Source organism: Mchenga conophoros, linkage group LG2 (assembly GCF_057382185.1).
Source record: "Mchenga conophoros isolate Kocher_MC1m ecotype Shallow Benthic linkage group LG2, M_conophoros_male_GT1.1, whole genome shotgun sequence".
NCBI lineage: Eukaryota > Metazoa > Chordata > Actinopteri > Cichliformes > Cichlidae > Mchenga > Mchenga conophoros.
The window spans coordinates 34780494-34914040 of record NC_140527.1 but is presented as its reverse complement, the minus strand read 5'-3'; the positions used below and the strand labels follow the sequence as shown (position 1 = coordinate 34914040).

The following is a 133547-nucleotide window of genomic DNA, read 5'->3' as shown; positions in this document are numbered from 1 at the left end:
TAGTTAACGAGAGACACCCGGAATGGCTAACTGAAGGCCGGACGGTCCTGATCCCCAAGGACCCCAAGAAGGGACCGGTCCCCTCCAACTACCGACCAATAACCTGCCTCAGTACTACATGGAAGCTCCTGTCAGGCATCATATCGGCTAAGATGAACAGGCACATGGGTCAATACATGAGCGGGACACAGAAAGGAATTGGCAAGAATACCAGAGGTGCAAAACACCAGCTACTGGTAGACAGAACAATCAGCCGAGACTGCAAGACCAGACTGACCAACCTGTGCACTGCCTGGATTGATTACAAGAAGGCCTATGACTCAATGCCCCACAGCTGGATACTGGAATGCCTAGAATTGTACAAGATCAATGGGACCCTAAGAGCCTTCATCAGGAACTCAATGGGGATGTGGCGTACAACACTAGAGGCCAACTCCAAGCCCATAGCACAAGTTACCATCAAGTGCGGGATCTACCAAGGAGATGCTCTGTCCCCACTGCTGTTCTGCATAGGCCTGAACCCCCTCAGTGAGATCATTAACAAGACTGGCTACGGATACCGACTACGGAACGGAGCAGTTGTCAGCCACCTCCTGTACATGGATGACATCAAGCTGTATGCCAAGAGTGAACGAGACATCGATTCACTGATCCACACTACCAGGCTATACAGCAATGACATTGGAATGTCGTTCGGACTGGAGAAGTGTAGTCGGATGGTAACAAAGAGAGGGAAGGTAGTCAGAACTGAGGGGATTGAACTACCAGAAGGCAACATTGCAGACATAGAGGACAGTTACAAGTACTTGGGGATCCCGCAGGCGAATGGGAACCATGAAGAGGCCGCTAGAAAAGCTGCAACCACCAAGTACCTGCAGAGGGTCAGGCAAGTCCTGAGGAGTCAGCTGAATGGTAAGAACAAGATCCGGGCCATCAACACGTACGCCCTGCCCGTGATCAGGTACCCTGCTGGGGTAATAGGCTGGCCAAAGGAGGAGATAGAAGCCACTGACATAAAGACAAGAAAGCTCCTTACCATGCATGGAGGGTTTCACCCCAAATCCAGCACCCTGAGGCTGTACGCTAAGCGGAAGGAAGGGGGCCGAGGACTGGTGAGTGTCAGCACCACAGTCCAGGATGAGACAACGAACATCCCAGAATACATTGGGAAGATGGCCCCAACTGACCGAGTGCTCAGTGAATACCTCAGGCAGCAGAAACCCAAGAAAGAGGAGGGAGACGAGGAACCATCATGGAAGGACAGGCCCCTGCACGGTATGTACCACCGGCAGATAGAGGAGGTGGCTGATATCCAGAAATCCTACCAGTGGCTGGACAAAGCTGGACTGAAAGACAGCACAGAGGCACTAATCATGGCAGCACAAGAACAAGCTCTGAGCACAAGATCCATAGAGGCTGGGGTCTATCACACCAGGCAAGACCCCAGGTGCAGGCTGTGTAAAGATGCCCCAGAGACAATCCAGCACATAACAGCAGGGTGCAAGATGCTAGCAGGCAAGGCATACATGGAACGCCATAACCAAGTGGCCGGCATAGTGTACAGGAACATCTGTGCGGAGTATAACCTGGAAGTCCCGAGGTCAAAATGGGAGATGCCCCCAAGGGTGGTGGAGAATGACCGAGCTAAGATCCTGTGGGACTTCCAGATACAGACGGACAAAATGGTGGTGGCTAACCAACCGGACATAGTGGTGGTAGACAAACAGAAGAAGACGGCCGTAGTGATCGATGTAGCGGTTCCGAATGACAGCAATATCAGGAAGAAGGAACACGAGAAGCTGGAGAAATACCAAGGGCTCAGAGAAGAGCTCGAGAGGATGTGGAGGGTGAAGGTAACGGTGGTCCCCGTGGTAATCGGAGCACTAGGTGCGGTGACTCCCAAGCTAGGCGAGTGGCTCCAGCAGATCCCGGGAACAACATCGGAGATCTCTGTCCAGAAGAGCGCAGTCCTGGGAACAGCTAAGATACTGCGCAGGACCCTCAAGCTCCCAGGCCTCTGGTAGAGGACCCGAGCTTGAAGGATAAACCGCCCGCATGGGCGTGCTGGGTGTTTTTATATATAAAAAAAAACACCCAGCATGTTTCTAGTTTAGTTTTGCCTCAGTGCTTTCTGTTGTTTGCCACGTTAATCAGCCCAAATAAAGGCTTGCTTTTCGTTTCAAGTTCAGTACTGTCTCCTCGTCTGTGTCTGCACCTGGAACCTCACACTCCCACACACGGTCCGCCCACCGCAGACCGTGACAATGATGAATTCATTTATTTAAGGGTAGCTATCCAAACCACTCTGGCCCTCTACACTAAGGAAATTTTGTTTGACCTTTTGAGCCCTCCTCTTACACCTGGCGTAAAACTAACCCAGCATTTCATGGCGCTGTGTTTGACATGTTTGACCTTTTTCATGCAAACAATCAAACATGGTGGTGGTAGTGAGGTGTTGGACGACTTGCCGGAATTATTTATGGCAGACTATGTAAATCTAGATCTTGGACATGCATGACACCGGCGATGAAAATGTTTATATTTTGGCTATTTGTTTGTCATCAGCAGCTTCTTGATGGTTGTTGTTGCGGTTCGGAGCTATTTGTCACACAGCTAAACATCACCGGAAATTCATTTTTTGAACTTGATTGATTACATTAGCTTTTATCCAATTCAATTCTTGCCTCGTTCAGTAAATGAAATAAAAAGTCGTAATAGGTGTAATTTCCACTGTGTGAACCAGGATCTACAAGCTGCTTAATGAGAGCTACAAAAACAGAGTTACAAAGAGCCCGATAAATACAAAAAAGATGATAAACACACTTTGGTGTTTGAAGAAAAGAGGAGACAAGAAGAATAAGAAAAAAAATCAAAGTAAAGAAGCCTCAGTGAAATTGAGTAGAGAGCTAATTCAAGCAGGTCACAAAGTCAAGCTCAGTCCTGGTACATGATCTGATAACTGTTGCTCTCAGTGCCAGCCCTCATATGTTTTTATGCATCCAACTCACAAATCTCATATAGGATACTCTATTAAGCTGTTTTAATCCACTGAAAACCACTCTGCAAGAAGCTTAGCAACCCTCTGTTCCAGCTTGTCCTTTTCATTCTGTGTCTGACTTTATCTCACATCTGCTCTCACTGATGTCTGCTCTTTTCTGCATTGGGTAGTATTGTTGCTGTGCTCAGGCCTATGCACATGGAAGGCTAGGGAAGTCTGAGAACAGAGTCCAGCAGCAACCGCCAACTATAAATTACAGCTGATGGGTGTAACCGTCTGGTTACATGATTCTTAAAATTCTTACTCCCAGTACCCAAGAGACCTCTAAAGGGTCAAAAACTTTGTAATACACTGTGGATCAAAACTCATCTTTTAGACAGGAAGTCTGCTCTGATGTGATACACACATGCCAAAGAGCTTTTGATCTTGCTGTAGGGAGAAAGATTAAATAAAGTATTCAAAACAGTCTTTTCTTATAAATATTCACCAACTTCTTGCCTTCGTCAGAATTATTGTGCAGTGCAATAAACAAGGAAGACAAAATGATTTATGTTTGATTTGAGGTTTTTGTGAGTTGTGTTTTAGCTGTGGTTGCAGAAGCATCTATCAGTTGGCGCACAACTGTTGTCCAGATCTACATATTACAGTTTATATTAAATTGGCTCATATCGTAGCCACTAGTTGATTCATATTAATAATAATGGATTGCATTTATATAGCGCTTTTCTAGGCACCCAAAGCGCTTCACTCTCACATTCACACACTGGTGGAGGCAGCTACAGTTGTAGCCACAGCTGCCCTGGGGCAGCCTGACAGAAGCGAGGCTGCCACATCGGCCCCTCTGGCCAACACCAGTAGGCGCCAGGTGAAGTGTCTTGCCCAAGGACACAACGACCGAGACTGTCTGAGCCGGGGCTCGAACCAGCAACCTTCCGGTTACAAGACGAACTGAGGTTGGTGAGCCTGTCACTATTCCTCTTGCATATCCATGAGGTTTACATTTTACTCAGCTGTTTGGATGGACTGCCAGGAAATTTAGCACAGACCTTAATGAACTCCTGGTTACGATCACTTTGCTCGAGTACTGTGATTGGTTCAAAATAAGGAAATGGCTGCAAAACGGCAAGCACGCTCCTGCAAAATTGTACTTTATGTTTACTGATTATTTAATCTACCCGTCTAACATTATACCTTAGAGAGTTGTTAAAAACCTGTTTCTTTAGGATTGGTGTCATGTGTTTATAGGATGGCCAGATCCCAACAAACTAAATGTGGGACTAATACATCAGCAGTAAATACTGACTGCCTCCACCATGTTTGACAAATGATCCAGATTAATTCATCTGATTAGCAAAGGAACATGAAGCTGCTTTTCAGTCAGTTATTTTATATTATTTTAAATCCTCTGATCTGTGTATAAAAATGGCTGTAATTCCTAAACAGAAATGGCAACATTTTTAGTTAAACCCCTTCAATTAACCGTAAAAGTCTGTCATTGACCAAAAATGTATTAACCCAACTGTATCTGATTGGCTAACAGTGTTGACTGTTACTCACTGACTTATTTTCCCTGAACAGAGCGCGCCCCTCACTCTGCTGTTGCACACGTGAATCTTGTTTTCTTGGTATCTGTGACCAAGCACACATCACTTTCTTCAAGATGTAGTGTTTTCAGAGATGCCTTAAAAACAAAAACAGGGCAAAAATAGCATACATCTTTATTCAGGAGCTCCCAGAACAAAAACACTCAAAGCTGTTTGTTTTTCTCCAGCCAGGAGTCTCGCAGGTACTTAAGCTGTCCCGGTGTCCCACACACTGTTTTGTCTCAAGCGCTGCTATTGTTGTGGTTGTCATGAGACTCTCTGGCATTATGAGACGAGGCTGTGTTGGTATCGCTGGTGGGTGGCTGTGGAGAGGTGGATGGATGAAGAGCAACGGGTCGAAGGGATGAATGCCTCGTCTCCCCGACAGCAAATGGACTCAAGTGAATCCAATTAGTGTGGTGTCTTTGTGCTAGAAACTTCTGTTTGTCTCGATATTCATGTGGAGGCTCATTTAGACTTAAAACCCTCTTTAGTGCAGCCACTCATCCAGCCCGCATCAACTCACATGCTCACTCGCTCATTCATTCACTCATTTCCCCTCTCTCTCACATCTTCACTCGAATGCTCATGAATTTGTTCATTAAATCACTTTTTTTACTCAGTCCTCTAATCGTGGGGGAGAAAAAAAGAGGCAATTTATCATGAAAGATATCAGTTCATCTAATCTCTGTTCATATGTGGCAAATAGATAAAACTTTGAGGAAAGGCAGAGACAAAGAGTAATTAATGTGCTGCTTTAGCATGATCAGCTAATGATCCATAATAAATGTGAACAACAGAAAATATATCTACATATTTATCACTTGTTAAGTTGATCACATGGTTTCTGGACATTTGCAGGTCTGTAAATAAACAAAAAAAAGAACAAAGTTTGATCTTTTTTTTAATCACTTTATTTGATATTTTTATAGTTACAATGTATCACATGATCTCCAAGAGTCTCCAGCTCCTTTTGACTTCACATTATTTAGCTTTACTGGGTGTTTTCATGCACTGCAAGCAGCTGTTTTCAACCAAAAAGCCATTCACTCATGTCCTGTGTCCAGAATATGGAACTGCTGTCCATGCCAGCCAGTAACCAGGTTGAAATCTTCAGCCTTGCTAACTGTTCCCACATCCACTTACAGATTAAAGGAGATTGAGCATTTGCTGCCAGGGCTCTTCCTCGAGTACTACACTCAGCAATGTAGGCCTTTGCCTTTAGGTTGTAGCTGTGTACTGTCAGCAGGAGGCAGTGTCAAAAATCTGAGGAACAACTAGTCTGTGAGCTGCTCTTAGCTGCTCTTTTGTTTGTTTGTGTGCTGTTGTTTGTTGTTTTGTCACAAGAAGGCTGAATTTGTCATATACAAAGAATTCATCTGCAGTGAAAATGAGGGCTAAAAACAATGAAAATTGTCCTCTCCGGCCACTTTTTGTCTTCTAATGCATGCTTTTTCACATCTTTGGTTTTCTTCTTCTTCCACTTCTTGGTGCTGTCTTTTCCGTTCAAGCAAACTCTTTAACCAATCAGGAGTCTAAGCATAACTTCATTCACAAACATCTGTATTGGTTGTACAAACAATCCTTCTTTAGAGAGAGAAAATAGTCAGACTGCTTCTAGATTTATAGTAAAGTAACAGTAGCTTAAATGACCATTTGTTTCAACCAAAGTATGCAGAAGAGCATCTCTAAATGTACAACACGTTACAGCAGAAGAAGCCCACATCAAGTGCCACTCCTATCAGCTAAGAACACGAAACTGAGGCTAGAGTTTGCACGAGTTCACCTGAATTTGACAACATAAGATTGTCAAATTTAAAAAAAAAAACATTGCCAGTCGGATGAGTCAAAGTTTCTCCTGCAGCATTGGGATGGTAGAATCATAATTTGACATAAAATGAAAGCATGGATCCAACCTACCTTAAATTGACAGTTTAGTTGTTGTTGTTGTTGTTGTTGGTAGATATTTATGTGGCACATTTTGGACCCTTATCACCAAATTAGCATAATTGAAACACCAGAGATGTGAAAGATTCTCATCGTGGACATCCAGGTGACCAATCTGCAGCAACTGTGTGATGTTATCATGTCAGATTTGCGGAATATTTCCAGCACTATCTTGAGCCTGTTCTACGAAGAATTAAAGCAGCTCTGTAAGACAAAAGGGCGTCCCAACCGGTGCAAGCAAGGTGAGCCTTATAAACTGGCCGATAAATGTAAATCTAGAATTCCATCTTGCAATCAGAATCATGTTTGGAATTTTTAATCTGAGGACCTTCTTTAAAAAAAGAAAGAAAAATCTGACTTTTAAATCTTATTTAAGGTTATTGTTAATTTCTGTTTATGTTGCACTTGAGTTTTGCATGGTGCTGCCTTAAAGTGATGCACCTTGTGTATGTAATGTGTTTACATTATGTCTTTTTAACCTTTTAACATGTTAAAAATGGTCTTGAATAATGTTTATTTCCTTTCCTGTTTATATTATTCGTATTTTTACTTCATTAATTACTTGCTTTTGTGGTTTGCTTTGTAGCTGTGATTTAGATTAGTGCTATTTACAAACATCACTATTTTCATAGCACTTAACAGCTAATGGGCCAGATATTCATCAGGTGTCAAGAAACATGCCTCCAAACAAGTGGCACTGTTGTCGTGTGCAACAGTGAATGTGCAGCACTGGGAAGAAATGTCACCAGCAGTGATTAAAAAAAGTATTTTATTTTGGCGGTAGTGATGAGCATATTGTTAAAGTGACTTTGATAGTTCTGTGTGATTAATTAAGTTCAGTGCTGCTTGGTGTAAAATTGGGGTGTGAATCCCTTTCAGTGCCCTAGCAGTGTTTAACAAAATGTGCTTCAGCGTTTGCTAAAACCCCCCCCCCAAAAAAACTCTGTTCACTCACTTGTTGTCACTCATATTCATGCTGTCACTCACCCACTCATACGCTCTCAAATGTGCACACACGCACTCATTGATCAGCGTGTACTCTCTGTCACTGTCCTCTCCACACATACACACTGAGCAGATGTTCAAAGGCCAGGAGTACTCTGGCTCTCTCTGTGCACACACTTTTTCAACAACAGGTGTGACTTTCACAGCTTTGGCTGTTGGCAGGGAGTAAAACTGTGGATGAGGGCTGAGCAGCCTGTTCCTCCACAACCTTAGTCATCACATCATTGGGAACAGAGCGGACAGATCATCAGCACAACAGCTCCATCATAGCCTAGTGTGAAAGTTTATTACAGACAGTGAGAGATGCCTTGCTTTTATCTCAGATGTAAATGCAGCTATAAATAAGTGGGTTATTTTTGGACCACTTCAGGATGTAGATGAGGAGCTTCCGGGGAGGGGGGGGGGTTGTATGGAAAATATTTTCACGGTAAACAAAGAGTGTGGCTCTCATGCCAGAGGTGAATGATACTTGTCCTTTTCTCTCTAAGTCCGTCTTTTCTTTTTCTGTTTATTTTTACACCCAGAGAGTCAAGGTCTGCACTCTTTTTCTTGAAAAGAAGGAGCGAATCTGTCGCCTAGCAACACCTCCCACTCCTGCATCGGCGCGGGAGAGGATGAGGAGTAAATAGTAAGAGTTGAGAGGGAGAAAAAAAACATTTAGGGAAATTTAGGGGTACAGAGAGACAACTGGGAACACTGGGAGCTGAAGCTGTAATCGCCTCCTGAAGTCTAAAAAAGTGGAGGTAAATTTTCCTCTGCTCTCATGTGAATGGAGTCACGTACAATACACAAGTCATAGAGGCACGAGTCAGTGGAGCACATTTGCACAGTCAGCTTCATCTGCTCTCTTGATTTTATCACAAATCTGTTGAAACAGTTTGTTTCTTTGGTGTTTTTTTTTTTTTTTTTTTTACAGGAAACTGACAAATTAGTTTTAACCAAAGTCCTCCTGTAATACGGTTTCTGTGCTCTTTGTGTTGAAATGACTGACTTAGGGCACTTGCAAAGATTACGAGTTCTGAAAATTACTGTTAATATGTAGAAGCCAATTAACAGGAAGTTTGTGCTTTCTTTAGTTTGCATAGTGGTTCTTTATTTCCCCCTTTTTGATTAGGAATCATCCAAATATAGATACCTACAAAGCTGTGGAAAGATGTGGAAAGTCCAAAGTGGTACCTGTGGTATTGAGATCATTGTGAGCTGTAACCCCTCCAGTAATCATTCCCCTTCCAGGTACAACACCTGAGGTCTCTCACATTCAAATCCTTCTCCTCACTTTCAAGGTCTTGAATGATCAGGCTAATCTTAACTTACTAAATCACCCCAATTGAGCACTTCACTCTCAGACTGTGGGCTTACTTGTTGTTCCTAGAGTATTTAAAAGTAGAATGGGAGGCAGAGCCTTCAGCTTTCAGGCCCCTCTTCTGTGAAACCAGCTCGCAGTTTGGATTCATGAGACAGACATGACCCCCAAGCCCCTCCTGATTGCTTTGCAATAAGCCTAGGCTGTTGGAGAGTGTTTCTTCTTCACTCACCGTGTGTTTATACGCCACTCTGCATTTAATCATTACTTATTATTAATCTCTGGTTCTCTTCCACAGCCTGTCTATTCACAGCTGATGACATCCCCTCCCTGAGCCTGGTCCTGTTGGAGGTTTTTTCCTGTCAAAAAGGGGTTTTTCTTTCCCACTCGCGCCAAGTGCTTATTCTTAGCGAAGCTGTCTGGTTGTTGGGGTGTTCTCTCTAATATTGTAGGCTCTTTACCTCACATTATAAATAAAGCTCTGTGTGATAACTGTTTAATAGAAGATTGCAGTCCTAGGAGCAGCTAAGATACTGCACAATGCTATCAAACTCTGATGCCCAAACCCCATTGGTGGTGATTTGGATCTCATTATGATGCCTTTAGAGATGGTAGGGATCAGTTTTCTTATTATGGTCCTCAAAGTAAATCAACAGCGACCCTGTGGAAGCAGACAAACTTAGTCCACTTTAGAGTGGAAGAGCTCTGGTAATTTTGAACTTGTCTGCCACCAATTCAACACCTTCGGACTGCATCAGATTTGAAACCGACAGACAGATTCAACCTGTGAAAATGAAGTATACAAACACCCACATACACCTCCCTCCCCCCACACACGCTCCTGCTCCTCGCCTCCATCAATGCCTGCCTCCATCTCTCAGTTTGGCTTTGTGAGCCAGTAGCCTTGTGCCTTTTCTCTTCCCTTTTCAATATCTGGTTTATTTTTAGCAGCCAGGGCACTGAGCAGGGGGCAGAAGTTTTTCACTAGTGGTTCTTTGTTTGTACTCGAGTTTTGTTTCTTCAAGGTCCCTGGATTATACTTAGACTCACTGGAGAACATGGGGACAATAATTCAGTGAATAGCGCTGATGTTTCTATTGAGGATGGAGTTTGCCACGAGAGGCTTTATTATACTGAATGAGGCTGAATGTGTGCCTTTGCTCAATGATAGGATCTGAATATTTTAAATGCTCTATGCAGTTTTCAAGGAGAAACCTTTGAATTCAAGCAAAGCCTGCGGACAGTTTTAATCCATTTGAAAATAGTCACTAGTGAGTATTCATTTAGTTGCTATGTTTATTATTGGCATTTATATAATAAATGGAAAGGTACTCTTATCAAATAGAAATTTGTACCCATGGTTCTTTATGTTTTCTGGACAGATACAGACTTTTTCTCCCAGGGTACTGTACTGTAACATACCAGCACAGACACTGGCTCTTCCTCCCCACAGCCAGTTGGTGCTGATGCGGGGTTGCCATGGCGACATGATGTAGATGTGTTACATCACGAGAGACCTCCGAGCAGCAGAGCTTTCATTGAGACGCCCTCTCTGCCTTCCCCTCGCTCCTCTGTGTCCTGCTCCTCTCCATTACCTCTCAGCCGCTTTTTTTTTCTTCTTTTTTTCAGGCAAAAGGTCAAGCGCAGATAAAGCCGGACAAAAAAGACAAAGACGGCGGACATCACACACGGACGCTTTTTACATCTGGTGTCAGCCAAAGAGTTAATTTTAATGTCTCTCACCTGGACGTATGTTGGAGATGTGCCTATAGATCGAGTTGTTGCATAACAAAAGCAGAGAGTGGTTGAAGGCAGTGAGGAAGGAGCAGATTGAATGCATGCTTTTCTTAGTCTCAGTCCACCCTTCCTCCTTTCAATCCCTGTCCTTGTGCAGAGCAGCTCAAAATATATCTGCATTGTCCCAGTGTTTTGATACCAATCAAATAACTATTCTCACATAACTTCTTTTTTTTAATCCCTCCCTGTTATCCAATACAGACCCTTTCATTCTGTAGTGATTCGTGAATGGATGGGGTCAATTACTATCAGCTATCTATAGCGCTCCAAAAATATATTAACTCACAAACAAGACCTCTGTGGGGGTCAACAAGCTAGGAAACAGTTAGCAGGTTACAGGCAAGCCTTTTACAGGATGTTATTATTATATTTGTATTATTGTAACACTAAATCAGAAATGCCTATTAAAAAAATAATTGCAATATTGTGGTCTCTTAATGGCCTGATTCTTGTGGATATTAGTGGTTTGTTGTGCTTTTACCGGCCAGAGGGATTTTTATCTATTTTAGGTTTACTGTTTGTGAGCACATGTAATGGATCCCGTGGGCAGTTTTGGGACGTACCTAAATATATTTACTGTAGTGCACTTGTGTTTTAATAAAGTATTAACATATTTTACAGCACAATAATTCAGCTGGAAATATCCATGTGTTTACACTACGAGTGGCTTTTATAGATTGTGTTCTACCAATCAGCAACCTTTGGGACTGAAGAGAGCAAAAAATGGAAGTCCCTCTTGTGAACACTTGAGTTTGCTCCATGAACAAGTCAGTCTCCCCTAGGCTCCACTTTTAGAACAGATTTGGTTCAAGCTTAAAGTTAGAGGCGTAGCCACTTTCACTGATAGGTGGGAAAGGACACATACAGCTGTAGCTGATGCTGTCTGCTAAGTCCAGTCATTGAAGAGAGTCTTTCAATATTCTCAATATTCTTTGTGCCTTTTGGAGCATTTTAATTTAACTGTCTCACTAATACACTATGTTACCAAAAGTATTTGCCTGTGTGCTTTCACACACATATGAGCTTGAGTGAAATCCCATTCTTAATTCATAGGGTTTGCTATGATGTCAGCCCATCATATTAGGAATGCGCATCTATGAATGCACAGCACTTCGAATCTTAAAGCGCACTTCACCCCCCTTAGCACCAGGTGAGCATTGTTTACACACCACAGTCTGCCTGAATATGGTTACGGACGTGCCCATGTCGCAAAGCTCAAATCATTTCTAACTGGTTTCATGAACATGACCACAAGCTCACTGTACTCAGATGGCCTCCACATACCCCAAATTTCCATTCAATGGAGCACCTTTGGGATGTGGTGGAGCAGAAGATGTCACTTGATTCATGATTCAGGCCGTGAATGTGCAACTGACAAATCTACACCAACTGTGTGACGCTTTAAAGCTTTTGACATAGTTCTACCATTTAGATTGCCCTCGAATTGGGTTGAAATGGTGAGGTGGTTGAGGAAATGAATGGATAAGTGGTGTCTGTAACAATGTGCCAGTGTAGACGGGGGGCTGTGGATCAAATAACCTTTACTTTTGATGCCCTAGTTTGTTTATACAGGTGCTAAAACCAAGATTAGTTTGACTTCAATTTATTAGAAATCCAATCATCTACAGCCATCCAGCAGCTTCTTCCTGGGATCTTTACACTGTGACGGTAACACTTGATTAAAATCCAACGGTGGACAAAGTACTCTGGTCTGTTACTCCATTAGAACAAGCAAAGGTCAAATTAGCTTGAGTAGAGGTATTAGCACAGACGATACTTCCCTGTGCATCACCGCTAACCCTGCAGTGGGTGGTACATAATTTGTCTGGCAGCACTTGAGATCTTGAGAACATGTGGGCCTCATCCTCTATTTATTATTTCCTTATCAACAGGATAATTTGTCTGTTAATGAAACCTTTTTTTTTGTCAACCCTGGTGTTTGCGATGGATAAGTTTGTGTTACTGTTTGCAAAATCAAGGCTAATTTCTACAACTTCACACACAGCCAGAGTGTAAAATCTAGTTTACAAAATCGATCTATAGATCATAGTTTATTCACACACCGTATGTTTTTGAAAAGTAACTATTCAAGTACTCTGGAGAGTTCATACTGAGTTGTTTTTTTTAGCGCCTCAGCAGCTGCCCAAGTATCTCTTTCACAGTCAGTTTGTGTTTTGTGATTCACAGAAACTCTCTCCAGCCTTCTGTTTCCTGCAGTTCACATACCTTTCATTTTTTTCTTTTCTGTTATTTTTCTCAGGGCTGAATGTCTTTTCAGCATCGGTCCCTTTTGCCGCTCTACACCCACACACCCATAGCAACACGTCTCTTGGTAACCACATTTACGCAATGAGTAAAGAAACTGGAAGTAAAGTAGACACGGGTCTCGCTCGGAGCCTTGTATAAATCTATCTCCGCTGCTTTTATGTAATCGAACAGCTCAAGAAGCTGCAAGAAGTTGTCTGCGTGCTTCTGAACGGGGCTCTGTGTTCTTGTTTGCACCTGTATCGCAGCATGGTTTTCCCTCACAGCGCATGGTGTGTGTGCAGACTCCTGAACAGTCATATTTTTAATTAACACTGTTGTTAATCACTGACACGTGACCCAATATCCTGCTCGCTGCTATACCCCGCTCTGAATTCCCAGGGTGTTCGCGGGAGATTGCATTGACCCCAGGCAGTGAACAAACCCAGCAATTGAACCTGTAATTGGACCAGACTGATAAGATAATTATTTCCAGAGCTAATAAGAAGTGACTCTTGTTGTATTACAGAATGACAGTTTAGAGCGTTTCACATGTAAGCTCCTGTCTTATAACATTGAGTCACGTCTGCTCTAATGATCAGTTTTACAGAGAAGAATATCCCACTGAATAACAGAAAAGCCACAAACTCGCTAGATTAGAAAATGGAGTCGCTGTTGACAAATACAGTCAGTGGACACTTCAATGGGTACACCTTACAGGTCTTAATCGTATGTATTTAGATCTGCTGAATGTGGAGGCCGTTTGAGTACAGTCACGTGTCATGTTCAGGGAGCCAGTTTGAGATGATTTGAGCTTTTTGACATAATGAGTTATCCTGCTGCAAGCAGCCATTAGAAGATGGGTATACTGTGGGCATAAAGGGATAGACATGCTCAGCAACAATACTCAGACAGGCTGTGGTTTTTAAACAATGTTCAACTGGTGCTGTGGAGCCCAGAGAGTGCAAATATCATCTACAACAATACTGCATGCCTGAACCATTGATACAAGGGAGGATGGAGTTTATGCCAAATATCGCAGCAGAAATGAAAACTGTTCTGAGCAGGCTTGGAATTGTAGACTCAGTTTACAGTTCTTAGCAGACAGGAGCGGCACCCAGTGTGCTGCTGTAGCACATCAATCCATTCTATTCTGCATGTCTTTGGGCTGTTGGTTCAAACCAGAATCCACACAAACACAGGGCAAACCTCTGGCCCCAGCCAGACGGTGGAGTCAAACTCAGGGTCTTGTTGCTGTGATGCAACAGTCCTTATCACTGTGCCACCATGTTGCCAGTGTAGTTCAACCTGTTGTGTTCACAAATGCTCTTCTGCATACCTTGGCTGTTTCGAGTGCTTGAGTTACTGTTGCATTTCTATCTGCTTGACGCAGTCTGGCCATTCTCCTCTGACCTCTGGGATTACCACGACTTTTTCAACCAGAGCATTTCTGCTCACTGGATATTTTCTCTTTTTTGGACCATTCGCTGTAAACCCTAGCAATGGTTGTGTTGTAAAGCACGTGAGTCACTTAAATCACCTTTCTTTTCCATTCTGATACTCAGTTGGAAGATCAGCAGGTCGTCTTAAATACATCTGCATACCTACATTTATTGAATTACCATAGGATTAGCTGATATTTTTGGTAGCAAGCAGTTGAATAGGTGCACCTAACAAAGAGGTCATTGAACGCATATAACCAGGCTAGCAACAGTTATCTATACATCCACTTTTCCTGTTCAGATTGATAGAGCGATTATCCCAGATTTCTTTTTTAATTTTGCAATTTTGAATAAAATCTTCATTTTGTTCAACAATTTTACCTGCAGAAATAAATAAATTCTACACTACCATGGTAAACCAGCATGATTAACATAGAAAGCCTTATGAGTGCAAAAAAAATGTTATCATTAATTCAGTCATTATGAGAATGGTAGAATCCTTACAGTCACATTGACAGAAAACTGTTGATACACATATTTCTTTTTTCCTGCATTAGGGGTTTTTCCCTCTTATTTCACTGTCTTCTACAAAGGCATTTATAATAGTTTTAATAGCATTTAGGCTTTTATAAATATTTTATCTAACTTATTCGAGCTCCCTAATGAGTATCTTTAGTAATTAGCCTAATTCATGGGACTCTGTGTGGAGAACGCATAGATAGTAACTTAATGCTGCCATTCTAAGTAAAAGTCTGCACAAAATATTTACTTTTATCTACCAACTCAACTGTAAAATTTTGAATTTTGAGCCTTAGACACTTTGTTTTCTTTATCTTTCGTAAGTTTTGTATTTTATCCGCACCCGTTATTTATGGAAATATTGGTGTTGTTGTACAGAAAAAGATACACACAGAGAAAAAAAAATACTGGGTGATATATAAATATAAAATAGTGGTTTTCCTTTGTATCTTCCATGTTATTATTAGTAGGAATGCATGTGTTTTATATGTTAAATTACCTTTTAAATCTATGATTGTTAGCATGTTACCATGCTAGCTCTAGCATTTAGCTCAAGATTTTATAGCACAGTGAAGTTTAACCTTAAAGATATTAATGCAGTAACCTTATCTCAGTTTATCTGTCTTTAAATATATCCTTGTGAAGGTGTATTTTGTTTATTTATTTGATTAGCTTCGGGGCAATTACCTACTCTTAGCTAACGGGCTAATTTTCAAATGTCATTCTCTAGCCAGATCGTCTTTAAAAGCATTTTAAAACATATTTGCAGGACATTCAGGAGAAATTAAGCACAAAATCTTTGAGAGTATGAAAAAAGTAGTTTGTTAAATAAAGTTTTTATATATAGTGAAAAAAAACTAGTAGACAAAAAAACTAGAAGACTTTTAAGAATCAAATTAAATGTAAGAGTTACTATCATATATTAAAAGGAAGAATTCTTCAGAGTCTCCAACCTCTTAATGTGAAGGGTTCAGGTTCTTACTTTAGAGAGGTATTACAATATCTGGGCATTGCTAATAAGTGTTTTTACCCCTGACCCCACTATGTCATCATAATACAATCTACTGAAATAGTATTATTCACACCGTAATGCACAACCTAATAATTTAATTCTCAGTTTTTAGGAAAAATAAATAAACTACTGATAAACCTCACACCAGTTTGGCATGCAATATACGTGTTTACTCATTTTCTGTCACATATATACAGTTACAAAAATAAATGTTCAAGTTGTTTTTCCACTTATCTAATTCAAGGTCACAGTTGCGCTGGAGCATATCATAGCTGTTATATAGCGTAAGAGGCGGGGTACATCCTACACAGGTCACCAGTCTGTTGCAGGGCTAACCAATTAATCACTAATTAGCTTAACCTATCTGCATTATGGGAGGAAGGATACTGGGAGAGAACCCATGCAGACACAGGAAGAACATACAAACTCTGGTCCTAGAGCTTTAACTGCTCTAAATGATCAATTCCAGACTGTCCGACTATCTACTCTTGGCTTTGCATGATGTCACTGTACCAAACTCAATGTACCAAACCATCTAAAAGTAACCCTGGGAGTTTGGGCTCCACCCACCTCCAATTCAAGCCTTCTGTTTTTGACAGCCAACCATTTAGAAGTAAGTTACCTTAAAGGGAAGGTGGTTTTAAAAGGGAGAGGAGCTAACATAGTGGATCAACTGGAGGGATGTACCAAGGCCCACCATAAGATAAGTAAATATTTTATTTATTTATTTTTACTTTTAATCTTGCAAAGCCACACTAATAGAGCCCAAAAATAAAGGGATGGGACTTAAAATTACTTGTTTTTTTTTTTCCTTTTAATGGAGTGGTTTTATTTCTTGCAAAGCTGGTCTACTCTGCAATCTTTCCTGCTGTACACAGCCCGAGATATTATTAGTGATGCAAGGACTGCACTTAGTTTAAACCATCTTTAGGGTTTATGTTTTTATTTCCAATCAGAGATGTTTGATTGCATCCAAAAATGCAATACATTAGTACATTAATGCACTCTGTTTATGAACCTGTGTTGTTTCTGTGGAACAAAACAATGTCTGATTTATAACCTGTCTGTAAATGGCAGTATCCAGAGTCAGAACCATGTCTTGTTTTTTTAGTTTTTTTAAATTAGTCCTTGATGCTATTGTTTATGTTGTATTTCATAATTGCCCTCCCCCGCTGATCACCCCTCTCCATATATCTATATATACTCCATGCAAATATCCAGAGGAGAGAGCCATTTCCTGCCTCATGCCCTCACTAATTTCCACTCTCTAATCACTCAGCCCTCCTTGTACTGTGCATCCTGTTTTTCATGTCCTGCAGATTTCGCTCCCCGCTCTTTTCATTAATGAACTCATTCAGTGTTCGGGGTTGTGGGTGGAGGGAAATGACACTCCACCTCGCTCTTTCATTCATAAATATAATACCTGCATTGTAGTGTAGTGGAGGGGGAGGCTTTGAGAGCTTTTTGTAATGCAACAGGAGGAGATCAAAGGGGAAAAGATTGCTCCTCCATCATGGCAACGTGTCTCAAATTGAGGAACAGAGCATGATTGTACGACATGGAAAGAAAGCATTTCTGTCGGCCATGTTTGTTCCATTGCGTTTAAGTGGTTGGTACCACCACATGAAGCTTCAATTTTGAGCTTCCACACCCACACCATTCCCCCACTGCGGCCTACGGGGCACGGCTTGCCCAGAAATGAGATCATACTCCATCCATGGAGCCAAAAAAACTGAGGCCCAAATGCTCCAACACTCCCCTCTGCCACCCCAAACACTCCTCCCCCTCATCTGTGTGGGCACTGACACTCTCAAACACATGCTCTCCTATGTAAACACCCACACCTTGCACTCACACATATATATAATCACATAAACATAAATACATGCTGGATGCACGCACAAATCTACTCACGCACTCTCCTGTGGATCCTTTGAACCATTACACCCCGCAAATATGGATTATGAGACATACACAAGGCCTCGCTACACCATCTACACCATCCCAGACGTTTGTGCTTCATTCTAATCATCGTCTTCATCTTTTGGGGCTCTTTTAGCTGCTCTATGTCTTTGTCTGCGTGTTTGCTGGCATCTGTCATCTACTTTAACCCAGTTTTCACCTTATGTTAGTTGAGATCATTTCTTGTCATATTGGATCATTTCTTGGTTATTTTGTATTACTTTATTGTCTCTTGGGTGTCTCTGTGGGAATTTTGCATCCCCTTCTGACTTTTTTGCACCTATTTGTAGTCATTTATGAACCTTCTCTTTATTGCAGATTTGTGACACGCTCAGTAAAATTTTGCGGGTGAAGCCCAGAGGCCGGCTTACCCACTGAACCCCAGTCCTGCTGAGAAATTCACCCATTATGTTGTCTGCCCCTGTCGGGGTCTATTTCTGTGTGAATGCCAACAGGAAATGCCAGGGCTACTCTTCCCTTAACTGAACACACACACACACACACACACACACACCTCCTACTCTGCTGCACTCTTTAACACCATCACCCGACACATGTTTGTTCTCCATCATATGATGCCAGGTTATACAAAGGGAGCGGGGCGGCGGGGGGGGGATGAGCTTCTAAATTGCTGTACAGTACATTATTTGTGAAAAGTAGACAAAGTTCCCATCAGTTGTTCCTCCTACAGGTGCATGACTCGCTGAAAATGGGAGAAAATGTAGGCCCGATAGTAAATTAGGTTATAAAACCAAGCACCGTCTCCTCTGGTTGTTGCTATTCTTGGCCTGCTGCAGATGAGATCTGCAGGATCTGCTGCCCCCTGGTGGCTTAAGCCTGTCTGCTCCGATTACATAAAACAGGGCAGTGGGTGAGTCATCATCACCCCCACCCCCCATCTTCCTCCTCCTTCTCCGCCCCCCCACTGAGGACAGATGGGAGGTGTGCGTGGTGTTTCGGTGTGTGAGTGTGTTTGTGTGTAGGACTGGGCGGAGAAAACAACAGTGGACTGTGAAATAAGGGCTTCCCCCTCTCTCGCTCCCTTTTCTCCCTCTCTCTGTCTGTTTTTCCTCGGTTTTTTTTCTTTTTTGTGGGTCAGGAGAATCAGTTACTGCTCCAGTGAAGTTGCTGTGACAGTAAAAATGGAGCAGATGCAGCAGAGCTCCAATGGTGTTTGACTAAAACAAGGCTGGAGGTCCTGAGGATGTTAGGAGGCGCGTATGAGATGCATCTGCCTCTTCTTTGTGTAGATATAGAGAATATCCGTATCATTAATGAATGTAACAAAAAGGGAGAGCAGTTTCTCTGTCTTTCATTACTGAGTTTGTTTTGGAGAGCTGGCTGAAAGCTGCCATGATGTTGAAAACAGGAGCACATTCTGTACACGTCTTTCTTGGGAGGCTCGTGCTGAGTGTGTGGGTGCAGGTAAAGAGGAGGTGGTTCCGGGACGTTTGAGCACACTGTGTGAGTTGTTCTCGCTGTCGTGGTCCAACTCAGCAAAACAGCAGTTTTTGAGATGACCCTGTAGACCTGCCTGCACTCATATAGTTCCTGACATACAAAGTGAGATGAAACCATCATTTTTCCTTTGCCGTGAAGGGTCACGGGGCAGACAGAGGGATACAGTGGGACAGGTTTGGAGTGCTGGTCTTTGCTTCAGGTAGGAGTAGGGATTAGGTCAGAGAGCAATGTCTAAAACTTTCTGACTCAACTAGCAAGAATCTGTAAGGCTAAAAGAGGGAGGATGAACTCTAGAGGTCATATAGATGAAGCAGTACGTCAGCTGCTCAGCCATGATCAGACCTGGCAGATGCAGCGCAGCTATAAAACTCTGCTCCGGACTCCTTGTTTGTGGGAAAGTGCAATTAAATGTCAGCTTGAAGACACTCCCCACTGTGCGGGAGACGGTCCTGTGTAGACACTGCACTGCTACTTACAGGAGGAGGGTCAGTTAAGCAGGCATACCAATCAGTCAGTCCAGTGAAGCATCTCATTTGTTTGATGGCAAGCAGAAACTCCCAAGCGTTTAAGTACAAACAACTGCAGTTCCTCTAGTGGCCACTTGAGGGTGGCAGCAAGGAGTCCATTCTCACCATGTTGGCAGAAAAAACGGGTTCACAGCATAGCAGAGAAAACTGTTGTGGTCTTTGTGACTAGGTCCTTTCTTCTGTGCAACGGGTAATTTTCTTTTTATTCACTTCTCTTAATTGTTATTGATGCATTCTTTAGGTATTTGGCTGCTTTGAATATATGTCTATCAGCTAGGCTAACTAGCTTTTTGTTAGGCTACTACAGCCAAAATGGCTAACTGTATATCTCTCTGTAAGCCCGGCTAGCTCAGTCGGTAGAGCATGAGACTCTTAATCTCAGGGTCGTGGGTTCGAGCCCCACGTTGGGCGTTCACATTTTGAACCACACAAATCACAACTGACATGGTGAGAGTAGTTAACAGCCTGGAAAAGCGAATGTGTCCTCAACACAACAGGAATGTGGCGACAGTAAAACAGGTCTCATTGTGAAAATGAAACGAGCAGCGAAGGTGGCTGAGCTTAAAAAGCAATAGATATAGTACACCAAAGAAGTAGAGGCGAAAACGAAAGGAACTTTCTAAGTTGAGCGTTTAATGTTTCTCATTTTGAGCAGACAGGATGGGCAGGATTTCGGAAGAGTGCATTAGAGAGCAGGCTGTTGATAAAGAAAGAGAGGCAGGGGTGAGATCATTTGGTCATTTGTAGAGAAGATATAGTACATATTTTGGTCATAAAAGTTGTTGGATGTATTTTATTAATCCGATTCTTATCACTGAATAGAAAGTATATGTCTTTGTGTTGAACCCAGACAAGAAATAATAAAAACATCACTTGGGTTTCCGGCTGATAAAAAAAAAAAGTATGAATTATGTGATGTAGACAGGCAGTCTGTCGAGTAACGGGCTCATTACAGCTTCTTGAAACTGAGGGATGGAAAACCCTCACTGGTAATAGTGGTTTTTCCACCAGTGGCAACCCAGCAAGTGACACAATGGTCAGGTTTATACCTTAAATAGACTTTTTGTTTTCTTCTTTTCTTCCTAAAGGAAAAAAAATTAATTGATCAGGATTAACGGGATAGTGTGGGTTCAATAAAGAAGTACAAAAAAATTTCCCAGTGCTTCACTATGCTTGTCAGAAAATATTAGGTTTTCTAATACTTATGATCTGCTGACCAGTCCTTAATTTTATGGCGCTCCATTTTGCAGTTGAAACCCAAACATAATCCATTATATAATATATAAAAGGTTAAAAGAATCCTCACCAATTAATTTATCAGTAAACCGAGTACTTGTTTCAGCTCGCTAAGCGTGCTAGAAATTCCACAGGGACCTGAAATAAAGAAACTGTATTTAGTTCTTGACACATGGTTGAAAGGGTTTATTGTTTTATTTGGGTTCAAATCTTAAAAACAAAAATTAAAAAAAAAACAAAAAAAACAAAGTACAACACTCAGGAACAACAGTGGCGGAGATTTCATCGGGAAATGAACAGCGGCGGGCGAAGGAGGAGCGTGGGTGCTGAGGTCTGATGTGAGTGGTTACTGAATCACGTCTGTCAACAGGAAACAGGGCTGACAAGAATAAAGTGACAAACAGAAGAAGATAAGGGTGTAAACTGTGAAACGGATAAGTCTGGTGACGCCCGGCGTGAATCATTCCACCTGAAGGCAGACAGAAAATATGTCACACAGATTCGTTATCGCCATGAATGCAGAAAAACCTCTTTTCTACACGAATGACTGAATAACCGTAAACATGATAACAGGAAAATGGGGAATGACTTTGACAGGACTAATTATTTTAAGGCTGCTGGTTATCTGTGAGACATTGCTGCTACAATGTGTTTGCATACGGTACTGCATGTATATTTTTACACATAGTGAGGGCAGACAGAAAACTGTCACTCTCCGTGGACAACACAGTATAAAAAGCTATTAGTTTAACATCACAGTGACTGGTTGAACTGCATCCACCACTTGTGTTTTACAGCTTCTTTCTCCTTGTTTGTGTCTGTGTCTCGCTCTCCGTGTCACCTCCAGCTCTTCTTCTTTAAAAGGTGTACGGCCCGACGTAGATGGAGAGTCTGAGGGCGGAGCTTGTCTGATAGTTGTTCTGGTAGTTGACCAGGGGGTTAATGGACACCATCTCCAGGTCCAACGTGTACTCTCTGGGCCCTGACACGGCACGGGCCAGCACCAGCATGGCACTGATGTTATTGATTTGCTGGGGAAGACAGAAAATAATGGAGTGTTAAAGCAGAGTGGCATTTACACTGGTGCTCTTCTCACTGTCACATGTCAAAGTGTCTTCTTTTAAAACGTCTCATCACCTCTATATGAGGTGAGCTTCTTCTTTCTTTTTTCAAGAATCTGCACATCCACACAGTTGTTTTTCATTTATTCCAGCTGATTAAAATTCTCCTCAGGTTGACACTGGGCTGCGCTTACCAAAGTACATGTACCAATAAAAATGGTAATAGAGTCCGTTTTGCCCTAAACAGGAGCTAGAAAACTAGACGAGTGAGGTGAAAGTAGAACACAGGCGGCACATTAAGAAGTCCAAGCGAAAAAATAAAGAAGAAATACGTGTAATGAACCACGTGTGCTTATGAAAGTCGAAACAATGTGAGATTAGGTTACTTATCGTACCTTTGTTTTGTGTGTCTGTGGAGGAGGTTTCAGTGATTTTAGTGGGTGTGTGGGCATTGCACCCAAAACACCCAACATTACATGTCTTATCAAGTTTTACTGGGGGTCAACTATGAAAAGGACAGTTTAAAAGATGGTTTGGAGATGGTGGCACTGATGAAAATACATGAGGAAGAGCTGAAGATGTTGAGGTTTTCAATGGACAGGATTAGAAATGAGCTCATCAGAGGGAAAGCTCAGGTTGAGCAGTTTGGAGACAAAGTTAGAGAGGCGAGGCTCAGATGATGGACATGTGCAGGGGAAAACAAATACTCAATGCCAAACACATAGTAGATTTAAAATAAGTGAGTCTTGCCTTTTAAAATTGTACTAATAGCATATAAAATCTACATGTCCAGGCTCCTGGGTATATAACTCAGTTATTGAGGTCAGCCTCTCCTATCATGTGATCAGGGTCTTAACTGTTTCACGCTCTTAGGTCAGCTGATTCAGTGGTTTGTTTTAAACACTTATTTTTATAGGATAGGTTTTCTTTAACCATTATTTTTGGTCCTGGATGAAAGTGTGTATATGGGAATAAATATAAGACCATATGTTTCCTCTGTGTCTGTATGCTGGAACATGTATACTTATTTTTCAAGTGTGGTTTTATTCAAACTGTGAAGTGCGATGCAACTGTTATTGTTATTATTATTATTGTTATTACCAGTCTAAAGTTAGTATTTAGACCTAAAGACATCTGGTGTTGTGATTACAGGATCCCACTCTCCTCACCCTGATGTAAAAGTCTCCGTTTTCATCACCGGAGCGGATGCGGAAGGTGTTGTAAGCCCTCGCAGAGACGCTGGTAGCCTGGATCTGGAAGATGTCCGAGGGGACGGAGCGCTCGGAGGTGATGCTCATGTAGCGGTGCACGATGGAGAAAGGCAGCTCTCGACAGGCGGGGTTGTTGACGGGGCACACGCAGCGGCTGGATGTACAAATGCACACAGAGAGGAGCAAACAGTTACAGTTAAGAGAACAGTTGTGCGTTAGTAGTAGGAAAACATCATGAGCAGTTAGAAAATGAGCCAACAGAGGGAGTAGTATGACTGAGAGCAAAGGGCTAAAACCTAAACAAATATTGAACAGTGGCCATTTTTTTCCTTCATGTTTTTCTAAAAATCATCTTATACTACTAAATCTTCAGGGATATGTTAATAGTGACCCACACCTGTTCCTGAGCCAGCACTTGTTCACAGATGTAATGGTTTTCTTATTGCATTGGAACACATTCAAACGAAAAGGTTGAAAAGCTGGACTCGTACGTGGAAAAAGTAATTGGGGTAATCTTAGAGTTTGAGCCAAACTCAGCACAGGGGCTGATTATACTCGGAGCCGATGGCCAGCACATATTTGAGTAATTGAGAAAAGGTGTGTGGAGTTGCGTGTTCGCGTACGCACACAGAAGCTTTCACGAAGTGTCACTCACTTGTCAGACACTTGGATGTAAGGTTCCTGGCAGCTGTTCTTGTCCACACACTGGTATCGTCCGTGGATGTTCACGCAGTTCTGCGTCTCCGTGCACTCGTGTTCTCCCGTTTCACATTCGTTTATATCTAAAGCGAGCAAACAGCTTGTGATGTTTCGCTGAACAGCAGACAGGGGCTCGAGAACAAGGATGAATAGGCATTGACTCAGTGCACCATTTGTGACTCTGAGAGCACAGAGGGGAAGGTGTTAGTTTCAGGAGGAAATGGAGGCGGGCGCACTCACCCTGACACATTCTTGTGCCCAGCAGTCGGTATCCCTCTGGGCACACGCACGAGAACTTCCCTGGTTCGTTGACACACTGGTACTGGCACAGGTAACTGGAGTAGCTGCACTCATCGATGTCTAACAATTCACAAGGTTGGGTTTTATTAATTGTCGATCACTAAGTAGCAAAAAAACTGAGAGGGATAAGCGTGCACTATCACTGTCGCTCCTTTTGTCCTTCATTACCTTTACATTCAAAGCCATCGGGCCCGAGCTCATAGCCCTGATCACAGCGACAGAGGAAAGTGCCGTATGTGTTGTAGCATCTCTGCGAGCAGGGGGCACCCATCTCACATTCATTCACATCTGAAAAGAGGAAAAGCAGAGAATCTGAGGTCAGTTGTAGGCTGTGGATCAAAGGATTTTAATAAAGTTAAAAACCCCAAACTCTGTGTTCATGTCAGTGTGTTGAACATCCAGTTTTCCAGTTTTATTTTTAACGTAAGACTGGATCTGGTGGAAAAAGGTGATGTCATGAACTTCTGGAAATCAAAGCACCGATTAAACTTGAACAACGTGATTTATTATGTAGTGACAGTTGTGGAGTTATAAGATAATGATGTAATCCAAATCCCATCAAATTTAACTCACATGGATTTGATGAAGAAGAAGGAGATCAGCTGAGTTTTTCCGAGGTCAAAGCCTCAATAAACAATTATACTTTTGAAAGTAGCTGTGACAACTGTACTCACATACAGTTTGGGGGCAATTCAGTATTGCCATTTGCTTCTATTTTGCATTTGGAAAGTTTTTTTTAGCCTTTGTTTTACAGAATAGGCAACTTATTGGACTATTAGGCAAAAACTATGCAACTAATGTAATTAACTGTTTTATTGAAGCGCTAATTATTTTAAAAAAAAAAAATAGCCTAAACTACCAAACAAATATAAAGAAGTTTAAATTAACTACAGCATTAACAAGAAGTAATGGGGAGTGATACTGAGAGAGGGAGGCAGCAGTATACATTTGCAAGAAAAACATCCAAAAAAACTGGCATCATTACACATCAACTATTACAATTCTCGATGTTAACCTAACATACTTTTACTTTAAATTGTTATTATTTCAGAGTTTTTTTAGTCAATATTAGAAATGCAGGACTGTTACTCACACTGCTGTACTCTTAAAACTCACCAATGCAAGATCGATTGTTTCCTGCCACATGGAAACCTGGTTCACACTGACAAGAGAAGGAGCCGGGCACGTTGACACAGCGATGCTGGCAGTACCTGTACCTGCACTCATCGATATCTGCGATATCAAACGAGAGTTATTAAGAACAAGATTTAAATTTCTAAAGATTTTTGGGCATATTGCCACAGAGGGGGGGGGGGCTATGATGCTCTTTTCTAGCTTCATATTCTTACTCTGTAGCTTTGAATGATTCACAGTTCAAACAAATTGTTATTTATTTCTGTCTGTTTCAAAGGGCCATGGGCTGTTAACAGAGTGCTTGTAAGCCTCGCCTTATTTCCATATAAGGAGGTCTTTGCTGAGCTGCCATTTGCTCCCACAAGAAGAGAAAAAACAGTTGGAAACTGGGCATTTAGAGCAGTCTGAAGTCTGACTTCTTGGCTCACACTTTTATGTATGCAGACTTCATTATTTGAGACTCAAATCCACCATTGTATATAGGAGAGAAAATAAAGAAACGCATAATAGCCCAGTTAAGCTTAATTACACCAATTAAAGGTGAAATTCAAAATATCTCACCAACGCACTCTGTGCCGACTTTCCGGTATCCATCCGGACACTGGCAGGTGAAGGCGCCCACCGAGTTGATGCACTCCTGGCTGGGTTGGCAGTCGTGCTCGTGTCTCTCGCACTCATCGATGTCTGTGTTTGTGGGTGTGGTGATACAAACGTTTAAAACGCTGTTATTGTGAGCGAACACACCATCATGCAGCATGACTGACATATACAGTGTGAGTGTTACATGCCACTGGCCACTACGTTCCCCTCACTTGCACCCAGCAGCTGAGAACATCATGTTGAGTCATGTTTGCTGTGTCATGCAGGCCACTTTCTCGCTACAAGTCTTAAAACACAGCAGCTGTCCTCGTGTGAAATCTTCCAAATTCCTGCACTGTCTGCCCGCCTCCCGTGGACTCATGCTCACTCACACCCTCACAGATTGCACCCACATGCTGCCTCCAGTCCTAACACCTGTTGCAGCCACCTGTCCCTCACAATCTGTGGCCGCCAACAATGAGTTTACACAACCACACACACACACACACAAACATGCTTAACAATCGCTGATCCTGCGGCCACCTGTCCACCTCCAACCCCCAGACCAACAAACCAGACACCCACCCACACAGCTGTTTCCCTGAGGCTCGTAGCCTAGAGGGCATGGGTTTAAGGGCTCAGCGGGTGTAATAGGAGGCTCTGGAGCAGGGATGAGTGACGCAGAGCGGGGAAGGCACAGGTAGCCTCCATAGTGATTGAAGCACTTCATTTCCCCCTTGCAGGCATCAGGAATGGTCTCACACTCGTTTATGTCTGATGGGAGATTGAAATGTAAAACACAAGGCAAGATTATAGAAGCAAGAGGAGAATCAAGGTGTTACTTGATTCAACATAGCCTTACCTTTGCAGTGCTCAGTCTGAGGGTCCCAATGATACCCATCTGTGCATTCCTGTAAAACGCAGCAGACACAGTGTGTGTGTGAGAAAATGATGGAAAGAAAGATGTGAACAGCCCCCCTGTGCCAAGTAGTTGCATAATGTATTCATAATACATAATAAATTTCCCAGTAGTGAGACGTGTAAAAAAATTAAAACGAAAAGAAAAAGGGGAGGATAGAGAAACTTGTTTCCTCTGCTAAGCCAAAAAGACAAGAAGCCTGCTTCTGTTAGAGGATTTGTGACATGTAAACTACTTTCCTAAAGCAAAATGTCACCCTAAAAAACAAAAAAAAGTATTTAAGGCCACTGTTTGGAAAAAGGGTCATTATCATTCAAGGGAAAAATGCTGCTGTAACCTGCATGGAAAGAGAAACCAGAGGCCTGAAGAAACATGGTATTAAAACCAAATTTAACCCCAGCAATGAACACTGTAAAGTCCTGAGAAGGGAACATTTATGTGGAACTTTGAACAAGAAGATGATGAGGCAATGAGAAAGAGCACAAAGAAAGAACAGAGAGAGGATTGGAGGCCAGCATTTCAACACAAAACCTGTAATGTGAAGTGACAGGTGTGGAAAAGAGATGCTAATAAAAAAGAACGGAGTAGGAGAGGGAGAGAGATTCATCCATCCTTACCGTGTAGGTGTCACTTTCTGAACGTGGCTGTGAAATCGCACTGCGGAGGAGCACAGTCACACATATGCACACACACAAGATTGGCACACAAATACCCTGCATACTAATGCACTATTTGATGGGAGATTGGGAGATCGGACTGGAGCATGCACACAAGCGCACACACACAACAATCAGGCAGGTAGCGGTGCCCTGAAGACGAGCCTTTGTGATGTGCAGAGCAGTGGTATCTGTGTTCACGGAGAGAGACAGAGGGAAAGAAGGAGTGGGGGGGAAAGAAAAAAAAACATCAAAAGACAAGATTCGAAACTCAAAAATCACAAAAACGGTTTGATTCTGTCTCAAAACTCTCCTGTGCTGTTAGCTGTTCCCACAGCTGAGATGGATAAATCAACTGGAAGCAAAGGCACCAGAGCCAAGTTTTAAGAAGTCAGTCAGAATGCAAACAGTTCGTTTCTTGGACTCGGTTCACCGTTTGACAACCAAACAGTTCCCCCTTGATCGCAGCGAGAATAAATGGAGTGAATCACTGTGCCAGGTAAGAACATAAACACTGTGACGTCCTCCAACTTTTTGCTGAAAATAACAAAGTCAACATCCCAGAAATACTTTCATATTAGCTGCTCACAGAAAGCTCTCTATGTCTGCATGCTGGCAGCCGGCAGGGTGACAGTCCTGGTGAGCGCTGCCTCCAGAGGTTCGGTTTACAGTGTATCAGCGCTGCATCGGTGGGCCCGCATCAATCCAGGCCAAAACATCAAATTTTTTTTTTACAGAAGCCTCTCCTGCTCAGCTGTTTCACTCTCACAGATTACATTAGTTTGCACCTACCAAACTTATTTTATGTAGAATCAGAGTCATGCTTGTTTAACGGACGGGGGAATCTGTCTTTGCCAAAATAACCAAACACATTAAATGCTCCACTTAAGTAGAATTTCTGGTTCTTTACTTGCGTAACTTCCAATTTTATGCCACTTTCAGCTAAACTGCATTTCACAGGGAACATTTGTACTCAGTAAATGAATCTTTATTTAACAAAAACATTGCTTATAAAACGTTATGGATTTTTATGGATTATAGGACATGTCATGTCGTCATATGTCTAAGTGAGCTTGTTTCGGTTTATATGCAAAGCTGTGCAGAGAAAGCAACTGAACATCTTTTAAAAAGTATGTGCAATCACACTTTTATTATTTAAGAAATATTTAAAGCTCTGTGAAAGCTTTCATGGAACTTTATAAAACACCTTTACTGCTTCTATCAGAATTAAAAGTTTAAGTAGCAGCCAGGAGCTGATAATGAAATGGACTGAATTAGGTGATCATGAGCAGCTGTGACCACCTCTATAAAAGCAGATGTTTTGGCAGTTTGCTGGTCTGAAGCGTTTTGGTGTATTAACCCGGTTTGACAAGCAAATTCAATCTGTGCAATGGTCACAGAAACTTAAAATTTTCAGGCTTCAGTTAAATGTTAAAGTTCATGGCAGTCCAGTAAGAAAAAGACTGAACAAGTATGGCTTGTTTGGAAGGGAAAGAAAAAAAAGTTTGTAGCTTATGTTTGTAGCTTTGTAGCTTAAGTTTGTTGCTTTTGAACAAACCACAAGATTTCTGGAATAATGTCCTTTGGACAGGTCAGCCCAAAGTGGAGATGTTTGGCCAAAGACAGAATATCAGCACAAATGCCTCATATAGTAACTGTCTCTCACTGTGGTGGAGGGGTAATTATTTGGACTTGGGCACCCTGCAGTCACTGAGTGGACCATGAATTCCCCTGTATACCAAGTTATTCCACAGTCAGATGTAAGGCAGTCTGCCCGCTAGAGCTGGGCTGAAACTGGATCATGGGAGAGGACAATGAAATCAAGCAAAGCAGCACATCTTCAACACAATGGCTGAAAAAGAAAATAATCGCTGGGCCATTCATACATGACTGAAATCCTGTGGTGGGCCTTTAATAGTCTTTATGCATTACTGTGAAAAACTGTTTGACAATCAAACAGAGAGCCGTGCATGAATGAAAGAAGAGTTGGACAGATTACCTCCAGAATGATGCGAGAGACTGATAGATGATGACTACTTCAGAGTCGTGCAATTAAACAGGGTTACAGGGTTCAATCAAACCAATGGACCAGTGCAGGGTAAAAAGATCTGCACAACATTTACTACATTTATTTTAAAGCTTCAGTTACTATGGCTATTTTCTGATATAGATTTAAAATCTAAAATATATTTGTCCTGCAGCAACTTCAGTACCTGTCTATGGTGTACCCTGCCTGGATGTATGTAAAACATAAATCTTGGTTACTTTTAGATTAAGTAATTCAACTGGCTTTTTTGTTGTTCAGTAAAAATAGACAATATACAAACCATAAATCAGTCCATTATAAACACTTTTATTTTATCTGCCTGGATTATTGTAGAACAAATTAACCAAAACACTATTAATCAACATGAGAATGTAAAGAACTAAAAGCCATGACCATTTAACTGCCATATTAGCCTCTTTAAATCAACTTCCAGTATGCTTTAGACTAAATGTTTATAATATATTATCAAAATATAAGGGTCTCTGTGGCCACTATTTAAGAGCCCTATCTTTGATGTCTTAGTACTGTATGCACAGGGGTCTTTTACCCACACCTCTTGCAAGATTTTTTCCTATAGTAGAATATTTTTTGATATTACTATTTTTACTTTAATACATTGTTCTGTACCATGTAGTGTATTTCTAAGGTAAATATATATTGCATGGTTCATTGGTGATGGATTGGGCCTCTCTGGCAGCAATGACACAACCATCCTTCAGTTAATGTTCCTGAAAGAAGCTATAAGTGTTTAAGCTGAGCCTAAACATAAACAAGTTGCCCGTTCCATCTCCGCCAGACCAAAAAGACACGGGGAAAAAAACAGACAAATTGAAGTAATAAAAAAATCCTAAGCAAGTCTTGTTTGCAAAGTGAGTGAGCGCCAGTTAAAATACAGGGAGGAAGGTCATAATCACTGCCTGTCTACGTGCATACACTCACGCTCTGATATAAACTCCCGAGGCCACATTTGCAGGCATTGCTTATTGTTTTATTTCAGGCTGAGACAAACAGAAGGCCGCAGGGTGACTTGGACACCCCGAAATACTCGAGGAATGACATCACCGTGACCTTTGAGTGGTGAAAAGCAGAAAAATATGCTCTCACACTGTAAGCTCAGACGGTAAGGCATACCATCGCGCAATCAGACAGCCGCAGTGCGTGATCTCTCTGAATTGGCCCAACAGTGACTTACAACCAGCAAGAATTTGACCCGAAACCACCCAAAAACAAACTGACCATCAGACTGGGGTCCAGTCACTCACTGGCTACTGAGTGTGGGCAGCAAGGATGCATGGGTGTTTCCCTCCTGCTGCTGGAGATCAAGTGGCGGCAGATCTCTGGAATGCCCGTGGCAAGGATGTGGGCACCAGTTCTCAGCTGGGATGCCCTGCCACTACAGTGGTTCCCAGAGTATCGGGTTCTGGGAAACCCCCCACAGTTCACATAAGAGGACAGCTGGTGCCAGACCTCCAGCCACTCTTCCCTAACCTCCCATCCCTTTGGAGGATGTGTAGGAGGATGTCAGAGAATGCGGCTCTGATACAGAACTTCATTGTCTGCATTCGACCACCACTGACAGGGAAAATACATGATTTGAATAACTGATGAGTCAATCCATAGAAAATGAATCAGGAAGAATTTTCATGACTCGTTTTCCAGCAAAACAGTGAAAGCAACTACACAAATATGCAGTTTCCCCTGCTTTTTCTGTCAATACGAAAGTAACCCAAATATGCAGCAGGGTTTGATTATTAGTGGGGCAAAATGAGACATCTGAAAACGACATCTTGGACTCTGGGAACTTGTGGTGGGCTTCTTTTTTATACAAGTCTACCATTTACTAGCCCACAAAAATAAAAAAATACAAATCATCGATACTTAATGAAGTATTTGGAACTTGGCTCAGCTTCAGGACTGCCAGGTGACCCATTTTTAAATTCACACATTCAGAACAGCTTAACAAGTAAAATGTCAGGCGGCTTATATCAGTGACCACATGGAAACCAAAAAAAGACCAACAGCTGGAACACACACACACAGAGTTTAGACTCCAGGATGGTCACTTGTTGTAGTGTATACACAAAGTTTGCGTTGATGTGCTTGGCTGTGCGTGGAGCAGCCTGAGAACACGGTGACCCAGCGCGCTCCACCAGCTGTGCTCAGTTACATTTGTGGCAGTGAACCTGCATATCCACAATCAGGGAGTCTCCATCTCACACTCGGCCTGACTTCTGTTCCGGGAAGCTCCACAGGTAAAGACAGAAATAACGCCCTGTCGGAGAAACTCACTCACAAGGTAAAACATGTTCCTCCTGAACTCTAACATGTGATGCTTTTGTGTTAGAGTTCAGAAAACTTTGACATGCTTGCTTTTTCTAATCCCCACCTTAAAGTGGAAACATCTGCTTTTACCTGCAGGAAATTGATTACACAAAAAGTGAAACAGCAGTTGTGCACTGTGAGGTCATCCAGGTTTAGAGAACTCGTCTACATGTTGACTGTTTGTGTTTCAGATTTTGAACTTCCCCCACCTAGAGACTAAACTGATCTTGTGACACTGACGTTGAAAGTTGTACAAGAGGGATGAGGCGGAAGGATTTTGCAATATTACAGTACGATAACATGTGCCCTGTGACTCACTGCCTCTCTTCCTGTCTAACCCCATATTACAGTCAGAGCCAAGAAGTAAACTACTCAGACACAGTTAGCCACGTTATCTTGGCTCTCATAAGGAGCCAAGTGCAGCTGGGAGAGCAGAGCAGAGAGCAGGGCAGTGGTGCAAGTGTGACGTGTATGGCCTGTACAAGAAAAAGTGGGTAAGAGGTACATCTCACCTCCCTTACTTCTCCCTAAAATGCTCGCAAAACGTAGTAAGTCATCCAGCAAGTCTCTCTTTAACAAACAGCCATTCTTTGATATGTGTAAGAGGCTAAAGAAGCACAGGAAAACTCACAGAGGAATCTTCTGTCTCTCAGTCTCCGTCTGACCAGTGTGTCCCTCCTGCCGGCTGCGGTCGTCCCAGCCGAGTTGGCGTACAGAAGTGGTCCCTTAAACTCCTGCCTGTATGACCCTGAGAGAGAGAGTGAGTGGGGAGACCGACAGCTGGAGCAGCTGAGCACATGGAAAGGGAGGGAGAGAGAAAGAGAGAGGGAGAGAGAGGGAGCGAGCAAGACAGGCAGAGGCGAGAGAGAGCGAGAAAGGGAGGAGAGGAACAGCCCCCTTACCCCCCCTCTGGCCCCCTGCACTGCCATCCTCCACTCCCCAAACCCCCTCTCCCTGACCCCCCAGGATGCAAATTCCTGGTCTGCGGCCCAAATACCGAAATTCCAAACCCGTCCAAATCGCAGGCACAACTCGCAGATTCACACACGCACATGCCCCCACATCTTTTCACCCTCTCACTGGTCCCACAACACACCTGGTTTCATTTAAACCAAACCCCCGCAAAATCCCGAAGCTCTCCCACCCATTCTACCCTCTCTATTCCCATTTACCCCCCATCTATCTATACTTACCTCCCCCATCTCTCACTCCCCTTTTTTCTTTTCCATAAAGCCACTAAAGCCCTCGCTCTCGTCCAATCTGACATGCAGGGATATTTATAGCCAGAGAGAGAGGGAAGTTAATGGAATGTGGACAAAAATTAGAGAGTGGAAGAGAGCGACAGTCTGTGTGTGTGTGTGTGTGTGTGTGTGTGTGTGTACGTGTTTGGAAATTTTTTATTTTACAGAATAAACCAGCGGTGCTTTCTGGGACAAAAGACAAAAAAATAAAGAAGTATCATGAGTCTTGACCCACGCACCAACTTTTGTGCGTGACTAATGCGTTACTGCGCTTGGAATCATTTCCAGCAGCATGTTGTCTTGCAAAATTTGTAGTCTGTCATGATGCAAACGGGTTAAGATGTTGCTTAACTCACATTAATCCTCATTAGTTTCAGTCTCATTCAACTCTAATGGACACAAATTCAGACTATCCTCAAATTGGGATCAACAGCAGCGGCAGCGCTAGTCTTAATTTTCCTTAAAAATATCTCATCACTTGCAAAATAGCTCCCTGCATTTTATTTTTAGATGGGAGGCGGTTTCTCCAGCTACCCTCCAGTGTTTGGTTTAAAAACCTTCACTCGGCCTCAGCTTATTTGTCTGACTTTTGTTTTTGTCGGGTGGCAGAGATGGCAGCTGTCACTACAGGGGATGTTGTTAAAAATCACAGTCCCAGCTGGACTAACTGTGCCCCCACCCCTCATCCAGTTGGTCCCTATTCCCATAAATACACAGAGACACCCCACACACTGACTGGAGTCACAGCCTGTCGTGCATGTGATCCGCTGGTCCTCTTAAAGTGAATTAGTGAATAAAACGCTAATTCAGTTGGAGTCAATATCAAATTCGCTGTTTTCACTTCTTAAGTATGGTTCACCCAACCCCCAACCCCCGGTGAAAGATCCTGGGGGGGGGTTAATCACAACATCTCTTCCTTCCAGAATAAACATGAAACATTACATAGGAAATAAAACAGAAGGGCATTTTTAATGTAAAATCTTAATTTTATTTACAAACCAAATTTACAGACAACGTTGGGGGACGCTAGGAGCAAAGCAGGCAGACAAACATACAGCGATGACGGAAGAAGCAGAGAAAGCACATCCGAAGGAGCGAAGTAACGCCATAGCAAACTGAAAGGAGACGTGAACTGCTAGGAGAACTCTTCAGTCGTGATACATTTTGAAGATGCAGCTTTTGACGACGCCCATGTATCTGTCCCACACAACTTGATGTCTGAGGGCAGAAAAGAGAAAGAAAACGGTGAGTAAAAGGAGTGAAAAGAGGTGCTCCAAATTTCATGTCAGACTGTAATTGTGAAATCAGAGTGAAGAGAGTAAATGAGGCAATCTGTGTCCCCCCTGTGTATACTGGTGGGGGAGTGGGGGGTCTATGTTTCTTTTTATGAATATGTCTTTGTTAAGCTTGTAGTGGTTCAGGGCTGTGTAAACCCTTAACTACATTCCTGAGTGTTTGCACGAGAAACAAGGTAACTACAGTTTAAGAAGTCATGAGCAAGATAGGGAGACACCCACTGGCAGAACAAGAGCGTCAATTTTTGGGAGGGTTTTAACATACAGCTTCACGCTTCAGCAGCGTCTAACACCACCATGCATATCCTTATTCGGTTATTTGAAGTTTTCCCCAAAAGCTCTCTATGAAAATCACAGCTCTATTTTAGCACAGGATACCCCGGGGGAATTGATAACCTGGGTCGGTGCCAGGCTCTGACTGATAAGCTTCGGAGAATAAAAGCACATTAACTCACTTGAATGTGTCGAGTATGTGTGCAGAGTTGGTGTAATGAGTGAGGTAGAGTTTCATGTCCGCAGCTGACCACCGGTCTGAACGGCACGGCTCAATAAACTGTGGGATAAAAGGAGGTGAGAAGGTTACAGCATAAAGCCTCAAAGGCAGACTGATGCTGGGACAGACATTAAAGTATTCAGGCTGGCTGAGCCGTCTTTACTTATATATATATATATATATATACAGTGGGGCAAAAAAGTATTTAGTCAGCCACCGATTGTGCAAGTTCCCCCACCTAACATGATGACAGAGGTCAGTAATTTGCACCAGAGGTACACTTCAACTGTGAGAGACAGAATGTGGAAAAAAAAATCCATGAATCCACATGGTAGGATTTGTAAAGAATTTATTCGTAAATCAGGGTGGAAAATAAGTATTTGGTCAATAACAAAAATACAACTCAATACTTTGTAACATAACCTTTGTTGGCAATAACAGAGGTCAAACGTTTACTATAGGTCTTTACCAGGTTTGCACACACAGTAGCTGGTATTTTGGCCCATTCCTCCATGCAGATCTTCTCGAGAGCAGTGATGTTTTGGGGCTGTCGCCGAGCAACACGGACTTTCAACCCCCGCCACAGATTTTCTATGGGGTTGAGGTCTGGAGACTGGCTAGGCCACTCCAGGACTTTCAAATGCTTCTTACGGAGCCACTCCTTTGTTGCCCGGGCGGTGTGTTTTGGATCATTGTCATGTTGGAAGACCCAGCCTCGTTTCATCTTCAAAGTTCTCACTGATGGAAGGAGGTTTTGGCTCAAAATCTCACGATACATGGCCCCATTCATTCTGTCCTTAACACGGATCAGTCGTTCTGTCCCCTTGGCAGAAAAACAGCCCCATAGCATGATGTTTCCACCCCCATGCTTCACAGTAGGTATGGTGTTCTTGGGATGCAACTCAGTATTCTTCATCCTCCAAACACGACGAGTTGAGTTTATACCAAAAAGTGCTACTTTGGTTTCATCTGACCACATGACATTCTCCCAATCCTCTGCTGTATCATCCATGTGCTCTCTGGCAAACTTCAGACGGGCCTGGACATGCACTGGCTTCAGCAGCGGAACACGTCTGGCACTGCGGGATTTGATTCCCTGCCGTTGTAGTGTGTTACTGATGGTGACCTTTGTTACTTTGGTCCCAGCTCTCTGCAGGTCATTCACCAGGTCCCCCCGTGTGGTTCTGGGATCTTTGCTCACCGTTCTCATGATCATTTTGACCCCACGGGATGAGATCTTGCGTGGAGCCCCAGATCGAGGGAGATTATCAGTGGTCTTGTATGTCTTCCATTTTCTGATGATTGCTCCCACAGTTGATTTTTTCACACCAAGCTGCTTGCCTATTGTAGATTCACTCTTCCCAGTCTGGTGCAGGTCTACAATACTTTTCCTGGTGTCCTTCGAAAGCTCTTTGGTCTTGGCCATGGCGGAGTTTGGAGTCTGACTGTTTGAGGCTGTGGACAGGTGTCTTTTATACAGATGATGAGTTCAAACAGGTGCCATTCATACAGGTAACGAGTGGGGGACAGAAAAGCTTCTTACAGAAGACGTTACAGGTCTGTGAGAGCCAGAGATTTTCCTTGTTTGAGGTGACCAAATACTTATTTTCCACCCTAATTTACGAATAAATTCTTTACAAATCCTACCATGTGAATTCATGGATTTTTTTTTCACATTCTGTCTCTCACAGTTGAAGTGTACCTCTGGTGCAAATTACTGACCTCTGTCATCATTTTAAGTGGGGGAACTTGCACAATCGGTGGCTGACTAAATACTTTTTTGCCCCACTGTATATATATATATATTTTTTTATTTTTTTTTTTAAAGAAAATCTCACCTTCTCTACAAGATCAATAAAGAAATCTCTGACATCTTTTGTGTTGGTCAGCTTTGCAGCTATGTTGATGAGGCCTCTGGAAAGATTCTGCAGAAACAAAATTACATTCGAAACTGTTATTTCCTTTTCACAGTTATTCTCACGGAATATCATAAAGATACTTATCATCTCTCACCTTGAAACTACCCTCCATCTCAATGAAAACTTTCGTCTTTCCTCTCAGGGCTGTACAGACCAAACTGAGCAGAAATAAGAGAAGAAAGGAAAAGAAAACAGATTAAAAAAATTCAGAAGCTTTTTCAGGAGTCAGCAAAACATGGAAGTGTCTGGAAAGCGTGTTCCTGTTACCTTTTGTGTTGATCGAGCAGATCTTTGTCAGTGATTAAAATCTTCAGCTCTTTCAGTTCTTGCAAAAACTCTTTGTCAAGATCGACGTCCATGTCTTCCACCATGTTGTCTACAGGAAAATTCAGACACTGTCAAGTTAGTTTAATGGGAAATATTTCTAGAAATTATATTTTAAATATTTGTGTTCTTATAACTACTTGGTTATTAAGTATAATGACTCAGATGCTACCTAATATTATTCCCTCTTTCACTCTCCTAATTGTTAACCTGGGAATTTAAAATTCATCCTCTTACTGATGAAGTAAAGCCTGAAGGACCTCTGGTGGTCAGTAAACCTCACTGACAGAGCCATTGATCTAAACTTTATTTAGTAAACACAATCAACATATAGTTACCGGCTTTGTTAAGGTACACCTTGCTAATAGCAGGTTTGACCAGCTTTTTACCTTCAGAACTGCCTTAATTCTTCATAGGGTCAACAAAGTGCTAAAAACATTCCTCAGGTTTGACATGACAGCATCACACAGTTGCTGCAGATTTGTTACTAGTGAGAAGATGGGTACAATATCTTCATAAAGGGATGGACATGGTCAGCAATAGTACTCAGGAATGCTGTGGTATTTAAATGATGCTGAGCTGGAGCTAAGGGGCCCAAAAAGTACCAAGAAAATATTCCCACACCATCACACAACCACTACAAGCCAGAACCATTTATGCAAGGCAGGATGGATCTATGCTGGCTTTACCTCATAACATCACAACAGGAGTCGAGACTCATCAGACCAGGCAACATTTTTCCAATATTCTATTGTTCAATTTTGTTGAGCCTGTGTGAATTTGAGCCTCAGTTTCTTAGCTAAAGGGAGAGGTACCCAGTGCGGTCTTCAGCTGCTGTAGCCTATGTCCTTCAAGGTTTGATACTATGTGTGTTTAGAGATACTTTGGTTCTAATCAAGTGGTTATTTGAGTCAAAACTAAGCACTCACCAACAGCCCCAACTGTCCAGTTGCTGATAAGCTGACCGGCACAGAAAGCAAAATCCTGGAAACTGAGGTATTGCAGCTTTCTTTTTCCCGTCTCAAACCGATTGTTGGCAAAGAAAACGATGGCAGCGTAATCCCTGTGATAAAGACAATAAACACACGGCATTTAAAAAAACACAAAATAAAACCAAGCAATCAGAGCACCCAATCTTTTCATGTGGTATTTCGTTAGAATTTGTTGCAAAATAACATATTAATTCATCACAACACTACAACATAACAGATTTTAAGTTATACAACTGCTGTAAAACACAAGCCTGAGGCAGAAGGCTTGTGCTCTGTGCCTGTCGCTGATTACCTTGCAAGTTTGTCAGACAGAAGAAAATGCTGACGTATGTTCTCCACCAGGGGTCCCTTCAGCTCTTCGACAACTTTGAAAACACGTTTGAAGTTGTCGAACTGAAATTACACACACAATGCAAGAGATTTACTAATACTGAAAGAATCTGCTCCACAATCAGAAATCCCACCACAACTAATAAAATGTACCCAGAGCTATAAAACCAAATTAATTGTTGAAGCCGGCACACAACAGGAGCTCTGGCATGGTTTGATGTTTGTTTCAACACTCAGCTGTATCCTACCATTCAATAACACACTGCCGGAGCTTTAAAATATCAATCTTTACAATGCACAGTGAAGACTTACCTGTCGTCTGCAGCTTTTTAGTGTCACACTTGTCTTGGCACTGATGTCGTCCAAGTCTTTCTTTGTTCCCTTGGAGAGCTTCTTTCCCAGGACCTCACGAACAAATGTATCATCAAAAGCATAGTATCTAAACAAGGCAAGAGACACAAAAAACAAATTGCCATGAGAAGAAACGTAGCATAAAGGAGGAGGTTTGGCAAATAAATACAGGAATAGAGAGTTGTGACTCCTCTGAAATAAATGGGTTAATTAAATTAGAGCGTCATGGCCGCACCTCTCTATGAGCATGATTTGCCGATGAGGAGGGATCTGGAACAGCAGCTGGTTGGCTAGTTTGGCCGGACTGTGCAGCAGGCGCTCACACATCTGGAAAGTCCTGTACTGGTCCATGGTGTCACTCAGCAGGACATCTTTACTTGCCTCACACTCGTCCATCACTCCTCCCTCCATGCGTACCTTCACTGCATCGTTCACTGTTGGATAAATCACACAAGCGCAGTTCAAATGGTTGATGAACCGATGATGCCTGAAGTTAAATGTGATAACATGAATGAACAATCACTGCTGTGCTGTGAATAATCAGCAGCCTGAAACAGCTGCTGCACCATATTTGGGCATTAAACCCTGTATTTCCAATTTCTTTACCATATTTGATTCTTAAAGTTTACTTGTTCCTTAAATTAGTCTTATGATACTTAGAAGCCACACGTGCGTGTGTTTAAACACTGTACCTGACCTGAAATCACCACACCTAACATGTGATCCTGCTAGGCGCACCCAGTAAACCCCGTTCCAAAGAGAGAACACCTACTCCTATGTTTAATACTGATGAGAATGGAAACAGTGGATGGATTCATGAGGAGGGTTTGGTGCATATTTTTATTTATAATGGGATGTCTACATGACTGTATGTCACATGTATTTTTTAACACCTGTTCTCCACTTACTTGATGAAATTATTTAGAGATAACACACTTTTTCACCTTCACATGGGGTGGCAGTTACACCAAGAGAGAGTTATACATTGTGTTACTTATCCTAAATTAATTTAACCAGTAATTAGCTTTAGTAAATCCTGCCTGGCAGCTTCATCTTCATTAATCTTTGTTCAATATATCCACCATACCTCCTCTGCACATCTCCAGACTATCTCAGCCTCGCCTCTCTAACTTTGTCTTCAAGAATTTGAAGCAATCTAAACTTTTTTGTTCGTTTTCTTTACAGACAGAGCAGCGTGTGTTTGTTTGCTTTGTTCAGATTCATTACTGCAATTACTTTGAAGTTGAAAAATTAAGCCTTTAAGCATCATTTGTGCTTTCTGACTGGGTCCCAATGAGGATATCAAGCCTCATCTCTGAATCTCCTAATTAACACACCCCATATTATGACTAAAAATTAATAACAAAACTAATAAAAACTTTAACTGGAAGGAGTAAACACAGCCTGGAAATAAACTAAATTGAAACACTCAACAGCACTGTCAGAAACAGTGAGCAGATCACAGGAGACAGAAAACGATCTGCCTGACTGAAGTATTTCTGTGTTCTCAGAGAATGATCGACCTCTGTATGCAGAGCTCTGCCTTCAAGCTCAAACTATGGATTAGGTGGAATCATTACAAATGCTCAATAGCTCCTATTGCAATCAAACTATTACAGTCTGATTATGTTTTTATGTTTGTTTTTTTATTTCTTATGTGTATTTGCTTTGGTGTAATGCGGCAGCCTAACTGCCAAGTCTGAGCTTAAATATTACACTAAATCGTCTTCACTGTAGTTTTTTTCCCTTGCCTTCTCAGATGCTTCATTTTAACATTTTTAGACGCCTAAGATGTGAAACCATTATGTATTTCACAAAAGTATCTTATTTTCTGTAAAAACAAGAACATTAATTAGTTTTAAAAACTGAGGTCCTTCACTGATCCCCTCTCGACTGTTTGGTTTCAACACTTTAATTTATTTTATATAATTAAAGGAAGCCAGTCACTCTGTAATTATACGTTTTCAACAGGCTGTGTAGCAAAATCATGGCCCAGTCATTTACAAATGTGTTAAGAGGTGTGATCAGTATTTCCTCCAGTTAAATGTGGCTCAGACCAAAGAACGCTTATTGATTTTTGGAGGAGGCCAAGTCCCCCTGTTCCTGCACCATTTCTCAATAAAGGTGACCCATTGGGAGAAGTGCAGCCATAAAAATACCTGGAAGAGAAATTAAATGCTGTTTCAAATACAGATGCATTGTTCAGAAAGGGCAATCATGGCTGTTTTTTAAAGTATCTTGGAAATGCTTTATTCAGTTTCTTACTGAGTCTGTGCTTTTATTTTCTGTGACTTGCTTATTTGGCAAAGCCTTAATCTTTAAAACCGGTGAAAAGTAGAGAAAACGGTTAAGTTGTCCTGTAAGATTACCGGGCACCACCTTTAGTGAATTTCAGTATCTGTGTGAAATCAAGCGTCCTCTCAAAGGGACAGACTGTCGTTTTAGAATCTCAGCATCCTTTACATATTAACAACTACACGTTTCTATCAGAGAGAAGGTTAAGTCGCCCCACAGTTAGCACTAATAGACTCAGGCAGTCATTTGTTCCATCTCCTGCTGTATGTTTTAAATAACTTTTAACCATTTCCCTCAGTTCACTGTAGGATTTTGCATTCTATGTCTGTACTGAGTTGGATCACTGTCTGCAAAACAAAGTGTCACATGGTGATGTTGAAGCTTTATTACATGTTATTACTATTTTTGGACTGCTTTATTATTCTGAACCACCCCTTAAAATATACTTTGATACTTGAGGTGGATGACCTTCAGGCTGGGCACCTCTGCTTTGACTGTGTTAGCCGCCAACTCCAGGTAATCACACACTCTTTATATAAAAACGCATCTATTAATAGGATCGTTGTGACCCAGACTCTCACATGTGTTTAGCGTTACCCCTACCTGTGTATCCGTCCAACCACAGCTGGTAAACCTCCTCATCCATGATGGTGGTGTTACCCACGAACACATCCAGCTCTACAGACATCTGCTTAAAACAAACAAGAAAAACATGTTTATTGTTTAGCTCAGGTATCACCGGCATATAGCTGATTAGCTCGGGTGATATTATACCTTGTTCTCAGTGTTCTCTCAGGTAGCTGGCGGCGATAAAATCGTGTCTGCAAAGTGAACTATTTAATTCTATTAGCTGGGCTTAAATTTGCTCTCCATGGCTTACTGATTAGCTAACTTCCTCCATAAAATGTTAGCCTCCGGAGCTAGCCGAGCTGCACAGTTATCGACGGCCAATAAACGGGCAGCACTGCGGCGAATTAAGACCACGTTAATGTGACGATATGACACGATTATTAAGCAGCTTTTGAATTTACAGTAACAACGTCTATGAAATATTACAGCCCGTGAGAGACACGAGTGCGTAATGTCAACAACAGCAGTCACGTAGCAGATACTTCCGGTTCTATGATGTCACAGGAAAAGCTCCCGAATTAAAAATATGTTTTTGTTTTTTGGTTAATTTAAGTTTATTTTAATTTAATTGCCATTTTAATTTCTTTCCCATTTTTCTATTAATCAGTATTTCGGTCGCATCTTTTTTGTATCGTGTGAAATTCCTTTGATCGTTTATGTCCGCTATGTTCATTACCTTCCTTGCAATAAAGCTATTGTTTTAGATACCTATTATGTCATCGTCTTATCACAAAACTCAGGCACTGAAAACATTCAATGTACACGTGACTGCTTTTTATATTAAATAAATAAATAAATGTGTTTTTTATAGTGTATATATATAGTATATATATATTCATATTAATACAGAAACATACTTCTTTCCAACTCACTCACACCTCTATCAACACACTCAAGGCAAATAATAATAATAATAATAATAATAATAATAATAATAATAATAATAATAATAATACCCCTGCTCCCCCGGAAGATCATACAGTGGCCACAAATGACTGAAAGAGAATACTTTTGCTGCACATATTGAAGGATATCTCCTTTCTCAGGAGCCCGGCACGCCTTTTTGTTTACAGCCTCTGTGTTGGTCTTCCAGTTCAGCCTGTTGTAGACGTGGACACCCAGGTACTGGTACTCTTCCACCACATAAACACCCCGTCACAGGATAGAAACGGGTCGTATAACAGACGTCCTCTTCCTTGTGAAGTCCATCACCAACTCTCTAGATTATGGTGATTCTATTTTATTTATTTATTTTTGCAGGATTTTGCTATATCTACATATAGCACAGCCCTTCCCGTGTTTTTTTTTCTTTTTCAATTATCTTTCATTGGCTTAAACATCAGTTTTCTCGGTGTGTGGGGGGGAGGGGGGGTCTTGCTCTTTTTCCCATTAACAGTTACTGCAGACGTCTCACATGACTGTGGGCAGCATGTGACACAACTATGAGACGCCCCTGAGGATTACCAATATGAATAACACACCATTCATCTGTAGTTTTTTAGGAGCTGATCATGTGCTTTTAAGGTGTGGCTCTGACAAGTGAATACGTAATAATAGGTAATGTTAGTGCAGACAAAACGGTAACTTCTGTGATAGTAGAGTGTTTAGATACATAGAAAATCATTATCATTGAAAGCTTGACAAATGGCCTTCAGGATCAGCAGTTTTCTTTTATTTCTTCAATGTTTGGCCTCTCTTCTAAGCCAACGTCTACTTTGATTGACCATCCAAGGGGTGGATTAGAGGTGAATTACCCTACAGTAACTCAACAGGTAACATTCATATAAAGAAAGAAAGACTTCAGTGACCAGAAAAGAAAATCCGAAAGATAATGAACGATTATGTGAAGACTCAAATTACAGCACTGCGCCTGGCAGCCACACAGTACCCTATTGTTGATCATTTGTTCCCTAAGTTATTATAAAATGTGTCAGATCACAGATAGGCTTCTTTGTGAGCACCGGGCCCCACAGTGCTGTGCGCTTTGCTTGCTGCCTGCGTTTACACAATCTGCTCTTTTCCTCTGACGATTAATCTAAATAAATCCCCGTAAATCCCTCTCCTCGCCCTCCCTTTCTGTGTTTCTGCATGTGTCCTTCAAAAAAGAAAAATCACAACACGGGAGGGTGAAAACGAATCAGCCAAACACGCCTTTTTTGTCGACTCTCCTGCTGCGCATCAACACTCTCATTTCTAACCTCACATGACACCCTGATTCCATCCCCAGATCCCCCTTGCGCGGTTAACACCCTACATTGTTGTGGCCTCAGTGAAACAATGGAGGTGGGACAGAGGGCGGAAGGATGTGGCTGAATGCCTCAGCATAAACCCATGGAAAAAAAGGGTCTGCAGTCACACTTTCCGCCAATGTTCTTTGAAAAGTAACAAGTACAACCAGGAGTCACTCATGCACTCCACTGTCATAGACATGTATCTGGTTTTTGAGGATGAGATCATTCTAATGAACAGGAAAAACCGAAGGAAGTGGGTTTACACAGGCTTTTCCTATCAATTTCCTTCATACATTTCCAACTTGTTTTGGTTTCATAGCATGAAAAGGATAAGAAAAAAGAAAAGAAAAATACAATAAAATAAAGAAATAAAAAAAATGGGTTTGAATCCAAATGGGGGCGCACACGTTCCTCATTGAGGGAGCGCGTGGAGAGAGGATCTTCCATGTCAAATCTCGTTATTTAGAGTGGAATTAGATGAACCACAGAGCTTTAGATTATTAAATGTTGCCATTTACGGCTACAAAACAGGCTTAAATAACGCAATGTGGAATTGCCACACTGCGAACATCAGAGAAAACCACAAACAGTTCTGATTACTAGCTTATCTAAGGAAATTTGCCAAGTTACAAATCCTGATAAAGCAGTAAAGTTTCCTTTAAAACCTCTACAAAATAAAAGCATCTCTGCTGAGCATCGCGGCTTCACTAAAACGCGACCAAAACTAAAAGGCGTCACTCGTTACAAATATATAATCTAGTTCAGCGGTGCTCTCAAAGCAACATTTGTGACAGTTCTTTTCTTAAAAACAACAATCTGAAGCTTTTATTTTGAAGGCTGCTTGTACTGGTCTCCGTCAGAGCTCCAGCTTCACACGCAGCTCGCTGCTTAGCGGAGTCACAGCCGTGAAAGTGGCGGAGGCGGACATTGTTGTGGTAACAGTCCATCTCCGGAGGATGAGCACAGATGATGATGTACATATTTTGAGCGGTGAGCTTTGTTTGTTATTTATTTTTTTTATCTAAACAATGAATCTTTTTTAAAGAAAAAGGGGGGTAAAGCTGCTGCGCCGTGCGGACTCCTGCAGCCACCGGAGTTCATTCAGCTGAGGCGAGACAAGCACAGCCCGATGAGACGATGCCAGCGGTGTAGAAATCACAACATCTGCAGGGTGTGCTTGGTCAAGCCTCCGTGGACTCACCGGGCCTTTGTCCAGAAAAGCCCACGGAGCGGCTGTTGCCTTCAAAAAAAAAACTGCGCGGGGAGGAGAAATAAGGGCTGCTGTGCTCCCGGAGGCCTTTGGAGAAAGCAGCCTGCTGCTGAGAGGATGACAGATTGACATTAATAGGGGCTTGCGGTGCGTTTTTCACACACGACCTCATTAAGGCGTTATCCACGGAGAACAGCACAAAAAGGGACTGAAGTCACAGCCTTGGAGATAAAGACAATCTAAATAAAGACACCACATGTTTCTGCCTTGATTTTACCTCCGGTGATCAAATACATTACATCTGGATTACAGCGGATGCATGTGTTGAGCATTAAATATAGCCACATCTCAGCGCTTTTAATAGATTCTCAGGTACCCATAGGTGTCGTTTTTTACTGAAAGAAGAAAAAATGGGTAGCGAAGGTGAGATAATAAACAGAGAACTGTCAAAGATGTCGGACGAGGACTTGCTGGCGTGCTCCAAAGAGGAGCTGGTGAGCCGGTTGCGTAAAGAGGAGTCAGAGAAAATATCGGCTCTGATCCAGCGCGGTCGGCTTATCAAAGAGGTAAATAAACAGCTGCAGGGACACCTCCTCGAAATCAGGGAACTGAAAGTCATCAATCAGCGCCTGCAGGAGGAGAACACGGAGCTGCGGGACCTGTGCTGCTTCCTAGACGACGACCGGCTCAAAGTGAAGAAGCTGGCCCGGGAATGGCAGCTGTTCGGGCATCACGCAGCCAAAGTGATGCGGGAGGACCTGGGCGGGTACTTGAAAAAGCTCGCTGACCTGGAGCGCATGCAGGACGGGCTGGTGAAGGAGAATCTGGACCTGAAGGAGCTGTGCCTGGTCCTGGAAGAGGAGTGTGTGAGCAGGAGTGACTCCAGTCCAGGAGGTTCCACCGAGCTGAATCTGCCCTGCATGGTGGCCCGGGACCTGGGAGATGGGAGCTCAAGCACAGGCAGCGTGGGAAGCCCAGACCAGCTTCACCTGGTGTGCTCACCTGATGACTGATGGCAGGTGTGTGTCAGCAGCTGAGGACTGGAGGGAGACAAAGGTGCTCTGTCAGATAGTACAAATTAATCTGGAGGATTAAAAAAAAAAAGCATTAGGGCTTTCTGAATGCTGCAAAGATTTGTGTGCCACTAGACTTGAGACTCTTTCCACATTTCAGGACTTTACAAAGACATTTATTAGATGTTTGCCAGATGATAACATGTCTAAATTTTACAGTGTTTTTTCTAAAGATTCTCCTGAAAATTCTCCTTTTTCAGTGGTCTGTTGTTGAGAAAAAATGGGACCAAAAAAGTGGGTCACATATATAAATTTATCTCATGCACTGGATTAGCCTACACTGGTAGAAGCCTTTTTCTCAATTGCACTGGACAGCGTTATCTTGGATCTTGAAAACACAGATCTAAAGATTCATTTCAATCCAGTTTCGAGCCATATTTAGTCCTCTGAATTCCAATAGCACTGAAACAAAGGAAACTATTTGATAATTGCTTTTTTTGCTAATGATGTGTAATATTTTATGCACTCTCGCTTCCTCAGGACAGGATTGGAGTGCCATGTGTGCATGATGATTGTCACCATTTGTAACAAAGCCTGTGAAGCAGCCTGACGTGAAGGCCCTTTAGGTTTCCTGAGGGGTGGGGCTGCTGAGAATAATGTAACACGTGCAGACCTACACACTCACTTTGGATCAGGCATGGTAGATGTTGTTGGACCTCACGCAGAGCTGAACTGAAAAATAAGTTCTGTCACTATTTTTAAAATTCAACTGGAAAACTCTTTGTATCAAACTGGAAGGTCTACAAGTTTTGGTTGATTTTTATTCTGTTTAAGCCGAGCTGTTTAAATTCTTTTTTTTCCTTCTTGTCTTTGTTTTTTTTAAATGAAGTTGTTGCTGAATTATCATAAGATTTGTTAGCTTCTTCTTCTGTAACTCATGCTTTGTATTTAATCTGTAACATTAGGAGCAAACTTAACTTCAGCCCTTCTTTAATCTTGATTTGTCTGTATTAACTAGCTTTACTAACCAGTTTCAGTTTAAACCATAGCACCTGGATTACAAGAGGTTTATTTTGTTGTTAGCTGTTTATTGGTGGGCTATGCTCGTAGTGCACTGAAAAGCTTTAAATACAGTGGCTATGACACTCGGGGCTGTTCTGACCTTTCTTTGTGTATTTGCCTTGCAGAAAACATGCATTTAACATGACACACACGACAAATTGATTTCTGCATTTGTTCTGACCTTCGTGTCTGAACCAACTGCGCTTGATTGATGCTGCCTTCATGCCACACTGACTGACGTTATGGATATTCATCAGTTTTATTTTTGGAGCCCTATTTGCACAGTCTGGAGAGCTGATGGGGGTGGAGGGGGGTGATGCTTTTACCCACTTACTGATGCACAGACGTCCTTTGACAGCAGCGTACATACAGATTTTTTCTCCCTCGTGCTCTCCAGCTCTCAATCTGACTCTTGTTCCATCTCCGCCTCTCTGCCTCGCTCATCCCATTTTAGCAATTCAATGCTCTCTGAGCCGTGTATGTATTAGCAAGAGATTCACTTCATTTTAGGGTAACAGAGGCCACAGTGTTGAGAGTGGAGGGTCAGAGAGTGGCCAGCAGAGTTTGTCAGCGCATGGTGCAGTAATCAAACTCTCTTACTCGCTGCCACTAATGATTAATTCTGTATTTATTACTGTGTCAGGTATTTTCTCAATTAACTGATATGAAGTATGGCCTTAACACCCAGAGTCAAAGGGTAATGTCTTCAAAGTATTGGATTTTTTCTGATCAACAGTCTGAAGATGTTAAGATCAAAGACCACAGAAACCTGGAGAAGCTGCAGTCCAGGGGCGGAGCCAGGCAGGGGTCTGGGGTGGCACTGCCCCCAGAACCAATAATGAAGCTTATTGGGGGGTTCTTCGCACATAATCATAGGAGTTAAGAAGTAATCAGACACAGCTGGGTATAATCTTAACAATCAATTAATGTTTATCAACAGTTAAAAAATAATTAAATTAACAACCATTGCATATTTCTTTTAAAATGATTTAAAATGTGACTGTATACGAGTCTTCACAGTGTACATGTCTACATGTGTGAAAACCTATTTCTGCCACTTAAAAAATAATAAATAAATGAACAATTTTTTCATCTATAAGTAAAAATGCTGTGTTATTACCAAAAAATTTGAGTTGATATTTTGAGATAAACCAAAATTTTGTCTTCGGATGGCAGAAAAATGTTGATGGTGGAAAGAAGCAACTCAAAAATTTTAGTTTTGACCTAAAGACAACTTTCCATCAATTTGTGTTTCATCCCAGTCTAAGTTAAAAAAAAAAAGTGTATAAAACTGTCTGACTCCACCACTGCTGCGCCTGGAGAATATTCAGCATTACTGCTCAATTAAAAAGAAATTACTAGAACATTAAACTTCAATCAGGCAACTGATCAATGAATCGAATCCTCATTTCAGTCGCGTTGTCACGTCTCATTTACATTTCTGAATCTCTTTCACACATTTCGAATGATCCAGACAATCGACTCTGAGTAATCTGCTGTTTTTCAGATGATTTTCAGTCACAGTCTCTTGCTTATTTTGCCAATAACTGTACACCATTTCTCTTTGCACACACCTTTGTTCTTTATTATCTGGTTTTTTTCAAACAAAGACAAATTTAAGGCACTGCCCTCCAAACAGTTCATTTTAACAGAAAACATAAACAGTACCAAAAAATATATTATATTCTCCATAATAAATATGTGATTATATCATTTATAATAACTCCTATGGCCCAGCCTTAGTGGTCAGTAATTTGTATAAAGATAATATTAGGGTTCTGAAAGGGTCCACGCATAAATATGGACCTGTTAGTTTAAGCACTCCGTTTCCCTTTTTGAGGACTTTCACAACACACTGTAACAATATAGTAACTCATCAAAGGGAACATTATAATGTATTATATCTAATAATATATGATTAAATGGAGTTATCACAGTACAACGTTTGTATAATTAGAGAATATAGTCTGCATGCAGTGCTTTCGCAATAAACCTCAAACACACTCATTCTTATTTTATAACTCTGAAAATTAGAAATATAAAGACTTTATATTCTTATAAAAACTAAAAAAAGTGTAACATTCGTCTTCTAATAATGCCACAGATTTGCATATTATCTAAGAAAAGCATCAACTTTCTAAAGAAATCGAGCAGCTGCACGTTGCTAGTTTCGAAATGACATCCTGCACTGTGACTGCGCTGAAATCAAACTTAGTGTATTGCCAGGAAGGCAGGGCCGTCGATTACAGTGAGAGGATGGTTGGTGAGTGCAGGGAGTGATCCGACTGGTCACCGCTGCTGCTGCTGCGGCGATGAGCTATCCCACAGGGCTGTGGGGCCTGAGACTGCTGGACACTTCCCTGGTGTGATGTAACGTGGGATGTGCTGGAGGCACTGGTGTCTAAAGAGGCAGAGGGGTAGGTGAAAACTGTGCCAGCTGTGAAGGACATGATAGAGGGCGTGGAGAGAACTGGGGTGTGGAGTGACTCTGATTCAGTAGCAACAGCAGAGGCGGTTGATGTTACAGGCTTTGTGGGGATAGTTATCCTTGGTCTGGGCTTCTCCAGCTTTATGGGTGGTTTGATTGAGGGTCCAGGACTGCAGGAGTCCGCTGGCTCTAGTTTGATGGCTGCCAAAGAGGAAATGGATGGACCTGAGTCAGAATCCGAATCAGAGTCCTCTATTTTGCAAATGGGTCGGTGAGCTTCCAAGACCAGTTCAAGCTTCTCTTTCTCCTTTTGTAGTTCAGCTATTTCCTTCTGCAAGCGGGACTTTTCATCCTCCAGCATGTCTGTCTCCTACAGCAGGAGAAAGACAGAGTTTGATTCATTCATGCCTGACTGAGACCAACACCTTACATATTAACATATTACATATTACATATACTATTATATTAAAGATCACTCACAGTTTGCAGGGAATCTGTCAGCTCCCGTCTCCGATTGCGACACTTTGCTGCTGCCAGTTTATTCCTCTCCCTTCTTACTCTGCGCCTTTCGACTTCTTCCCGAGATAACTGAAGAGGAGAAGAAAAATTACTACAAAACATGAAGGCGGCCTAAACTCCTGAACTGGATTAATCCGGCTTGTTTTAGGCAAACAGCTAATTTCAAAACATCACATGCACAGTGAAATTCCACCACAGGCAGCATGACACAGGTGAAATACTCCCACCATGTGTGCACACTGACTCATTACAGCCATGGCAGCTGCAGGGTTGAAAAGCGTCTGGGCTTTTGTGCCTTTGTAACACCCGAATTCTGACTTCATCCAACATTCTACTGAATAATTGCAGTTAATCCAACATTTCCCGCCCTTTCGGGGTGATGAGTCACGCTCAGACCCCTAAAGTGACTCAGGTGTGAGTCACAGAACATGACTTGCCCCTATGAGTCACATGACAGTCCACTTCCTGTTCAATGAATTTACAACTTTATGACGAGGATGTGTGCCAAAGCGTACCTGGGGAAACGTACAGAATTATACTGTGTGTTGGAAGTCAAATGTAAAGTTACTTTGAATGGAGTGATGTTTCTATAGTAAGAAAAAACTGATAATCACCTGTTAATTTTACTGTCAACAAAAACTCAGTAAAAAAACAAAGGAGAATACAACAGTGTGTGTTTAACTCCAGTGCTGAGAAAAAGATTTAAAAAACATATCTTTAGATTTTCTTCCTATTTCGCCATACATCTAGAGGAAGTGGCACTATTGTGTCACAGAGAATTACAGGACATTACGCACTGATTACACAAAAGTGATTGAGCCACACTCCACACCTCAGCATCCACACCACATTCCCTCGAGGGAGAATGCAACTTCCAAGAGGGCTCATTCACTTGTTTCTTAGTGGAAAAACAAAAAACCCACAATCATTTGTGAGCTATGTGCTTACATGTTCATCATTCCTGCGCCTTGTTGAAGATGGGCTGTTTGCAGAAGTTCTTATGACCCCTGTCCTGAGAAGGTGAGACTGGGAAGGTGGTGGAACCAGTGGCCTCGCCCCTGGGTGGACTGGGTAAGGAGGTACTGGTGATCGCGAAGGGCCTGGTGGATGCATGAGAGAGGGCTGGACCAGCCACTGGAGGTCCTGGTTGCTTGTGATGGCATTGAGGCTGGGGATAATCTGACTGGCCCCTGCCATTGTAAACTTCTAGGGAAAAAAGAAAAATAAACAGTTTGAAAGAAGAAGATTTTATATAATGAAATATTCACGATAAGTAACAAGTGCAGGATTAAAAGTGTAAACTAATATTATTGCGTAACTATTATATAACCATTATTATAAATATTATTATTTTTTATCTATTACTTGTACAACTAAACTAAATTACAGTGTGATGATTTAACAGCTTTAAATTTGTATTCCTTAATGTTAGCTAGAACATTTTTAGTTATTTCTCAAAACTTTAACCGTATTGTTCTTATTTGACCCCTAACCTTTTACCCAGTTCAGTCAGTGACAGCACACCTACCTGCTCCTGATGTGTGGCTGAAGTGCTGGTGTTTCCAAGGGAAGCAGGGTTTGTCCCAGAGGTGCCTGTGTACGGTGGGTTGCCTCTTTCTTGACTCCCAAAGTTTCGATACATCCTCTCTTTCTCAGTGAAAAGAAAACTGAATCCAGCTATGGCTATATAGTCTTCCGTTCTCACGAAACTAAGTGGTTGAGTCTTGTGTTTTAATTCAAATAGGGGGCAAGCCCACCGACTTGCGTATTCGGTAGAGTCCAAAGAAGTCTTCAAGGGGGAGCGAGGAAAGAAATATCTCCTTGTTTTTTCCCCAGTCGTCCAAAAACCTTCGAAAACAACTTTCAGCGCTCACGGTAGTCCTCAGTCGTACATCCAGGATCGGAAGTCTGGGAATGATCGTGAGGTTGTAAACTCTTTAAGCAGCAGTATATGCACACCACGCCCCTCTGTACTTACGGGAAATAGTGTTGTCTGGAACCTCTCACGAAATTCTCCACGTGTCGTGACGTCATTTACCATATTTGGTGAGAGTTTCCTCCAGAGACTAGTACAGGGATTCCTCTCAAAGACAGCCCACACCTCGTGCTCTGAAACTGGCGCTGTAGTGATTTCTCTTATCTGGAGGAGGCTTAAAGCACTGGGTAGACTTTATAACTGAAAGCCAAAGCACGGAGACTCTTTGTTTATACTGCAGTGAAATTTGTACATGTTATCAGTACAAGGGTAACCAGTTAAGGGTTGAAGTTTGAAAAAAACACACACACGCAAACAGATTGCTCAGTGAGAAACCCTGAGCAATCTGTTTTTTCACACTTAAAAAAACACTGATCTATTTTTATTGATGTGCACCTCTATTTCCAGGGATTATGGAAAGTTTAAGACATTTCTGTTTAGAAACAAACATGAAACAGTGACTAAAAGTATCAGTGTGACATAACTCCCCGCCTTATCTCCATTAGAGATAGGCTAAGGAGCAGGTGGTTCTTGTATACCTCTTGGTAATTTTCTTGGGCTAGGAAATCATGTCTTGTTCCATGTTCCCATGGGCTTGGGAACACCTCACTGTTCCCCCAGAAGAGCTAGAGGTGGCTGTGGAGAGGTCTAGGCATCTCTGCTTAGACTGCTGACCCAGTGACATGGACAACCAGGAGAACACTAATGGATAGGTGGATTAAATCAGTCCAGCCTGCTGCTACTGATACTGGTGTAATGATGTGGGTGATATTTTCTAACTGAACATCATATAAACACCACAGTATAGTAGTGAGTGTTGTTGCTGACCAAGTCCATCCCATCCCTGACCAGCGTACTCATCTTCTGATGGCTTCTTCAAGCAGAATAATGCACCTCGTCACAAAGCTCAAATCACCACAAACTATTCTTCTGAACATGAGTTCACTGTATTCAAATGGTTTCCCCAGTCAGCAGATCTGAATCCAATAGAGCACCTTTGGGATGTGGTGGAACAGGAGATTAATAAAACTGTTTTATCATTAAACTCAATGTAAATTAATACTTGCACTTTATTTTTTCTGTAATGATCTCTCAGATTCCTTTTGTTTAAGATAATTTAACTTGATTTTACACTTTTTTGGTTGATGTTTTTTTTTGTTTTTATATGTTATGTACTACTCTATTTCCACTTGTATAAACTGAGTTCTTACACCTCATGGGGATTCAAACAGCACATTTTTCAACTGAAATCCTTCAATATCCTTGAAGATAGATTAGACAAGTTTCTAGAAGTTATTTGAACATAATTTAAGCATATTCAGTAACAGTTTAAGGATGCTACCTAAAAAATAACCCTAACAACAACAAAACAAAAACTCTATGACAGAAACCTTTACACAACAGGGGTAAATAGAATAGAATAGAATAGAATAGAATTCAACTTTATTGTCATTGCACATGCACAGGTACAGGGCAACGAAATGCAGTTTGCATCCATCCAGAAGTGCTTTAGTGATATAGATATATTACAATATATATTAGCAATAATATAGATATGTGAGTATATTACAGAAATGGGTCTATTATGGTATGTTATAATGTACACGGTATGAAGTATGTTGTGAATATTCTATAACTATAAGTATGTACAGGCTGTAGTGAGTACAAGCTATGTACAGGATATGAACAGGATATAAATATGAAAAACTATACAGAATATGAAATAAATAACTTTACAGAATCTGGGATATACAGCTATACAGAAATGGGAACTATGCAAGTTGTAAACAGTTGTAGGGTTAAAAATTATCGTATGTACAGAATGATTATTTACACAGAGCTATACAGTAGTGCAGTTAAGATAAGTGAGATATAATTCCTACAGAGGCTATATAAAGTGCTAGTGGTTGTGAGTGGTGGTTCAGTCCATGTTATTATTGTGTTTGACCCTACTGCTGTCATCTTAATAACACACAACTGTAAGCTATAAATTTTCTGATAAGTGAAACACATTTTTATATCTTATATATAAATATATTTGAAATGTGTCATGTATCCTATGGGGTTAGTTGGCGGCACTTTTTTGGCTGCCACTCTCACTTTTCTAACCACATCAGTGTGCATGCATGCTTGTGGATATGAGTCAGTCAAACGGCAAAAAACTGCTTGCTTACTTACTTCACCACACATTTGAACTTCTGTTTTTTTACTTAAAAGGATAATATAGTAGGAAACAGCTTAACAGACTGGCATAGAGGGTCTGGACAGTCTCCTAGATGCCTTAGAGGAGGTGAGTAAGAGGAGGACGTTAGCCAAGTTACCCTCCCCCTGCATCGCATGGCACTGTGGATGCCCTGAGCAGCTCCTTTAGCAGCAGACTGTTACAGCCCCCATTTTATGCACAAATTTGAAAAAAAATAATTCACTTTCAATTAATTTACTTTTTCTTCCTGGCCCTTGTACTGCTGTCACAAATGAACTTCTCCAGTGTGCGATCAAATAAAGTCTATGTCTATCTCTAGCTAGTAAAGATTTTAAAAAGAAATACATGGTGTAGAGCTGGTAAACGTAGCATGTCCCAGCAGCTGCTGACCTTGCAGTCCCTGGGGACAGAGTTCCCGGCTGCTGACTGTTGCATCAGTTTCTCATATTACCAGTGCTTGCTCCAGGATCAGTATTTTTCGAGGTTAATTACAAAGACAGATAGCTGTCTACTTGAAAAGGTGTGTTTTGGGGAGAAAAAAGAAAAAGTATGCGTGTGTTTCTGTGGCCAAGAGAAAAGAGTGAGAGAAAGACACTGAACATTGAAGTTTGGATTCAAATTTCATTTTACCAACAGTCTGTGAACAAAAGCTGAAACAGCCAGACATTTTACAGATTCAATACCTGTTGCTCAATGACACATTTCAATGAGCGTAATGTTTCAGATTTTTGAAACTACACCCTGTAATAATAAAGACAGAAATCACTGTTTATGGTGTCATATGGGACAGTAGGATAAAGGTGAGCATCACATGACTAAAGCTTCAGGAATGCAGTGATGACACACCTGCAGTAACTCTGCTGGGACATGCCACAACTTGTCTGAACTTCTTTTTTCTGGCTGATTACACCTTCATTCATCAGCTGGAAGTTGTTTGTTTTGTTTGTTTGTTTTTTGTTATTTTATCAAGACAAGTCTGGTTTATTTATGAAATAGATAAACATCAGTGTAAAGAATGGAAGTAGTGCTTTAATGTAACATTTTTTATTCTTAGTGTGAGTGAAACCTGTTGGTTTCAGTTTTACTCAACTTTTCCCCTCTAAAAGTTAGGGGCAAGAGGGGAGAGGGGGGAAGTGTAGATTCCATTTCAATTTACTCATCCTGAAAAAAAACAATATCCACACCCACCCACCCACACACACATCCCACACACACATCCCACATACGTGCTTCACAAAGTATAACGCTACTGTCATGCAACTTCAATTTATTTGATTTAAAAGATGTTGCATTTCACACCCATTTAATTTATGATCACGCAGTATGAAGCAGATTATCTTACCGTAATCATGCCATGCGTGTGCCAGGACAGTATTGACAGTGCCAGCCACTGTCTCAGGTCTCAAATAAAGATGTGAGTGGATATAAATATAACACTAATGCAAATTTCTTGCTGTGAAAATAGTTAGGAATATTCTTTTTTTCTGTGTTGTAAGCCTGAAATTTTAAATAGAAAATCAAAAGATTAATATTTAAAGTACAAAGTAAGTGGTAAGAAAGCTGATAAGCGGTATGAAATGGATGGCTATGTAGCAAATATAATTAACTATTAAAAGATTAAGGACTACTGGCAAAAAAAAAAATCTGTTAGTGAAAATAAAAGTATGTTGGTGCAGCTGATCCAAGTGGAAAAATATCTAACTCCTTAACCCGGTTATGCTGCCCTGGAACAGAAGGAGGGCTTTTGTACTTTTGTTTTTATGTCCTTAGGAATGGATTACATGACAGAAGAGTTCCTGTCATGTAACTGAGATTAGATGAAGACATTTCATTCTGTTCATTTTCCATTTTCTATGACTCAACAGTTTATTAGAAATTCATGATACACTTAAACCTTTTTGCACAAAAAGTAAGACAAACAATTTGGAGTTTATTTGGTTTTTTTTTTAAGCCAATTAGGAGATCAAACCCATTTAGGATCAAATTAGGCTACATGCTGCCCAGGAACTAAGTAGTTTGATGCGCCTAGTTTTGGGTGAAGAGTATCAAACCTCTGGCCTGCCAAGGGATCTAAAGTAGGCCACTTAGTGTTTTTAGAAAATGAGAAAACTGCAGATGAGGAAGGCTTAAAATTTGGGACTTTACATTGTATTTTGTCCTTAAGCAAATGGTTCAAATAATTCATGTTCAAACCTCTCGATGATGAATGATTTGGAGTTATTTTTGAAAAAGAAAAGAGGTTATTAAGTGATAGTTTTAGTGATGCAGCCCACTTAGGATCAAAGTGGGTTGTAAAAAAGGAGCAAGGCTAACAGAAAAAGTAACGCACATATTTTGTTAGCAGCAGCTGTTAGACTAAAAGTTAAAAACAAATAACTTTGAAGAATCTAAAATACAATGAATCACAGTTTTCTTAATATCAGCCCAAGTGCAATTTGAAAAACCCCAACAAATGTTTGGCTTGCATTTAATGAGATCATCTTAATAAGTGAGTAACTAATAGCCATGAAGCAATGACTCAGTTTATAGCAGTGATGCTATTGAAACTGCTCCAAAAATTCCCAACAACCAAACAACCACATCTGACACATCAGAAATGAAGTATAACAAATACCTGTACATACATTTTAGTCATAGTAGTCAGTGGCTTCTTCAGTGAATATACCAGGCTTGGTAACATTCTGAATTGAAATAATTGTTAATAACAAATATGTCTTGGAAAGGCAGCTCTGGGGTACATTAAACACATTATATAGGCTAGTGTTTATTTATTTATTTAAAAAAATATTTCAGGCTATTTGCATTTAATATCTCCATGAATTGGGATTTGATAGTTTTACCTATTTTGCATATCTCTTACTGAAGCGTAGATGAAACAAATACAACCAACATTTTCTAAACACATAAAAATACCTGGCCTAATAAACCCTGATGAATTAGGTTAACCCTTTACTTGGTTTATTTATGCTGAATTGTGTTTATTACACTATTTCAACAGATAGCAGGACAAAAGTGAATACATCTTCAAATGAATACAAATGTGTAGGTGGCTGGCAATCCATTAAGTCATTAGTATCACATATTTTGATGGAAAAATTTTATTTGGCTTTCAGAGGAAAAGTGATGAGATTAAATGCAAATAGAAAGTGGGTGATACAGTTTCTCCCTTAGTTACCCAGTCTCTTTCGTTCATCCTGTACCAGCATGTGTAGTTTTGAGTGTGGTTTTCTTTGCATTTCCATTTAATCATGCAAAGGTCTTAAGTCACCCCTTATTTTATCATATTTTGTTAGGAAAGTATAAAATAGGTGCAGCGATTTATTTTCAACACCAAAAACATAGATGGAATTACAGAATAAAAGGCAAAAATAGAGTTTGTACAAATCTAATGAGCTTGAAAGTCAATATTTTGTATGACAACCTATATTCTTCAACGCAGCTTCTTGAAGGAAATTCAAAGCTCTACTTTAGATATCGGTTGACTTTTGTTCTTTTCTCTGTCAAGATGATCCCAAACGGCTTCAATAATGCTGAGTTCTGATTTGGATCCAGAACTCCATAGGAAATGCTCGTACCAATTTTCAGTCCAGTTCTTGTATAATTAGGCATATTTCAGCTTTTTCTCTCTGTTTCATTTCCTCCTAACAGCCACCCTTTGACTGAGACCATTTGCTTTGGTGATGACTCAACTGAAAATGTATCTCTCAGGTCCTGTATCAGGTCTTCGCTGGATTTTATTTTCTATTTCTCAAAGACATTACTTTTGGATACTGTTCATCTACTCTAGATATTTATTTATTTATTTATTTAGCTTCTTCTTTTGTCCTCCACTCCAGTTTCCTCAGATTATTTTAAGGACGGCACTGCACACCATGCAGAGATATGACACATTTTCAGCTAATAGTTTTTTGGGAATCACTTTGCTGGTGCAAAAAATTGTTTTACGCCTGCCAAACTGTGATATATTTGGAATATATTTTCATAGATTTAGTTCAGCGGTTCTGGACTCAAGATCAGAGTTGGGCAGTAACACGTAATCCAATTACTTTTTTCACGTAACGAGTAATGTAAGGGATTACTATTGCAAAAAAAAGTCATTAGATTACTGTTACTTTCCCGTAAGCACGCTGCGTTACTGCCTTACTAAACCGTCGCGATGAGAGGGCCTCGTGACAATGACGTAAGCGCGTGCAACGTCAGTGGTAGCAACAGACGTGTGTAGATAAACAATAGATGATATGGAGTGCGGGAGAGAGTACGACCATGCAGCGGTTAAAGTGTGGACATACTTACATTACTTTGAGTTTGATTCCATAAAAAGTTAAAGGGGTCAAAATAGATTTAAGAGCGACAGGACTTAGTGCCGCTGCATCTATGATTGTATTTATTTATTTTGCTGTGTTTTGCTTGCATCTATTTGAAAGAGCGAGTGTAAACACAAAACATGCAGAAAATAGGTTTAAATGTTAAAAAAAATTTTCAAGACAAAGACAGTTGCATATAATCTATTTTTTGCTTAATGTGTTCAAAATTAAAAGGTTAAAACTAATAAAACAAAAAGAGGCTTTCCATTTGATTCAATTTTATATGATGGATTATGCATAAAAATAGAATTGGGCTGAAAGGTCTACTGCTTGTGTATCATGTTTTTAAAAAGTAACTAAGAAACTAATTACCTTTGAAAATTAGTAATCAGTAACGGGATTACTTTTTGGAGAAGCAATCGGTAATTAGTAACTATTTACTTTTTTCAAGTAACTTGAACAACACTGTGTGTGTGTGTGTGTAAGGACGGATGGCTCAAGACTTCTGCACAGTATTGTACTTTTTACTCCACTGCACGTTCCGTTTGCTAGCTATTTTGCATTATTCCGATTTTTAAGTTGTTGCTTCCTGAAAGTAACTCAACATAAGGAAAAGAAACACTCAACTACTCCTATTATGAACTGTGTGCTGTGTTGTGTACTCTGCCTTGTACTTACACCGTTTCTGCCACGCAGGCACACTGAGGTCCACCAACCGCAGTGGATGGGTGGGATCTACAGTCTCTGATAGCCACGTAGCTAGCTACCAACGTTAGCTGTGTAGGTAAGTGCTCTTATCCTCACAATTTTCTTTAAAAATTGAAACAATATATTTTTCCCCAGACCAGACAGACTATTTGGACATGTTTAACGCTACTGCTAGAGCTTCTTATATCGGCTCCCTTGTTCTGCCTAGTTTGAGCTAAAAAGAGGATGATGTTAACTTAGCTAGTTTGGCTAGGTAGCAGCTGGTTAACATTAAGTGGAAGCAACAGTAAGTATGTGTTAGCAGCGTACCTAGCAGGTGTTAGAGAAACGCTAGTCCCTTGTAACATTTAGGGTGTTAACCCAATGTCAGCATTAACGTTAGCGTAATGCACAGAGATTTAATGCTAAGTAAGCAGAACTGTTGCTAACGTGTCATTGTCTTTATTTCAAGCTAACGTCAGCGAGTGTTACAATGGACTTGCCACATCATGGGTACCGAGAAAGTAAGTGAATCACCATGTATTGTTGTATTTGCAAAATTTTCTCAAATATCCTCACTTCCTGTTTTTTTCTGGTCACACAGGGTTCACCAAACTCAGCTGGTTGCTGTCACGTAATCAAACATGCCAGTTTATTTGGTACACTTACGTGTCTTGATGTAGGTTATAACTGTTATATGATCGCATAGTGCTACATACGATTACCGTATACACTCACCAGCCACTGTTTTTTTAGGTCTGCTTTGCTAGTGCAGTTTGCTGGCTGAACTGGCTCAATTCTGCGTGGCACAGATTAAACAAGGTGCTGGAAATGGTCCTCACAGAGTTTTCTCCATGTTGATATGATATCACCACACAGTTAGTGCAGATTTGTTGAGTGCACGTCCAGGACACTCTGTTTGTAAAAAGATGGCTATGGTCAGGAACAATGCTTACTTTAAACAATGTTGAGTTGGCACCAAGGAGCCCAAAGTGTACTCAGAAAATATCATCACCACCAGCATGAACCATTAATACAATATAGGATGGAGCCATGGTTCATTTTATTTACACTATATTCAGATACTACCATGAGAATAGCACATCTTATTGTGCACCTATAGATGGAGGGTTGTTTATCTTGGTAAGTGGTGTTTTGAGTTACTGTTGCCTTCCTTTCAGCATGAAGCCATTCGGCCAGTCATGTCTGACATCAACAAAGCAATTTCACCCAGACAATTGCTGCTAACTGGATATTTACCCTTTTTTCAGACCATTCTTTGTCAACCCTAGACATAAGCAGCTTCTGAAATAGCCAGATGAGCCCAACTGACACAAACAGCCATGACATGGTCAAAGTCACTTAAATCCCCCTTCTTCCTCATTCTTCTGCTAATTTGAACTTTAACAGGTTTTCTTGACCATGTGTACCTGCCTAAATGTTCTTAGTTTCTGCTACTTGATAAACTGATTAAATATTTTAGTTAACGAGCAGTTGAACAGATGTACCTAACAAAATGGCTGGTATAATTGCTTTGACGTAAGAGTATCATGCAAGGCAAATTAAACCCAAAACAGGAAATTGCTGTAGGTGGGATTTTCTATTGAAAAATGATGAGGAACACTGGTGGGACTTGAAGCAATCCTGCTGTATCTCAGGAGATTTGCATCAACAAATCATTATTACTGGAGCTGCAGAAAAAGTAATGAAGGACATTTATGTTTATTAGTGTACGTCAAATGTTGGGTAAAGCAAAAAGGATCAATTTGTTGTGTGGGCATAACCACACAAAACCAACTCAAGACATTGAAAATTACTGAAAGACTTACCTGTCTCTACCTGTCAGGCTTCAGGCATGTCAATGGGCCTCAGCCTAAGTGCGTCATTTGTTGTGGGAAGTTAATTACTACTTAGAAAAACACTTCCTTCTGAAAAAGAGCAGAGGATCTTAACAATATACAGAAAGGACATTTTTTGGATTGTGTGAAAATGTCTAATGAGGTTGTGGATCTAGGTTGGATACTAGTGGAGTTTAACACAAAGCAAAAAATAAAAAAACAACTAAAGGTGTCATGCCCAGAAGTGCTTTTGGCTTGTTCTTTAATGTTGCTTAGGGAAAAGATGTTCCCAATTCCTCTTGTGTACTTTACTACTAACTAGGTGTAAATATTGGAGGACTTTGAGGGTCACTGGGAAATTAATATTAATATTTTAAACAGGCACTTGTATTTTTTTTTTATAGATTTTCGCTTATTAAGCTCCTTGTTATATTTAGATACTCTTTTACTGTATTTCATTTCCATTCTTTCTATTAAATTTGACTCTAATTTTTATCTTATTGGGCTGTTTTTTGCCACTTTTTATTTTATTAAGCCCTTCTTATTTTAAGCTATTTTCTTATAGGTTGTGTTTTAATGTTTTGGCTGTTGTAAAACAATCCTCTTTTTTTAAATGAGGAAAAGATATCTTTTCTTATTATTTAATCACGTGTTATCTTGCCCTCCACTAAAATGCCTCTCTTGCTTTGAGAAGTACTAAATTGTGATCTCATTAACATATTATAGTGGATTTCACTGTCAGTGGTTAATAAGTGGCATGCCTGAATGTTTCAGTCAGTTAAATATTAATGTTGTCATACTCTCCGTTTACCCTCCTGTGTCCATTTTTCCACAGCTAAGCCGAGAGCTCGTGCAGCCCCCACCGCAGGTGACTCCGTCCTGTTTGAAGACACTAGCTCAGCAGCTCCTGCAATGAACAGTCAGGGGTATTACACTTCTGGGTACAATATGGGAGGACCCTCAAATGACATGCAAGGAGGTGGTGGGATGAACAACCTCTTTGCTGACCCTATGGCCAATGCTGCGATGATGTACGGCTCCTCCTTAGCCAACCAGGGGAAGGATATGGTAAACAAAGAGGTGAGTCTCCTATTTGGGGCCGTTTGAGACTTGATACGTAGCACCAAATGTGACTGAATGGAAGATAGGGTGCTAACCAAGGGACTCGTAATTAAGATCAAGATCTGGACTGGTAAATGGTCCAGCTTTAAAGCTGCCACACATTTTTCTCTGTAGTTTTTATTTTTTTGCTATTTATTAATTTGATCTTCTGTCTTTTGTACCTCTGCTGAGTTATTTGTTTTGCCATATTTTATTTAATTTTATTCAATTACTGTACTTTATTTAAGCTCTTCTGGTATAGGTTGTGTTCAGTGTTTTGGCATCTATAACACAGTAACCTCCCAACGTCTGGGATCTTTTAGGATATTGGTTCTAAGTAGGACTAGAGTATCTTAAATACAGCACTTTTGTTTTCAGCAGGGACAGAACCAATGCACTCTCCTGTGTAGATGGTTATTTTTGTTCTGTTTTGTTTATTTGTTCCCTAAAGTGTCCCTGCTGTTGTTCATAAGTTCATAATGTATTTCCCACCAACCCACACGAGCACAGAGATGAGTTATTTTTGTTGACACAGGGGTAATGTGTCCTGCTTTCCAGCTACTCTCCTGTACTCTGAAACATTCTGGTGTTAGTCATATCCAAAGCCATTTCACGGTTGAAACTGTAATGTGTTGGGGTTGCCATTTTAAATGACATGTTTTCCATCAACTACACTATTTTCTGCTCTGCTTTTTAATATTAAATAAGAGTTGATGATTGTCTTAACAATTTGGGGGGAAAGAGCAATTTAAAAACATGCAGCATATCAATAATGAAGATGTTGTTTTACTGGTTTGGCAGCTTTCATGCACAACATGCCAGAATGATGCATAATGCTGAGAAAAGGAACAACCTCTTGTAAAAATGATTATGACTCCACTGTATTTATTAGTTTTGGCAGCCTTTCATGTCTGTTTTTGTTAATATTTGCATTTCCTCTGGCTTTCAGATCAGCAGATTCATGTCTGTGAACAAGCTGAAATACTTCTTTGCTGTCGACACCAGATATGTACTGAAGAAACTTATGATCCTCATGTTCCCTTATACACATCAGGTAAGCTCTGAGCCTTCTCAGAGTCAACATAAGGGAGACTACATGACATTTATCAAACTTAAGACTGCATGATAATTTTCTCTGATATGTTTTGAAACACACATCAGACACTTTATCACTTCTGCAGCTTCATTTTTGAACATTATTATGCTCTGACTACTTGTTTGGGTATAAAGACACACTGAGCTCATTCAGTTCCTGCACAGTGTAACTTACTCAGATTGTAAATGTGACACCACTCCAAACAATATGTGCCTTGATAATATGCAGCCTATGCAGGATGCAGATGTTCCTTAAAAGACCAGGATCACATTGTATTTACAGTTAACTGCTATGTAGTGATTATAAGCTGCTCAAAATCAACAATAGGGACAAAATGGGACACCACTGCTTTGAGTCTCACAAACATCCAACACCCGAGACACAAGAACTGTAGCTCATTTTCAGGTTATTCCATATAGAGTACCCTCTAAAAACATATGTACACAGACTGGCAATTCCATTTGTTTGTGTTCACAGACACACATCTGTTTGTTTTTCACAATGGTCAACATGAATTGAAATTGCTATATTTTGGTAAGAAGCTTGTGTCTTCAATACGTATATCAGCTTTTATGTGTCACCCTGACAACCACAAAAAGTTTTAAAAGATATGGCAACCACTGTATTTGAACCCAGAGCTTTTTATGAACCTAACCAAGTTGTTGTCCATGAACAAACCTAATTGAATCGTTTATAATCCTAAACATAAATCGTCATTTTGAATTAAGAATGTGCTAAAAATAATCCTAAGGAAACATAAAATGCCATCATGTCTATTGCTGGAAATGAACTTTTTGTTTAGAGAGGCAAAATGATGCACTCCATCAGTCCATCCAATGCAAATATGGGCAGGAGTCAGTACATGTGAAACTGGACAGATGAAAAAGGTATTTAAGAGCACAAATGCAAGGGTGGGAAAACGCTATTCATGTGCATAAATCAGTAGATTAGAAGTCTTTACTATGATAAAGAATAGAAGTCTCTTGCACAGTTAGAACCTTTTGGGGAGGTGTTTCACTGCAACAACACAAAGGTGTCTCAATTTGGCTGTTATAAACCAAAAGATTTGGCTTTTGAGGTTAAGGCATTCCCATAAAAATTTCCATTCAGGAGTCTTTGAGTGTATTGTCTCTACTTTTTAATGTCTGTGGTTAACAGTGGATTAAAGTTCACTTTGGACATCATCCTGCTGCTGCAAATGCTGAGCTAAAACTGGCCTACTACTGCTCGATTGTCAATTTTAAAAAGCTGCAGTGCTCTGCTTTCCTTGTAATTAAAACAAGCTGACTTGGACCTAAATTTTTTTTCTTCTCTGGGGGTGATTCATGTCGTATTTGTGTTTTGTATTTGTGTTTCTTGGCAGGATTGGGAAGTTCGTTATCATCGCGACACTCCACTGACTCCAAGACAGGATGTGAATGCATCAGACCTTTACATACCAAGTCAGTTTCATGTACACACAAAATCATTCCAGGCATAATGTTTTGGGATGTTTGTGTAACATATTAAGTGTTTGTTTTTTTGTTATTCAAATCTTTTAGCGATGGCTTTTATCACCTACATTTTACTTGCTGGAATGGCTCTTGGCATTCAAAAAAGGTGACTAATCTTTCTTCCACTCATTTGTTTTATGACTCACAGAGAATCGGTGTATGTGAGATAAGCCAAATGTTGACTTTGTGTGCAGGTTCAGTCCAGAGGTCCTCGGCCTGTGTGCCAGCACTGCCCTCGTGTGGGTCATCATCGAGGTCTTGGTGATGTTGCTGAGTTTATATCTGCTGACAGTACACACCGACCTCTCCACCTTTGATCTCATCGCCTACAGTGGATACAAATATGTTGGGTAAATAAATCACAGATGCACATATATTTGCAAAATGATTCTTTATTATTTAGAAATTATTTGCGAAAGCTTCTTCCAGTCATGTATTGTTTTTAAATAAATCATGCTGAATTTACTGAGGGAATGTGTCTGTTTATGTCTTCGTCCAGGATGATCTTCACAGTGTTGTGTGGCTTGCTGTTTGGCAGTGATGGCTATTTTGTGGCGCTTGCCTGGTCCTCCTTTGCGCTCATGTTCTTCATTGTGAGTATTTTCAGTCTGTATTGACGGCATTCTTCAAATCTAAAGTTTATAAGTTTGATGCACTGGAGTATTTACATTTCGTCAGTCTAAATGAGTTGTGTTTAATTGATTTCCTGGCCCAGACTGTAAAGTGAGTCACACTGCTACATCTATTGTCTGATAATCTTTTTTTTTTTTTAAAGAAAAAAAATGCCCTTATTTTATTTCTTGTTCCTTTTTCCTGTGTTATTTAATTGTCTCTTACTTCACCGATACTTAGGCACAAAAGACAGTACAAAGTTCAAATTTTGTGCGCTCCCCTGCCGTTTTCTCTTTTTGCAAAGCCGTGCAGTGGGCTGAATAAAATTCCAGGCGGACTGCCTAACAAGCAGAAGAGCCCCGGTTCAATCCCAGGAGGAGACAAAAATCCCATTGGGTTGCATCAGGAAGGGCATCCGGCATAAAAACTGCCAAATTAAACATGCAGTGCTTACCCGCTATGGTGACCGCTGTGAATAAGAAACCAGCTATGTAGAAGGAGTAGCTTCTTTTTCTCACACTTTTAAAAAGAGAATGATAAATGGTAACGAATCATGCCCCTTTTAAAAAATATTTTCAAAGTTATGTTTTTATCATTTAACTCACTAAAACTACAATTAATGGAAAAAAAGAAACAATACCCAAAAAAGGCAAGAAAAAGCAGATTAGTAACCAACATTTACATTCATGCAGAATGCGTACACATCCATACATTTTTCAGATATTTGTTGTTTTTCCAGTTTATCATGTGATGGGGTGTTTACTTTAGTGGCACACTGATTGTAAAGCTCTGGGTCTGTATTGATATTTGAATTAATAATAGCTGGTGCCAGTTTAGCCTTATTGAGTTGAGCAGGTGACTGCATGCTGCAAGGCTCAATACAGCAGGCCGCCTTCAAGTCTAATCCGGGACCTTTTGCTGCATGTCATTCCCTACTCATGTCAAAAGTTGAATGAGTAATAGTAGTAGCAAAGACTTAAAGTATGGGAACAGCTGATGCAGAGAATTAGTCAGCAGAAACTCATTAAAGATACTATCAGTTTGCATAAAGGTTAAAGCTGCTATCACACATTGGTAAGTATTGTCTTTGACGTGCTGTTAGACACAGACTGAATCTGCTTTCAATCTATGTACTTCTAAAGATTTTCCTTCTTCCACAGGTTCGCTCTCTGAAAATGAAGATTCTCCCCTCGCTGTCCTCGGACTCTATGGGAATGGGATCGAATGCCAAACCTCAGCTCCGTCTTTATATCACTGTTGCATCTGCGCTCTTTCAACCAATCATTATTTACTGGTTAACCTCTCACTTGGTCAGGTGACTGTGAGGTGTTCAATAGCCTATAGTCCAGGAGTAGTGGACCCCAAAAAAAATGTGGTTGTGAGTGTTTGTATACCTGCCTTTATACGCTCTTTTGTCATTAAACTCAAAGCATACATAGATGGTGTTGAGTGCAGCGTGCACTGAGCTTGTTGTTGATTTAACAAGAAAGTGTGAAACGGAAATTGTCTCATCCACCGTAACTGTACAGAACTCTGACAGACGCTTATTTTTTGCCACCTAACCTTGAACAAAAGGGCTTTCACTGAGAGATTTGCTTGATCAGAACCGATATGGTTCAGATCTACTTTTGTATGAAGGCTCGCAACATGCTTTTCAGTATTGACGTTGCACACATGATTCCAGTAACATATTTTGTTTCAACGGTAATGCTGCTGCATTATCTCCCTTTCTTCTGAATCCTCTATTTTATTTATCTACATTTGACAAAGCACGACAATGTTTGGATTTTTCTAGAAAAAATAAATATATTTAGCTTTGTGTACTGAATTCAGACTGCTTCTTTTTGCTTTTTGCTTCAGGTCATAACAGTATAAATGGCAATGTAAGGTGTAATAGCCTACATTTAGAATTCATTAATTTTACTAGAGGTTAAATTAACCTTCATTAACTCAATTATGCACTTGACTATAATGGTGTTACTTGAATTGTACTCAAGTATTTTGTATCAGCTGCGGTGGCGTCCACTCAGTAAAGAAGTGAGCAGCTGAAGGAAATTGCCTTCTCTTTCCATTTAGTGCTAATTGAACCGTACAGCAGTTAGTTTTACCTTAAACCGGGTGTTTGGTTGACATTTGCAGATTCAAAACATCCAAACCTGCATTTGGAAAATTGCTGCTAAGACATTAATGCATAAATGAATAATTACACAAGATTTAGCATGTTATATAACAGTAAACCTAACTAATGTTGTTTGAACCACAAATTCCTGAGATATCCTCAGTATGTTAAAATTCCAGAGCACTGTTATTCTGCCCGTGCAGAACATGGAGACAAGTAGTGTAATATAATGTAATTGTTGGCATTAGATTCAGATTTATTTGTCCTTTTGGAAATTCCATTTGTGCCTTTTATCAAATGTAATCACAACAGTAGAGACCTCACAGTTACCAACAATAAAGACATAAATGGCAAGAAAGTTCTGCTGTAACATCACCAAAAAGCAAACGACGATGTGTAAGTGACACCCATATCACACTACATCATATACTCTCACCTGGATTTGTTTTACAGTTATACTACAAGTCCCCTGGCCACAAGATGTTGGCAGAGGTTGGACCGTGTACTTCCATGCTAATGGTAGTAAAGTGAATCCACCATGAACAGGCTGTGATGGATCTCTGAGGATGTCTCATCTGTTTTTCAGTACTCATGACTCCCAAAGTTGCTAACATCCAATCTTACAGCCCGTGTTTACAATCTTATTGAGTTTGTAATTATTAACTATGAAAAATGAAAAATACCAGTCAATAAAACATAAAGCTAGAATGATTTCTACAAATGAATAATAAAAAAGAACCAGTGTACCCCGCCTCTCACCCTAAGACAGCTGGGATGGGCTCCAGCGCCCCCTGGGACCCTGATAAGCGGAAGCGAATGGATGGATGGATTTCCTGTTTAATGTGTTATATATTGGTGTAGTATGGTAGGCTATAAGGGATGGTTTTGTCAGTAAGAGACCTGTAAAACAACCACTTTTCAGACTCTTGGCTCCTGATGTTCAGACTCTTATTATATGACTCATCTGTAGCCGCAAAATACAGTCAGGAGTTTAAAATGTATGTCCTTCTGCTCTGTAATTTTCACGTGTTTCAAAGCCATCCTGTGGGCCGGACTGAACACTTTGGCGAGCCGTTTCTAGCCCCAGGACCGTATGTTTAATATCCCTTGTCTGCCGCCTGTGGCTGGTGTCAGACCAAATGTTGTGGGAACGCGCCCGGATACGCGCACCCTGCACAGCGTCCTTATGGTGTCCATGGAAACCACGGACCGCCACAGAGAGCGGAGTGAAAGGTGTCCGAATGAAAGTCTACTTCTGAACATCAGGATTTCACCTTTAACTTTTTTTTTAACGACATCGACATTTAAGAGGAGGCAATTCCCACCATAGTCCCTGCTTTGGTGATTTGGTGAGTAACCAGTTTATATTATACGTTTGAAAGACTAGCTAACAGCGCCGAGCGGGTCACCTGTGAGGGGGGAAAGGCGGCTTTCTACAATAGCTAAATGAAACTTTATATTGTTCCGCCATTTCCCCACTGAACTGCTTTGTAGAACCATGTGGCTTCACACAGAAACCTCCGGAGCCTTATAAGAGTAGATTAGACATGCTATACGTGTATTATTGGCCTTCGTTTTGTTTTGTTTTTTTAAATGTTTAATAATCCTGGTCATGGTCAGTAGATTACGATGAGCAGTAACTTTCTCTGGGACCTGCACTTGTTCTCTGACTTCGTTTGCCTTTATTAAACTGGAGCAGTAGGAGTGGACTTTGGACGTTTAGTGGATGCTCATCAGAGGGGAACGGGTGGCAAACATTTACCTGCTATGGAGCTCTTATTTTCCAGCATTTTCAATATTTTTGTTTGTGTGTGTGGTGATCTAGTATGTTTGGCTTTTATTTTCATCTATGAAGAGGTAGCAGTTAAAGTCAGGTATATTATACCTGAAAAGAATAAACAACAACTCATAAATACAGGTACAGTCCTTGCTGTTCCTGCCTGTCCTGGAAGCAATTTGTATCTTGATGACTTCATCTCTCCTCTCTCTGATTCATTTCAACCTCATCTTTCAGCTGCATGACCCTGGAAGCTTCGCCCTGAGAGTGAGATGGAAAACAGCTCTCATACACTGCCACTCTCGTGCCCCTCTCCCGCCACTATCAGAGGGCCTCTGCTGTTGTCCTCCTCACCCCAGCATACCTCCTCAAATGGTCGCATTTCACTGCCACTTTCGCCTATCTCTTTCCCGCCATCCCCAGCCTCATTTTCCCCAGCAACAGCAGAGTCTGTTCACTCCTGCTCCCCTCTTTCACACTTTACAGTGTCTCATTGCCTCGAAGGACAAAGCCTAGCTGACCAAGATGACCTCACCTGTCTCAACTGGCTTCATCAAAGAGGGGATCTGCTGCCACTGCAGCCCCTCACCAAAATGACACTGCTGCCTCAGCAGGAGCCCTCCGTGGCTTCCCAGCTTCTTCCCGCTGCTTCGTCCAAGCCGCCGTACTCCTTTAGCAGTCTGATTTTCATGGCAATAGAAGATTCGCCACAAAAGAGGCTTCCAGTGAAGGACATCTACGAATGGATTGTGAACAATTTCCCCTACTACAGGACGGCAACGGGTGGCTGGAGGAACTCTGTCAGACACAATCTGTCTCTGAGCAAGAGCTTCAGACGCATTCAGAGGGACAAGAGCCAGGTGAGTGCTTAAATAACAGAGCAGCACCAAACTCATTGATCTAAGTGAACTCTTCATTGAATCCAGATGGTCTGAATTCAAAACATTGGTTACAACTCCCAAAAATGACTCGTGCAGGGTTTTTGAAGACTAACATCTGTTACATGGATTTGTTTCTTTGTTGCAGTCAGTGGGGAAGGGATCACTGTGGTGTGTGTGTCCAGAGTACCGGCCAGCGCTCCTAGAAGTGCTCAGGAAGACCCACAGTTATCACAGCAATAACAGCAACCTGTTACACAAGCCTGCACTGTGAGTATCTGCAATATGGATTTGTAAAAATTAGCTTTAGTGCCCCATACTGAGGAACGGCCAGAAAATCCAAAGTGTTCAACAAGAAATGAGTCACATTTCTTTTCTTTATATTTTACTCTGAAAATGGGGAAATACAGACAGAGATATATTGAAATATGTGCAGACATACATGGAAATATGGGTACTTTTTAAGGCTTGAATGATTCATAGGTCAACGTAAAAATTCTTCTGAAAATGGTCAGGTACAAAACCTGGAGTGTGAGTGACTGAAAAGGCAGCCAGTGTCCAAAGAAAAACTTTGAAAGACGTTCAGAGAGCTGCGAGAACTATTGGACAAGACTAATTTTAAAAATTAAAGTAAATTCGGCTACATGGAAGCAAAATAACAATTTGAGGGTGGCTCAATATTTTTGCATGATACGGTAGTTGATGTGTAAAGGATCTTTAATTTTAAAAAGAAAAATATGCAAACATTTACAGGCATCGACCTCTCTTAAGGATTTGCTGCCTTTCTAATGAGTTTTTAACACGGTGCTGGTGAAACATTAAGGGGCTTCCACACAGGAAGTGACTCGCAGCAATGTGGTTTTCAGAGAAGTCATGACATTCAGTGACTTCGAGTGACAATGGTCCCAGGTTAAACCTTTCTCAACTCCTCTGGTCTCCATGTCATTGCTGATGCAGTCTTTTTGCACCTGTAAATGAATCATTGCACTGGAGTCTCCTCTGACTGGAACTGAAGGTGATGCAAAACGCTGACTTTATTAAACTAAATATTTGGGTATTCCTTCACTATCTTTTGCCTTTTTTTAAAAAATTGGCAAACATATTAACTGATATATTGCAGAAGTAAGATGAAATATCATCTACAGCTGTCGTCGTACATGCTATTTTTCTTTTAACACAGTATATTTCTCTCCTTAACCACCACATCAGTAAAATCTAATATGCGTCTAGTGGAGGAGTGTTTCTAAATAATTTTACATTTTAATGGCTCTCTTGCTGTGATGTGTGTTGTGCGCAGGTTGGAGGGAGAAAGTTACAAGATGCCTGCTGCGTGTGATTCGATGGAAATATCAGGTCAGGACCTACATACTGGACCCGGTATGAAATTGTTTCAGTCGTTTTATCTGCAGAGTAACAGCCCTGTGTGACACTTTTATCACCTGCAGCTTGTCTGTAGCTTTGCAGCTTTCCCAGCATGCATCATTGTTCCTGTGTTTGTGTTCTGTTCTCATGGAAACTGCCTTCCATTACCTTGGCAACCCAGCAATAGCCTGGCTTTTTATGAGTGCCCCCACCCCACCCCTCCGTTTTATTTCCGAGCCTCTTTGCCATACGGGCCCACGTCCTCGCTAAAGAATCCCGCAAGTGGTTGTTCGGCCAAGCTGCAGGACGATGGGTTATTAATGTTAACGTTGTCTTTCTCATGCAGATCCTCTTTCTCACTCCCTCCTCCTGTCTACCGCCGACAGTCCGATTTTAGCCGAAAACCCGCTGTGCCTTCTGACCCCGGATCACGAGGAGCTCGTCACCATGGAGTCTGTGGAATACCAGCAGGAGGAGGTGTGCGAAGACATGGAGAAGGACCCCCTGTCTGACAGCGGCTACATCGAGCTGCACTATTACGAGTCTCAGCAGTACCAGTACCTTGTGCTGCCGGACGACACTGAGCTCGACCTGGAGACTGTGGAGATCCTGCAGCTTGATGCCGAGGCCCAGGAGGCCGCCGGGTCACTCCTGGACCTCGCAGGCGGTGGATATTAGTTCAGATCCTCAAAGAAACCGTCCTGGGATGACAACACTGCCCTATAGCCTGTTTACTGCCCTGTAGTGATATTACAGTATAGATCGAATTAACTGATGGAGTATCGTTCCACATAATTTCAGGCTTCCAGTACACAAGCTGAATATATCACCATAGCATCCCATCCAGCCTGAACAGAGCCTTCAGGGTGTAGAACTGAGACAAAAGTATTAAAAATGAAGTGATTCCACAGTGATTTTTTAACATGTTAACATCGTTCTCAGGGGTGGAAGGAGTGCTTCGAGCTCAATACAGAGTGCTGCTTCTCGACTGAGAGGTTTCCCAAGTTCAGGTGTGACTAACACGCTGTTGAAATCTTCACGTTTAATGTACAGCGAACAGCACATTGACTCACTTCCACATCGTTACCAGTAAAATATGAGTATGTGTTACCCTCTTTCAGTTGTTCTAAGCAGTGACCATCTTTTCTTTCTAAGAAAGTTTCTGTAGGACATTCAAAGTAAACTGTAGTTGACAGTCTTTGTTGTTTTCAGCAACACTGTTGCTTTGATAGTTGAAGACAATAGATAAAAATAATTTATAATGTAGCTGTGATTTTAGATTGTACTTAAGAAGTACAGGGAAGCACTTCTATTCAATTCAATTCAATTTAATTCAATTTTATTTATATAGCCCCAAATCACAACAAAAGTCGCCTCAAGGCGCTTCATAGATACATTACCTTGGCAACCCGGCAATAGCCTGGCTTTTTATGAGTGCCCCCACCTCACCCCTCCGTTATAATAAGTACTTCGAATTTTATTTCTAATGGTTTTTAATGTCCATTATTTTCAAGATTATCTTTGCTTGAGTTTATTTTATTTGCACAATGTCTTCAATCAGGAAAGGTTTGATTGACTCACTGCCATTTTAACCACTTTACATGTCGGTTACACTGAAATTCTCTTCATAAATTGTATGTATTTACAACATCTTTGGGTTTTATAATCTAATAAATAAAATATGTGATGCCCTTCTTCTGAGCTGTGCATTGGTTGTTATAGTTTCGTTTTTATTTTTATTTTTAATGTTTGTTTTCCGCTTCAGTGAGTTTGCTTGGTTTGGTTTAGTTTGACTTGGTTAAAATAAGTCTTTAGTATTAATGATAATGTCAAAGTTATGATTCAAGAAATTCAGAATAGATTTGTACAGGACAAATAAAACATTTTGTGCAGCCAGTGTATTCACAGTTTTAATATGTGCACCAGTGCCTCTGTGTACCGCACTGGACCCCTACATGTGAGTGGTGGGCATGTAGCTCTGTGGGCTAACGCCTAAACATGAGGCACTTGCCCCAAAACAGCTTAAGAGCTATTCTACAATTATGGGACATTTTCTTTTCCAGCCATGAATTTGAAAATAGTCCATGCACAAAATACTAAACATACATTTGTTGTGTGCACCTGAGACAAAATGCAGACCCAGTTGTTGAAAAAGTGGTTCCAAAATATTATTTCAGCACCTCAAAAAAGGACATTTATCTTTTGGCCCAACTTCTTGATAACCAAATTACTTTTCGTATATAATTGTTTCAATATTTTGTTTACACTTATAATTATTTTGCTGATTTCTTTAAGATCAACATATTTTAAAGATCAGTAATTATGAACTGCAAGTTATGTCCCACAACATATGTGCCACCCTGTGACCGGAACTTATGTAGCCTGGAAGGGGAAGAGATAAAACAGTGAGCCGGCATGGCAAAGAGGAAGTGGCATGAACATCATGGGTAGACCAAAGGTCACTTCTCTTTGACATTTTTGCATTTTTCTTGACTTTTCTGATTAGATTGAATGTGTCATTGTAACTAATGCAACCATGTTACCCAATTTACCAGAAGAGGACAAATGAAAGGTTCCTTTATTTTTAAAAACTACGTTTATCCTTGACTTTCAGTCCATTACATGCCATCTGTTTTTTTTTCTGAGAAAACACTAATACTACCACTATTGCCTTTGTAATAGCTTGAATTATTATATAAAAGATTGTATTTGAGCAAAGATTTTAAAATAAATACAGAAATTACTGACGAAAACGTGCGACTCTTGAAAAGTTAGATTTCAAAATTTTCTTAAATTGATATAAATTACGTTTTATCGGAAACTGAATAAGTATTTAGTAATGAAGTATGCTATCATTTATTAAATTGTCTACTTCGGGTATTGGTGAGATGCACCAAGGATCCACGACTGAAACACTTTTGATGCCTGAACTGTACAAATCGAATTTTTTAAAAGTTCAATATTTGTTTTTAACTGAAAATTATAACATAAAGGGTCCAGTAGTCCATATTTTAAAGCCCAAATGGGCTATGGGTTAATAGCTAGAAAAATCCATAAATAGAATAAACAGGAGAATTAAAATAAAAGAGCCCAGTGAATACAAATGTGATTATAAATCAGTAGGCAGCTTAGCAAGTAAAAAACAAAGTAACTACAGGTATGAGGAAGGAACGATTCCCTCTGTATGTCGTTGTGGTTGGTTTTTGTTTCTTTTCTAGTTAGTTTGACTGTTTGTTTAAAAATAATAATCTTGTTAGCTCTAAATGTTAATTTTCTGAGTCTATCGGCTTCAGGTTTGCTTTAAAATGCTGCTGGATAAGTTTCGGTGTCTCTGTGTGATGAGCTTTAACTGGTGGCTTTAGAAACAGTGATCGGCTGCACCGTGAGAGGGCGCAAAAGCCACGGCTTACTTAACGCAGACACACATATATGACAATGAAAAACAACGCAAACAAAACAAAACAAACCCCTTTGGAAACCTGCTATGTATGTTCGGTTTCCTCTGCGCAAATCCTTAGGCTATCATTTGTATAAACGCAAAACACCCGGCACTGTTTTACATTACCTGTCTGGTAGTTCCGTATTCGTAACTTGAAGGTAAAAACTACATTTCCCAGAGCTGTTGGATATTTGGCTGATTGGGACGTGTAGTTCACAGAGACACTGGAGCGCCGGCAGGGAAACTTGTTTTAAAACTACATTTCCCGTGTGGCGTTTCGCAGGCTGGAGGCAGGAAGTGTGTGGAAGTTTGTTGATGGAAAAAAGTTCTCATGGTTATTTTCATGCCAGTGTAAAAAGTTACGTTTCTCTGGTTTGGCGACTCTCAGAAGACTGTGCTGAAGCTGTTTGGAGACACCAAAGGTAACATTAAATCACTAAACAGGAGCTAAGGAACGCAGAAGCGTTTTTAAAAGCTAGTTTCAGATGTTTTACCACTTTTTTAGCTAACAACGGTAACGTATGTCATCGTTTTGCTGGTGTTTGAAAGCTTGTAGCCACACAAGAATTTAGCTGCATCCGTTAACTTGTATGTTAGCTCAGTGGTTGTGAGCTGTAGTTTGTTATTTAGCTTTTCGGTGAAGTTCACGTCGATGTCAGTACAGTTCGGCTTAGCTGTGCTCTTCGCAGTGTTGTCAGTTTAGCGCTAATATCATGTAGCTTCGTCATAGATCAGTCTCGTAAACTTAGTTTATCTCGTGTTTAGATTGCAAAGTGCAAGCAGATTTTGTCTGAACTGCATATTTTTTTCTGCTTGTTAGCATCGAGGCGTATGAACAAAGTCACTGCTGAGAAATGGTTGGTATGCTGCTCCTCACCGCCACACCTTTGAGGTAGTGAGCTTTAACCGAAAGCAGCCTGCCTTCTGGGCATTATGAACTTGTATCCAGACACCTCCCTGTCTTACTCATCGCGGGAGAAGACATCCACCCCGCAAAATCAGCGACAGTGGAGTGTATTGAAACCATCAGAGTAGCAGGGAAAGCATGCTTCAGGCAAAGCAACGTGACACCCATAAGAGGAGCCCTCCGTCAGCTTCACACAGAGCCTGATATTGTCCCTGATGGAGGGACCAGTGCATGCCTGATTTCTGTCAGCAAGCCCAGGAAGCACAAGTAAAGTCTTAGTGAAGCTGGAGAAGTCTGTTGTCATCATAATTCTAACTAATGATAAATGAAGCTTTCCTAATAGTTTTCTCATGACCAACTTGAACACATTTTTGAATGATTTCTTTTCTGGTGATAGGCAGACATAGGAGATATTTTCTCGTTAGCTTCTCTAGTTTGTTAGCACAAATGTCATAGGATTGTATCAGTATTGCACAAATATGTTGGCTGATTTTGTAACTCGGTATATCAGGTTTTTGTGGGCAAACTCTACAAGACGAGTGCAACAAAGAACTGAAAGGCTTTAATACAGTTGAGGTATTATTTATTTGTAAAGACAATTGAACCACTTTCCTGTCAAAAAGGAGAAGATTTAAAAATAAAACAAAAAACATACAGAGGCCCAGAATTTAAAAATCAGTTTATTACTACCCTCACTGACCATTTTATTACTGAGTTGGACCTACTTTTTGGTCTCAGAGCTGTCTTAAATCTTTGTGGCATATCAAGGTGCTCAAAACATTCCTCAGAGATTTTGGTCCATGTTGACATGATGGCATCACACGGTTACTGCAGATTTGTTGGCTGCACATCCATAATGCGAATCTCCTGTTTCATCCTAAAGGTGCTCTGTTGGCTTCAATATGGTGTAGATGCCAAATATGGACTCATTGTCATGTTCAGAAAACTTCTTTGAGATTATTTGAGCATTGTGACATGCTGCATTATCCTGCTGGAGGTGGCCATCAGACGATGCACTGCACTGTGGTCATAAAGGGAGGGACATAGTCAGCAACAACACTCAGGAAGGCTGTGGCATTTAAACAGTGCTCAGCTATGCCAAGAAGATATCCCCCACAACATTACATCACTGCCACTAGCTGGAACTGTTAATGGATCTGTGCTTTATTGGTGTTTATGCCAAATTCTGATCCTTCAATCCAAATTTTGCTGCAGAAATCGAGACTCGTCATCAGCCCCGGCAAGATTCTTGAGCCTCTGTGAATTGTAGCCCCTGTTTCCTATTTATCTGCCGCAACCGGTTGGGGTGATGGCAGGATGACAAGATAAATTTATAGATGCTCCTCTGCATACCTTTGTCGTAACAAATGCCTATTACTAATGTCTTCCTGTCATCTCCAGACAGTCTTGTTTTTCTGCTCCAGCCTCACCAAGCACATTGCTGCTTACTGAATAGTTTCTCTTTTTCCTGAAGATCCTTCATATCATCTTCTGCAAACCCTACAGATGGTTATGTGGGAAAATCCCAGTAGATCAGCAGTTTCTGAAATACCAAGAACAATTTAATGTTCCAAGTAGTATGATTGTTGCTATATAATAATGTTCAGCTAAGATGCACCAATCTATTGCCCAATATGTTGGAGTATATCGTGTCATATTGCATGTGGCAGTGTCACAGGTGAATTTCATCTGTTGCTTCATGAGTTTTTCTCTGATTTACTGTTCGAGAATGGCATAGTATAAACTTGTTTTTTCTTTTTTTCAAGAAAAAAAGAAAAACATTCAATTATAAAAAAATTAATAATTAGTGTTGATTTTATTTTGGTGTTTCTTTGTTTGTGATCTCGCACAGGGACCAGAACATCAAGAATAATGGGGAGCGAACCAGGCCCAGTTCAGATTGTCAATGTCTGTAAGGACGATCACTCTTTCACCTTGGAGATCAATGCTTTGAGTCAGATCCTGCTGAACCCCAAGGTCCGAGACAAACGTGTTGTGGTGGTGTCAGTGGCCGGAGCCTTCAGGAAGGGGAAGAGCTTTGTGCTCGACTTCATGCTTCGATACATGCACAGACAGGTGAGTTGTGCTGTAACCCGATCCTTCAGCGTGTCTCATCACCATATCTCTGTAAGATCAGCTGAAGTTCACTTCAGAGATCAGCTGAAGTGCACTTACAGTATCAGATGCTGGACTCTCACTAAGCTTCAGAGCAGGATGCTAGAGACTGATTTTTGTCCTCAAAGTGTGATAACCTGCAGAATTAGTCCTGGTGTGTGGATTGCATGAGGACTAACTAACATGTGAACTAACTAGTTTACTGACTAGGAGTAAATGAGAATTTTGCCATGACCACTAAGGACTAGAGTCTGTGAATGCCCTCTCTTAACTTTATTACTTTTATTCATTACTTTTACCATAGTGCCACTGTCTGGCCTCACAACATGACTATTATGACATCTTTCAGTCACTGAACACTTTACACTCCACTGGGTACTTATTTGTTATGTAAATTATTCAAAACAATTGGGATCTCCATTCATAATTTAGGTTATGGCTGAGTGAATAGCACCGAAGCTTTACCTGAAGGCCTCGGCTTTGCTGTGATGGGGGTTTAAAAGCGAAGTTTGCATTTCTGTATCAGGACGAGGAGAAATGGATGGGTAACGATGACGAGCCTCTGACCGGGTTTTCTTGGAGAGGAGGGTCAGAACCGGAAACATCAGGCATCCAGCTGTGGAGCGAAGTTTTCCTTGTCCAAAAGAGCGATGGTGAAGAGGTACTTGAACATTTATGTGTGATTATTTGTTTTAAGAGAGTAAACATGTAAGCACTCAGATTTACTAATGGAATTCATATTGAAATATTGAGTTGATGTTCATTCATTGTTTTAGATTTTCAGTGCCACAGTAATTTCTGGTCTCAGCCTTTCCTCTAACCTTTAGTCTGTGCTTATGACTTTATTACTCTAGCTGTATAAGAATAAAGCACATTTTGTAGGTTTGTATTTTATATAACAAAGGTTTATAAGTGCAGTGGACAGATCCCTGCATGCTGCAAATGTCACTGCTACAAAGAGATGAGCTGGTTTCTGTCAGCCTCCAGCAAAGTTTAAAAGCAATCTTCTAAATTTAGACCAAGCGGTTCATCTGCCTACAGGCGTCTTTAGCTGCTTTTTCTGAAAGCAGCTAAGATGGACTTTTTATACCCAATCACAACCTTGATGACCTTGACCTCAAGGTTAGAGGTCAGCCATCTGTAAGCTCTATATGTCTATAATCATTATAGAGTCTATAATCATGTTTTGTTTCTAAATTCCTTGCATTCCTCATTTCTGCATGCATGTTCTGCATATTTCAGTTTCTCTGCCACACCTCAGATCAGTATAAAAGTTGAATGAATGAAAGCAAGGTTGGGCAGTGGTTCAGATGCAGTGACTCATTAATACACATTACTGTTTGGAGTATTGTGCCTCCTTGTATTTAGTGTTTCGCTCACATAGAGTTAACTTTGCCAAGCTGCCTAGGTCCACTAAGGAATGTTAAAGTATATTTGTCAAACCTGTTTTAGAAATTTTTTTTATGTCTAATTTCTCATCCATCGCCATATTTGGTCAGGTTACTGTGAAAGATCCCCTCAATATTATTTGTAAATTATTATTACTGCTAACTAGCTTGTCCAAAACCTTTTCATTCTATGTTTCACTCCTGTCTGGCTCACTGCCCAGGTCCTCAATATCATGCAGAGTCTCTTATCTTGCAGTCAGATGCCCTCTAACGCCACTGTCTTGAACTGCGATGGTAGTTCTGCTCTCTGAACCGCTGCAAGCTGTACCAGCAGCTGGTGGAGAACTGCTTCATATGCCACTGCACTGAGCTTGTTGAGGTTTCAGAGCGAAACTGGAGCCAGTCTAAAATCTGAAATCTGAGCACATGTCATAGCACGTGATTCCTACATTTACCCCATCTTCTCCCTCTCTGCTGCTGCAGGTGGCTGTGGTGTTGATGGACACTCAGGGAGCGTTTGACGACCAGTCCACTGTGAAGGACTGTGCCACCATCTTTGCCCTCAGCACTATGACCAGCTCCATACAGGTGACGATCTGCTCCGAGCATCACTAAATCAGTATTTTCTTGATACTGTTGTAAAGTGTGCCAACATGTTTTTGTCTTGTTTAGCTCTACAATCTCTCACAGAACATCCAGGAGGACGACCTGCAGCAGTTGCAGGTCAGTTTGGATTGGTGTTTGGAAAATCCCACCAAAGATTTTAAGCTCCAAACGATTAAATCTAGTTACTATTTAGACTTAGACTCTCACACATAATACTTTCCTCGTGGTGCTGGCTCTGATATTGTATTCATTCATTCACAGCAGCTACTTTAAGGAATCGACTTTTAAACAGTTTTGTTTGGTGTACTCTGTTATGCTCATGCGTTTTATTTCATACTTGAAGTTTTTCTGCATCTAATGGAAGTAATTTCACTGCCTAACATAAGTCACGTGCCACATTTTTTAATTTCACTGTTAATTTTCCATTATGGGCATCGCCTCCTCCTCTTTCTCCTTGTAGCTGTTCACAGAGTATGGTCGTCTCGCCATGGATGAGATCTTTCAGAAGCCCTTTCAGGTATGAGAAACAACGACATTCAGTGATCTGTGGGGGTTTTTTTTGTTCTCTTGTTCTCTAACACGTTCTCTCTCCTCCTGCAGTCTTTGATGTTTCTGATCAGGGACTGGAGCTTTCCCTACGAGTACAGCTACGGGTTCAAAGGCGGGAATCAATTCCTGGATAAACGGTTACAGGTACCAGCCACGTGTTGATGATTTGGCAGAGTATCATGAATGCACTGTGGCTGTGAATTTTTATGTAACTGATCTGAAATGATGAGTTTCAGCAGTGCTTGTTTGTTTGTTTTTTATTTCTTTGTTTGCTTGGTTGGTTGTTGTTTTTTTAGGTTAAGGAGGCTCAACACGAGGAGCTGCAAACAGTCAGGGAGCACATTCGTTCATGCTTCACCAGCATATCCTGCTTCCTCTTACCTCACCCTGGTTTAAAAGTTGCCACCAGTCCTGCCTTTAAGGGACAGCTCTGCGGTAAGGTCTTCGGGTTTTTGTGATATTTTTAGTTGGATGGCCTTCAGCAGAGTGCACTCCTGAGTTTAGATTTTTGTTCTTAATTTATTGTTATTTATTGTCAGATGTTGGTCCTGAGTTCAGAGACCAGCTGAAGATTTTGATTCCCAAACTGCTGCATCCAGACCGTCTGGTGGAGAAAGAAATAAATGGAAACAAAGTCACATGCAGCGGCCTGCTCGAGTTTTTCAAGGTGAGATCACAATCAGATATTTACAGGCCCCCTTTTTTTTTAGTTCATTGGCTAGAAATGTTAAATATTTCCTTTACTTTACCTGCTCTGAAGTTTTCTTTTTCTCTGAGTATAAAGAAGCTCATTTTGAAGCTGTTCACCTGAGCTAGAGACAGGGTTTAAAAAAGAAACAATGGGGGGGAATGGAAAACATGTCTTTAAAATTTGCCAGATGTTTTGAGTCTACTGCCATCCTGTGTCTATTACTGTTTATAGATCACAGTGAAAAGGCACAAAATCCTCATGTTTTTTGTAACTAAATATTAGTCTATGATTTTACGGTTCAAACAGCTCGTCTACTTCTAGAAACTTTCCTTCTGCTTTGCAGTTGTAGAAATAGAAACATGTCTTGCCACTTAGCAGGAATCTCAACAATGGCTCTGGACAGGTTTCAAGCTACCAAGATCAAGTATGTAAGGAAGTAAGTAGTAAAGAAGTCCACCCACCCATCTTATTCCAGTTACCCAGTTCAGGGTTGCGAGGGTGCTGGAGCCTGTCCCCACTGGGGGGAGAAAACCATAATTGTGATTTCAAGAGCCACCAGGATATTTAAAAAAGCTCAAATTAAGTTTTATTAAACTTTTTCCTTGTATGTTACATTTACACCAACACGGTCAGCATCTGTGGCTTATCTCACAGGCACAAAAGAAGGTCTAATCTATTTCAAGTTATGGTTATATTATGCTAAGAAGAAGAAAAAGTGTACCTCCATCTTGCCGGTATCTGTGGAACAGATGTGTGTGTGAGTGGATTATATGGTTCCTCGGTAAGCTCTTACAAAGTAGATGATTGTCTCTCTAGACAGCTGCTGTCATGGATTTCTCTACTCAGGGTTCTCCATATCTGTGTCTGAACAGTCCTTTCTGTTTTGTGTCACCAGGTTTATATCAAGATTTATCAGGGAGAAGACCTACCGCAGCCAAAGACTATGCTCATGGTACGTATACTGTTTACGCCAGTTTGACCAGGCACTTAGTGTTGCTCTTGAGTAGGTCACTCTTTATCATCTTTACCATGTGTGTGTCTGTCTCACCAGGCCACAGCAGAGGCCAATAACTTGGCAGCTGTGGCGTCAGCCAAAGACCAGTATTACAGGAACATGGAGAAGGTGAGTTCATGTTAATCTCTGTGGTGATCCCTGATTATTATCATTCCCATTAGTCACTACTTTAAAGTGCTTGTTGCCTCAGTAATCTACAGAGTAAAGGGGGTTACATATATCATCTGTAATGTTGAATTTGAAACACCCTCCCTCTTTATGATTCTGTGCTTTTACTAAGGTGTGTGGAGGAGACCTGCCTTATGTTTCTCCAGATTCCCTGGAAGAGAAACATCAGTTTTTCTTCCGGGAGGCTCTTCACGTCTTTGCATCCACCAAGAAGATGGGCGGGCAGGAGTTTTGTAACCGTTACCAGGTGAAACTGGAAAAGGAGCTATTGGAAATGTGGGAGTCATACCTGAAGCACAACGAGGTAAAGAGTGGTTTGTTTTACCCTCTTTTATTATCTAAGTATAAAAATCAATTAATGAAGGTAAAACGTGGTCAAACATGATTTAATTTCAGTTTTGTTCCTGATCACTTGCTCTTTCTCTTTGTATTCAAAGTCCAAAAACCTCTTCAGCGCCTTCCGGACTCCTGCTGTGCTCTTTGTCCTGGTGTGCCTCCTCTACGTGCTCTCTGGTTTGCTTCTTTTTATCGGCCTGTCCACCTTCGCCATGTTTTGCGACTGCACTCTTGGTGCGGTCATGGTGGCCATGTTGACGTGGGCCTTTATCCGCTACTCGGGTCGGTACCGAAATGTGGGAGGAGCCATCGACCAGGCTGCCGGCGTCGTTCTGGAGCAGGTGAGAATAAAGGGAGAGAGGCATTTGTGTCTCAAAGCTTTCATTGCTGGATTCTGTTTTAGTGTAATGCACCAGTTACAGCCACTAGAGGGAGTGCTTGTTGTAGAGAGCAACAAAACCACCAGGATTAAAAATAAAAAGTCTGGTTCTCTAAATAAAAACGGCTTATACAACACATTTGAATAGTGTGAATTTCCACTTTAGTGCTAGTTTAGAGGTTTAAGTGTCTGAGCAGATAGCTTTGTCCTATGTTAAGCTTAAATGCTTCAGGGATCTGGGGAAAGTTCACAAACTAGTTAAAGCGGTTGTGCCCGAGGAGTTTTCCTGAGCCTGAATAAAGTGCGTTCAAACCTTTTCAGAGTAAACTTGAAAAACTTTAGCAACGAGGACACTAAGTGGAGCTCCCTCACTAAGCTGATCTTGGAAAGTGTTGGTAACGTGAAGTCTGAAAGTTTGAAATGCCTGTAAAAGTAGAAGTTACTTTCAGCTGTTTGCTTATTAACAAGGGGGTCTGTACGGGTAGCGCTGCATGTTTGATTTGTCAGGTTTTTATGCTGGAGACCCTTCCTGACACAACCCCAAAGGGGATTTTCCTTGCCTGGCTTTTTACCACCGTAAAAATATTCGGCAGTAGAACAAAAAACGGAAGAAAACCATGAATCAACACACAAACATTACCTGATGCTGCTGAAGTGAAGCAGAGCAAAGGTTTGCAGAGGTTTAATTAGAGGTTTCAGCTAAGCATTTTGCAATTTCGCATAACTTTAAAAAGTTTAACTTTCTTCAGTATTGAACAGCAGAAATTAGGCTTTCTTGTTGGAAATCATTTAAATTAAAACAAACAAACAAACAGCGACAGTGCTGTAAACAACAGTAGACTGGTGCGTAATAAGCAAGTGAATAATGCAGAAAACAGATTTTTAGATGGGAAACTGTTCCTGAAGAACACTGAGAGAGAGAGAGAGCTGTGCAGGAAGTGTGATTTTTATCATGGTGGAAGCAAAAGTAAGAGGGAATTCATGACGATGTTTATGTAAAGCGAAATGTGAAGCTTAGTTTAGGTCTTCTTTTGCTGCTGGTTTTGAGACAACCTGCAGCTTCAGAATCTAGCGCGAAAAAATGGTAAACACAAAGTGCGGACCCGCCAACGCATCAGAATCCGTGAGCAGTCGGCTTTCAGCCTCAGCGGCGTGAGAAAGCCACATCTCACTGATTCTGATGCATCGGTGGGTCCGCGCTTTGTGTTTACGTCTTTGTGCAGAATCCTTGTACCTGCTCTCTTTTACTGTTTAAGTTGTTTGGTGGTTGTTGAGATTTTGTGAGGTTTAACCTGAGATTCTGGTGTTTCTGGCAAAATAAATTTATATTTAAAAGTTGGATTTTAATAAATCGATATCATGTTATTCAAGCGAGAATTGATTTTAATCAGAAAATCGATAAGGAGGTGGTGAAGAAAGGAAAAACATTCAATGCATTTAAAAAATGACAGAATCAGAAACATCAGGCATCATTTTTTGTGCAAAAATTATAAATTCCTTCAAAAAGAATATGGGACCACACAGGTTAATTATGTGGGCTGCTAGAAAGCTGACCGCTTCAAGTTGTTAAACTGTGTTTAAACGACTCTGATTCATTACTTGATAATCACCAAAAAGCTGTGAATTTTTTTTCCTTGCCCTCTAAACTTCTCCTGTGGTCAAATTTCTTAACTTAGGGCTGATAAATTAGAAAAAAATTACTATTTCTTATTTTTAACCACGTGAGAAAGCAAAATTGTTTGTAGTTGATACAAACTGCACACAAATGTGACTGACCTATGGAGATAGCTGCATGTGTTTTCTGGTTTCTCCACGAAGACATTAACATCGTTGGCTTTGGTTGTTCACCAGGCAGGAATTGTGAGAGGAGAACTTTAAACCCTTCCCATTTTCTTGCCTTCATTCACCTGGCTGGTGGCAGCATGAAGTGGATATCCAGCCCACTGGACTCTCGCCTGTGGCTCTTCTGAGGGACTTCGAGCCAATTTTTTTTATAGGTCATCCTAGGTCAGCTACATGGTCTCCTTTCAGAATACCTCACCTGGGGTGCATCCTAGTCAGATACCCGAAATTGCTGCTGCAGTAAATGAAAGTAATCTGTCAGTATGAATAAATAAAAATGTATATTTACAGATTACGTGTGTAACTATATGTACACATGTAATCTGTAAAATTACAAAAGTTCTAGTAGCTCTCTGCCCAGACATGGCAGTGGGGAAGGTCCCTTATCAGTTGGAAAAGCTGTGAAATTTATGAAAATTAATGCTATCCTTTAGTTGTTTCAAAGCCATCAGTGGGCTAGACATGAGACTTTGCCTGCCCAGTTCTGGCCCCCAGGCCTTATGTTGATACCCCTGCTCCAGAGGAAGCTAATTTCCGCTGCTCATATCTGTGATCTCATTCTTTCCGTCCCTACCCTCATGGCCATAGGTGAGTTAGATCTACTAGTCTATGGACAGCGCTGCGTTCACGCCTTTACCACAGCAGACCAGCATGACGTGGACATGAATGTCAGAAAGTCTAACACTGGGGACACCAATGTGGGAGGGGAGTGGACGGGGTGCTACACCCCTGTTTCCTGCACCCTACCCGGTGTAGGGGTGGGATGTTGTTTCAGAGGGTGCATCCGTTCACCCGCACTCTAGAAGGGGGATGCGTGTGTGTGTGCGTGCGTGTGTGAATGATTGGCCTGCATGTTTGTTTATATAAGTGTACACGGTTAATTTGTCTGTGTGTTTGGGTGTGGCTGGGCCTGAGCTGCTAGAGTCTATAGAGCTCATCTTGGAGCAGTCCAACACTGAGCTGCTGTGTGGGGCGGACATGTCTGAAGCTGCTGAGCCATCTGACGAGCAGCTGAAGCTGAAGGAGTATATTTGTTATCACATTGTGGTCCAACTGTATAACACATGCCAGTTTTTACCAGTTATTTGCAGACTGTGTTGGAGCTTGATGGCCTACATACAGCAGACTTGTCAGGGCTTGTTTTCTGAAAGTGGCTCGACTGTTACTTCTTGTAACTGAGCTGATAAGAGAGGTGAGACTGAACCATGACCATGCAATAAATGTCTGACCCACGAAGCCTCAACAATGAACTACTGAAGGCCAGTTTGATGGTGCTCTTTGTGGATTATTGTAATGCTTTCACAAATATTTTTTGTTGAACAATGGTGATTATTAAGAACAGATAGAAATAAAAATGTATGATGTATGTATCCAACATGAAAAAGGACTGAAACAGAAAATGAAAGTGTTCCAGCCCTCAGAGGCTGTCTGAAGTCCATTCTTGAATCTTGAGTTCACTTTCCTTACAAGTTCCTCGACCGTGCCATCGCTGGCAGAGTTTAAAAACGGTGATGGATACAGCAACCAGAACTGAAGTCAGTGAACACTGCAAGCACTCACATCAGCTCTCTCTCTCCTGTTCTTTCTCCTTTCAGGCCACTGTGATGCTGAACAAGTCGAGAGGGACAAGCATGGTGGAGCACAAGAAAACCCGTTAAAAGACCTCCACACTCTCTTCATAATGCAAAGCAAACGGCGCCCACAGCAAACACACAGTCAGCACCCAAAGCCTTATCATGCCACCCAAACTCAACAACACTGACACGGGGTAGCGAGATGATGCCACTTCACCAGCATCTCTATTATGCACAATATTCTGCCTGTTAACGGTTCTGTTATTCTCTAAGGCAGGGACGTAAACTGTATTTTATGTCTTAAATTGACACTGCCATCACTTTACAAGTTTACAATTGGTCTTAATAGACAAGTCAAAGTTTACCTTAAACCTAAAAACACTTTTATTTTCTACTTCAAGCTTAATGCATCTTCGTTGGCCGTATGTTGCTAAGACAGGGTTTCTGCAGTGTATCTTGAAATAGTTTCCTAAAATGCTAGCTTTAAAGCGTATACATTTATTCAGGTTCCTGTGAGGTTTTCTTTGTTTTCACTCATTGACTTTAAAACATTCCAGCTTGTTTGTAGATTGGCTTCATATTTTAACATGAACTAGCATTTCTTGGGAGGCTTTGAGGGGAGAGTAAACAGTTTTTTGCTCTACACAGCACAGCATGGAGGCTGTATGTAATGGGAGATTCACTTGTTTGTTCTTTTATGGAAATATGCTATACTTTGTTGATCTGAGTACTAAATAATAGACCACATGGAATATGAAAAAAAAAAAAATATATATATATATATATATATATATATATATATATATATATATATATATATATATATATATATATATATATATATATATACATACATACATACATACATACATACACACACTCCATAAAAAATTCCAAACGAAAGACAGTATTAGAATGCTGATAACTGTTGATTGACCAAATAAACTGCTTTCATTATGTTGTGAGCGCTAATGTAAAATTTTAATCATGTCAAAAATCAGTGAGTTTAAGCGATAATACAGTCCACAGCATAAACAAGATAATTCTGTCTCTTTAAAGACATTTAAACATGCTAGTAATTTAATTGGAGACATACGTGAAACTAATGGCAAGCAAAATGTATGAATAGAACAAAAAAGCAGGAGAAATGAGCAGAAAACTGTAGCACAGCTGTCATCCTGAATTTTTGTACAAGTGTTTCATTTTTCCGAGGGCTGCAACACTTAGACGGATTATTATCATGTAACATATGATATTGTTAGTCATGCTTTCCCCTCAAATGATCTTGTGATGTTTTAAGTGACGGGTAATGGTCTATACTGTCAGCAGAGAAATAACATTGTGACACCCCACCCTATTCAAAAGCCCCACTGGTAAAATAGCTGTAAGTTAAATTAATGTTTAAACTGCTTCACATTAATTTGTTCTATAAAAAGACTGTTTAAATATTTGTTAAGCTGTGTGAGGTAAAACTTGGATTTACCTGGCTCCCAGTTCAGCTCAAAACTACCATTTCATATGACTGACTTTTACTGCGAAAGAAAAATAATCAATATGGGCTTGATTCTTACATTCTTGTTTGCATGCAGCAAGTTAAACATTTAATCTTTAGCAAATCAGCAAGTTGTACTGAGAAATAAAAAGCTGGACCACTCAGTGGATTTATTATATTTTAGTTTGTCTTTGTGGGGCCAAGCAGGGGCTGCTCCAGCCAGCTCAGAGTAAATCAGGTAGTGGATTAAAGGACGATGATTATTTGTAGCTATGCCCTACATCTCTAAATATGATAACGTGCATGATAACATGAAGATGGCTCCTGTAACTATGCAGCAGTATGCACTTTAATAACTATTCCAAAAAAAAAAAATCTCCAAAAAGCTGTACAGTGATGCTTTATTCTCACAGTGATACCATATTACTCTTAATGATACAAATCCACATAGTAAAGGGCCAAAAATTTCCAAATTGAATATGATATTGAATATTTGTGATTTTTGACCATCATTTTGCACTTTCCATTTCTGTCTCTTTCCACAAGAGGAGGGAACTGTTTAAATTGTTTTTAAAAAAAGCAGTTATTATTGCACTTCCCCTCTTCTTTGGTGCTTTTTGTACACAGCTTGTTCCAAAGGCGAGCAAATGCATGCAAGTAGTCCCAGCTAATGCAGTCATCTCTTGCAGGTGCATGGTGGCTTTAACTTGAGAAGTGCTGTTTTATAAAGAATAAACAGGAGCCTCAAACTGTTGATCCAGCGTTTCTGGTCTGTTCATTTCTCTGCCCTTTCCACCAGCAGGCTTGCCTCTGTGAATAAGCAAATCAGCACAGTTACAAAAATACTACTTATGCAAAGCTCTTACATCGCCATTGCATTTGATGTAACTGCGCAGCCAAAGAATTGATTGCCACAGATTGCTTTTGAATGATATTGGATTAGATTAAATCACATTAAACTCTGTTGTCATCGTGCAGCGAGAGCCTAGCAAAATGCTGTTCATAAAACTACATAGTGCAAGCAGTACTCAAGTGAATGTAGGTCTTCTAAACACGGATTATTGCACAAATGAGCAAAACACTGATAAAGAGAAAGTGTAATAGTACAGGATACATGTGTGTTTACAGTACAAATAATCAAGCAGTTTACATTATGTAATATTCAGTCCAATGAACGAGTAATGCACATAAACAATGAGTCAATACAGTATGTCATGTAGCATGTAAAGTATATGTACTAGTAATACAAAGTGGGTACTATGTGGTAGGTATGTAGCTACAATATGAACAATAATAAATTGTAGGCTACTGTATGAGTTATTGTAGCTGTCTCCATTAATATGTGTTGCATCTTTGTCCAACAAACTAACTGTATTTTTTATAGTTTCCCCTCTGTACCCCACCACGGTGGATTTTAAATCAATCAATATGGGATTGGATTTTAGACTTTAATTCAAGATATTTATCTGAAGTGTTGCATTAACTGGTTAGAAATTACAATACTTTTTTATACACAGTCCCCCGTTTTCCCAAATTTGAGGATAACAATTAATTGGACAGTTGACTGACAATTATTTTCATGGCCAGGTTAAACCTGGTCCCTCTTATTTCATCACAAATGAAGCAAACATTGTGTGAACCTGATTCAGTGTGTGAAATTTATATTTTACAGCTTTGGCTTTAATTTTAAATATGGGGACCAAGGAGATGTCAGTACAGGTGAAGGAGGCTGGAAAGACCACACAAGAAAATTTAAGTGCATGATGACAGAATTGTTTCCATGCTTCATAAAAACACCTTCATACCATCAAACCAAGTCAGGAACGCTCTCAAGCAGGTAAGTGTATCATTGTCAAGGTCTAAATTCAAGCCACACCTTCATGAATGGAAATGCAGAGGTTTTGGAACAATGTACCAGGAAACGCATGGGCAGATAAAACCAAGATTAACTTGTACCCGAATTTGTTTATTACAGGACAGTCTAGGCAATGAGGCAACAGTTTGTTTGTTTGTAATTTTACACATTTATTTCTTACAAATTAAGTCCAAAGAGTCCCACTGACAGATTTATTTCATTAATTTGAACTTACTACTAAAAACAGTACTCTAATGTGTAGTTAAAATTCTTTACACTGACAGAAAGGGGAGTTTAGATGGTCTGGCCCACTTGAAATATGGCCCATAATGTAAAAGTTTGACATCCCCGGTCTAGGCCCTTAGAAAGCAGGGATTTTATAGTAAGTTTTACTTGCAGATAAGATAAAAATTCTTAATCCTTTCAAGAGTTTTACTCCCCACATAAAGGGAAAGATATTCCACTAATGGCCACTCATTTCTGTAGCACTTTAACATCACATGAGAATAATTATGTTGTATTTAAAATATATCAAATTCTCCTCCTGGAGCCATTCCCAGCTGGCAGTAAAAGAGATGCCTAAAATTATAGGCAATATAATCCTTTTGAATAAGTGAAAGCCTTACTTCTCCTTTTATATGTTCATAGAAAGCATTAACCCACCAGTGAGGGAACTCGGGATGTATACAAGCCATAAGAAAGGACAGCTTTGTTGACATGTGTTTCATTTTAATGACTTAGATCCACAGCGATAAAGGAAACACTGTCCACCTCTTTGCTGCCCTCTCTTGTAGTCTTTAATGTATATATAGTGTTGTTCTTTTTTTAAACAATGAATGAAAGGCCATGACACCATCTTTGTTTTTATTCCGCGTAATGAATGTAGGTCAGTTTGCAAGCAGCGTGTTTACATAGCATCGCCGTAACTCGACCCATATTCCGCATAAGTCTGCGTGCACGAACTGAAATTTTTGCCTCATTTCACACCCTGTATACATGCACGGACTCTGCTATCCGCCTCACGTGTCATTCTCGTCATTCATTTTCCACGCTGGCTTCGTTCTGCCTGAACATCCGCCCCTCGTCCTTTCCTCTCTCCCTGACTGCGTGCCGACGCCGTCCGTACAAAAACTCCGCTACAGCGAATTTCGGGTTCCTTGTTTCCTTATATGGTGATGAGCGTCGCAGCCTGGCCCCTCCCTGAAACTGTGAGCGAGGCGCGTGCACTAACCGCCGCCGCCGCTCACCGTTCGCTTCCATATTTGGAAGTGAGTTCGACAAAAACCGCAAGGAGGGGAGGGCAGGGGAGAGGAGAGGAGAGAGGATGGATGATGAAGATTTTCCTCCCACTCTGGAAACCCGCTCCGCGTCCGGCTGGGAGATGAATGTCGGTCATTAAACAGTGACAGACTGGTCTCAACTATCAAACACCCCTCACGCGGTTTATGTAATAATTATTACGGCTTTTAAAGGGCAGTTAAAAATGGCAACTGGAATAAACGCTGCAGTCGTGCTAATTTTACTCATCATTAAGTACCACTGAAGGTTAAATAGGTCTCACTTGCCGAGATTTGTAGGTTTTTTCACATTTTAAGAAAAACACATATTCCCATAATGCACTCTGTTATCGGTTTGGTATGTTTGATTTGTTCACGTACACTTGCCGCCACCACCCTAATGAAATATACATATATCAGATGGCAATGGGAAAATTGTGAAACGATACATATTATATATTTAAAAATATTATATATTTAAAAATGAGTTGACAATTAAACCAGGCGCCACTTAGTGCCTGGTTTCATTTTGCGTGGATTAGATTCGAGGCCCTCTCTGTGTTATCGTCATGTTTGTTATTGACCAGTAGGCACAACAGCCGGACTACCGCGGTTAACAGACATTCACTCCCGCTCGTGCACTTTGGTCTAACCGGGGCCGCGCTTAAGGGCGCGTTCACGCTTCGCATCCAGTGTTTGTGAGCAAGAGCGACGATTCAATCGCCTTTTCAATTTCTACGAGACGCAGACGAATCCAGAGCTACAGCTATGGTAGGTTTAACACAGCCTTTTCGTACTTTTGTGTTTTTTATGCATTCTCGATGGCTTTTCTGCCTAATAATGACTCAGTTTAAGCCCGCGGGGAATTTTAACTGGGTTTAATTTGTAAGTGTTTTAGCGTCACTCGAGCCGGCTGTATGCCGCAGGAGCCTGTGCTAGCGCTTGGCTAGGCTGGGGAGCTGACTAGGAAACTGGATGGCTAATAATGCCGTAACGCAGTGTAGTCTTTCAGTGTTCGCATTCAGTGAACTTTCCGAGCGGCAATTTTCACACGATGGAGATAACAGACTAGGTTAATCACTAACGATTTTTTTTTTTTAAGTAAAAGCCACTGGCGCCATTTCGTTCATCTCCCAAGTGTTTCGCCGACAAAAAGCCGCTTTATCAAGGGGCCCCTGTCTGAGTTAACGTCCGCACCGTTGCCATGACACTGCTCCGGTGTTTCCACTGCATCATGTTTCAGTTATTTCACCTGTGTTCGCCCGTGTTCCCGCATCACAGGGCTGCGGCGCTGGCAGGTGCAGCAGCACCCGTGCCTCCGGGGCTGCCCGGCTAGCTGTATTGTTAGCCGGAGTAGCTGCGTTACAGTGCAGCCAGAAATGACACCCATTTTGGCGCTAGCTGAAATTTTCTTCTTTGTCTGTACACGGCTCCCATACTGACGCTGTTGTTTTAAGTGCAGGTGCATTCGTAAAGCATTATTATTATATTATCCCACAGTGAGGGCAAAAGCACAAACCGCATGATTGTGGTGGAGGGACGCCGTGAGAATAAATGTGCGATTTGACAGACGACCGGTCCCTTTTAGAGCAGTTTTGCCTTATATAGCAAGCTAGCGTTCACATGTGCGTGTGCTGCATTCATGGCCCCACCCTGAATTTGGTGCAAAGACCATTTTGTTTGGGGCTGTATTTTTTTTATTTTTTATGTCTCAGCGATTAGATTGGACCTATCGCAACTGCCCCCCCGTAGCTTTACTCCGTTTCTTCAGGGAGGAACCGCATCTTTGACCGGATTATTACCGTTATGAAACACCAATTTGGCAGCGTTAGGGGCCGCTTACTAGAAGCTAGCGGGGCCGCTGTGTCTTCACGTTCGGCGCTGCGCATCTTTTATTTTGCGCTGCGCATCTAAGTCATACAGCTGTTTACTCACGCGGGTCGGGGGGAAAATAAATAGATGTCCATTCATTCATTCATTCATTCATATGTGAAACACTAGAGAAGCAGGGATAGTTTTCCCCCACCGCCCCCAAAGGGAAAAATAATGTTTATCTAAGTACTATCGCCATTTTCCTCGCTATCCTCACAGACGTGCACTAAATCACCCCGAGAGTCTAGACATAAGCCTGCCGTGGTCTTCCAGTGAAATTGTCCTGCAGCATAAAGGTGAGAGGCCTGTAATCCTGATAAGGAAGACTTGGACTGTGACTCCTTTGTACTGATTCAGTTGAACCTTGGCGTCAGTGATTATCATTAGATAAGATTAGAGCTGGGTCTGAGCGCAGTCATAACGGTTCCACAAAAAAAAAAAAAAAACTAGTACCATCTCTTTTTATTATTATTTAACAGTTGCAGGCCATGTTTGGTGGTTGTAGTCCTTATCCCTTCCTTCGAGGAAGAATGCAGTGAGATGACTGTGCTTTCTCATGTGCAAAATAGTGTGTGAACTTGACCAAACTGCAAAGGCACGGAGAAATGGTGCAGTACCAGTCTTACTTTATTAAGTAGGGCTGCTCACTGGTTAATTATTACTCTGGAATTCTCATTATCTTACAGGCCTTTAACGCCCTGAGCAAACATACAATGTCTGCCCCGGGCTGCTCCCCCAGTTTTCCATGTTTCCTGCCCCATTATTTCCTTTTCATTGTCTTTTTTTTCTCCCCCATTGCTTGGGGGATCTGTTTTTTTTTTTTTTCCTTTTCTGTAAGGGGCCTTAAACAGAGTCAGAAGACATGATTGTGACAGTGAACTTGGGTAGCCTGTATTATACATTTCAACAGAAGCTTCATTGTTCATGACTAAGGGCGACGCTGAAATGCTCAAATCCTGACCACACCCTCACCCACGTGGTCATCTTTATAGCAGAGATGCCTGTTGCGTGGAGAAAGGCCGAAGCTGGGTAATGTTTTATAACTGCTCGTCCAGTCATAGTCACAGAAGTGTAGACACACCTGTTAGCTGAACTTACAGGGTTTTTTTATGTTCAGTGTGGACTTTGGACAGTCTAGACTGGCCACAGTTTGCCGTTTTGTTTTCACTATTCCCTTGTTATATATTATTGAGGAAATTGTGTTTTTATGACAAAATCATCAGTGTTTATTTAATTGAAACTCGTGAAAATATTCAGTTTTGTTTTATCCAGCCCACATCTGGTAATCACCACATCTTTTGTGCGTTCAAGCCTTTTCATCAGTCACTGGGAGTGTTCCTGCTCTCTCTCTCTGTGTGATGGTCACATGCCACCCTCTCAGGCCATTCTTCAGCCTAACGATGTCTGTATTTACTGTAGTTGTCACGTTCGGCCTGTTGAAGACCACAGCCTCGCGTTGACGAAGCAGTGACTATAGAAAATGACAAAAACCCACCCTTTTGTTTGACTCAAGCTTAAAATACATTCAGTTCCTGTGCATCTCCTGCCAAGTTAAACAGTTACTGTAAAAATATACCATCACCTTTTATAGTAAATGCAGAGGTGCTGAAAAATTCCAGGGTTTTTTTTTTTTTTGAAGAAAAGAAATTCCAGCAGACCTGAAGCCATTTCTGCTTGGTTTGTATCAGGGAGGACACAATTATAATAAAAATGAACGTGGGTGTTTTACATGCCAAAATGTTCATGGCATTGTTTTTTGAAGAAACTCGTGCAGAGTCAGACAAACAAATTAATAATTATTCCAGTGATGGGCGAGGAAACAGGTTTCGGAACCTTTTTTGAACTTTCTCTGTTGGATGTTTTTCCAGTCTGAATAACATATTTGTGTAAACTATCTAGTGTTTGGTTTATGTTCTGAATGATCAAAAAGTTTTTTAATTCATTGTAAACAATTGAAATAAAAAGTATACTTTAAAAAAAACATTAAAGCTACCTCAAGTGATGTATATGAACTTGGAACACTAAACAAAATGAAAAACAAATTTAGAGGAAATGGCTTTTTAGTTTTTAGTATTAGTTAGTTTGGTAAAACATTGTTATCACAACTTTCCTAATGAGGTAATATCCTGGATAACCTGTTTCTCTGTCAGATCCGCCTCTTGCTTTTCGCATCTGGTTTCAAAAGATGGTGATGGCAGAGACTCTTAGTTCAAGGCTTCATAACAAGCCTTCATAAACTAGTGGATGACATCAGTGGCTGCATCGATCTTTTATTATGTGGATAATACTCACATTTGAAAAGTTAAAGGCATTTTTTGCAGACTTGTTGATGAGTAGAAGCATTAGTCAGTTCACATTAATAACATTTTGTTCTTAATTTTGTATTGTTCTCTGTATTTTGTGAATTATGAGTTATATACTGTACTGAAGCTATTCAGGCATGTTAGGGAATTACTTGAATTTTCAAGAGTTGTTTTAGGGCAGCTGTCGTGATTTTGATATATGAGACTCTGTATTAACACATGGTTCGATCCTTAGGCCTCCGGTGTGAAAGTCACAGATGAAGTCATCACGGTCTTCAATGACATGAAGGTGCGTAAGGCTCAGCCAAATGAGGACGAGAAGAAGAAGAGGAAGAAGGCCATCCTGTTCTGTCTGAGCAAGGACCTGAAGAACATTGTTCTGGACGACGGCAAAGAGATCCTCGTGGGCGACTTGGGAACCACCGTGCAGGACCCATACCAGCACTTTGTGAAGATGCTGCCCCCAAACGATTGCCGCTATGCTCTTTATGACGCCACCTACGAGACCAAAGAAACAAAGAAGGAGGACCTCGTCTTTATCTTCTGGTGAAAGCAACCGTTATTACACATTTAAAAGTTTTTGAGCTTCATTAAATTGACATTAGAGTTAAATTGTTTTCCTTACGTCACAGGGCTCCAGATAGCGCTCCCTTGAAGAGTAAGATGATCTATGCCAGCTCAAAAGATGCCATCAAGAGGAAATTTGAAGGTGAGTGTCTGGTTGTGATCAGAGAATCATCAGAAACAAGTATTCACACTTGATCTTGAACCACACTCAAACCTGAATTATGTAAACGCTCTCGAGACAACACAACAGAGGGTATCACCTGACTCTGCTGTCGCCCTCAGCTCACAAAGGATGAATGCATCTTTGAGTTAATTGTTTTAATATTGTTTTAATAATGTCAGTATTATAAGTGACGAGCCCTCAGTCCCCAGTATCACAATACTTTATTGATCCATAGGGAAATTATGTATTGGATGTTGTTGCTCATAGATGCGATGGGTGGATCCTTTAAATGTGGCCACATGTGAGCTTAAAGATGAAAATAAGATTTTTGGTGAGTAGAGACGCTGTTGCAATTGTGGTGTTTAGTGAGGGTGGATATAACTGTGAAACCCAGCACTGCACAAGACTTATGATTGTCATTTTATTAGCCAACGAGCTTTCTGATTCTAATAATGATCACAAGTTGCATGTTTTATTAATTAACATATGAAATTAGTGGTCAAGTCTGTAAAGTCATCTGGGATGTGTTTACTGAGGTCTCAGATTGAGGGAACAGAGGGTCATTTTCACAGTGCACTTCCATAAAGAGGTACCCCCTGCCGGGCTGCAGTCAGCCAGAGACGATCATAAAGTGAAACATGACTTGAAGTGTTTCTTTTGATCAATAAGTTTGCTGATGGTGTCGCACCCAGCTTTTATATGATTTTAAACTCATCATGGTCCCAGTATTTTATTAAGGTTAAAAACAAGATTTGTGACACAAGAAGGAGCTTTGTTTGTTGTTTTTTTGCAAGCCATAAAATGTTTAAGAACTACTGCCCTATGAGCAAATGCTTGGTGATGGTTGACATGAAGACGAAAGAAGAAAATGAAAAGAGGAGCAGAAAACACGAGAAACTAACAGGGCCAAGCTACAGGAGAGAGAAAAGACAAGAATTAATGGCATGCTGTAGTGGCATCTAATAGGGCTCAGTGCATCATGGGAAGTTCATCAGCAGTCTGAGTCTATAGCAGTGTAAGTGAGAGTGGTTCAGGGTCCGCTGATACAGCTCTAACCATCAAAAGGAAAGTTTAATGCTTGATCTTGTGAGCAGAGAGGAGTGTTTGTCCCCTGAACCCAACTGAGAGAGGAGTCTAATAGCTGAAGAATCTGGCTCCCATTTTACTTTTTAGAAACTCAGGAACCACAAGTAAGGCTGCAGTCTGAGAGGGGACTGCTGTATTGGGATAATATGATACCATGAGTTCTTTAAGAGCTCATTTGGGACTTTGTGTGTCTGTCCACCTTAGGTTTTTGTTTGTTTGTTTGTTTGTTTGTTATTTAAGTAATTTTGTATTAAAATGAAGTGGATTTGAAACGCTTCCAAATGTCAGGCATTGTTTGTAGGATGAGTGAATATTTTCTCCTGTTAAACTTGTTTGTCAGTGTACATTCATCAAATGAGCTCACCTGCTGAGTTTTTTCCCCCCTTGATGCATAACTCTGCCTGTCTATTTTGCAGGTATTAAGCACGAATGGCAGGTGAACGGTTTTGAAGATCTTAAAGACCGGCACACTCTGGCAGAAAAGCTCGGTGGCTCATCGGTAGTCAGTCTGGAAGGAGCTCCTTTATAAATATCCCTCCCCCTCTTCTCCGGCTTCGATTAAAGCCTTTCAGACACATCTGTCGGGTTTAGCTGTTCATTCCAGTGTGGTGTGGAGAAGGGCAAAAGCAGAACCAGCATCAATTCGTGGGACTCTCGGGGAGGGATATCATGGGTGGGTTTTTGGGGTCAAGTGACAGTTTTAAAAAACGACAACAACAAAAATAAAACAACAACGAATCAGACTGTCATTCCAGTTCATGCAACGTAAAGATTATGAACAAAACACAAAGGAAAACATTAAGATACAACTGAAGAAGGAAAATGATGACGATGATTAAAACTTAAATACACACAGTTCGTGTTTAAGGACAGGGTTTCATTCTTTCCAGGTTCCATTTGACTGACTGCAGAGAAAGAGACGGTCAGCAAACCTTCTAGTTTCCCAACCACTGAATCCTGACAGATAATTGTTCCAACTACGTTTTTTTGTTTTTTTGTTTTGTTTTGTTTTTTTTGCCAAACTTCTAGTTAAGTTTTGTAAGTGTGTATAGTTGAGTAGGTGTAGTAATGAACTAATTCATTTGATTGCAGGAGCTGTATAAAAACACTCTGGGGGAACACGGTTAAATATATATAATTTTTTTTCTTTGTTTTGTTATTCCATTGTTCTTTTTTTTGTTTTTGAAAGGTTCCAAAACTTGAGCAATTCCTTTATATTTCCAGTTCCGGGTGAGAAAAAAACATGACATTTGATGTAGTGAACAGACATTCCTTGTACTCGTTAAAACCAGGATTTCCTCAACTTAAAAACTTTGGTGTTATGAAGGTCTGATGGGGAGCGATGTGTATATGAAAGACCAGTGGTCAGAGTTTAGACTGAATACTGAATGGTGGATGTTTTGTATCGTCTCCTTATCTCTAATAAAAAGCACTAAACTACTGACACGTGCTGCTCTTGAGTTTGTTTACTCTCAACAGTGTTTTGGCTTTTTGATGATGTGTGACACAGAATTATTTTTAGTAGCTACATGGTCATGGGGGACCAGTATTTAAAGCACAACCTGCATGTCCAGTCCAAGAAAATCTATATCATTTTGCATGAAAGTGTCCTATGTTCAGTTAATGTACTGAACAATATTTCTTGATGAAATATTCATGTTGAAAATCTTTACTGACATATTGCCAGCAAACGACAGTCGGTGAATACCAAAATAAACCCACTGAGGGCATGCTGTAAAATCAAAATGAAAAAACAAACACATAATGCAATGATCCAAATCCTAAACACAAAATTTATTCACAAAAGAACACAGGAAAGATTCCAGCTGATCATCAGCCTCTCATTTATTTTGTCTCATGGAGTCTCCAAATGTTTCCCGTTGGCGGTAGAATGACTGGTTCTTGCATAGCACGTTTCTACTCAAAGCAGGTATCAAAATGGCAACCTGCCAATTAACAGATGATCTGCTCTACCTCCTGAGCTTCAGCCACTCCCAAGTCTGGGCTGCAGGTCAGTTCAGCACCCGGACTCTACAGCTGTGAAGCCATACTGTTGTAATAGAAGCAGTATGTGATTTAGCAATGTCTTGCTGAAATATGCAAGCTTTCAATGAAGCTCCATCATGCAAAGATGAAGCAATGTATGCTTCCATTGCTTCATCTTTGCATGATGGAGCTTTAAGCTAAATTTGTGGACTAAACAGTGAACTTTTTTAACAAACAATAATTTCTGGAAGTGCTCCTGAGCCTGTGCAGTGATTTCCATGACAGAATCGTGGGTGTTTTTAAAGCAGCGCTGCCTCAGTCCCCGAACATCACAGGCATGCAATATTCATTTTCAGCCTTGTTCCTTGTGCGCACAGATATCTTCAGATTCTCTTAATCTGTGGATGATAATATGTACTGTAGATAATGAAATATTCAAAAATCTTCACAATTTAGCCCAGCCTTTTTATTGTAAATAAAATATGGCTTTATGAGATTTGTTAACCGTTCTGTTTTTATTTGCATTTTACAGTGTCCTAACCTGGAATTTGGACTGCAGTTTCTGAGCCAGGTAGACAGCTCAGTTTACCTTAAAATGAGCCGGATCATAAAATAAATACAATAAAATCATGTAATTTAACACTAATGTCTTTAGTTTGCATAGCCATCCAGGTCACATGTTGACACTCCTGTGTTGGATTCCTCAGCCTAAAACAAGGAGTGCCGATCTTTTTTTAGTTCCTGGGCCACGTATAGCCGAAATTGTCTTAATCAGGATCAGTCTGCGAAACTATCTCTTAATAACCCTTAAAAAAAAAAAACAAATGAAAAAAATTGCTTGTCTTTATTTAAGCGTAACAAATTTTAAGTAGATTTTGAAAATGTTCACATCTGAACATCTAAATGTGAACTACTGACACCCACCTAGCCTGAGATATCTTAATAAGAGTAAGACGTCTCAGTTTTTGCACATTACAAAGAAATGCTGCCATAATAACTGGCAGCTCATTACCTAAACTCTGCCCCACAATTAAAAAAAAAGAAAAACAGCAACTTTTTATGGATTATTGACTTTAAAAACCACAATTTTCTGTCTTTAATGGTTCATTGTAGAGTGGAGTAGAGTCGGTCCCCTACCGATCACATGTTGAGTTTCTCGATCTCCAGCTTTGGGTAAGAAACTGAACCCAGTGCAAAAGAATGATAGTTAGAAAGTGCTTAAAAGCATAGACTAAAACAAATAAATGTGTGAGTGAATGTGGTTTGTAGTATAGAGTGCTTTGGTATGAGAACCGTCCAAAATGCACACCGCCTTCATTTTGCAAAGCCCGTCAGACAGGTTTGAGCCTCCGCTTGAGGCACGGCCTCTTCTGTTCTGCAGTTCTGCAGACTCCTCTAACTGGATCATCACTCCTCCACAGCGGCAGCAGGTGTTATGACCACAGGAGGGCAGCACAGCACCACTCCTGAACCAGAGTCAAGACTATGGACACACACAGTTATAAATCTCTGTTTATTAAAATATACCAAGCATTTTTTTAAAAATAAAATAAAGTCAAAACTCTGTGTTTCCAGTCCGGACCAAGAACAGCAAACGGTCTCTGCTCTCAAGATACCAAAAACCAAGTCCCCAAAGCCAGAGCAGGAAAGATGCAAATACAGCCTTGGTGGATTACATTTGTCCACAGTAGGAAAATAATGTGCAGCTACTGACACACACATGAGTTACAGTGTTTTTTCCCCCTCTTGTTAAAAGTGGCTTCTGTTAATGCTGTGGAAACACTGACTTATTAATCTGACTGCGAGTGAAAACATATTAAAAGATGCCGTTCTGATGATCTCACAGGCTGGTTTATTTAATAGGCCCAGAGGTTACAGGGAGCAAATTAAAGACAGGAGAGAAATGGATCAGATATTTGACCCTGTGTGTGTTTTTTTTAAGTCATTTTGAGCTTTATTGTGTTTTTCATGCTCTGCTTTAAACCTCCTGCCTTTGGTCTTTCTCAGTCCTGGACACAGTCTAGCCGGTTTCCATGAACCCAGTAACAGATCTGAGCGAACTTTAAAGGAGTGATGCGCACGGCCACATTGTAATCCCGGTTCTCGCCATCTATCTCCAGCCACTGGTGTCCAGAGAAGATGCCGATGACCTTCCTTTCCCAGCGCTCTAAGTTGTTGTCCCACACTCGGCCGTATACTCCAGAGCCACTGGCTCCAGGTCGGGCATCGCAGTGCTGATATATCAGGTCATTGGACTCTTCTTCCACGGGACAAAACCTGTACACGAGCTGCCCGGGCCTGTCGCTGTCGAAACCGGAGAAGTGGATACGATGGCCTGCCAGATCGTCAGAGGACGGAGCCACAGAGAGACGCATGAAGGGACGACGGTGAGGCCAACGCAGCTCCAGCAGGGCATAATCGAACTCCATGCTAACCTCCTGAGGACCCTGGATCCAGCCCTTTGGCACACGGGTGCGTCTCACCCGCACCCAGTGGACCAGAGGCTTCTTGGCAGAAGTGAAGTGTGTTTTTGTGCCGTTGATAGATGGAGGGATCAGGAAGCCCACCCTGAGCCTTCGCGCCCCATTGACATAATCCTTCCCATCATGCACACAGTGTGCAGCTGTAAGGACGTGCCGCTGAGACACGAGAACGCCAGTGCAGCCGGTGGAGATCCGCACAGCTGTGGAAAAGGGGTAATCCAACAGGAAGTTGTCACCTTGTATGTTAAAGCGGCCATCCGCTCCATAGATCTGCCGTCTCACACGCCTGGGCTTCACTCTCCAGGGCGAAGGGTGAGCTCCTCCTGACTCTGCGTCATCCTCCACATCTACCGTGGTGAGAGTGCGCGAGCCGTCGGCGTACAGGGTCTCGAATGCCAGTTTCTCCATGAGCTGCTCTTCCTGCTCTCCTCTGTGGAAGCAACTTGCGTTGCAGTGAGTGGTGAAATCCAGCTGAGCGTAAGCACTGAAGCGGGAGCGGGCGAGAGGCGTCGGAGCGTGAGGGACCAGCGTGGGGACGTGGGCTGGAGGAGGGTGGAGGAGAGAGAAGGTGAGGGGGAGCTGAAGAAACAGGTGAGTCAGGAGGGAGCTCCCAGACGGCGTCATCGTGGTGATGGAAAACACTGAAAGGACACAGAAAATGATCAGGCATCTCTGAGATCGCATGGATTCCTGCACGTTTGACAGGAACGACAAATGTGGAAAACATTCCCAAACAAGATGCCCCAGAAATACACAAACTCTAATCCCTTCATAAATCTGCACTTGTTTTCAGATGATTATTGATTGTAAATCACACCACAAGTGAGGTCAGCTTAGAAAGTTTTATGTTGCAACGCAGGCCTGAACTTCATGTGGTGTGGAGAGGCAACAATGAACCTCTTGTTCCTTCAATATAGATTACCAGGAAAATGGGATTTCAGCCCAGTGGAAGCAGAGACGTGGTTTAATGTATGACAAATTACAAAGAAAAGTCAGTGAAAGAGTCAGAAAAAAAAGCTCTAAAAAACTCACGTTTGTTAAACTTCTTTAACAAACTTGAGAGTTTTTAAAGGCACTCGGATGTAAGGAGGTATTTTTCATTAAACATTAACTATGTTACAGCGTACACAAGGCTTTCGGGCTTTCAGGGCAGATTAGCAGGGATAAGCAGACACTTGATCCCCTTTAAAGACTGTGGATCCCCAGGCACTCATGGCACGAAGAGAGCAGGTGTGTAAAAAAAGTGAAAAGGCTACAAGTCCAGGCAGGGCAGCAGAACAGAGCATTACTCCTAACTAAAGACAGGGTGGGGCCTGTCCACACACCTATGAGCTGCCCCATAAAGCACTGTAACGGAGGTAGAGCTGCAGCAAAGGGATCCTGTAAGCTGGGAAAGTACAAATATCCTTCCATGGCAGCTGTGAGGACATTCAAAGTGGTAACAGCCTGGGAAGACGTGTAATCCACGTTTTAGGGTGTAAAATAAATGAAATAGTTGTCTTTTCACAGCCTTTTGTTTAATGTTGAATGTTTTAGAGAACTATTTTGATAGAAAATAAATAAAGATGAAAACACGGGAAAAGACACATTAATCTGGAGGAAAGATGGTGGGAAAGGTGTGGCTTTGTGGCCACTGCAGTAACCTGAGATCATGGTGTGTCTTTGAGCAGACCAAGTGCAAACAGTTTTTGTATCGCATATCAAAGTCTAGCCCTTACAGGAAGTGAGTCCTGATGTTTGGATTTGTTTTTACTTATTTTGGTAAGCAGTTAGGATAAGATAAAGAAATGGCTGTGTCCTACATTACAAACAATCCATTTCCTTTTTTTACACTTAAAATATATTTATAGAGCTGTTATATCATATTTGTTGCCCTTTCTGCTGACCCCAGGTCTTTCCAGAAAAGAAGATTTTTAATCTCAATGAGATTTTTTAAAGCATATATAAAAATCACCTTGCCAAAAACTGATTTCAGCTTTTACCTTGTTCCTGAAATGTCTGGTTATCATTCGTGAGAGACTTGTTTAGCTGATTATAGGTCAACAAGTCATTTAGAACAGTTTAAATATCTACAATCATCCAAGGCAAGTATCTAAAACCCTGCAGAAAACTTCCCGATCAGCATCTGATCTAGTCCATATAGATCATATGCTGCAGTGAGATGGACCGTAGCTCAAAGTTTGCTTAAAAAACTTCTTAGAAAATCTTTCAACCACCTCATTCAGGAAATTGTTCACGTACAAAAATAATTCGTAAATGTGAATGTAACTCGAGTTTAGCGCTTTATGTGTCCCAGTAGAGACACAGCAGCAGTTCTCAGCCAAGCCTCCCATTATTACCTCCTGATTACAGATCGATAGTCCGTGTTTACATCCCAGTCAAGTTCTCCTCCCCATCAGACGACTCCTTCGGGATCATTTCCCCAGGTTGTCCTCCACCTCTGCGCTGACAGGTTAGCTACTTTCTCCCACCTCCGACAGGTAAATCTCATAGGCTCTTTTACAGCGCGTGCACATGCAGCTCCAGGTGTGGAGCGAGTCTCGGGGCGTGCCGTGAAACCTGCTCTGCTCAGCCTGAGCGCCACAAATAAAACCTCGAGCCTGAAAACAAGTGTTTTCTCTTCATGCACCGGCTGGCCTCGCGGTCCTAGTGCCCCTCAACTTCCCGCCTGCCAGGGTGCCGAGGGGCAGCACGCGCTGTAGTTTTACAGGTTTAATCATAAGACAAAGTTAAACGGACTTTTTGACTGAATGGTGCTGAATGGTACTGGTTTTAAACGGTTTATAAAGTTTTCCTTCTTTTAAAAAATACATGAAAAGTTTTACATGATAAATGTCAAATCACAAATCATCTTTCTACTGAATGTTCCTCAGGCTGCCCACAAATTTCAATTTAAAGCAAGAAAGTTTCGGTTCAATTCAATTTCATTCAATTGTAGCTAAATAACACCAAATCACAACAACAGTTGCCTCAAGGTGCTTCATATTGTAATACAATAATAGAGCAAAAACCCCAAAAATCAAACAACTCCCTTTGAGCAAGCAGTATATTGGCGACAGTACATATTGTAAATCTCCTAAGGCTTTCAGTTCTGGTCAGACATTTGCATGCACTCATTGTGGGCGTGAATGTCATGGTAATTTGGGGCTTTTTACAGCATGCATCTTTAATGACTCTAAAAAACAATGTGTGCATAAGTTTACGTTTATTTTAGATTGTGTCTCATTCACACAGGGTCACATACATACAATAATTTAAATCTTTTAAGTGGTGCAGAAGGTTCTACAATATCTCTAAACTTGTCCTGTTAGAGTCTCATTGGTGATCATGATTGAACACAACTGATAGCTTCTCTTTGCCAGCATGAAAAAGGATTTGTTTGACAGCACTCATTGTATCAACCAAAACTCAAAACAATGGGAAAGTCCAAGGACCTCAGTGAAGACATAAGAAGGAGAGCTGTAGATTTACACGTGCTTGGAAGGTCTCGCTGAGCCATTTCTAAACAACTGCAGATTTCAAGATCATCAGTTTAAAAAATAACATGTCAGTACCAGTTATTCTGATGTGTCACCACTTTTTTAAAGTCTGGTCTTCAAACTTCATGCCCATGGTGAGTGCACGTGAGCTGCCAAGCATAACTGTATATAAATCGCCAATAAAAGCAGCCTACTTTTTAAGTTTTTGTTATACATGTAATTATATGACTTAGTATTAAATATGTGAGCATTCTGTTTGTTGCATGGGGGAAATTATATAAGTCTCACTGGACATATAGTTTATATATGTCGTTTTGGAGGGAATGGGAAATTCCCTTTATTAGAAAAACTCTTTCTGTTTCTTTCCATAACACTCTCCCCACTGTAATATCTTTAGTGTAGCTCTGTTGTGACATGAAGACTTAACATTCACTTCCATGAATCACCATTCCTGATTACTGTTTCTCCTCTACCGACTTAGTCACAGAATATAAGTGTTCATTTTCATATCATAATAAGTGTCTGGTGTTGAGCTTTGTAGCCCACAGCTACACCATAGCAAGAAAAATCTTGTTCCTGGCATCACACTTTTCATGCGTGCCAAAAGATAGATAAATTTGAAGACCAACTTCAGCGCACTCAGACACTCTAGCTGGCAGGCAGACGACTGTTAGGGCATGTTAGCTGCAGAGTTCACCGCGTCCTCTGACCTTGATTTCCAGAGGTCTTTCGAATCTGTCAACCTGTGGAATTTGGGAAGCCCTGGAGTGACACTATTCGACGACTTGTTGCAGAAAACAGAGCTCCCAGTCACAGAGACGGTGCTTTCAGGGAAGCCAAAGAATCTCCCACCAAAGACAGAAGTCTGTCTGTCGCTGCTGTCCTCAGAGCAAATGTCACCCGAGAAGAACACCTACCCAACCCGCTCCTCATCTCTGTAATTAGACATTCAGCTGGTGCTCAGGGAGAACTATGGTGCTGACAGATTGAGTGTAAGGTATATTCCCTCTGAGATATGAAGGATGGTAAGAAAGATAGCATGCAAAAAGCTAGAGAAGTGTTGATGCAATTTCTGTAAGCAAGATGGTATCACTGCCTGTCTCTGTGCTACAGGCAGCGAGCACAAGAAGTTTTGTGTGTTCGCATGTGTGTGTTTGGCACCAAGCAGCTTGGCTTATGTTTCTCTCTGGAATTTCTCTCTTTCCGTCCTGTTCTTTTCAATGTTCCTCACAAAACATTCTGCTCAAATTAAACAGGGCAGAAGATGCACATGTTACCAGAAACATTATGTAAAATACTGTTTGCTTTCCTGCCAGCGCGGAGATGAGGAGATTAACACCCCTCTGCAAAGTATTGATTTCCAGACACCAACCCGTTAGCTTAGCTTACTACAAAGACTGGAATAAAGGGGTAATTTCTGTTCAGTCACATGACTGCTAACCACACAACAATAACTATGACTGCTGTTTTGGACGTGTGACACTATCAAGTGATCAGGCCCCAGTCAGACAGGCCTAGAGACCAGTCAGTGATCCCCTGGCAACCACAAATCTGTACTCCCAGTCTGGTTGGCAAGTGGTTGTCGGGAGTTTCAAGGTGAAATTGGTTGCAAAGATGGTTTAAAAACCTCACTGTGATTGCTTTGGGCACTAGCAAACGGAAGTTACCCACTTTTCTGCAAACATTCCCCAAGTACTCTCCAAGTGGTTGTGAAACTGTGAAAAATGCGATGCAAACTGGAAACGGAGACCATTTTCTTTCAAAGTAAAAGTTGCACTTTTTCAAATGTGTTGGCTGTAGCACTGCAGTACAGGTTTTAATGCTCTCAGTTTCCAGTTCGGATAGCATTTTTTACAGATCCACTATTTCCGTTCAATTTCAGTTCAGTTTTATTCATATAGCACCAAATCATAACAACAGCTGCCTCAAGGTGCTTTATATTGTAAGGCAATGACCCTACAATAACACAACTACTGCTTGGTGAGTAGCTGGTGACTGTTTGCAGACAAGTTGGTGGCCTTCATGCAAATTACAGGCAAGTACTATAAAATACTATCAAAACTTGTAAATACCATCATAATATTGTTGTAAATCTATATTTTCAACCATCACTGCACATGTTGCATGCCAAATGTTTACATGCATGATTAGAAAGATAAACCACCAGTAATTATGCAGCCCAGCTGTACATAATTTTGTTATTAAGTGCAGTAATTAATACACAATCATTTAACATTATCAGGCATTTTTTATGAAACGTTGAATGCACAATCAAATATAAACTGTTGGCTCTGCAGTTTCCTGCAATTCAATAAGAACGATTTTATTTCTCTCCTTGATGATTGCTGCAGCCGGTGGTAATTTGTGTGCAAACAATGTGTGAGTGCAGTGTCAAAGGTCGTGTCAGTAGGTTGTATCATCTCCACTATGGCCATCGTTTAACCACAAGTGATAAAATCTACCAACAGACTCTACAGCTACCCAAAATCTCTGCAAAAGCTAAAGCATAATAATAACAATCATAGTTTGTATTTTTACACCACTTTAGAAGTTCCACAGATAACTTTTCACCTTCTACACTTAAAGCAAATTAAATAAATGTGATACAAGCAGTGAACTTTGGAGGTGCTGTGTGTGGACTAAGATAAAAGGTGTGATTTTACCTTTCAAAATATGAAAAAAAAAATCCTTCAATTGAAGAAAAAAGGTGTGCTACTAGGTGTGTTAGCAAAAGCTAAAGTAGAATTAGAATAGAATAGAATAGAATAGCCTTTATTGTCATTGTACAGAGTACAACGAAATTGGAGTGCCACTCCCTTGGTGCAAGTTTCAATAATAAATATAAATGTAAAATATAAAAAGTACAAAAAAAAACAATCGTAAGTACTCAAACAATAGTATGTACAATATATACAGGATAGCAGCATTAATATAATGACAGTATGAATAGCAGCATAATATAATGACAGTGACGGTATGGAATAGGTTCAATTGTTTTTGTGCTTATTTACTACGGTGATAGCTCTGGGAAAGAAGCTATCCCTGAATCTGTTTGTCCTGGTTTTATGTGACCTGTACCGTCGGCCTGACGGTAATAGTTCAAACAGTTGGTTGCTGGGGTGAGAGTGGTCCTCTAATTACAGTAGAGTAATATGCCCTTCAGAGGAAGTAGAAAACCTGATTTCCCCCAAAAGCTTTTATAGCCTGTATTTGTTCAGCTGTATTCAAATTTATTACACATGACTGAAACTCTCTGGTACAATTTACTCAGTTTGTTATCCTGCATAAATCAGTGTGTATAAAAAGCCTCCCAGTGTCCCACCTGTCTCCTGTTGGTAATGTGGTTGATTAGCAGATCGTTGTTAAGCACATGTTTCAAAGTTTGTCCATGGTTCAGTATTTAGGAAAAGGAACAGCCGCTATATTCAGTTAAAGGAAGAAGCTGTTAAAAAAAAACAGATGGTGGTGATATATCTTTCCTTTCTGAAACCATTTGTTATGCTTGCCAGCATTAGTTCAATTCTTTAAGCTGTACCTGCCGATTCTGGTCAAAGGTCACAAAGGGCTAAAGCCTGGAAACCAAGCTGCCAGCTTTGGGTGCTGGTGAGTGAAAATAAACACGTTTCTAGACTAGTTTGCATATTTTAGACTGTAAAAGTGCCCGAGTTTCATGTTTTTCCTATTTGGGGGAAACACGTCAGCTCCACATGAAAGAAAATTCCTGGACTGAGACTCAAATGATGCTGACACACTGCTGCCTTTGTTAGAAGACAGATTTTTTTCCCACTGCATTGCAGACCTCAAACGCCACGTTACAGATTATGCTTGTCATACATGGACACCAGGTGGGACCCTCACTTCAGTGGAAATTCTTTGTCTAAGCACCAGGTCCTTCACAGACCAGATGTAAGAGCTATTTGACCAACACAGCATATATACTATACCATGCAACCATCCACCCATCCATTTTCTTAACCTCTTAACCAATTTAGGGTCACAGGGCGGTAGGTACCTTTCATGTCTCTCTGATAATAAAACCTCATCAGATACAAAGTCTTAAAGAGCTCATAGTTTCATATTATCCCAGCAGGCTTACTTGAAGTTCCTACTGTTTCTAGAAGTACTTGGGAGTTGGTTCCAATGGAAGGCAGGGGGGCCTTCCATTGGAACCAACTCCCAAGTTGAATTCCTACTTTTAAGATCAAACTTTAAACTTTCCTTTTTGATAAAGATTATAGTTAGGGCTGGATCAAGCAACCCTGAAGCATCCCTTAGTTATGCTGGTATAGGCTCAGACTCCTTGGGAGGAGGTTTTACTACTACATATCATTAAGTTTTGTCCTCTCTCTATGCTCTCTTTTCAGCTCTTCTCTTTCCCCAGGAGTCACCCTCAACGGTTGTGTCAGATGACTGCTCCTTCAATGAAAATGGTTCAGCCAGAGGTTTCTTCCCGTTTAACAGGAATTTTCCCTTCAGACTCTCACCAAATGCAGTTCACAGGGAATGGTCAGATTGTTGGGGTTTTCCCTCTAATACTTTGGGGTCTACCTTACAATATAAAGCAGCTTGAAGTGAGTGTGGTTGTGAATTCGTACTATGTAAATAAAATTGAATTTAGTAGCCCAGCTGTCATAGAGTGTGTACAACCTGGACAGATTACCAGTCTAGTGGATGTGTTAACACAGAGAGACAGACATAGAATCACAAATTAACCTAAAATGTATGTCTGTGGACTGTGGGAAGAAGGTGGAGCACCCACACAGACACTGGGAGACTGCAAATGCCACATCCAAAAGCTGTTCAGATTAAACAGTCAGGCATGAAAGATTTACTCTAATTTACTTGTGATAACTGGTCTCAAGTAAACAAGGACTCATTACAAAAGATGTAACTGGTCAAAAAGTTCAAAAAGTCAGAAACCACTTCTTAGAAAAACTTGACTATTTTCTGATTGGTCCGTTGCATTGATGAGTCCGCCTTAAATGAGACCTATTTCACCTGTGTGGATGAAGTCCTTTTTAGATGAGTGAGCACTTTCTCCTCCATCCATTAAATGCTAATTTTAGAAAAAGTACAAAAAAAATATTTTTTGTTGACTAGTTGTGGAAATTCACAAAACATTACATATCTCAGATGTTTAACATAGTTTCCTGGTGTATTTTTCCTCAACTTCACGTTTGTGTCTTTAACGCTTGGCTCCTGAAGGTCAGTGACCTCCCTGCTCAGCTCCCAGCTGACCCCAGAGCTCTCAAAACTACCTCTCTCGCTGACCCACACTCACACTTTCCAAGATGATTCATTTAAGTAAACAAAGGCCCTGACTCTACACTCCTCTTTGCACCTGACCACTGTGAAGGGAATTCAGTGCTTAGTCTGTCACTGCCTGAAGAGGAAAGAGAAGAAAACAAATACAGGACACTGAAAATGAAAGTATGAGTGTCAGTTTTTTTTTTCTTTTATCTATAATTCTGTGTTTGAATAGGGCTATCTAATAAATCTTGTCACTCCCACCAGTTCGAGCTGAGCTTATTCAGCCTGCAGAGTTCATGCTCAGTACAGCAGTGTGCATGCATACTTTAAATTTTCTTGAGAGTGGTGCTGTGGCACTGAACACATGTCAAAACCTGTAATAGCGCCACACTGTACAAACAGAGTTCATTCCTAACATATGTCTCCTCACCTGCACTTCACTTTGTAACTGTAACTTCGGTCGTTGCTGTGCTTTTTGGAAGTCGAATTTCCCAGAGGAACCCACCCGAGGGATTAATAAAGTTCTATCTTATCTTATCTTATCTTATCTTATCTTATCTTATCTTATCTTATCTTATCTTATCTTATCTTATCTTATCTTATCTTCAGGCTGAAATAAATAAACCAGCATGCAGTCTCCTTTCCTATTATCGAGCCAGCACGGTGGGCCGAGAGATCAAGATATGTGTGACCGTTCAGCTGACATGCTGTGGGGGCCCCACGACAGTCTGTCTAAGAGATTGAGGGATTTATTAGCAGGATCAGAGGGTTTTCTCTGCACTCCTTAATCTGATAATTGGCTTCAAATTCAAACAAACTACCCGAGCTTTAAAACCTTAGAATGAACTGTTCATAACAGTCCTGATGCTCTTGACACGATCTCGGCTGGGCTCTCCTGTCACTTTGAAAACACACAAACTGGAGCCTTTATTAGAGAGCAGCTCGTTTACAGAGCAGGGCTGTGAAAGGAAAGAGTGCTCCACTTCTCCCCTCCAGCCTGTGCCTCAGTGTTTTATCCCCCCCGCCCCCTTTTTCCATCCAGATATATTTATTGCGTCTTGACTCCTTCCCTTTTCATCCCATCTGTCTCTCCTCATCATCTGTTCAAAACAGAGCAGATATTTTCCATATTTCAGTCCTTGCGCTTCCCACTTCACTAAAAGCTTCATCTGTGCCACCAATGGCCTTTTCAGAAGTAAGATTTTCCTCTTTGATAACTACCTCATCCTCCTGTTGAGCAGATACCCTTCCTGCCATTAGTCCCTGGTTCTCCTGCAGGGCCTTGTGGGTACGCATTCAGCCTGACTTCCCCTCGGCATGATGTCATTTCATTTTTTGGCTGCACGAGCTGTAAGAGGAAAGGAGAAAAAAAGGGGGAAAAACACAGTTAGCAGAAACAGAAGTAAGGAATGCAAACTGACTGCGATGAAATCCGTCAGGAGAGACGAGGAAAGTGTGCCTCCTCATATCTCTAACCACTCTGGGCAGAGAGTGTGGAAGGGAGTGTGGAAGTCATCCCAAACAGCCGGCTCTCGATTTCAGGCCTCCTTTAACAGCCTTTGAACTGGATATATGGAAAGGAGAAGGGCATCTGTTTGTTTAATCAAGTTACAAGTGATGGTGGGAGCAAAAATGATGAAAATAAATCCACTAATCATTATAAAATCGCCTCCCAGATTGTTGCTGCATTAGTTGTTGCTGCGTCACGAGAAAACACATTTTTTTTTGTTTTATCTTAACCCTGAACAAACCCTGACCCTAAAAACAAGTAAATAAGTTATGCTTTCAGCTTAGCTATCTCCAAGCAAAATTAAAAGATCGCTCCTAGAATATTTGATAAAACTCAAGAGTGGCAGGCACCAAAGAGCTGAATATCTGGGTAATTTATACCAGAAGGACAAAGGAATGCTGGCAATCTTTGGAGGTATTTGGTGAGACCAGACTTAATGCAGAATTGTCAATTGTCAACAACAGCGAAAGTATCTGGAGGAAAAGACAGGCATGGATATGCTGTGCAAAATGCAAACATGTGTCTCAAGTAGGGCGACTGAGTGCGGAGCTTTCATCGCACCAATAAAGTCTGGATATCCAGAGATCATCAAAAGAGTCTGTGACAGGAACACAGTGCAGGCGACTGCAGACCATCTGACCACAAAAGATGGATCACACTAAAGCTAAAGCTGTTTCTGCGGAGGTGATGGAGACAAAAAGCATTCAAGCTATTCGAGCGCAGGAACAAGTCTGGTGTGAAGCACTCTGTAAACACACTCAAATATTTACAGGCTCGGGGTGAACATTCCCACTGACACTCTGGCTGTGTGGATCTCTCGTGCAGGCACAGGCGCAGCAGAGTTTCACTGATGAGTTTGCTGCTAAAAATACCCTCTGATCCACCTGCATGTCCTCACTTGACCCTCTGAGTAGCGTGATATTCCTTCAGATCTCTGCCTACCTGCCCTGAAAACCGGCTTAAGTTTCCATGAAACTAAACTTGTAACCAGGAGCACCAAATGAGCTCCTTTGAGTTTAATTTATTATATTTGATATTCTTTAACAAGTATCACCAATTTGTGTATAATCAGTCTTGGTAAAAAGCTTCAGGCCTATGGATAATAGATAAATAATCTTTTTTATGCACTGTTTATGAGTAAGTTTACAAAGAGTAAAGCATGCATGGGCTCCTTTGATTCACTAACATGATTAATTATGTTAATTAAGGCTGCATAGATTGATAAAGGACATAGAAACAAGCTAAAAAAAACAACTTTTAAGCTTTGCAGTGGGAAAGTGTTAGAACTAACTAATTTGCGTATCCAGTAGTAGATGGACATCGCTACTTCTTTAGCTTCTTAGATGCTAACAGTGCTAATTGGTGGACTGTTTTGAAAACACAAGCATGTGTTGTAAATATAGAAAATGTCATATACAGTTAGGCCATTAATTTGTTGGAAAAAGACAGTTTTTAGTTGCTGTTGGTGCTTCTTTCTGCATTCACTGAAAAGCTGCTCTGTTGAGCTGAGATCAGGTGACTGACCATTGAAGAATATCTCATTTGTTTTCTTGCTTTTGCAGCTTCCTTTGGGTCGTTATCCACTTGCACCGTGAATCGGTGTCAGTACATCCCTCTGCTTCTGTCTGCAGTCATACATGTCCATGGCATGACACTCTATCCACCATGTTTGACAGAAGATGTCGTACACTTTGTGATATGTCTTGAATCATTCCCATAATTCTGGTGCAAGTATACTTTGGTTTCATCTGACTAAAAATTGGATTTTGGTGTGCAGGCCCTTCTAGATGTTTTCTGGTGAAGTCTAATCCGCCCTTTTCTGTTCTTCAGTGTAACCGGTGGTTTGCACCTTGTATTTGTAAACGCAACTCTTGATTGTAGACCTTGACAGTGATACCTAACTTCCTCTAGACTGTTTTTACCTTTGATGTTGTGAAGCTGTTTTTCTTAACCATGGAAATAATTCTGCCATCATGCACTTTAGTTGTTTTCTGTGGTCCTTTGGGCCTTTTGTTGTAGCTGAGGTGGCCAGAGCATTCGTTCTTCCTAAGAATGCACCAGACTGATGACTTGCTAAAACTTTTGCTGTCTCTTTGACCTCCTCCACTTGCACTCATATCTCTTTTGTCCTCATATTTAAAATTACAAAAGCTACAAAACAGAAATTAAACACTATTAATAAACTTTGTATATTATGTCTGCTTCATTTGTCACGAAACAACAAGGTAGCTGAGTGTGGTCCTGTATAAAAATGGCTGTAATTCCTAAACAATTTTGGTGTTTTTCATAGTGCCTGTTGATTGTGATTCAATTTTAATTCAGTGTTATTTTACTGAAGCTTTTATTGGAGACTAGAGAAAAGGTTTACATGTCTCACACAGTAACATGTCTTAAAAAAACAGAAACAATAACGTGATGTTTTCCAGTCTTGCATCATGTAGTGGACAGTTACATCCACTGAGTCAAGCCTGAGGCTGGGTGGTGGTGGTGGAGGGGTACCTGAGTCCTGAATGGAATGTTCTGCGACATTCTGGAATGTTATCGCCACAGTTCTCCACTCTGAAGAACTCACAAAGAGCCCACCCACGAGAACTGTGCGGTTGCTGGGAAACTAAGAAGCCCTGATAACGACCACTGTGTGGAGTTTGGACTGAGGAGAGGAATCCAGGGAGTGTGTGTGTGTGTGTGTGTGTGTGTGTGTGTGTGTGTGTGTGTGTGTGTGTGTGTGTGAGTGTGTTTACTCAAGCCCACCAAACACAACACACAACAGCACCTTTTAGAAATAAAGCAGTTCATGCTTGTAAAACAGTCAGGACTGAAGGTCACCAGCTAAACTAGTTTCAGAGTTTGCTTCACTAAATCACATACCAGAAAATCTTAAAGTAACTTCAGAAAAGCATAAATAATTTTAGAAAGAATGTCTATCCCTCATCAAGAGCAATCATCTACTTAAAACTGAGTTACAAGTCAGTTTTAAACACAGATAACTGCTGCATTTATATCCACACAGAGGAGTTACTCTCAGATAACACTGATTGTTATCGTAATGCAGATAATAATGAATAACACATTCATCTTACACCTGAAAGAGCCCTGGCTCTATTCCAGGAGAAGACACAGACCTGACCTCAGCGATTCTCCTAGTGTTGCTTCCAAGCCCAGATAAATGGGAGGGATGGATGCATTGGCGTAGGGGGGCATTTGGTGTAAAATCAAATATGCAGATCCATCTGATAATAAGGGAACAGCTGAAAGTACCTACTGCATGTAGACATTTCTTTCACTTAAATAAACTAACGTCCCAGAAAGCTAGTGGTAAACGGTTCTTACATAGTGCTTTTCTATTGTCTCTGAGCACTCAAAGCACTTTATACAACATGCATTATTCACACAAGCATTTTTTTTAAAAATCTTTTATTTTTATTCCATCACACTGGTGCAAGTTGCCCTCTGGCCTTTTAATACACTTGGCATTTCCCCCTCTTCACTGAAAAAGCTGCTGTTCTTTTATTGTACGTTTCTTCTATAATTCTGTTATTTCGCTTTGTTTAATCAACTCCAAATTCATGATGGTAACGGCTGTCAAGATCACTTCCTTGACAAAATACTGAACAACTTCTCTGTGAATGAAAAAAAAAACCCCACTGGGCTGGATTCAAGAGCCAGACAAACCCCAATCATTGTCTCTACCGAGCAAATTAAAGTTCCTAACAAGAACTTAATTACCAGTGCATGTGTTGGGCTTGCTCTCACTGAAATTAAAGCATTTTTTTCACCGCTCACCTCTCTCCTCCCACCGCCAAAGGATTTTTATGGTCATGACTATGCCAGAGCTGTGCAAGTGAATGAGCAGAGCTGTGCAAGCCAAAAGTGAGAACGCTGAAAAACAGTCTAAGAAGGACAAGAACGTGGCTTCTTCTGCCACATTCTTTCCTTCATCAGGAATTCACTGAGGTTTGGCTGTGCATTTCATTTTTTTTTTTTTACTGGAGCCTTTTCCTGCTCGCCTGGGAATAACAAGGCCGTCCATTACTTGTCCCAGTGAGCTTTGAATGGGGAAGCCGCAGACTGGGCTTCAGAGCTGTCCAAGTGCTCAGGGCAACTACACACCCACAGTTTCATCCTTAAACACTGCATAAAACACATGAACAAAGTGTCTGTAACAGACCTCTGAACACAGCGGAGCTCATTTTCCTGAGAATAATACTCTCTGCGCAGACCAGCCAAAAGCTTTGACTCAGTGTTTTGTCCCCCAAACCTGTACTCCTTTCAGCTGCAGACAGATTCATGAAGAAAATGCAGCTGATAATTAGATTCCAGCATGGGCACATCTCTCCTTTGTGCACAGCTGGAGCTTTGTTTTTGGTTTTGACCAACTTTTAATCCAAAGCTGACTCTGGTCTATAAATCCAGCAGACAGGAGGTGCAACAGATTTACAGCTCCAAAGAGACATCAGTGCAATTGCAAAACATTCCAGCGACAACTGTTTAATTGTAAACTTATCTAAAGATTATACGAAGCTAGAAGAACAAACAGCTCAGAGCCCTTTGATTTGTGGCGATCACAAAAGCTTTTCCTAAACCGTGTCTGTTTATAATAATGTGACGGGATCCAAAACACTCCGAGCCAAAGAAAAGTTGGAGAAAACACCGGAGATCCAGTTGGCGGGGATGTCCTGTATCACCAAAACCAGTGTGTGCAGTTAATCGGCGCTGCCTGCAGTCGTGTCTACCTGTTCCTCTATTTTATTCTCCTCTTCTGAACCCATGAAACATTTTAGTTTCCACTGTTCACAATTATCTCACTCTCTAATTGTTATGTAAGTGACTATTGTGCAATCCTGTGAAAAATTACAACCCATGATAATCACTTTGATACCTCCCACCACCCCACTCCCACTGATGAAACTCCTCTGACATCTCACACTAATTGTTCCTGTTTTTCCCAAAAGCATGCAAGGCGGCCTGAATGTCTGAAGGCAGTGCAGTGGGAAGGGTGACAACAGTCTGAAATCGCACTGAAAAAGAGACACACGCACGAGGCAGCCAAGGTGGCCAAGGCCTGATCTCAGCTAAGAGAAGGCTGGGCTGCAGCTGTGTGTCCTCATGTTCAACTCCCCTTTAGATCCAGATTAGTAACACTGTTACTCAGCCAAGACCTGCTCCCACTGACACTTGGACCTAAATGCACTGTGGTATACATTTACACAAAGCTGGGGTCTTTATTTTTCTATTGATGTGTCTGCAGCATGTGTCTGTTCACAATTTGTAAATGGCTTCATTATTGCATTAACTACACGGACAAGGATGCAGATGTAAACTGTTAGCATGATAAATAGACCTGTCTAATGCACTAGACTGAGACATTACTCAGCTGGATTTTTACCTGGCACAGGCCCTGGGCTCAAGGAGGCACAGGGCCTGATATTATAACAGAAAGTAATGCAAAACAACACAAATGAGACCAGAAACAATGCACACAACAACAAAAAGAATAAATGACAGTAAAAGGAAGCAAAAATAACCGCAGAGACACAAAAAGCTCCAAAAAAGACCAGTAGGATCAACTACAGGATGCACACATCCTGTTTGTTCCTCTGTAGGCTGAGTCTGACTGTGCCCAGGGGACCGTTGTCTCATAATCCATACTGAACTCTAACGCATACTGACAGCTGACGATGCTGTAATGTACTATACCACATATTAAAGCAATTATAAAAGAGGAAAAAAGAGAGACACCAAGCAACAGCTGTCCCATAACTGAATATTATCATTTAAAGACCTTTATATTGTATGGTCTTGTTTTAAGTCTGTAATGTTTTATAAAATGTAGTACATTTTTATAAACTTTTACAGGCCATAGAGTCTCACAAACGCTAACAGGATTTCAGATTTTCAAATCCGTTTGTCTGTTACAGCCAAATGAAGAAGAAAGCTAGGTCATATCTCAGCATGTAGTGACACCAAAGCTTGGTGTATGACTTGGAAAGCCTCTTCTGAGGTCGTCCAAAACCAGCTCCATCACTTTTCTGCTGAGGATGTTTCAGGACATCCAGTTAGCAGGCAAAAAAAATAAGGTTTGTAGATGTCCAATGCTAGAACAAATTTGTGACCTAAATATTCAGATTTTTTTTTAATTACATAAATTAGAAACAAAACCCTGATCTCAGGTTGATCCAAGGAATCAAACTTGGTATAGTTTTACTTCAAAACGCTTGTGCTAGAGGTGCAGACATGAAACTCGGTGAAAAGAGTCAGGGAGTATCCACAGTCAGTGGGCCAAGCTTTCAGTGGTTACATCAGGATTCATGAGCTGTTATAGACTCCAATGGCAGGAAGAAGAAACGATAGAAGAAGGGCTTCACTGCTTGGCCACAAAATTAGTAATAAAAAGTAATAAAAAAATTATTTGTTGTTTTGTTTTCTTCATCTTTGTGTGTTCAGTGTGGTCAACACCGATGTGAATTGGGTGCACAGCCCGTCTATAAAACACAGGCCTAATCACCCACTGGCGGGTGAAAGTGTTGCTGTGAACAGTGCACTGGATGCAGGAATGATGAGTGTTTCTGACTGAGGGCCCTTTCTCATAGAAAATGGCATGCCCTCTGTAACCAATTTTTTTCTATGGTTTGTGCCGCACAATAATGGTTTCCTGATGCGTTGAGTAAGCGCACTGGCTGGGGAGCACTTGTGCAATGTGATGTACATTCATAAGACCAATGGAAATGCAGGATGACAGCTCGCTGATGCACGCAATGAGGACAAAATTATTAGCCACCACCATGCACATTTTTGTCAGATTTTTCCCCATGTGTTTTCTTTCAAAGCATTTAGATAGAAAACATAAACTATTTCTAATTACACACAACAGCAGAATTATTTCAGAAAAAAACAAAAATTTAGTTTTTTATTGAGCAAATGCACAAACTACTGCTGTGCAATGATGTGCTTTGACTTGCAATGCTCAAAGCTTGTAGAAATCAAGTTAGAATTGAGGGTTATCTTCCAGGGTCTTCAAGGGTTTGAGCTGTCACTCCAAAAAAAATAAGCATGCCAAAACCAAAATAAATCAGTTTAGACTTGAGAAACAGAACTGTTGATGCTACAAAGCAGGAGATGGATATCCAAAGTTATCACAGCATTTCCACGTATTAAGAACTGGAGTGAGAAGTATCATTAAAAAATTCAAAGAGAGACAAACAGTAAAGAACAAGCCTGGCAGAGGTACGAAGATTCTGGGAAGACAACTACTGAGAGATGGTACTAAAGACCCCGGAACAACTGCCAAGACACTTGTGAATGACTTAGCCAAGTCTGGGACTGTGGTCTGAAAGAAGAAAATCTTTGGAAGCGTGCACAGTAACGTACTGCGAGGTTAGAGACCAAGAAAAACTCCAGTTCTGCAGAAGAAACACCTTTAAGCCAGACTGGAGTATCCTAAGGACAACCTCAAGAAATGTGAAGCATATTTGAAGTGTGTTCAGCTTGAGAGATTCACTGAAGACCTACGGTGGCCCCTAGAGACAAAACACATACCGTACAAACTCTGAAGCACGTGCAAACTCCAAGACACAACCGAAGTGCTCCAGGACACTAGGGGCAGTGTTGAGCTTCTCTCTGAGCAAAGCACACTGACTGTTAGCTGACGTCAGATTTCACTCCACCATAAAGCAAGCGTTCATAGTAATTAAAAAACATTAAACGAACAACAGTTTGCACATTATCCTTTCTTATAAAGCGTGGTTGTTCTATCTTTGCAGGTGTTTTATCCAACTCCATGTGTTTGCAACAAACTTGCCGTTTATTTTGCACATCAAGCTCAACACTGCCCCTAGTGTCCTGAAGGACTTCAGTGGTGTTTTGGAGTTTGTACGTGCTTCAGGGTTTGTACATGTTTTGGAGTTTGTATGTGCTTTGTCTCTAGGGGCCACCATAAAGAACAGACTGGAATTGCTCAGGAGGCACTGGGAGACTTACTGAAAACTACAACAAACAACTTCCGGGTGTTATCAAGAAATAAGATACACAGTTGACTATTAGTATCAGGTGGGCTAATAATTTTGACCCTAGTAGTTTTTGCGAAAGCAGCCAAATCAAGATAGACTGTGGAGGATTTTCGCCCAGCCGAGTTGCCAATCACAAGACAGCTACGCCATAAGGATACCCTCCTCTTTGACTAAAATACATACCATGTTACATCCATTAGGATTTGAAAGTAATAACTGAGATCACAAACTTATTGGTAACATGGCTACTGAGGTTACGTTACTCATGTGGATCAGTTGCCCCCTACTGTTCATTAGAAAAATTGCAGGTTTCATGCTTTTCCTTGGTGGCTTTACTTTTCAGACCTAGGAGCTATGACCATCTTTTATATACAGTCTGTGTTATGTAGCCTATAACAGGTATACATTTGCATTAAAAAAAACCCACTCTGATACTGATTTACTGTGCAACAGGGCTAAAGCCTATAAAAGCAGGTTTGAACCTTAACATTGACCATAAACAGAAATTTGAGAAGAGATTAAAGCTTTTTGGCTTTCTCTAGCTTCCCATTATTATCCTGTATTGTGTAAATGTGCCTCAGGGTTTGTGGGTAAACTAACCTAATCTTCAGAAAAAGTCATGACACAGAGTCCACATAAATAAACAAACTATGGTTTCAATAAAGTTCCTCTGGGTTCCTCCTTTAATTTAATCAGTGTATATATTTTGTTTCTTGTTACTCATTATGTAAAGGCTGCATTACGTCTCTCTGGAGCTCCGCTCTGCGCTGGGTACAGGGTTTGTGTTGTCGTCACCCTCTCTTCTAATGCAGGGCCTCTGGAGCCAGAAGGTGTTTCTGAATCATGAGTCTGTGACTTGGCAGCGTGTTGAATGACTGTCAACTTAAAGAGCAGCAGTTCACCAACTCTGCTGTAAAACCAAAGCAACTCCATTCAGCCGCCAAGTCACCCACAGCAACCCCGTCATTCCCCCCGGGGACACATACAAAGCACAAAGGATGTAACCTGAACTGTGTCGTCATTAGGTCCCCAACATTAGGTGAAAAAAAGCACACAAAAAACCACTTTACGAGTATTATATTTAAAACGGCTCATAAAAACTTTATTTAGACTTTGTGGTATTCTTAGCACCCTGTTTCACAGCTGATTGTTGCATTTGTAGTTTAAGGTTGACTCTAGCGAACAATGTGTCACTCCCTGTCCTACTGCTACGAATCAGCAACACTGAAACCACAAACCAGTCTTTCTACCTTGTAAATACAACATAGCGGTAATTGGATCGTTCACAGATGCGACTCGAAGATTGTTTTTTTTAAAGTTGTTCAGCAGAATAAAGTGTAAATTTCTTCCTTCAACTTCCCAATTATTTTTCAGGTTTGAATTGGACAATATAAGAAGTAACTTGCAGACGGAATGGTAAATATAGTTATAAATGGGCATTATATGCTTCATTTTATTTCTCTCGCTCTCTCGCTCTTTTTGTTTTACATTGTGTCACTTCCATACAACAGAGAAATGAAACAGAAGAGAGCTGTAAAAACAAAAAAAGCTCAGGGACAAGAGCATATAATACTGTAATCAACAGTGATTTCAACACAAAGAAGATGTTCTTGTGCTTTTATCTGAAACATCTTCATTCATTAGGCACGCCTGTTCCACTGCTCGTTAACACAAATCTTTAATCATTACATGGCAGCATGGACAATTAAAGCAGCTCTGAAGACAACTAGATACTAACAAGCTGTAACTAACAAAGTGGCCGGTTTATATGTAAATACACTTTCTTTCAAAAAAGATGTTTATAAAAGCAGCGTAATAAGCTCTTAACCCCTCTTTTGAATAATATTCATAAGCAGCATAAACATTTATTAGATGCTACTTAGACTTCACTAATCCACAGCCAACCTGTGGATCAAGTATTCTGTCATGCACCATTTCCATGCTTTGCATGTTTACACTTTAACAGCAATTCAAGTACAGCCTCAGCAGATTGACTGATAGTAAATAGTAGTTCCAGCTCTGCTCTAAAGCTGCTATGATTAAAGTTCAAAAGTGAGACTGTGCAGCGATCGCTCTGCAGGGTCTGCACGCTGTTTCCCGTCTGTATCTTATCTGTCTCTTCCTGTATATGAAACAAAAATATGGAAATAGTGGGTGAGTCAGGGCACCGCAAATAGTGTGAACCTGCTGCTCTGTAACAATGGACTCCACCTGACCTTTCTTTGTTGTTGCTCTCAGCACCAGAGCGCCTCTGCTGCTGCTGCTGCTGCTGCAGGGTGGTGTGAGTCTGATGATCTGTGCAGCCCAGCAGGGTTACGGGCATGAGCGCGCTGTTTCAACACAAAACAAGGAGTGTGTGAAAGCACCGCGAGCTACGTGCTACAGTATGCTTTATTATAACTGGCTGCTGTCATTGACACACAACCTTCTCATCAACCATTTGATGAACAACATGGAAACAAACACGCTGAAGGAGGAGGTGGAGAATTACTGAGCTGTGTTGTTGCTTTTAAAGAGTCGCCCAGACGCCATGTGAACCACAGATGGGGCGTTAAGTCGTGACTCACACAGACTGTAGCGATGATGAAGGTTTAAGATACACAAAAGAGGACAGAGACAAGCTGAGAGGAACAATTCCTGCTCTGTTGCAATATCTCGATAAAAGGGATGATTTTCTCAGCCGGTCTCCTCCTTCACAGCTTTTTTCGCCTCAACACTTTATTTGTCCTCCAAGTTAAGTTTTTCTCACTCTGTCCTCTTTCTTCCTCCCTGCCTGGATTGCTGGGAAACCCCAGAACACATACAACAATGTCACTCAAGTCAAACAGAGTAGAAAATTAACATTCAGATGGTGTCCCAGCGCTCCATCATCTGATACTCTCTCAGCGACTTGCACAAGGAGTCAGAGGTGTGGAAAGGCAGAAATGCTGCAAATGTGCAAGGAGAGGCTGCATGTAAGATAGATCCCTAACAATCTGGGTGTGAGCACGTAATTCCCCTTCCACTTTTGTGTATCCAGAAGATGTTTAGGTTAGAGCAGCAGCAGGAGAAGAAGTCTGAGCATGTGCAACATATTTGCTGTGCCCCACATGGCCAGGTATCTTAATCCCCACCACCCTTGGGATTCCCCACCAAGAGATCCCATTAGTGAGGATAAAAGCTGTAATGTAGTCCAGAGAGGTCTGATGGACGTGTGGTGCACTGCAAACCCCCCAACAGGCCAGCAGTGACCTCCATCTGATCCCTAACTAACTGGAATTACAGCTCCGGCTCCAGCGGGCAGTGTAAAAGAGCAATGAACTGTAAAGCATTTTGATGTCTTAATGAACAACATGCACACACAGCAACAAGTCCAATAAGGCGCACTTATAAATTTGAAACGAGCAGCAGAGTTTGCAGACAGCAAAGAAACCGCTTCAAACAAGCGACGGCTCACAGCGAAGACAGGAAATGTTAAACAGTAAGAAACACTTTGAGAGCTGAAGTTGGGACAGATGCAGCTTGGCGGTTTTTAAAACTGGTGGAGATTATAGTTCAGTGCATCTTCATGAGTCTTAATACAAGTCTTCATCTTTAAAGTGAAATTAAAGAATCTGAGGAGTGGGGGGGGGGGCTGTCTACATTCTTCTCAGACCTACAGAAGGGTAACATAGCTCTGGGTCAGCATCTGGTGTCACTGAGCAATAATCACACACGATATGAACACGAGAAATAATTCAAGGACTAGATCCGGAGATCAGGAAATTTATTCACTTTAATGATGTCTGGAGAGTGATCAGAGCGGGTGTTGGAGCATGAAGGTGAAGAAATCGGAGACACCTGAACACAAATCGCAACCCTGATCCTCAACGTAAAAAAGGAGGGAAAGGGAAAAAAGGCCGATCACGTGCTGAGGAGAGCTGAGCAAGGCTCGCGTATAAATTCAGTGATCATTAGAAGACCTATAATTCAGGTATCCAAGTCGCAGGTACACAAACAAAGCAGTAATCAGCAGGAGATTATGGGTAATGAGCAAGCCTGAATTACTCTGGGCTCCATTTTCCACATTTTGGCCTCGGCTCTGAGTGTAATCACTTTAGTATGTTTCCCCTCAAAGTTTGTGCTTTTCAGTCGAAGGGAAATAAAGGCAGAAAGTTCTGGTGAGAAGCCAATACCCTCCAGTGACCACTTGTCCTAACAAAACAATGAGGACACCATTTCTGGAGCCAAGAAGAACAGAAAAGCGTTCCTGTGGGGGAAAGATTTCTAGTGTTTGGAATCATCTGAGCCATTACAATTCTGGTTTTACTATCGGGTTCTGATGTGTAATATTGCAGTTTCAATGAGCCGACTGGTTTCTAAAACCTTATTACTGCCACCGACACCTTTAGCCTCCAGCTAAACTTTGAATTTTTTGGCAAACGTTCACTAGAGCATGAAAACTGCACTGTGAAGACCTGAAGTTTACTTACACTCATCAAAGGCATGAAGGTTTTGGTAATTTGGGGCTTTTAATAATTTCTTTAAACTGTCTGTTTTGACAGGGTGGAATGATTGTACAGCACACCTCTTTAATGACTTTAAAAAAACAAAAATTGGGTGCAAGTTTTAATTTATCTTGGATTTTTGGTTGGTTATTTGATTTTTCCCTAATCCACACAGATATATACAGACTCAAATATACATAAATATATGTACATATACTGTACACTTAAAGCTTTTGATAACTGGTGCTGAAGGTTTTAAACTTTTTAAACGTTATTATTATAATCTGATATTTTCCCACTTTGTTAAAAATATAAAAACCAGGAAACATGTTTGAAAATTAGGCTAGTTTTAAAGATTAGACTGTGCAGCTTCTGGAGAAAATTGCAGTATGATTGTTGCTGTTGCCAGTTATTGTCTTCTTGCATTGTCTGGTGAGGCTTAAGTTGTAAGATTTTGCATTTTTCAAAGCATATTTATCTTCCATTAATAAACTGAAAGACTTTACACAGCCTGGAAGAAATTCAGAGGTCTTTTTACTGTTGTCTGCTGAGTTTGTTGTTTGCTACTCAACAGGTGTGGCTAAAAAAAGCTGAAGAGACAAAATATTTGACAATAAGAAGTTTAAAAAAGCTAAACAGAATGCTCTTATTTTGAAATTCTAATTCTTTAAAGCATACCAGTAAATATTTTCTGGATTATTTGTCACATGAGCCACATATTGTCACGGTCTGGCTGGCAGACCGTGGGGCTATGGGGGGAATGAGGACCCAAAACGCAGACTCTGCGATGGAAACAGTGCACTTTATTTACAGTGAAGGTAACAGATGCCCAATAAATCCCCTTTGCTCCCTAGACTCCCATATGTGTGTTCCCCTCCGACGTCCGTGCTCGTGCTCCCGGCAGTAGTGTTTCTGCACACCCTGTGCGTGCTGTCCTTCTGGTCCCTCGTTCCACCTGCAGGACAATACAGAAGCAGCCATTAAACACTGAACCCGCGCGCACACACGATCCACACTTCCTACTGCTACACACTGACTTGGAGTCTTAGCTTAATGATCCCGCACCGTGGGAGCTCCAACACTTTCCTAAGTAGCTCCCCCGACGAGCCCTGATCACCAACAGGTGTGTGGCAGGAACTTCAGGTGTGGCCAGTCCTCCTGCAGGGCCACACCCATCAGGCCTGCATGTGGCTGTTCTCCATCCTCCAGCCACACATGTACACACCCTGCCTCTACATATGAGTGGAAACCCGAACACAGCATAGTGCAGAAAAACACACATCCCCAAATAACAACAACACTAATAATAATAATAATAATAATCCATCCTGCTCACGGACCCCCGAGTCCTCCAGATCCGGGTCCGTGACACATATAATACGTACATTAATAAGTAATGTAGATCTAACCGCATTAAAATTAAAGGAGTGCAAACTTGCAACCTGTGGGCAATGTGAAAGAGGTCAAAGTTCACCCCAGTTTTGGACTGAAGGAACTTTTACCCAAGCACACAAATCAGAAAAGACTATTTGTAGAATAATGATAGAATTATTTTTCAGACTATAAATTATATACAAGCATATCAGCCATGACGTTTGGCCATTTTTTTCCTGAAGGAGTCAGCAAAAGTCTGTTTTTTTTTTTCTTTTTTATTGCACCTTTAGAGGTTTCTGTACCAAAGTACTGCAGAGAAGTGTTTAGATTTCCATCTTGTATATGATCCCTGGAGGTTTCCTTCTCTCTCTCCCATGCACAGAGTTGACCTTCCTGCTAAAGCCATGGCTCCCTCACAGCAGCACATTACAAGAAACTGGGGACCATCTGGGAAAATAAACGGTTAATAAACCGACCCATCCTTCAGTCACGCTTCTGCTGCAGCTCGGTTATGGAAACATCAAAGGTAAAACACACACCTGGTTCAGAGTACCGGTTACATTCCCTTCATTCAGAAACCAGGAACCAGTGTCGTTTTCCCAATTAGGAGAAGAAAGGAGGGCTGGAGATGAAGAGAGACAGCAGCAGCTTCTGGAAGCAGCATGAAAGCTGCTCATTTGCTAACACCCTGCTGGGTTAATTCAACCCCTGCATGAGTGTGTATGTTTTCACACTGGCCTACTGAACTCTTTCATTTCATGCCATCAGAGGACCTCTGGTGTGGACAAATAGACTCAAAGCAGGGAAAAGTTGATAATGGACACGTAGAGCTGCCAGCGTCTCACATGTGACAAAAATATGACGAATAAGAAAACAAAGTGCTTGACTTTGATTTACGTGGCTTTCAATTTGGCGTGGCTGTTGGTGGCAGACCGGCCTGTCTGACTATTTCAGCAGCCGCTGATCTACTGGGATTTTCCATCATAACTGTCTCTAGGATTTACAGAGAAGGTGCGAAAAAGAGCAAAAATTCTCTGGGTGTCTTGTTAATATCAGAGGTCAGAAGAAAATAAAACAACAAACAACAAAAAATAATTTCCCCCAGGGATCAATAAAGTATTCTGATTCTGATTCTGATTGAAAATGGCCAGACTGCTTTGAGCTGATAAGAAGGCAACATTAACTCAAATAACCCCTCGTTGGAACCAAAGTAAGCTATGCAGAAGAGCATCTCTGATTCCAGAATGGCTACAGCAGCAGAAGACCACACCTGGTACACTGTTGCCAGCAAAGAACAGAAGAGCGGGGGCTACAACTCGCGTAGATTCACTAACATTGGACAATAGATCATTTGAAAAATGTTGCCTGGTGTGATGAGTCTCGATTTCTGCTAAGATATCTGGATGGTAGGGCGATAATTTATCGTAATAAAAACTGAAAACATGGATCCATCCTGCCTTCTAGTAGTGGTTCAGGCTGTTGGTGATTTAACACTGTGGGGAATATTTTCCAGGCACTCTTTGTGGCTCTTTGTACAAAGTGAGCGTTGCTGCAACGCCACAGCCTGCCTGAGTATCGTTGTTGACCATGTCGGCCCTTCTATGACCACAGTCTGATTCAATGTCACAGAGCTCAAATAATCTCAAACTGGTTTCTTGAACATGACTGCGAGTTCACTGTACTCCAATGTTCTCCACATAATCAGGTCTCAATCCAATAGAGCACCTTTTGGATGAGGTGGAACAGAAGATTCACGCCATCAGTCAAACACAGAACAAGCAACATGTACCTAATAAAGTGGCTTGTTAATATGTATAAGCGCGTGTTTGTTGTAAAAGGTGAAATTTTGGTTAAAAAAATGGCAAAATTAAATATAAAAGGAAACAAAGCATAGAGAGGAAATTAAGTCTCTATAACCCTGAAACATTTTGACTAATTACAATAAAACATTTGTCAAATTTTAGGCATGTTTCTAATTTTTTAATAATGTTTTTGTAGCTGAATTTGCACTCTAAAAATGATACTATGCAGTATGAAAGGTGTCAAAACATAAACTCAGCCTCCAAACGGTTAACTTTAGTGTATCGGTCGCTTGCGGTATGTGCTTGCTTTTGTGTGTGTGTGTGTTAACAGCTGGTCACAGCTGGTTTTAATACAGAAGGAACTGGCAGATTAGAAAATGAGTTACAATGAAGGGAACGGGGGATTTGGAGCTCAAAATACCATCAAAGAAAATAACACATATATCAGAGTCGCCTGTGGATTCAGGCATTCAGCTCTTTTCTCTCCATCCAGTCCAGCTACTATGTGCATTTTCACAGAAAGCAGAAGTTCTGAACAGTTATGAGTCTAACAAACTAAAGTGAGCTTTTATTTTTCAGTCTTCATGTGAAGCTGCATTTCCTGTTCTTCAGTTGTCCTGCATTACACTTAGAGATGAGAGGGACATTAATGAGCAAATATGATCATTTCTTAAAACTACCAAAGTTTTCTTTTCTTTTCAACCTTAAAACTTTACTCTGGAGCTTGGCAACAGCTTCTAATTGTAAAAGAACAATTTCACCTCAAGGTCAGTACAGTAAGGACCTTTTTGCCTCCATCTCACCCTGTCCCTGGCATCGTCATCTGTCACAGTGACCCTCTGCATGGGACGAAAAGAAACTCTCCTCCTTTGCTACATCCACGAACCTCCCCTGTGCCACCGCCTCTAAATTTGTTAAATAAAAAGAAACGACAAAGATGCAAAGATGAATGAATGGATTTGAGGTTACACGCCCACAAAAGTCTGCAAAATTACCCTGAAGTTTGGCAAAGTGTTTAATATTATCAAACATCAGCAGAAAATATGGTCCAGCAGCTGTTTCATAGCTTCTTATCACATCTCATGGCCTTCTTCAGCAGAGAGACAGAAAAAATTAGAATCTGGTGCATTCTTAAGCAACACCAAAAAGACCACAGAAGAAGTGCATGATGGCAGAATTATTTCCATGGTGAAACTTCTAAACAAGTCAAGAATACACTCAAGGAGGTAAACATGTCATTGTCGGGGTCTACAAGCACGAGACTCCTTCATGAATGGAAACAGAGGGTTGGACACAACAAGGTGCAAACAAGACAAGAAAACAAAAAAGGAAGGACAGGTTGGACTTTGCCAGGAAATATCTAAAAGAGCGAGCACAGTTCTGGAAAAAAATAGATATTCGGACAGATGAAACCACAATTAACTGGAGCCAGAATGATGGGAAGAGAAAAGTATGGACGTGGAGAGAAACAGCACTTAGTAGTGCATGTGGATAATGAGCCACAGCAAACCGCAAAAGCAACCCAAGAGCTTCTCAAGGCAAATAAAATGTTTATTTTTCAATGGTCAAGTCAGTCACCTGATCCCAGCCTAGTAGAGCAGCTTTTCAGTTATTAAATACAAAACTGACTGCAGACAGACACAGAAACCAGCAGCAACTGAAGGCGGCTGCAGTAAAGGCCTAGCAGAGCAGAGTCTCCAGAAAGGAGACGCAGCGTCTGGTGACGTCCACGTGTTCTAGAGTTCAGGCAGTCGTCGACTGCAAAGGATTTTCATCCTACTATTAAAAACAATTCCAGTATTTAAAAATCTGTTCGTTTGTCCAGTTGATATTGATCCTTTGAAAGTGGGAGACTGAATAAATATGGCTGCATTTAGGAAACCCCTTGACTTATAGCTGAAAGTCTGCATTCAATCATAGATTGATGCTTGATTTTTCAAATTCAAATTCAAATTTTATTTGTCACGTACACAGTCATACACAGTACGATATGTAGTGAAATGCTTGGACAACTGCTCGTGACCTAAAGAAAACAAAAAAAGGAAAGGCTATGAATAAGATAGGAAATAAATATGAAAAATTAAAAAGGGTAAATTTAACTAGGAAGGAATAAAATATAAATTAAGGTTAAAAATGAAATAACTGTACAACACAAATTAGAATGAAGGGTAAATTTAACTGGGAAGAATAAGATAAAATATATAAATTAAAGTTGAAAATAAAATAACTGTACAACAAAATACACAATATAGAACTATATAAGAATGTATGAAGAAATCTAAATCTAAATAAATATATACACAATAACAGCAGCTGTACAAGTATTAACTGGAAATGAAGAATATAGTGACCAGTGATTTAAAATCCTCTGTGATAGTCCACATAAGGTAAGCCACAAACTTACGGGCCTAGTTTGTTTTCTTCCCACTAACAAAAAAAGCTAAAATAATAATAATACAGTTTAACTACAGCAGTGTTTCGACTTAACATGACATTCCTGGAGCAGAAAGCAGCAAGAACCTCTGCTGTCAGAGTGGGAGTTAAGCCCTACATTTCAGGAGTGCAGTCCGCCCTCAGAGGGACAACATGCCACGAGCGAACGGTGGTTTGAGTGCAGCACACCGCAGCACACTCAAGAAACTGTCTGCATGCGTGCTTTGAGTCATGTTGACCACAGAAAGCAATTCATCCTGCAGAAGCAGCTGTGAATGTGGTGGTCTTAAGTAGCCGAGATTTCAGCAGATTGCCTCCCTGGACTCCTCTGCGGTCAGCTCCTGTTCAGGCTCTTCTCTCCACTGAATTCTGTCAAAACTCCCAAAACTACTGGGGTCACAGGGAAAAGGTGAGGGGACACAGAAAGAAAAAAGGCTTCTGCACAGCAGCAGGTTTAAAAGTGCAGTATGTTCAGGGGGATGTGGGTGGACTGCACTTTTCCTACGTTACGCTGCCAGTGTCAACTGGAAACCTGGATGTCTTGCAGCGACACGTCAGGAGCGGATTCCTGAGGCAGACAAGGAGAAATCAGCTCAACACAAAGTCATGACCCCGATGTAACAACACAGCAGTGACTGGAGCTGATGGAGATGACAGCATGTGGGTCGCAAGCTGTTTCCTTTCCCTTGGTTCTGTCAGACTTAACCCTCAAACGACTTCATTTAAACTTCAAGCAGTCTCAAAAACCATCCGTGGAAACACTCCTCACCGCTTTGTACTTTTAAACCCTCCACCAGCAGCCTCTAACAGCCTTCACTCATTAGGCAAAAAGAGGAACAATGCCACCTACAGGTCAAGACGTTAAACTGCAACAATACTACCAAGTAGATCTTTAGAAGTTTGTCCATCGGCCTCCTTCTCGTTAAAGCTCCAAACAGAAAATTTGTGCAACTATAACCTTTAGAAATATCCGTGTAGACCATTCTTTCAAGGTTAATTTAACCCCAATAATAGAAAAACATCCCTTACTTCAATTTTGTGCAGTTAAATAAACAAAAAACACAAAGATTACAGCACAGATCAGAGGGAAAAAATCTAGATGCCAACTTTTATGTGAAGAAAAAAGTTTCTTTTTTGTGATTAAATAAATTATCTAATCAATCACTGATCATTCTAACCAAGGGATAACCCTGCCTCCTTAAAATTCTTCATTCAGAGTATGACAGTTGATCATATTACATTGAAAACTATGGTTAATATTTTAAGGCAACTCTATTATCTTTTTCCTTATTTTTAGTCATAAACATTTGCTCTTACAGTGGTGCCATGTTCTTATTTGATATGACCGGAATTTAAAGTAATAAGGTCAGAGTACAAACAAGTCAAATCTTTAACTTTTACAACTTGAAAACAGACTAGGACTAATCTGTGAAGCTCTTTCCTGAACTGAGTGGTTTCTGTCATAGCTCAGGCCTGCTTATAGAACAGAATGACAGAGTTTGCATAAGACGTTAGTGAGGGTGGCCTCTGCCTGTGTAGCTACCCTTGGAAAAACTCTATTCTGATGGTTATCAAACTACGTCTTCATTGATATGAACTGAGGAAAACTCATCCTCAAGGTTACAGGGGAGCTCGTCACATGTCATTTTTATAGGTGAAACAGTTAACATCGAAAACAATACCTGCAAAAGTTTTTCCATTACCACATCAACAACATGAACAAAAGTATTAGGCAACACCTCTTTAATATTTGAATTCAAGTGTTTTCAGTCCCATTGCCATTGTGTATAAGATCAAGTGCCTAGCCACACAGTCTGACTTTACAATGACTTGTGAAAGATTTGGTCTAAAGAGCTCATTGAAATCTGTAATGGGATGCAAGTGCTGTCACAAGTCACTTAGTGACATTTCATTTTCTTAATTCCACAATCTTCTGGCATAAACACTCTGTGCTGGGAGCATCGTGGCTGAGTACTGCCTGTATGTATAATGTGCACATGGCTCAGTAATTCTGTCCATGTAGTGTGCTTGTCCTCCAAACATCTTATCAGACACTTTCACAAAACATTTAGGTTCTTGTGAAATCCTTCAAGGGGACTTTTGGTCCTGGTGCCTCTTTTAGCTTGTAGGCGAAGTTTTTGTGATACTTTCCTCCTTTTTAGTTTCTTTTCATCCTTATTAACATCCTCACTGTCAGTCACATCATTTGATGACTCAGTATCCTGTAGCTGCATACACAGATTATGTGGAGTTTTTCTTTATAGGCTTGTTTTATGGGAAATGTGTACATTAAAAAAAAAAAAAAGCACAAAGCCCTTAAAACACACCTTATTTTCACTTGCAGGACACTAGCCCCTCCCACCTGCTGTAAACCTTCTGTATGTGGAGGACAGCCAATCACAACAATACGGTCTTAAAGGAGCAGCAGTTGAAATGTTTCAGAGCATGAGCTGAACCATCAAGGTGCGGTATAAGATCAATAAGGGCCTTTAGTAACATTAGTCATGCAAAGCTACTCAAAAGAAAGTAAACAGTCAAATATGCAGAAGAAGTTGCCTTATGTAAAGATTTATTAATTTATAATACAAGCTTTGATGTAGACCACATTGCATTTTAGTTTTTACATTTATTCATACTGAGCTAATCTTCATAGCAGTGACATTGATTGACAAAAACACAAACCAAAAGACACTCGATGGAAGGAATCAAAAGGTTTCCGACTGTTTCTGAAGAAACCACAGCCCATCAACACGCCCAGTGCACCACCTTCTTCTTTTTTTAAAGACCACTTGCCCCCCCACCCCCCAAATTAGTCCACATTATGCCACGCATTCACACACCCTCAGACACACTCGCACACAAACTCACCCGCACAAAAATTCAACAAATACATATACACAAGATAAAAATTGATATATTTAAATTTCAATATTAATGATATTACTGAATTCCACAATAAAAGGCAAACGAGAAGAAACGACAGCATCCAAATGAAAAAAGGAGGCGAAACACTTCCAAAACTTTCCTTTTTTTCTCTCTCTCTAGTCATCCAACGAGAGAAACTCAGCCTCGTTTTCAGTGTCCTGTAGAGGAGGGCGTCAAACCGATACCCGCTCGCATCTTCTGTCTGCGTTTAACTGGCCCGCCGTGCCGGCTCCCATCACCAGGGAGCATCGACAGCCTAGTCATTAAAGTCTCCACCAGAGGAACGAACACGACATCTGATGGCGCGCACATGATCCGCTGAAATCCTCTGTCCGCATTTATTCAAGCCTCGCCGGGGAGTCTGTTCCCGTTTCCCGCGGACCCTCAGGTGTTTTTACTCTTCCAGATAAAAGTACTTCCTCGATTGGTCCATGAACGGACGCAGGTGACGGCCTACTGACCGTCAG

General features: G+C 41.0%; 10 protein-coding genes, 1 long non-coding RNA gene and 1 other non-coding gene across 16 annotated transcripts in view; 7 read left to right on the top strand and 5 right to left on the bottom strand.

The window, feature by feature from the left end:
- Nucleotides 1–19796: 19796 nt before the first annotated feature.
- LOC146582480 (uncharacterized) lies at nucleotides 19797–24676 on the top strand. The gene is made up of 3 exons (XR_014888010.1): nucleotides 19797–19990; nucleotides 21884–22184; nucleotides 23250–24676. It is a non-coding gene; the product is annotated as an uncharacterized LOC146582480 (long non-coding RNA).
- trnak-cuu (transfer RNA lysine (anticodon CUU)) lies at nucleotides 20139–20211 on the top strand. The gene has a single exon. It is a non-coding gene; the product is annotated as a tRNA-Lys (tRNA).
- efemp2a (EGF-like fibulin extracellular matrix protein 2a) lies at nucleotides 21208–32796 on the bottom strand. Of its 2 annotated transcripts, none has more exons than XM_085243004.1 (12): nucleotides 32596–32796; nucleotides 27557–27786; nucleotides 26883–26931; nucleotides 26606–26794; nucleotides 26003–26125; nucleotides 25424–25540; nucleotides 24476–24595; nucleotides 24248–24367; nucleotides 23964–24090; nucleotides 23267–23462; nucleotides 21878–22067; nucleotides 21208–21505 (listed from the first exon to the last, which is right to left on the bottom strand). In XM_085243004.1, the coding sequence occupies exons 2-11, from the start codon at nucleotides 27656–27658 to the stop codon at nucleotides 21894–21896; spliced, it is 1317 nt and encodes a 438-aa protein (XP_085099130.1). In that variant the 5' UTR covers nucleotides 27659–27786; nucleotides 32596–32796; the 3' UTR covers nucleotides 21208–21505; nucleotides 21878–21893. The 2 variants fall into 2 exon arrangements, with proteins under 2 accessions (XP_085099130.1, XP_085099137.1); XM_085243011.1 differs by having other exon boundaries at nucleotides 21208–21415.
- Nucleotides 32797–34170: 1374 nt separating this feature from the next.
- On the bottom strand, nucleotides 34171–42567 carry fibpa (fibroblast growth factor (acidic) intracellular binding protein a). The gene is made up of 11 exons (XM_085242996.1): nucleotides 41979–42567; nucleotides 41808–41892; nucleotides 39145–39343; nucleotides 38871–38997; nucleotides 38521–38621; nucleotides 38166–38299; nucleotides 37180–37288; nucleotides 37007–37070; nucleotides 36832–36918; nucleotides 34956–35053; nucleotides 34171–34423 (listed from the first exon to the last, which is right to left on the bottom strand). The coding sequence occupies exons 2-11, from the start codon at nucleotides 41890–41892 to the stop codon at nucleotides 34354–34356; spliced, it is 1074 nt and encodes a 357-aa protein (XP_085099122.1). The 5' UTR covers nucleotides 41979–42567; the 3' UTR covers nucleotides 34171–34353.
- A 2386-nt stretch (nucleotides 42568–44953) lies between these two features.
- On the top strand, nucleotides 44954–47439 carry ccdc85b (coiled-coil domain containing 85B). The gene has a single exon (XM_085297679.1). It carries the CDS (start codon nucleotides 45686–45688, stop codon nucleotides 46286–46288), a length of 603 nt encoding a protein of 200 aa, XP_085153805.1. The 5' UTR covers nucleotides 44954–45685; the 3' UTR covers nucleotides 46289–47439.
- Nucleotides 47440–48896: 1457 nt separating this feature from the next.
- On the bottom strand, nucleotides 48897–52191 carry fosl1a (FOS like 1, AP-1 transcription factor subunit a). Of its 2 annotated transcripts, none has more exons than XM_085297666.1 (4): nucleotides 51826–52191; nucleotides 51246–51500; nucleotides 50259–50366; nucleotides 48897–50148 (listed from the first exon to the last, which is right to left on the bottom strand). In XM_085297666.1, exons 1-4 carry the CDS (start codon nucleotides 51937–51939, stop codon nucleotides 49594–49596), a joined length of 1032 nt encoding a protein of 343 aa, XP_085153792.1. In that variant the 5' UTR covers nucleotides 51940–52191; the 3' UTR covers nucleotides 48897–49593. The 2 variants fall into 2 exon arrangements, with proteins under 2 accessions (XP_085153792.1, XP_085153782.1); XM_085297656.1 differs by having other exon boundaries at nucleotides 48898–50148; nucleotides 51246–51503.
- Nucleotides 52192–59348: 7157 nt separating this feature from the next.
- On the top strand, nucleotides 59349–67434 carry yif1a (Yip1 interacting factor homolog A (S. cerevisiae)). 2 transcript variants are annotated; one of them, XM_085297641.1, is made up of 9 exons: nucleotides 59349–59559; nucleotides 59939–59990; nucleotides 62140–62384; nucleotides 63355–63459; nucleotides 64865–64943; nucleotides 65043–65100; nucleotides 65189–65344; nucleotides 65494–65587; nucleotides 66767–67434. In XM_085297641.1, the coding sequence occupies exons 2-9, from the start codon at nucleotides 59960–59962 to the stop codon at nucleotides 66923–66925; spliced, it is 927 nt and encodes a 308-aa protein (XP_085153767.1). In that variant the 5' UTR covers nucleotides 59349–59559; nucleotides 59939–59959; the 3' UTR covers nucleotides 66926–67434. The 2 variants fall into 2 exon arrangements, with proteins under 2 accessions (XP_085153767.1, XP_085153760.1); XM_085297634.1 differs by having other exon boundaries at nucleotides 59350–59563.
- A 1501-nt stretch (nucleotides 67435–68935) lies between these two features.
- LOC146582474 (uncharacterized) lies at nucleotides 68936–73440 on the top strand. Of its 2 annotated transcripts, none has more exons than XM_085248410.1 (5): nucleotides 68936–69074; nucleotides 69740–70362; nucleotides 70529–70650; nucleotides 71678–71733; nucleotides 72089–73440. In XM_085248410.1, the coding sequence occupies exons 2-5, from the start codon at nucleotides 69775–69777 to the stop codon at nucleotides 72418–72420; spliced, it is 1098 nt and encodes a 365-aa protein (XP_085104536.1). In that variant the 5' UTR covers nucleotides 68936–69074; nucleotides 69740–69774; the 3' UTR covers nucleotides 72421–73440. The 2 variants fall into 2 exon arrangements, with proteins under 2 accessions (XP_085104536.1, XP_085104527.1); XM_085248401.1 differs by having other exon boundaries at nucleotides 71678–71757.
- Nucleotides 73441–75445: 2005 nt separating this feature from the next.
- On the top strand, nucleotides 75446–87527 carry LOC146582473 (atlastin-3-like). Its single transcript, XM_085297609.1, has 14 exons — nucleotides 75446–75603; nucleotides 77941–78164; nucleotides 78730–78864; nucleotides 80075–80179; nucleotides 80264–80314; nucleotides 80658–80714; nucleotides 80798–80890; nucleotides 81043–81181; nucleotides 81286–81413; nucleotides 82333–82389; nucleotides 82489–82560; nucleotides 82733–82924; nucleotides 83058–83297; nucleotides 86773–87527. Exons 2-14 carry the CDS (start codon nucleotides 77961–77963, stop codon nucleotides 86833–86835), a joined length of 1536 nt encoding a protein of 511 aa, XP_085153735.1. The 5' UTR covers nucleotides 75446–75603; nucleotides 77941–77960; the 3' UTR covers nucleotides 86836–87527.
- Nucleotides 87528–91989: 4462 nt separating this feature from the next.
- On the top strand, nucleotides 91990–98810 carry cfl1 (cofilin 1). The gene is made up of 4 exons (XM_085297622.1): nucleotides 91990–92146; nucleotides 95786–96096; nucleotides 96183–96259; nucleotides 97783–98810. Exons 1-4 carry the CDS (start codon nucleotides 92144–92146, stop codon nucleotides 97893–97895), a joined length of 504 nt encoding a protein of 167 aa, XP_085153748.1. The 5' UTR covers nucleotides 91990–92143; the 3' UTR covers nucleotides 97896–98810.
- Nucleotides 98811–100851: 2041 nt separating this feature from the next.
- On the bottom strand, nucleotides 100852–104409 carry prss23 (serine protease 23). Its single transcript, XM_085297595.1, has 2 exons — nucleotides 104175–104409; nucleotides 100852–102476 (listed from the first exon to the last, which is right to left on the bottom strand). Exon 2 carries the CDS (start codon nucleotides 102457–102459, stop codon nucleotides 101356–101358), a length of 1104 nt encoding a protein of 367 aa, XP_085153721.1. The 5' UTR covers nucleotides 102460–102476; nucleotides 104175–104409; the 3' UTR covers nucleotides 100852–101355.
- A 28298-nt stretch (nucleotides 104410–132707) lies between these two features.
- Nucleotides 132708–133547, bottom strand: part of ubl3b (ubiquitin-like 3b) — an 11531-nt gene continuing 10691 nt past the window's right edge. Inside the window, exon 6 of the mRNA XM_085297584.1 lies at nucleotides 132708–133547. This exon is cut by the window's right edge and continues 791 nt beyond it. The gene's annotated coding sequence lies outside the window, so the exon portion shown is untranslated.

Excerpts from the sequence above, each read along its gene's own strand:
- efemp2a (XM_085243004.1), bottom strand. The coding sequence starts at position 27,658 with ATGCAGGGTATTTGTGTGCCAATCTTGTGTGTGTGCATATGTGTGACT. Across the intron at positions 26,126-26,605 it reads TCAGGGAAACAGCTGTGTGG|ACATCGATGAGTGCGAGAGA; the intron begins GTGGGTGTCTGG and ends CCACAAACACAG. Across the intron at positions 23,463-23,963 it reads TACATCCAAGTGTCTGACAA|CCGCTGCGTGTGCCCCGTCA; the intron begins GTGAGTGACACT and ends TTGTACATCCAG.
- fibpa (XM_085242996.1), bottom strand. The coding sequence starts at position 41,892 with ATGTCTGTAGAGCTGGATGTGTTCGTGGGTAACACCACCATCATGGAT. Across the intron at positions 38,998-39,144 it reads CAAATCATGCTCATAGAGAG|ATACTATGCTTTTGATGATA; the intron begins GTGCGGCCATGA and ends TGCCTTGTTTAG. Across the intron at positions 38,622-38,870 it reads TAAAAAGCTGCAGACGACAG|TTCGACAACTTCAAACGTGT; the intron begins GTAAGTCTTCAC and ends GTGTAATTTCAG.
- ccdc85b (XM_085297679.1), top strand. The coding sequence starts at position 45,686 with ATGGGTAGCGAAGGTGAGATAATAAACAGAGAACTGTCAAAGATGTCG.
- fosl1a (XM_085297656.1), bottom strand. The coding sequence starts at position 51,939 with ATGTATCGAAACTTTGGGAGTCAAGAAAGAGGCAACCCACCGTACACA. Across the intron at positions 51,504-51,825 it reads CAGCCACACATCAGGAGCAG|AAGTTTACAATGGCAGGGGC; the intron begins GTAGGTGTGCTG and ends TTTTTTCCCTAG. Across the intron at positions 50,149-50,258 it reads TGACAGATTCCCTGCAAACT|GAGACAGACATGCTGGAGGA; the intron begins GTGAGTGATCTT and ends CTCCTGCTGTAG.
- yif1a (XM_085297641.1), top strand. The coding sequence starts at position 59,960 with ATGGACTTGCCACATCATGGGTACCGAGAAA. Across the intron at positions 59,991-62,139 it reads ACATCATGGGTACCGAGAAA|CTAAGCCGAGAGCTCGTGCA; the intron begins GTAAGTGAATCA and ends ATTTTTCCACAG. Across the intron at positions 65,588-66,766 it reads TTGCGCTCATGTTCTTCATT|GTTCGCTCTCTGAAAATGAA; the intron begins GTGAGTATTTTC and ends CTTCTTCCACAG.
- LOC146582474 (XM_085248401.1), top strand. The coding sequence starts at position 69,775 with ATGGAAAACAGCTCTCATACACTGCCACTCTCGTGCCCCTCTCCCGCC. Across the intron at positions 70,363-70,528 it reads TTCAGAGGGACAAGAGCCAG|TCAGTGGGGAAGGGATCACT; the intron begins GTGAGTGCTTAA and ends TCTTTGTTGCAG. Across the intron at positions 71,758-72,088 it reads GGACCTACATACTGGACCCG|ATCCTCTTTCTCACTCCCTC; the intron begins GTATGAAATTGT and ends TTTCTCATGCAG.
- LOC146582473 (XM_085297609.1), top strand. The coding sequence starts at position 77,961 with ATGGGGAGCGAACCAGGCCCAGTTCAGATTGTCAATGTCTGTAAGGAC. Across the intron at positions 78,165-78,729 it reads TTCGATACATGCACAGACAG|GACGAGGAGAAATGGATGGG; the intron begins GTGAGTTGTGCT and ends TTTCTGTATCAG. Across the intron at positions 78,865-80,074 it reads AAAAGAGCGATGGTGAAGAG|GTGGCTGTGGTGTTGATGGA; the intron begins GTACTTGAACAT and ends CTGCTGCTGCAG.
- cfl1 (XM_085297622.1), top strand. Across the intron at positions 96,097-96,182 it reads GACCTCGTCTTTATCTTCTG|GGCTCCAGATAGCGCTCCCT; the intron begins GTGAAAGCAACC and ends CTTACGTCACAG. Across the intron at positions 96,260-97,782 it reads CATCAAGAGGAAATTTGAAG|GTATTAAGCACGAATGGCAG; the intron begins GTGAGTGTCTGG and ends TCTATTTTGCAG.
- prss23 (XM_085297595.1), bottom strand. The coding sequence starts at position 102,459 with ATGACGCCGTCTGGGAGCTCCCTCCTGACTCACCTGTTTCTTCAGCTC.